General features: G+C 58.3%; 6 protein-coding genes across 21 annotated transcripts in view; 3 read left to right on the top strand and 3 right to left on the bottom strand.

Moving 5' to 3' along the window:
• TOR1B (torsin family 1 member B) overlaps positions 1 to 6276 on the bottom strand; it is a 6917-nt gene extending 641 nt beyond the window's left edge. The window contains exons 1-4 of the mRNA XM_080670000.1: positions 6025 to 6276; positions 4841 to 5106; positions 2851 to 3026; positions 2003 to 2130 (exon numbers count right to left, since the gene is read on the bottom strand). Coding sequence (XP_080526126.1) covers positions 2003 to 2130; positions 2851 to 3026; positions 4841 to 5106; positions 6025 to 6223 — 769 coding nt within the window. The 5' untranslated portion in view covers positions 6224 to 6276. The remainder of the gene's footprint in view (positions 1 to 2002; positions 2131 to 2850; positions 3027 to 4840; positions 5107 to 6024) is intronic.
• A 14146-nt stretch (positions 6277 to 20422) lies between these two features.
• On the top strand, positions 20423 to 49261 carry PTGES (prostaglandin E synthase). Of its 3 annotated transcripts, none has more exons than XM_080669997.1 (5): positions 20423 to 20550; positions 35559 to 35696; positions 37095 to 37253; positions 40430 to 40512; positions 48577 to 49261. In XM_080669997.1, exons 2-5 carry the CDS (start codon positions 35676 to 35678, stop codon positions 48824 to 48826), a joined length of 513 nt encoding a protein of 170 aa, XP_080526123.1. In that variant the 5' UTR covers positions 20423 to 20550; positions 35559 to 35675; the 3' UTR covers positions 48827 to 49261. The 3 variants fall into 3 exon arrangements, with proteins under 3 accessions (XP_080526123.1, XP_080526125.1, XP_080526124.1); XM_080669999.1 differs by lacking the exon at positions 20423 to 20550 and adding an exon at positions 21572 to 21632 and having other exon boundaries at positions 35559 to 35681; positions 48577 to 49255; XM_080669998.1 differs by lacking the exon at positions 20423 to 20550 and adding an exon at positions 21572 to 21632 and having other exon boundaries at positions 48577 to 49255.
• Positions 49262 to 55810: 6549 nt separating this feature from the next.
• PRRX2 (paired related homeobox 2) lies at positions 55811 to 96675 on the bottom strand (the record flags this gene model as incomplete). The annotated part of the gene is made up of 4 exons (XM_080667972.1): positions 55811 to 56271; positions 57267 to 57445; positions 58105 to 58292; positions 96423 to 96675. The coding sequence occupies 4 exons, from the start codon at positions 96673 to 96675 to the stop codon at positions 56136 to 56138; spliced, it is 756 nt and encodes a 251-aa protein (XP_080524098.1). The 3' UTR covers positions 55811 to 56135.
• Positions 96676 to 112952: 16277 nt separating this feature from the next.
• ASB6 (ankyrin repeat and SOCS box containing 6) lies at positions 112953 to 118140 on the top strand. Its single transcript, XM_080670063.1, has 6 exons — positions 112953 to 113205; positions 114564 to 114745; positions 115790 to 115896; positions 115986 to 116094; positions 116526 to 116612; positions 116749 to 118140. The coding sequence occupies exons 1-6, from the start codon at positions 113093 to 113095 to the stop codon at positions 117414 to 117416; spliced, it is 1266 nt and encodes a 421-aa protein (XP_080526189.1). The 5' UTR covers positions 112953 to 113092; the 3' UTR covers positions 117417 to 118140.
• Positions 118141 to 118272: 132 nt separating this feature from the next.
• Positions 118273 to 127138, bottom strand: NTMT1 (N-terminal Xaa-Pro-Lys N-methyltransferase 1). 14 transcript variants are annotated; one of them, XM_080670074.1, is made up of 7 exons: positions 125196 to 125337; positions 123511 to 123597; positions 121859 to 122002; positions 121730 to 121782; positions 120880 to 121084; positions 119937 to 120189; positions 118273 to 119110 (listed from the first exon to the last, which is right to left on the bottom strand). In XM_080670074.1, exons 5-7 carry the CDS (start codon positions 121039 to 121041, stop codon positions 118854 to 118856), a joined length of 672 nt encoding a protein of 223 aa, XP_080526200.1. In that variant the 5' UTR covers positions 121042 to 121084; positions 121730 to 121782; positions 121859 to 122002; positions 123511 to 123597; positions 125196 to 125337; the 3' UTR covers positions 118273 to 118853. The 14 variants fall into 14 exon arrangements, with proteins under 14 accessions (XP_080526200.1, XP_080526201.1, XP_080526197.1 ...); XM_080670075.1 differs by having other exon boundaries at positions 121859 to 122121; positions 125196 to 125333; XM_080670067.1 differs by having other exon boundaries at positions 118274 to 119110; positions 120944 to 121084; positions 125196 to 125333.
• Positions 127139 to 128181: 1043 nt separating this feature from the next.
• On the top strand, positions 128182 to 134399 carry LOC308249181 (uncharacterized protein C9orf50; the record flags this gene model as incomplete). The annotated part of the gene is made up of 7 exons (XM_080670062.1): positions 128182 to 128704; positions 128961 to 129054; positions 129158 to 129274; positions 131762 to 131922; positions 133405 to 133567; positions 133746 to 133893; positions 134169 to 134399. 7 exons carry the CDS (start codon positions 128182 to 128184, stop codon positions 134247 to 134249), a joined length of 1287 nt encoding a protein of 428 aa, XP_080526188.1. The 3' UTR covers positions 134250 to 134399.
• Between the last annotated feature and the right edge of the window lie 3278 nt (positions 134400 to 137677).

Genomic DNA, 137677 nt, shown 5'->3' with positions numbered 1-137677 from the left:
GCATGTGCCTGGGTTGCAGTCTCCATCCCCAGTGTGGGGCGTGCAGGAGGCAGCCAATCAGTGATTCTCTCATCACTGATGTTTCTCTCTCTCCCTCTCACTTCCTCTCTGAAATCAATCCTATCTAATAAAAGAGTAATATGCAAATTGACCATCACTCCGACACATAATATGGCTGCCTCCATGTGGTCAAAGATGGCTGCCCCCATGTGGATACAAGATGGCCACCACAAGATGGCCAGCAGGGGAGAGCAGTTGGGAGGGACCAGGCCTGCAAGGGAGGGCATTTGGGGGCGATCAAGCCTGCAGGGAAGGGCAGTTGGGAGAGACAAGGCCTGCAGAGGAGGGAAGTTGGAGGCAACCGGGCCTGCAGGGAAGGGCAGTTGGGGGGGACCCAGGCCTGCAGGGGAGAGCAGTTGGGGGGGGGACCAGGCCTTCAGGGGAGGGCAGTTAGGGGCAAACAGGCTGGCAGGGGAGCAGTTAGGCAACAATCAGGCTGACAGGGGAGTGGTTAGACTCTAACCGTTAGAGGGTGATCAGGCTGGCAGGCATAAGCGATTAGGGGCAATCAGGAAGACAGGCAGGCGAGCAATTGGGAGCCAGCAGTCCTGGATTGTGAGAGGGATGTCCCAGATTGGAGAGGGTGCAGGCTGGGCTGAGGGATACCCCCCCATGCACGAATTTCATGCACTGGGCCTCTAGTAAAGATATATTTAAAAAAACCAAACAGAGGAAACGTCCAAACCTATGGAGAATTTTTATAAAAATTTATTTTGAGCCAGAGGACATGCCTAGAAGTATGATCTCAGCAAACGGGAAAAAAAAAAAGCCTCCTGGAATGACAGCTTTGCAGCTTCTTTTATGCCTTTAGAATTATGGAGGGAAAGGAAGGAAGATAAAATGAAGGTGGGAGAAAGCCAGGTGGGTTGGATTAGGATTAACAGGATTATGGGCTCCCTGAGGGTGGTTACGCCTTTGAGGGGTCTGGAAAGAGGCTTACTCTAGCAAATGAAGGTGTGTTAACCTAGATCAGTGGTCAGCAAACTCATTAGTCAACAGAGCCAAATATCAACAGTACAACAAATGAAATTTCTTTTGAGAGCCAAATTTTTTAAACTTAAACTTCTTCTAACACCACTTCTTCAAAATAGACTTGCCCAGGCCGTGGAATTTTGTGGAAGAGCCACACTCAAGGGGCCAAAGAGCCGCATGTGGCTCGCGAGCCGCAGTTTGCCGACCAGGGACCTAGATGCTCAGAAACAAGGGACAGGGCTTACTTAGCCCATTGTATGCCATAAGCGTCTGTAGATGCAAGCTGTGGACCTTCCCGATACACCACGCGCATCTATAAAAAAATGTTTTCCCTGCGTGGCAGCCCTGACCAAAATCATTTTTCGTGACAATTTTCAGCTGGAAATATTCAAGAATACCTGACTTGTGAGTAATATATTTGTTTTGATAATATTCACTGAAAATTGATTTTTTAAATTAAATTAAAAATATCGTGGCACGTGGGGATGGTTTCTGTTCTGGACAAGTGGTAGTTAACTGGTTAAGGCAAAGATAAGCCTTTCACTAAAGAAGTTACATGCTGCCCAGCTGGCGTGGCTCAGTGGTTGAGCATCGACCTATGAACCAGGAAGTCAGGGTTCGATTCCCGGTCAGGGCACATGCCCAAGTTTCGGGCTCGATCGCCAGTGTGGGGTGTGCAGGAGGCAGCCGATCAATCATTTCTCATCATTGATGTTTCTGTCTCTCTCTCCCTCTCCCTTCCTCTCTGAAATCAATAAAAATATATTTTTTTAAAAAGTACATGCCTGGGGTGTGACTCCCGATCAGGGCCTTCCCAGTTAGGAATTTGCGATCAGATCACCCTGTGAGGTTACCTTTCAGAGAACCCCTAAGAAACACCCTGAGAAAGCCCCTGGTCCGGCAAAGCCCCGGCGGCGAGCGGGTTCTGCGGCCTCTGCCGGCAGGTGCGGGGCTGCCCCGGGAGACTCACTGTGCTTGTTGTTGAAGACTCCCACCGACAGCACGTGCTCCAGGTCTTTCAGCTGAATGTCCTCCCTCTTCCTTCCCGCCCGCCAAAACTCCAGGGCCGTCTTCGTGATGAGGTCCCCGCCTGCGTTGCTGAGTTTGCCCAAGAAACAAAGATGAAAACCACATATAAGACTTCTGTGCCTAGGGCCTGGGGGAGGTAGAAGAGGGTAACGGGGGGATAAATGGGGAGGGAGGGAGACTTGACTTGGGGTGGTGAACACACAATACAATATACAGATGATGTGTTATAGAACTGTACCCTGAAACCTGTATCATTTTATTAACCAATGTCTCCCCAATAAATTCCATGTAAAAAAAAAAAAAAAAAAAAGACTTCTGTGTCTAAGCAGGAAACACACCTGCTCTAAGGTTTATACTTAACCAAAGAATATAGAAGTCCTTGAATATAGAAGAATATAGCCTCCTGCACGCCCCACACTGGGGATCGAGACTGCAACCCAGGCACATGCCCTTATATAACTAAGTGCTACCAGACAAAGGAAAAACAGTGTCTGCCCTCAAGGAGCTTAAAATCTTTCTTTAGAACCTGCTACATACGCCACCACTTTACGTAGAAACATGTGCGGTAATGAAATTGCCTGTTATCAGCCATTATTGAATTCATTTTCTCCTGCCCCCTCTGTGCCACGCTGATACCAGCAACCGGACAGTAAAAGAAATCAGGAAGTCACTCTTGCCAAGCTGGCACTTCTGTCCCTGGGAAACAGGATGCTGATGATCACCGGACCTCAATCTAGCGCTGGGAGGACGAGGGGCAAGTGTGTCCCTGAAAAAGCACTTCCCACTAACCTGAGGAAGATGAAGATCGCCTTCCGGTACGACACGCCATCAACCTGCTCATAGTAGTCCAGAAACGGCTTGATGGCGTCAATGACCCCGGGGTGCAGTTTATCCATCTCATCAAATATGAACACGGAGCTTGCACAGGCACTCACGTTACCCCGAATCCAACTCTGTAACTGGTCCTAGACCATCCAGAAAAGAAAGAGGACGTGGAGGCTCAAAGGATGGGCCATGGAGGGCAGAAGTGCTCCCCTATCCCTCGTGCTCTCAAAGGGGAAAATCCGAACTCTCTGGGGTTTCACAAAGAACTCTCAGAAACTGCACCCTAACTTCCATTCGCTGGGGGGACAGCTTTCCAAAACGTCACCTATTAAAAGTGGAAACTAGCAGAGACAGGTGCTAAAATGCAAAGAGGTTTTTTCCTAACTCAAATGACGTGCTAAATGTCACTTTTTAAAGGAACAGGATACATCAGTGGTTCTCAATCTTTGTAATGCCGCGACCGTTTAATCCAGTTCCTCATGTTGTGGTGACCCCCAACCATCAAATTATTTTCGTTGCTACTTCATAACTGTAATTTTGCTACTGTTAATGAATCGTAATGTAAATATCTGTGTTTTCCGATGGTAGCGACCCACAGGTTGAGAACCGCTAGCAGGGTCGCCTAAGACCATCGGAAAACACAGATATTTACATTACGATTCATAACAGTTGCAAAATTACAGTTATGAAGTAGTAACGAAAATAATTTGATGGTTGGGGGTCCCCACAACATGAGGAACTGTATGAAAGGGTCACGGCATTAGGAAGGTTGAGAACCACTGGGCTACATGAATGCTCAGCAGTTCACTGTTAACCAATCCACAGCCTTCCTCGCACTGTGGACTGAAATCTCAACATCAGCAGACACACGGAGGAACAGGAGCTGGAGGAAGACTCGCAGTGCCGTGGGCAATGCCTTTTCCTGGCCCCGAACAAAGGACTAGTGACTCTTCACAAAAAGCATTTCTTCCCAAGCTTTCTTGAAACAAGCAAAAAGACACCCAAGCAAACAGGCCCTCTACGGAGCAAGCAAGCACACGATTTCCTTGTTGGCAGCCTTGCCCACCTCCCGCCCGTGTGGCACAGACCCACTTCCACTTCCTCGCTCAGTCCGGTTTCAGTTTCTTACTTCAGTCCCCTCCTACCAGTAGGAACATTAACTCTTACGAGGATGACATTCACTTAAATGAGAACCCGACCAGACAGCTCGCTATAAACCAACGGGGAAAGAACATCTCAAAAGGAGTAGTCTTAAGGTTCAGCCGTCTGAGGCTCTCTTTGGAAGAAGGAAAGCAGCGCCACGGGCGGGACCTCAGCGAGCCGTGCCCAGCACATCGTGTACCCTTCAAGACCGACCACCCCCTGCACCGGAGCGTGATGGCAAGGCTGAGCGTGCTCACTCACTGCAGAAAGCGGCTACCCGGCGACCTGGGAGTTAGGAGGTTGGGGTTCCAGTTTCTGATGTGCTACCAGGTCACCAAGATTGTAAAGAGCAAGTCGCCTCACCCCTCTTGCCTCCATCTGTTCATGGAAATATCACCTACCAGGGGTCCTCAAACTACGGCCCGCGGGCCACATGCGGCCCGCCGAGGACATTGATCCGGCCCGCCGGGTGCCGCTGCCTGTCCTGCTTAGCAGCTGACTCGTCCCAGGCAGGCAGCGTGCATAGGAATTTGTTCATAAGTTTTTTTTTTAAACTATAGTCCGGCCCTCCAATGGTCTGAGGGACAGTGAACTGGCCCCCTGTTTAAACAGTTTGAGGACCCCTGAGTCCTACACCACTGTATTATTTTGGAATCAAGCGAGGCAGAAGTTGGAGAGCGTTATGGGGGTGAGCGTCCTTAACTCAGCAGGGCCTGGGGCTATGCAGCGGGCAGAGAAGCAGCGGAGGCTGGAGTGAGAAAACGGGCGGCCAGGCGGGTGGCGGGTGGCCGGGATAACAGGGTTCCCTTGCCTGGTACAGTTTTATCTGCTGCTCGTGAGGGAAGTGCAGAGTCGACACAAACAGGTGGACAAAGTTACTCTTCAGGCCTTTTGCGTGAAGATTTTCAGCCACGATTTGGCTCACAAAATTCTTGCCTGTGCCAGCCCAGCCGTGTAAGGAAAGAGTCAGTGGTTTCTTGGGATTGTCGTTGTTCCTGAAGCCAGTCAGCGCCTTGAGAATCACCTCTGCGGCCAGATGCTGCCCAAACAGCTTCTCCTCCAAATCCAGCTTGAGGGCTGCAGGAGCCAGCCCGAGAACAGAGAGAAAGGCACGTTAAACCGGCACCAGCAAGGCGGCCTTGTCCCAGCGGCCAGAGAGGCACCGGGGCAAGGGGCCCAGCAGGGCCTCGGCCAGACCCCAGGCTGGCCTGAGGCGGAACACGGGCTGCAGTCACTCGGTGCCACTTGCAGGGAAATGCACTAGAGGGACGAGTGCCCTCAACACTCCAGCGTCTGACACAGAAGCCACACGTGTCGGTTCATCCAAGGACTAGCCCTCTCTAGACTGAGCTGCACGCTTTCCCCCCGCCACCCCTGCTGGCTTGTCAGAAAACCCAGGGCCAGATGTGGGCATTCTGGGTGGAGGCCACACACCTGAAAACCACTAAAGGGTCAGGTGACTCAGAAGGGCTGAACACACTACTTTCAGTTTCTTCTTGCTGTAATCCCTCCGAGTCAGGGCACCGAGACAGGGACGTGGACAGGAAAGGGACCACGGGACCAAGTACTGAACTTGACCAGCTCAGGGAGGCCGGCATGGCAGGTCCTACAGACTCACAAAAATTCTTTACAGGTTTGAAGGTTCTTACCTTAACACTTTCTCCCGCCTCCCTAATCTATCACCGATGAACTTCACGTAACCCACTTGCGTCTTACCCTTTGATTCTGATGTATAAAATAAGCGGTAAAACTGCCATTTTCCGGAGCATTTTCTCAAGCCGTTGAGATTTTGCTTCCCGGTAACTGTCAGTTTGTCTCAAATACATTCGTAGGAATCCTTACAAGTGTGGACGTTCCTTATGTCGACAGGAGGCACGGCTTCCACGGCTGGAGTCCCGACAGAGGCTCCACCTGTCCTCTCCCTCCCCCACCTCGGTGCCCGGCGCCCGCCCGAGGGGGCCGGTCCCTCGCGCCCCTCCACGCCGACCCGCCTACCCGTCGCGTTGAGCGGCCGCCGCTCGCGGCAGCACTCGGCGAAGCGGCAGTACAGGTCCCTGTAGGAGATGTAGCCGGTGATGACCGACGCGGCCCCGATGGCGATGCCCACGCTGATGGGCTCGATCGCCGCCACCGCCCGGGCCGCCAGCAGCAGCCACAGTGCCGCGCCGCCCTCAAGCCGCCCAACCGGCCGCATCGTCCCGCTCCCAGCACCCACTGCCTCTGAGCCGCCCGCCCGGCGGCCCAGGGACCGGCCAGACTTCCTGGTTGCGTCACTTCCGCTCCACAAGCCCGCCCACCCCGGATTTCCGGCTTTGGACCACCATCTTCGTGAGTGGCAGGCAAGGTGTCCGGCGACTCTTAGCTTGGGCTGAGCCCCGCGCCTGGTTCTTCGGTTTTGTTTTCTTACGAGTTTCTCGTTGACCTCTGGCTTTGATTTCGCAGGTCCCCGCCTTCTCCTGGAGCCTTAATGAGCGTGTCCCCCCCATCGGGCCCTTCAGGTCCACCCCCGCCGGCCTTCCGGAAACGGCTCTGGGCGCTCTGCGTGCCCCGCCGACGCAGTCAGACCTGACGCTGTTCCATTCCCGCTGCTGCGCGGGGCAGGCCCCTGGCGGGTGCTGGACGGCGGCGGCGGCGGCGGGGGGGGGAGAGCTGGCCCCCGCCCTCGGGGCTTCTGGCCGCGGGGAAGGCGGGCGAGGGGCCACGGCCACACTGAGCGGAGGGAGAGCACAGGCCGCGGAGCAGGAGGCTCCTGTCTGAACTGAGAATTAGAGTTCGCCAGGTGCAAAGTGAGGAGTAGAGTGTCCTCCGCAGAGAGCAGAGTGCGCAGGAGGTGCCGTTGGGAAAATGGAAATATTTCACGTGATGGAGGCTGGTGAGAAAGAGGATTGAGAGCTAGGCAGAGCCTGGGCGGGGAAGCCTTGCAAATGCTGTGAGGCGTTTGGCCTCTGTTCTGGAGGGTAATAGCGAGCCAGAGAAGGTTTTACATAGGGAGCGGCATGGCCAGGTCAGAGGTCACTGTGGCTGCTGGGCTTGGGGACACAGCAGGGGCGAGGACAGACACAGCCCTGCCCTCACAGAGCTCTCAGGCTACTGAGGGAGACAGATGGGCCAGCAGTTTGTGGACGCTGGTCAGTGCTGTGACAAGGGACACCAGAGGAGACACCACCTCCGTGTTTCAGCAGCTCTGAGTATGCCTCCTTTTTCGCGGTCATGGGCACCTCGGCTGCCACGCTCTTCAGTGCCCTGGCTGCTGCCTATGGTACAACCAAGAGTGGCACTGGCATCATGGCCATGTCCATCATGGGCCAGAGCTGCTCATGCAGCCCATCATTGCAGAGGTCACGGCTGGCATCACTGTCATCTGCAGCCTGGCGGTGGCAGTCCCTATCGCCAACTCCCTGAATGAAGGCATTTGTCTCTACAGGAGTTTCCTCCAACTGGGCCCTGGCTGGAGCGGGCTGGCAGCTGGCTTACCCGTTGGCATTGTGGAGGACGCCTGCACGTGGGCACTGCCCAGCGGCCTAGACTGTGGGCACGACCCTGATCCTCACCTTCACAGGTGCTGGGCCTCTACAGTCTCATCGTCACCCTCATCCTCTCCACATAGTAGCCCCTCTCCAAGCCCACCAGCCACTGGATATGATGTGAAGACTGCCCCCTCCTCATTCCAGAATGAACAGCCTGATACACGCAAGGGGCAGTCCCCCCATAATTGGTTTTTTTAAAAAATATTTTTGTTGGTTTCAGAAAGGAAGGGAGAGAGAAATAGAAACATCAATGATGAGAATCATTGATCGGCTGCCTCCTGCACGCCCCCTGCTGGGGATTGAGCCCGCAACCCCAGGCATGTGCCCTTGACCAGAATCGAACCCGGGACCCTTCAGTCCACAGGCTGACACTCTGTCCACTGAGCCACACCAGCCGGGGCTCATAACTGGTCTTGTAAGTGTGCAGTGTTCTAGTGCCCATCGTCTTTCCCCCACCAGCCCCGTGCCAGGGACATCTGGGCCCACTCATCACCCTCCAGGTCCGCTGACCAGTGAGGATGCTGGCTTTGGCCACACCCACCCCTCTACCTGCCCTAGAGTGCTCGGTGCATAAGGACGAATCGGAGTTGTCATTTTCACTGGATGTTTAGGATAAAGATTTGGCCTGTTTACATGTCTGGAGCAGCTCTTCCGTCTCTCAACTACACAGTAATCTTTATTGTCACCCTGTGGGGTTCCTGTGGGGGTTCCCGTGTGCCCTGAGCCTTTTTGGATGGATCCACTATCCTCCATCCCTGCCTGAGGGCTGTGTACTGGGCCTGCCAGGTCCCGAGCTGTGTCCAATAAAATTCTCTGATGTGACAAAAAAGAAGCAGCAGCAGCAGAAGAAGAATACAGAGTGGCCCATGAAAATGTAAAAAATGGTCCTAACCGGTTTGGCTCAGTGGATAGAGCGTTGGCCTACGGACTGAAAGGTCCCAGGTTCGATTCTGGTCAAGGGCATGTACCTTGGCTGCGGGCACATCCCCAGTAGGAGGTGTGCAGGAGGCAGCTGATCGATGTTTCTCTCTCATCGATGTTTCTAACTCTCTATCCCTCTCCCTTCCTCTCTGTAAAAAATCAATAAAATACATTTAAAATGTAAAAAATGTTGAGTGACTGTGCTGGGAGGGAGGATCCCAGGGGCAGGAGCTGCCACCCCCCCCCCCCGACCCCCTTGTTGGGGAGAGAATCTGATCAGACCAATCTGGTCAGCAGCCACCAGCAGGAATGTTGCTGCCCCTGGCTTCCTGCCCCACCCTGTTTCTTTAAAAAATATATTCTTATTGATTTCATAAATGAAGGGAGAGGGAGAGAGATAGAAACATCAATGATGAGAGAGAATCATTCATCGACTGCCTCCTGCACACCCCTCACTGGGGATCAAGCCCAAAACACGGACATGTGCCCTGACCCGGAGTTGAACCATGACCTTCTGGTTCGCAGGTCAATGCTCAATCATGGAGCCACGCTGGCCAGGCTGCTTCTGAGTACTTAGATCCACATTTGGTTTTAAGGCTGTACCCTCGGATTTCATAAATTGTCCGAGCCCATGGTGGCTGCCATCGGCGTTACCGTCGCTGGAAGGCTGGCCCCTTCTCCGCCTTATGCCGTCCCATTCCCTCTACTCGCCTATGATTGTCCGCTTGGCGCGTTGCCGGCGGCGTTTAAACTTCCTCAGGAACATCCAGAACCGCTTGGCTGGAATGGTGATGCCGCTGTAGAAAGGGCTCTGCGCTCTGGTTTCGCGGGGGCTGAGATTTTCAGGACCAGAGACAGCGCACCGTGGCCCGCACCTGTTTCCCAGCAGCTCCGGGCTTGACTGAGAGGGATGCTCTCGCTGATGGACGGAGAAAGCTCCCCAGGCGGGCTCCCTCCGAGGAAAACACGAGAGGGTGCTGGTGAGCTGCTGGTCTGAGGACTCAGAAACGTGGGTTCAAATCCCGACTCATCACCGCTGACCTTCAAAAGGTCACACAAATAATGACAACAGAAAAACTAAAAAACCTGGATGATTTTCAATGCCAGCTGTGTACACAGAGCCCTGTTCTCATCCCAGTCCTGCCAGTGTGCATATGACAGAGAGGCGCTCGTGTACAGAGGGGTGCGTGGTATTTGGTGTTCCCCTTTTCTCGTACACCATGATTCAGCGTTTATCTCTATGAAATCCTGATGGATGTGGGCTCAGGGGCTGCCAATCTGCTTAATAAGCAAAACATCGTAGGAAAGGAAATCTGATGTGCAGAGGTGCCCAGGGGCCAAGGGAGGGACCTGAGTCACGACCGGAGCGCCCGCCTGTCTCCCTCCTTCTCTCTCCCCACTTTCCCTCCGTGAGTCTGATCCGTTCTCCGCACAGCACCTGGCTGTCTGTGCGCTGGTCCAGACACCCAGAGGCCACACACTGACTCTCTTCTTCTCCCCCCTCACTCTCCAAACTCCAAACCCCCAGGGGAGGGGTTTGATTGGCCCAGCCTGGATCCGACGCCCCTTGATCCAATCAGCTTCGGCCTGGGTTGGGGGTAGCATTCCCTGGGGTGAACATGGCTGCCCCCACTGCAACTGTGTGACAGATGCTCAGAAATACAAGCCGTCTCATCCCCCGCTCTCCCCCATGCAGTCTCCACGCCGGCCACACCTTTCTCACGGCCAACAGTACTGCTCGGCCTGCTTGCAGCACCCAGGTGTGTTCATTCATTCACCCGACAGTGCAGGGGTCCTCAAACTACGGCCCTCGGGCCACATGCGGCCCGCCGAGGACATTTATCCGGCCCGCCGGGTGCTGCTGCCTGTCCTGCTTAGCAGCCGACTCGTCCCGGGCCCGCAGTGCGCATAGGAATTTGTTCATAGATGTTTTTTTTAAACTATAGTCCGGCCCTCCAACGGTCTGAGGGACAGTGAACTGGCCCCCTGTTTAAACAGTCTGAGGACCCCTGCGACAGTGTTCTTTGAGCACCGCCCGCCCGGGTGCAGGCACCGGGGAAGGGGAACAAGGCAGACAGGGAGCGCCTCCAGGGGCTGCGGCGGACAGATGGTAAGCAAGGGACCCACCCCCCTGGTCACGTGGGAGGTCACTCACAGCCGCAGGAAAGCCAGGCACTGCGCTCCTGTTCTGGACGACCCCTTTCGGCGCCCATGCTGAGCTCCTCGGACCCGTGCTTTAGCCTCTCTGAACCCCAGCGTCTTCACCCGTGAAGTGGAGGTCTCCACGGCTTTGACCAGGGCCCTCAGGGAAGCAGACCAACCGGGTATGTTTACTCGGAGGGCCGGCTTTTAGCCATCAGGCCCTTCAGCAGAAGCCGGGGCGACTGCTCTGTGCGTGGCGGGAAGGGTGTCTTGTCGAGGACAGCGAAGCGCCTCTGGCTTTGCCCGACCTGCAAGCTTACAAGGGGCCTGCCCGTCTCAGAGACACTGCCACGGACACGCGCCTCCCGGGCCAGAGACAGAGACTTTGTTTCTCACGGCACCGCGATGCCAGCCCGTATTTGTGAAACGAATAGATGGCTGGACGCCCTTCAGTCCTAAGCTGCATACCCGGGAAGTGAAATCGCCCAGATCTTTTAGGGGAGCAACGGTCCCCAAAGTCGGTTAAAGAGGTAAGGTAGCAGTCAAGACCAACTTGGCAATACCTGGCAAGGTTGAAGCTGTGCGTGCCCAGAGCTCCCACTCTCCAAGCCTTTATCATAGCACGTGAAGAAAATCAAAGTGTGGGCACAGCCAGTGGAAGGGCTACTGGTCCAGGTGGCTGGGCCCGGGGCTCTGGCTGCCCCTGTTCCCACCCATCTTCCCACCTGTATCCCATTTATGGCAAGGAGGGTGCAAAGCCCAGCCCTGGAAGGACCCATACTTTTCTGTCACTAGGGTAATGGATAAACAATTTAGTCCTACAATGGAATATTATATAGCAGATAAATTGGATGCACGTGAACTATATGTATCAATGTCTATAAATCTCAGGAACCAGAGTTGAGTGAAAAAAGAAAAAGTAGCAAAAGGGCATGCATAATACACCATTTTTCCCATTTTTCTTTTTTTTAAAAAAAACATACAAAATAAATCCATTACCAGATTGTAGATACAAAAAAAAAATAGCCATTTACCTGTAATAAACATTAATATTTCAAGAAAAACTATTTTAAATATAATATTACATGCAATTTTAAAATATATATTTTTATTGATTTCAGACAGAGAAGAAGGGAGAGGGAGAGAGAGACAGAAACATCATGATGAGAGAGAATCATTGATGTGCTGCCTCCTGCACACCCCCTACTGGGGATCAAGCCCACAACCCAGGTATGTTCCACTGACCGGAATCGAACCCAGGACCCTTCAGTCTGCAGGCCAATGCTCTATCCACTGAGCAAAACGAGCTAGGATATGATACACCATTTATTCACACATTGTTGATGGATACATTCATGTGTAGTTAAAGTGAAAACAAAACATGCCCTGGCTGGCATTGCTCAGTGGTTAGAGCATCGGCCTGAGGACTAAAGGGTCCTGGGTTCAATTCCAGTCAAGGGCACGTACCTCCGTTGTAGGCTCGAACCTGAGGCCTGGTCGGGGTGTGTGCAGGAGGCAACCAACTGATGTGTCTCTCTCACATCTCTGTTTCTCTCTCCTCCCCTCCACTCTTTCTACAAATCAATGGAAAAATATCCTGGGGTGAGGATTAACAACAACAAAAAGATACTGAGAGCTGAGGGAAATGCGGCAAAATGTAACATCTATTACTTCTGGGGTGTTACTTCCTTTGATGAAATAGTTTATAATTAAACAAAGGCGTTGACGTGGCCTCCAGAGAGGTCCCCGGATGACACCTGGAGAATCTGGCCTCTGGGAACCTGGAGGGGGGCTACTTTTGTCCTGAGACCAAGGCTAGAAGCCATTCATTTCCCCAAATCTTGTCTCGCCCGCTGCTTGTCAGAGAGAGGCTGGTGTACTTCCCACAGGGAGCCACTAGATGGAGCCAGCACACAGGGTTATAAATGGGAGCCCCTTTTTTTTCTGTTTTTGTTTTTTTGTTTTTTTTTTTTCTTTTGCCTCAGCAACTGGAAACAAGGAAAAGGCGATTTTTGTAAGACAGAAGCAGAGGCAGAGCATTCATTTGAGAACGTGAGAAGCAGGAAGAGGTAGAAAACAGCACCCAGATAGCAAAAGGACGCCTGGTAGAAGTAGCAATACCATTCACAGGTGCTGATGCCGTACTATTTTCTAGTCCTTAAAATTACCCAAGATGCAGTTCTTAGGCGTCAAGACAGATGCCAACAGGGGGTTCAGGAAAACTCCAGTTCCCACTTCTGATTGACATCATTCCATTGAACAACCCAGAAGTGTGCGCACCCTCTCTCTGGAGGGCGGAATGATTCGTGAGTCTCCAGTGCCTGAACTTTGGCACAAAGGCCCAGAGTTCACATCCTGGCTCTGCTTCCGAGCTGTGCGACCAGTTGGGCAATGTCTTCGCCTCTCTGGGCCTCAGTGTCTGATCTTCGATCTAGGGGTAATCACAGTACCTAGTCCAGAGAACTGGTGCAAGGCTTGAATGAGATTATTTATACACACGATGTCCCTGGCACACAGTAGGCCTTTGATAAATGGTAGAAACATTAGACCCACATGCTCAACCTGCTCTAAAGTAAGCACTTCAGTGGTTGAGCATCAGCCTACGAACCAGGAGGTCATGGCTCGACTCCCCGTCAGGGCACAATCCCCAGCAGGGGGTGTGCAGGAGCAGCCGATCAATGATTCTCATCATTGATGTTTCTATCTCTCTTTCCCCTCTCCCTTCCTCTCTGAAAAAAAAAATAAAATTATATATATATATATAAAATAAATAAAGCAAGCAGTTCTAGGGAGCAAGGTCAAGGTTTCAAACCGGGAAGCTGAGAGCAGACTTTAATGCCCTCCTTCAGGGTACAAATAGTCCCAGGCACCCAGCCTGGGACAGGAAAGTGCTTAGAATCTCTAAGCCTTAGATATTTGACGACCGTGTAAAAGAAACAGCCAGAAACCCTGCCACTTCTCCAAGGTGTGGGGTGCAGGGTGGGGGACACACCATACATTCCTTCCTTCACTCATTAGACAGGTATTTAGAGAGCAGCTTCCCTGTTGTGGGGCCCTGGGACAGAGGGTGAACAAGAACACGGCCCCTCCCTCCCCTGGGGACATACCGCTCAGTCAGAGCAGAACAGGTATGTGGTGAGGAGCTGAGCGCAGGGGTAAGATCTTGTGCGTGAGGATTAGGGGCCCCGTGGGTCCCTCGGAGGGGGCTAGCCTTTCAAACATAAGGCTCTTCGAAAAAAGCACACACAGTAGTCAATACGTTCCAGCCCCATGACATGAAAAATAACAGGACGGAGGCACATTTGCATATCCTAGTGCTCACTTTCTAATGTGTGCAATTTAGTGATTTTAAATAAATGTACAGAGTTATGCAACCATTAACACACGTAAACCAGTTTTAAAACATTGAATCATCCCAGTATGATCCCTCATGCACTTGACTCTCACTTCCTGCCCCCACCCCAACCTTTACTTTCCGTCTCTATTGCTTTGCCTTTCTGGGTATTTTGTAGAAATAGACCGTACAGTCTGTGGTCTCTGTGACTGCCTTCTTTTCCCGAGCGTAATAACTGCGGGTCGTTCGTGTTGTAGCGTGCGCCTGAGAGAGTTCCTTTCTCCCGCTGAACAGCAGGTATTCCACCACAGGGCACAGCCCAGGTGTCTTCACTCAGCAGTCGATGGGCATTGAGGTGGTTTCCCATTTCTGTGTGGCGCATCAGAATTTCACCTGCCCATTGGCTCAGGGGTTAGAGCGTTGGCCCAAGGACCGAAGTGTCGCGGATCGTATTCCTGGTCAAGGGCACGTACCTGGGTTGCAGGTTTGATCCCCGACCCTGATTGGGGTGAGTGCAGGAGGCAACCAGTCTACATGTCCCTTTCACATCGATGATCCTCTCTGTCTCCCCCACCCTCACCCCCTTCCACTGCAGTGAGGAGCAGCAAAAATAAAAATAAAAATTTTAACCTAGGGCCAGTGGGTGGACGGCACAGCTTCTTGCCGGCTCGCTGATGCGCGCGCGCGCGCGCGTGTGTGTGTGTGTGTGTGTGTGTGTGTGTGTGTGTGTGTTGGGAGAAGTCCTGGGCTTATAACAGCATCGAAGGGCACTGTGACCACCCTCCCCAATGCTGAGCTCGGCTCTAGACGGATGAAGCTGGTTGGTGAAGTCCAGCTAAGCTGGGTGGAGCCACCTATGGGGCTAGTCAGAGAGGGGGGGCCTTTGCTTGGGGACAACGCTCAGAGGCGGCCAAGTGGCGGCTGGAGGACAGTGGTCAGCAAGGCCAGGCGACAGGACGCTGACCCGCACCCAGCTGCCCCAGTGGTGGGTCGGGGCAGTGGTTCTGGGAACAGCATGGAGGAGCGAGGCGAGGCCCCAGGCAGCCCAAGTGTCTGTTTAACACATCCCAGGGGCCCCGGCTGGGGGGCCTGAGAGTGATGGGGGGCGGGGTTCCCCAAGCCCATTCCTAATGCAACAAGAAAGCAAGACCCTCCTTCTTAGAAACTGCTAGCATTTCATTTTGACGGGAAGAATGATTTTGAACCTTCAGAAAAGTAGACAGAGCGCTGCCCGGAGCAGCCTCCTGCTGGGGCCACCCGCCTGCACTTCCCCACCGCCGCCTCGTCCTCTCGCCTTTACTGACCCGTGTGCACGCACTTGGCGTTAGGCGTCCACCCCAGACTCCTCGTCATGCATCTCCGAAGGCCAGGGACACTCCTGTGGAACCACAGCACCACTGTCCCAGTCCTTTTAGCTTTAGCTCGGGGGTATTCTCTGTTGCCCGGTCCACGTTCACGTCCCCCACCGTCCCGATCACGCCGTTAGAGCTGCTTTTCCCTCAGCCAGGAGCCAGTCCCGGGCTAAGCCTCACGCTGAGCTGTCACGGGAAACCAGCCGTGGCCCTGAACCAGAGTGCGTGAGATGGCTCATCTGTGGGAGAACCTGCACCGGCCAGCGGCCTGAGGGGGCCCTGCACACAGCCCCCCATTTCACCCTCCACGGCCTGGGGGCTGCTGCCCACGCGTTGCCCAGGGGCGGGCAGCTGCTGTCCTTGCCAGGGCGCGAGGCGTGGGCACCTCAAGCACCTGGCCCTCAGCCCTCTGCCCTGAGGGTGGAGGAGCCGGGATTTGAGCCCCGTCTGGCGACGCTGAAGTCCCCGCTCGGGCCCTGTCCTGGCGCCGGCTGCACTCTTGCTCAGCACAAGCAGGGACCATGCCCCCAGCCGCAGGGGGCTCCCGGGCCTTGGTGAACCCCACGCCCTTACGATGGGAGTTACCAGGCCGCGCCAGGTGGTCCGAGTCTGGGAGGTCCAGACTCAGCCCTTTGGGGGCCCCTCGGGCCCAGGCGCCCAGCTTGGGCTCTGATTTCCCTGCGGCGGGGGTGGGGGGTGGGGAGGGGGGCTCTGTCCACCTCGGACCTCACGGAGGTTTTGAAAGGCCCCGAGCAAGCGAGGAAGGCCTGACAGAGGGAGGGTGGGGCGCCTCGGGCTGCCCCCATCACTACCTCTGACTTGAGAGTTTTGAAAAATAAGGACCTGTCAGGGGTGTATAGATTTTAAAACATTTTTCTTAAAATTTACAGAAACAGGACATGTGCATGAAGAAAATTAGAGACTACAAAGAAGCAAAAATAAGCAAAAACATCACATCCCCACCACCCAGACATCATCGCTGTCCCAAAAGGATCCTTCTGGAACTTTCCCCAGCCACACACACCCGCCACCCACGTTAGGGTTGTGTGTTCCGAGAAACCCACGCACGGTGTCATCGGAGAATGTTTGGTGTTCTTAGGAGAGGCTGATTTAATTATCTCAGTGAGATTTCATTCGGGGAACAAAACAAAATATTCTGTTTCATGGCCTGCTTTATAATCAGCTTGTGACTTCCATTTTTCCATTTCAGAGGATTCTCGTCTTATCTAAACCAAGGTTTTATTAAGACTTATTCGGCCCTGGGCAGGAGCTCAGCCGGTGAGCCAAGGTCACGGCTTCCGACCCCGGTTAGGACACGTACAAGAATCAACCGATGAGGAACTGTTTGACATTGAAACGGGGACTCAGAACTGTTGGACATTGAAATTGGGACTCAAACATTTTTTGATATTATATGTTTATTTCTAGTCTGCAGAGGCAAGATTTTTTTAAAGGAAAGAAATGGGGGGAAAAATAGATACAGAGGCAAAGAAGCATTGAACAGACTGTCAAACTACAGCAGGAAGGAGGGGAGGTTGGGGGGGGTCGGGGGGCTGTAAGAGATCAACCGAAGGACTTGTACGCATGCATATAAGCATAACCAATGGATACAAGACACTGGGGGGGCGGGCAGGTAAAGGCGTGTACTGGGGGGTAGGGGAGGCCGGGCGGGAGGTCAATGGGGAAGAAAAAAAAGGAGACATATGTACTACTATTTGTAATACTTCAAACAATAAAGAAAAAATAAAAAATAAAACACCAAAGACCTATAAAAAAAAAAAAAAAAGAACCGATGGATGCAGACATAAATGGAACAACAAACCCATGTTTCTTTCTCTCTTTCTCTCTCTCTCTTTCTCTCTCTCTCTCGCTTCCTCACTCTAAAATCAATTTTTATATTTTTAAATATATTTTATTGATTTTTTACAGAGAGGAAGGGAGAGGCATAGAGAGTTAGAAACATCAATGAGAGAGAAACATCAGTCAGCTGCCTCCTGCTCACTCCCTACTGGGGATGTGCCTGCAACCAAGGTACATACCCTTGACCGGAATCGAACCTGGGACCCTTCAGTCTGCAGGCCGACGCTCTATCCACTGAGCCAAACCGGTCAGGGCTAAAATCAATTTTTAAAAAGTAAATTAAAAAAAGACTTATCCAGTGACTCGCTGGTCTGTGCACCCTGTTGCCCAATCCAGGCCCAGGGCCACGTCTGAGGACATGTCCTTGAGGCTCTAAGCTAGTGCCCCTTTTGTGACAGTGACCGTGGGAGAGACCGACCGTGGCCAGATGGTCTGTGGAGAGCCCCACCCTCTAGATTTCTCTTGCTGCCTCCTGGTGTCCGTCAACCGACTCCTCCACCCCCTGTGTTTTCTCTAAACCGGAAGTCAAAGCAAGCACAGAGGGTGGGAGCCAGGAGCCTGTGATGGAAATTCCCAACATGCAGAGGGGCGTGAGCTCAGGAGAGAGGGTCTGCCCTCGCCTCTCCGGTCTTCTCCCCAGAGATGAACGCCGTCCCTGGCTGGGCGTCCCGCCTTCCAGGCCTTTCTCTCTGTGTACACTGCGTATGCACAGCTGTCCCGAGGTGTGGATGTCTGGGGTGGACACAATAGTTATAACGAAAAGTTACTGTGTGTGTTGGCCATCATCGCATCCCTGTCCATGTGGCCTGAGGTCACCTTAGCTTTGGCAGACTAAAAACCACGGTCTGCCTGGCCGGTGTGGCTCAGGGGTTGAGAGTCGACCTATGAACCAGGAGGTCATGGCACATGCCAGGGTTGTGGGCTCGATCCCCAGTGTGGGGCGTGCAGGAGGCAGCCGATGAATTATTCTCGCTCATCATGGATGTTTCTATCACTCCTACTCCCTCTCCCTTCCTCTCTGAAATCAATAAAAATATATAATTAAAAAAAAATCCCTCCGCTGCTTACAATTCTCCTGTTTCTCACTGCTCTTGAGAAACAGGCCAAACCGTGCCTGGCCCTGCTCCCCTGCCCGGTGCTCCTGGGGCAGGGCCTTTGCACGCTCTGTTCCCTTTTCTGGAATGCTTTTCCTGCTGGCGCTCTTTGCTCGACAGCTCTCTATCCCCATATCTTTCTCTGGGGATAGAGGACAAATCAACGTGGGAAAATGTGTTTGGTCTGCGCACCCCTTCAGGGTTGACTAGACCCCTCTGAACAAGAGGGTCCTTCCTCCTGCACTGCGCCCTCGCCCGCACCCTCCCCGCCCCCCACACCAGACGGGGAGCTCCAGAACGGGGCCTGGCAGCCACCTCCCGGTGAACGAGTGAACGAATGCTGGTAGAAATGCAAATCGATAAAACCTTGTGAGCAATGCGAATTTATTTATTTATTTTAAAATATATTTTATTGCTTTTTTACAGAGAGGAAGGGTGAGGGATAGAGAGTTAGAAACATCGATGAGAGAGAAACATCGATCAGCTGCCTCCTGCACACCTCCCACTGGGGATGTGCCCGAAACCAAGGTACATGCCCTTGACCGGAATCGAACCCGGGACCCTTCAGTCCGCAGGCCGACGCTCTACCCACTGAGCCAAACGGGTTAGGGCGAGCAATGCGAATTTAAAACATCTTAAAAACATGCGTATATGCTTCGATCCAGAAACTCCACCTGTAGGCCTTGATCTGAAGACACAAAGATGTTCCCCTCGGCACTGTTTATACCGGGAAGGGCTGGGACCACGGAGCTGTCTCCAGCGGCTAAGCACAAACTGGATTCTTGGTCTCCCCGCTCCCGCCCCATCATCATTTCCTCCAGGCTTCCCAACGCAGCAAACGGCAGCCCCATCTGCTCGGCGCTTCTAGTCGGAGGCCTGGGCATTGGGGTTTGTTTTTTTTTTTATTGAGATACAGCTTACCTAAGTCAAATACACAAATCCTAAGTGCGCAGCTCAATGCTTTTTTTAAACCTATGTAGTCATCCCCGTAACTACCACCCGATGGAGACATAGCATTTCTCAGCACCCAGGAAGTTCCCCGTGTCCTACTCCAGTCAACACCCCCTCCTCCCGGAGTACCCGCCATTCTGACTTCTGTTGCCATTCTGTTTCCCTAAAGCCAGCCTGTGGCTCAGGCCTGTCCCTTCTGGCCCAGCATCAGCCTCTTCACTGGTACCCTCCCCTCTGGCACCCCCTCCTTCAGCAGCTAGCGATCTGGCCAGGCCACCCTCCTGCCTGAGTCTCCCCGAAGGCTCCGTGTGTGTGCCCTCAGGGAAGTGCCAGCCCTGTGCACCGGGCACCTGGCTTATCATCAGCTTGCCCTGGGCGCTGTAGATGCATCACCCCCCACATCCTCACCACAGCCCAGGTGGGGGGATGGAGGCCAGGGTTGCAACGGTGGAGCTGGGGCACACCCACAGGTTGCGTAACTCCCGAACCCATGCTCTTACCTGCTCTACCGCCTCTCCATGAGTGAGTGAATGAATGAATGAATGAATGAATGAACAAACAGTCTATGACCAGGTTTTCTTTTCTTTCTTTCTTTTTTAAAATATATTTTATTGATTTCAGAGAGGAAGGGAGAGGGTGAGAGAGAGATAGAAACATCAATGATGAGAGAGAATCATTGATTGGCTGCCTCCGGCATGCCTCCCACTGGGGATCGAGCCCACAACCTGGGCATGAACTGTGACCTCCTGGTTCATAGGTCGACGCTCAACCACTGAGCCACGCCGGCCGGGCCACCAGGTTCTTTTTCAGAAATACAGATACCCTTTGGAAAAATCCTATGTCCCATCCCTAACCAGTTCAATTTGCCTATGAGGTCACTTTCTTGGTTGGAGAAGAGGAAAAGGAGAGGGAGGGGGAGGGGGGAGGGGGGGAGGGGGAGGGGGGAGGAGTGAGGCGGAGGAGGGCAGAGGGAGGAGGCCCTAGTGACCCAGGGCAGAGGGTGTCTCTGGAGTGGAGGCTTCCCCACTGGCACTTCCCTGAGGACGGGCCATGACCCCAGCAGAGGAGAGCATCTTTATCTGCCCAGCATCTACCTTGACCTTCAGAGGTCTGAGAGGCTGAGGAGGGGCCCCCTGCAGGGCCTGTGGTTGGAGTGAAGAAAGCGATTGCATAAAAGTGGAGAGCCTTACCACAGCCCGGTCCTGCCCGCCTGAGTCATGCTTGAATCGGAGGGAGGAGAGCGAGCCCCGAGGCCCCCGGATTCCAAGCTGCAAGGCCTCCAGCGTGACATCGCTGAAGTCATCGCCCGATGAGCTCAGGCAGAGGCGCCGGGGGACCGGGTAAGAGGCGGGAGAGGGCCCAGGCTGCCTCAGCAGAACTCCAGGCCTGGGTTGGAGAGGTCACAGGTCACGGTCTGCCTCACGGAGAGGTCCAAACCACTCCTAATGTCGGGGTGCCTCTGACATGACCCCTGTGTCCCCAGCACTCAGCACAGTGTCTGGCACACTTAGCGCTCAGGGGTCAGGTGTTTAACAGATGAATGAATGAATGAATGAATGAATGAATGAGCGAGCTAGTGTGGCACCTCTGCTGGGCACTCTGGTCTCCCATGTAATTCTGCGACCTTCAGAAATGGCTGTTCTGGGGCCTCACATGCCCTTGGTTCCCGTGACAACTCGGCCTGACCTGTGGTCACAGGTCACTTTCACCTGCTTGGGGGTGTGGCTGGACTGTGCAGCGCTAGGGAATGACTGACAGCTGGGTGCAAACCCGGCATCCAGCCTGGAGGGGGAAGCACGTCTGCTCTAGGATAGCGTGCAATTCAGAAGCCAAATACTGTGCCGCCCCTGGGGCGGGAGGGTTTGTTAGTGATGAGGTAGGAGGGTCGGGTCCCCAGAGGGTCACACGGGGCTGCCTGGGCCCCTGGCTGCAGCTTGTGCCGGGGGATGGGGAGGGAGTAGCAAGGGACGAGGCTGGTCTTTTCCAGGATCCAAGCTTGGAACTTTTCCAGACCCTCCCTGCCCCCACCTCCCCACCCAGTGCTCGGGGCCGAGCAGTCGATTGCAGAGCACGTGATACCTGACGACAGCTCTGGGACGGACAGTCCAGCTTGGGCACTGCAGATCCTGGGAGGTCGGCGCTCCAGCTGGGCCCATGGAGATCAGCCCGCTGGGCCTCCACCCCCGCTCTGGGCATCAGCCCCTTCTCGGCCAGGCGCCCTCACCTGGGCCCTCTGGGCCTTTCTCACGCACCTGAGCAGCCCCTGCACGCGGCTGCGGTGAGCACAGAAACAGAGGGTCCTCACTCCCCGGGCCTCAATCCCCTCGTCTCTGACGTGGGGAGAAGGACAGGCCACCGGGAGGGTTGTGGCGAGACGACCAGGAGCCCCTGTTCATACAGCCCTGGGCACGGTGTCTGGCAGGTAAAGGGAGCCATTCTGACCATCCATCTTGTCATATGATCATTATTCTGTTTTCGCCAAGTTTTACTGCCAAAGCTGCCTCCCGGCTGCCCTGGGGGTGGCGGGAGCAGGCTGTTCTCTGCTGCCAGGCCTTCCCTCGCCCTGAAACCAAGCGGCCTGCTCAGCTGGGGGTCTGCCGCCCCGGGGGTCTGCCTTCGGGGGTCTGCCCCTCCCGGAGCGGGGGTGCTGGTGGTCTCCCCTCCCAGTTGCTGCCTCCAAGCTGCTCAGCAGGGACACACCCAGGGCCCTGTCGGCCTGTGGGGGGGGGTCCACGTGGCCAGGATCATGCCCAGAGAAGGCCTGGCAGCAAACACTGTGAGGAGGGGCTGCTGGCTGCAAGGGGCTGGTCTGGGTCAGTACCCTGCTCCTCCGGGCCAGGTGAGAGCAGGGAGGCCTGCGTGGTGGTGGAGGCAGGGTGGGGTGGGGGCAGGGAAGCAGAGAGGCTGGCACGGAGAAAGCCTTCCCCCTACGGTACCAAAGGACAAGCAGGTTGGAAACGGCCCCCCGGTGGGGCTTCTGGTGGACCCGGCGCCCAGAAGAGCAGGCGGCAGACCGGGCCCACTCGGTTGGCTGGGAGCAGCTGGTTGTTTTGGGGTTGCTAGGGCGGAGCTCACTGAGGATCCGGGATAGAGGGCTCGCGGTGAGGATGCGGCGGGTACAGGGTGGAGCGTGGGAACGCGGGTGAGGACCCCTGGGCTGGCCAGGCCCCCACGCGGATACACGGAGGGACTTGTTTGTCCTCTGCTCCCAGGGACCCCTCGGGCCGCTGAGCTCAGCCCCTTCTCCGTGGGTCCGGGCTGGGCGCGCCCACCTTTCCCTCTCTCCCCAGCTCTTCCCCTCACACCTGGGAGCACCTGTTTGGGTGGAGCTCAGCCCAGCTGTTGATTTCATTGGCTGTTGGGTAGCCTCCTATTGGCTGCCTGTGGTCTGGTGCTCTCTGCTGTCCAATCAGTTGTGTCCGTGGTGGGTGGACCAAGGAAATAGGGGAGGGGCGTCTACAGGTGTGTGTGTGCTAGAGGGGGAGCCCCCTTACCCCCTTACCGGGTGCTCAGGCAGGGCTCACATTCTGGGCACGCCCAGTACATGCTTTGGCTTCCAACCAGCCAGTCAGGTTCTTGGGGACCCAGCAACCTCCCACCCCTTTCTCCTCTGCGTTTCTCTTTCCACCCGGTACCTACACATCGTGGGTCTTATTCTGTTGTAGGGTAATTCGTTCTTTTAAAAAAAATTATATATGTATTGATTTCAGAGAGGAAGGGAGAGGGAAAGAGAGACAGAAACATCAATGATGAATCATTGATCGGCTGCCTCCTGCAGGCCCCACGCTGGGGATCAAGCCTGAAACCTGGGCATGTGCCCTGACCTGACCGGGAATGGAACCCTGACCTCCTGGTTCATAGGTCGATGCTCAACCACTGAGCCACACCAGCCCAGTGGAGAATTGGTTCTTTGCCAGTCTCTACCCACAGGGGACTGACCATGGGTGGAGGGCGAGGGGGCTTCACACACCCCTCCCCAGCCTCTGGGCTCGGTTGCATCTCAGTTAAAACCAACACCAACAGCAGCAACGGTTTGCAATGTCACGCCAGGCACACGCCTCCACGCTCCCTGGATGCTCTTGGCAATCCTGAGCGAGGCCTGTGATCACGCCCGTTTCAGAGATGGGAAGGCGAGATTCGGAGAGGTGGAGGGTGGCATTCAGACAGTGAGCAGGCCCTGGCTCAGGCCTGTGCTCCTCCCTGCTCCCCAGCCGCTGGGCCCAAAAGCAGCGTCCGCATCTCCCAGCACAGGGCTCGAGGTCTGGCTGAAGGCCTTCCTTTCCTCTGAGGTTCTCATCACAAAGGTGACCTTCGGGCCACGTGTCTTAAGGAAATAAAACACCGATGACAACGGACGTTTTCTGAGAATTTCTGTAGAGCTGAGCTGTCCACTGTGCGGGCCCTGAGCCAGTCGGGGTCCCAAGCTCCTCAGGCGTGGGGAGCCCGCACCCAGGGGTGGAGAGCCCGCACCGAGGGGTGGGGAGCCCTCACCGAGGGGTGGAGAGCCCGCACCGAGGGGTGGGGAGCCCTCACCGAGGTGTGGGGAGCCCGCACCGCGGCATGCTGTGGGAGAACAAGTGGGACCTGGTTCTGAAGACCTGATATTAAAAACGTAAACTAGCTCATTAGTCACGTAAAATTATTGATTACTGGTTAAAAGAGAGCATTTTGACCTGGCTGGCGTGGTTCAATGGTTGAGCGTCGACCTATGAACCAGGAGGTCACGGTTTGATTCCCGGTCAGAGCACATGCCCGAGTTGTGGGCTCGATCCCCAGTGTGGGGCATGCAGGAGGCAGCAGAATGATTCTCTCGTTGTTGTTTCTATCTCTTTCTCCCTCTCCCTTCCTCTCTGAAATCAATATATATATATATGAACATTTATATATATGTACATATATACATATATATGAGAACATTTTGGATATATATGGGTTAAATAAAATATATTGTTATAGTAGGCCGAGTAATGTCCCCCCAAAGTATCGGGTCCTAATCCCTGGAACCTGGAACTGCCACCTTATGTGGGAAAGGCCTCTTCCTTTGCAGCTGTGACCAGTGAAGGCCTTACGGTGAGGTTACCCAGCTAAACCCGACATGCGATCACTTGCGTCCTAATAAGCGGGAGGCAGAGGGAGCTGTGACCCAGAGAAGATGGGCGGGCAGTGTGACCACGGGGCAGGGACTGGAGCGCGGCAGCCACAAGCCAAGGAATGCCGGCAGCCACGGGAGCAGGCAGCGGCCAGGGACAGACAGGTCCTTCCACGGAGGCTGTGGCCGGCCGCGCAGCCCCGCTTACACCTCGGGGCCTCCAGAACCTGAGAGAGAAATGTCTGTTGTTTTATGTCACCAGGTTTCTCATCATTGGTTTCAGCAGCCACAGGAAGTAAATACGAGTATTTACTTCACCTGTCTCGTTTTTATTTTTTACCTAAAAAAAGAACATTTTTTAAAATATATATTTTATTGATTTTTTTACAGAGAGGAAGGGAGAGGGATAGAGAGTCAGAAACATCGATGAGAGAGAAACATCGATCAGCTGCCTCCTGCACACCTCCTACTGGGGATGTGCCCGCAACTAAGGTACATGCCCTTGACCAGAATCGAACCTGGGACCCTTGAGCCCGTAGGCCGACGCTCTATCCACTGAGCCAAACTGGTTAGGGCAAAAGAACATTTTTAAGTACTATTTTTTATTGCTTATTTTTGTTAAGCCGGGGGTATTTTTCCATTGATTTTTTAATTGTTATTTTTATTTTAAATCCTCACCTGAGGATATTTTTCCATTGATTTTTAGGGAGAGTGGGAGAGAGAGAGAAAGACAGAGAGAAATATTGATGTGAGAGAGACACATCAACTGGTTGCCTCCTGCATGTGCTTGGACCGGGGCCTGGGCCGGAAAGAGTCTGCCACCAACGTACATGCCCTTGATCAGAATCGAACCCGGGACCCTTCCGTCCACAGGCCGACACTATCCACTGAGCCAAACTGGCTAGGGCTGACCTGGAACGTTTTTAATTACCTGTGTGCCTTGCACCTGTGGTGGCCTCCGGTCCCTGTTGGACAGCACTGTCCTGAGCAGCTGCTCTGGGCCAGGTGAGCGTGGGCCTTCTCGCTCTCCTCCACGCGTGACCCGGAAGCCTCCTCCCTTCCCTGGCTCCTTGTCTGTGAACAAGTTGTTGAATCAGGACGACACTTCTCACCTGCGGCCCCTGGGCCTCTGGGCGTCCAGGAAGGGGGCTGTAGATTTATTTTCAAGTGGGCAGCATCAGTTAAGTCAATCTTCCGTTGAACGATAGGAAGCGAGCTCTCTCTGGAGGGCCACCCAGCAGGTGCATGGGTCCCGTGGACGCACAAACGCGTTCAGGAGCACAGGAAGGCGGCGTGTGCGTTTCCTGGGGCCGCTGTCACCGATGACCACTCGCCGAAGCCTTGCGGCCGCAGACTCATTCTCCCGCGGTTCTGCAGGCCAGCGGCCCGAAACCCAGGTGCCACTGGTGGGGCCTGACGGGGGCTCAGAGCTGGCCTCCCCGGCCTGTAAGCTCGTTGTAGCCGAAGGCAGCTGAGAGCCTGTGGACCCAAGAGGAATGTTTAGCGCTCCAAGAATTTAAATGGGGGACCTTTTAAAAGTAATAAAAGTAACCGCCAGAAATAACTTTTTATGACCTAGCTATAGGGCAGGGCAAACTTTTAATTCCGGAACATCTGCTTTTCTTATCATACTGTGACCGGCTTCCTGCACCCCAAGGCGCCTTGCCTCCCCTGAGCTCCGAATGCCAGATAATTCTCCTCTTAACTTTGTCTCTGAACCGCTCATGTATGTGGGGCTCCCAGACGTATGTGTGTAATTAAATTTGTTAGTCCGTCTCATGCTGCTTTAATTGATAGACCACCCAGAAAAACCTCCAAGGGCAGAGAGCCCCCCGGCCCCCCAGTTCCTTCCAGAGGCCCTGAGGGGCTCTCTCGTCTCGTTTCTCTTCTGGGGGCTGCTGGCAACCCTGGGCAGTCCTTGGCTTGTGGCTGCATCCGTCCAATCTCGGCCTCTGTCTCCGCATGACCTTTTCCTCTGTTTGGCCTCCCCTCTTCTCTCTTTTTTTTTTTTTTAAATATATATATTTTATTGACCCTTCACAGAGAGGAAGGGAGAGGGACAGAGAGTCAGAAACATCGATGAGAGAGAAACATCGATCAGCTGCCTCCTGCACACCCCCCACTGGGGATGTGCCCGCAACCAAGGCACATGCCCTTGACCGGAATCGAACCCGGGACCCCTCAGTCCGCAGGCTGACGCTCTATCCACTGAGCCAAACCGGTTTCGGCCCCTCTTCTCTCTCTTATAAGAACACCGGCCCCTGGATTTAGCGCCCCTTAAATCCAAGATGTTCTCCTTCAAGATCCCTCACCTAAGCACATCTGCAGAGACCCCGTGCTGGTAGATTGTTGGTGTCAGCTCGACTGGCCACGGGAGCCCACATCACACAGGGTTTCAGGGTGTGTCTGTGAGCATGTTTCTGGGTTTGAATCAGTGAACTCAACTTGCAGATGGCCGATCCCGGGCCTCCTCAGCCTCTGTAATTGCATGAGCCAGTTCTTCATAATAAATACCTGTGTGTGTGTCTCTCTCTCCGTCTCTGTCTCTCTCTCCTACTGGGTTTGCTTCTCTGGAGAACCCTGACCAATACAGACCCCATTTCCGAATAAGGTCATATTCACAGGTACCGGGGGTGGGGCTTAGGACTTGGACGTATCCTTTTTGGGGGATGCTATTCCACCCCTGCAGGCATGTTGCCTGGGTCTTTGGAAAAGGCTGGGTGCAAGGGGCTCAGGGCGTGGGGTCCGCACCCGTGGTCTGGACCCGCAGCCTCCACGGTGACCTCTTTACTGCGGTTTTCTCTTCCCTGAGCCCCAGGAACCCTCTCTGGAGACTGGAAGTCAAGGTGTTATGAGTACTGACTAGCTATGTGACTGGTAAGCTACTCAACGACTCCGCACCTCAGTTTCTCATCTACAGAAATGGGAATAAAGATAGTACCTACCTTAACCAGATGGTATGGCGAATACGTTTATATTTCCTGGGCACGTGATGAACATCATATAAGCGCTGTTTTAAAAGATATTACATGAGCCCCCGCCGGCATGGCTCAGTGGTTGAGCATCGACCTATGAACTGGGAGGTCATGGTTTGATTCCCGGTCAGGGCACGTGCCTGGGTTGTGGGCTCGATCCCAAATGTGGGGCGTGTGGGAGGCAACTGATCAATGATTCTCTCTCGTCATTGATGTTTCTATTCCTCTCTCCCTCTCTCCCTTCCTCTCTAAAAATCAATAAAAAATATAAAATAAGATAAATAATAAATACAACGATATTACATGAGGCCTGGCTCAGGGGAAGCACTCAGAAATGCGAGCGGCTGTTAGCGTTCGATTTGTGCTCAGATGTTGGCCCCCATGAAGGTGGGGCTGAAGAAAGGCCCATCACGCTCTGATGTTCTCTCTCCTCTGGCTCGAGGAGGACACGCCTTTCTCCCTCACCTGGTGCAGAGTCCCCCTGAGCTGGGGGTCCGGCAGGTTCCCGGGGGTCCTGTGCTCAGATCATGCTCTTGTCATCTTGAAACTCTTCCCTTTTGAACAAGGGGTTTTGCATTTTCATTCTGCACTGGGCCCCACACATCATGGAACCAGACCCGCTTCGAGTCACACTTCTTCCCGCGCTGGAATAGTGAGGGGTCTCCAGCAAGGGGTGAGGGTGCCCTCCGGTCTGAGCTGGCTCCCTGGCACACAGGGCGATGGCCCCTCTAAGAGGGACCTTTACAAGCCGGGTCGTGAGGGCTGGAAAGCCTGGGACCCGAGCATAAGCTGATGGCATGGCAGGGGTTTGCGGGGAAGAGGGGATTGAGGGGGGACCCAGAGTGTCCTCCAATTTCTGAAGGGCAGTGGGGAGGAGAAGGGAGCTTGTGTGTTCTCTGTGGCTCCGAGGGGCAGATCCAGCTGGGCATAAGGAAGGAATTTTGAACAAGGGGAATTGCGCAAGAGGCTGGCCTGCATCCAAACCTCGGCTCTTCCTGGGGGCGCAGAGCACAGGGTCTGGCTTGGGACGGCCCCACCTCTGCCCAGATGTGTGACCTTGGAGAAGGTCGCCTGTAGCCCTGAGCCTCCTTTCCATCCATGAATGAACCTGCCACAGGGGGACGATGCCGGCGGAGGGAACGAGGTGGGTTTAGAAGTAAAGCGCCTGGCGGCGCCTGGCTCCTGGGCGGGGCCTCCCGCAGACCTGCTGCGGCCGGCTGTTGTGATTGGCTGATTGGCAATCTTGTTACTGGACGTGGTGAGTTCCCGGACGGGCAGGTTCAGGGACCCCGGGGAGTTGCAGTTGCTGCCTTGCATCAGCGCTCAAGGAGGAAGCACGCACTTCGCCCCCTGACGGTTTCAGCATCCGACCTGATGATTCCCTCCAAACCCACGGCCCTAAGATCCTGTCGCTGTGACCAGGGCCTCGAGGGGAGGGGTTGGTGCCTCTTGGGGGACTGAGGAGGTTTGGGTCTTGGAAGCAGCTGAAGAAGAGGGAAGGGTTCCCATCGCTCTGGCCTTGGAAAAGCCTGGCCGACTGTCCCCTGCGCCCTTGCTGGCGGAACATGATCCCAGGAATGCGAACCTCCCCCCGCCCAGGGCCTCCTCGGAAATGGGTTCCTGATGTGGCTGGAGCGGGACACTGGCCTTGCCCACGGGACACAGCGGCGGTGGGTGGGGGGTCGCGTGTGCCCGCCTGATGCCCGGGCAGCCCGGCAGGGAGGGTCCTGGCTCCCACGGAGCCCGGAGCCACTGCCTGGAACCACACTCAGGGTGCCAGCAGCAGCTTCCCTGGAAAGGTCTTGGCAGCGGGTTGTGCTGAGACAAACATTCCTGCTCTCCCTCCTCCCCATCTGCTCTCCCTCCTCCTTCAGCTGCTCTCCCTCCTCCCCCATCTGCTCTCCCTCCTCCCCCATCTGCTCTCCCTCCTCCCCCATCTGCTCTCCCTCCTCCCCATCTGCTCTCCCTCCTCCCCATCTGCTCTCCCTCCTCCCTCAGCTGCTCTCCCTCCTCCCCATCTGCTCTCCCTTCTCCCTCAGCTGCTCTCCCTCCACCCTCAGCTGCTCTCCCTCCTCCCTCATCTGCTCTCCCTCCTCCCCATCTGCTCTCCCTCCTCCCTCAGCTGCTCTCCCTCCTCCCCATCTGCTCTCCCTCCTCCCCCACCGCCTGTCAGCTGTGGCATGTTCCCACTGCATGCATGTCCACGGCTCCCTGCAGCATGATGGGGCCTGAGGCCGAGTCCGGAAGCAGCAGATGGGCTCCGTCAGATCCTGGAACAGCCACGTGGGTTTCTCTCCCCTGGGACCGGGGAAGGGGTTGGGCACCTCGCTGGCCCCAGAAAGTCGCCGGCATTTCAGGCACACGTTCAGGCTCTGGGCACACCCCGTGTTAGGCGTGTAAATGCAGCCGTGAGCATGACAATGGCCTGGCTTCTCTCTTCTCATTTCGGTGTGAAACTAGCCATTTAAAACGTGCGATTCGGTTGAGCAGCCATCGCCGCCGTCCAGCTCTGGAACTTTCATCTTCGCCAGAGAAGAGCCGTTTACCTTAGAAGTGCCTCCCATCCCCCCCCCACCCCCCCCACCCCGCCAACCTCCAGTCCGCTCTCTGTCCTATGGACTTGCCGACAGCGAGCATTTCATGTAAATCGGATCATACAATATGTGGGTTTTTTAAAGTATTTTTTAAATGGATTTTAGAGAGGAAGGGAGAGGAGAGAGAGAAGCATCAATGATGAGAAGCACTGATCCGGTGCCTCCAGATCGCGCCCAGGGGGATCGGGCCCCAGCCCAGGAATGTGCTCTGACCGGGAATCAAGCCGTGCCGCCTGGTGCGCAGGTGGAAGCACCCCCCTGAGCCACGCCGGTCAGGCACTGTGTGGCTTTTGTGGCTGGCTTCTCCCTCTCAGCGGAAGGGCTTGCGGGTTAAATCCCCTGACGCGTGTGTGAGCCCGGCATGCCTCTTCAGGGCCGGGCCATATTCCAGGCGGCTGTCCGGCCTCTGCTCACCGCTGCACGTTACGGCTGAGCAGCCCTGCGATTGCTCGTTCCCGGGAGGATGCGCACCCCGGGCACTTCCCGACTCGGGAAACACGGTCAGGACATGACGCGTGAAACGCTGCTGCCTCTCCGCGCTTACCACGGGCCAGCTCCCCCGGGCCCGAGCCCACGGCCCTCGGCTGGACCTCTGCTGCCTCTGTGACAAGAACAGCCACCTTGACCCGCGGCAAATACAGCCACCAGCCTGGCCCCCGGCCCACATCTCCGCCACAGGTCTCATCGTCCTCGCTCCCTGGGGAATGGGACACCACGGCGTCTGGGATTAGCCCAGGTCGGGGATGAGGGCAAACCCCAGTGGCCCAGAGAAATGGACAGCGGCCGTCCGCCCTCTGGCCACTGTCCTTAAGGGCGATGGCATCATCCCTGAAGGCCGTCTTGGTGGTCTCAGATGGGCGTCAGGCTGGCAGTCTGGCACGGGTCCCCGGATCTGCCTGCTTCGCCGATGGGCAGCTGCCAGTCCTAACTCACCTGGATCCTTGTCAGTGAGTGTCAACGCTGTGTTTCTACGCTGCTGGATGGGCGTCTGAGCCGCCAATATGCAAATTAACTAAATCTAAAATCCCATCTGTCTTTTCCGGTCCTGAGGGGTTGTCCGAAGCGGTGCCCTGGGCGATGCCCCAGGTATCTGTTCTGGTCGCAGCCGCCCAGCAGCCAGTCCTGCTCAGGGACACATGGGCCTCCCCCTGGGCGCTCTGCCTGTCAGGAGAGGTAGCCAGACTCTCCGGGGCATTCCAAGGAGTGGGGGCAGTTGGGGGGCAGAGGGGCAGTGGGGGGCAGAGGGGCAGTTGGGGGGCAGAGGAACAGTTGGGGGGCAGAGGGGCAGTTAGGGGGCAGAGGAGCAGGCCTCAGGACCCAGAACAAAACTCTGGAGCTTACTTATCTTGGTCTAGACCAGCCGTGGGCAAACTATGGCCCGCGGGCCGGATCCGGCTGTTCTATCCGGTTCTCTTGCTCTCCCCTCTGCTCCTTTACTTTGAATTTATATTAGTTCACACAAACACTCCATCCATGCTTTTGTTCTGGCCCTCCGGTCCAGTTTAAGAACCCATTGTGGCCCTCGAGTCAAAAAGTTTGCCCACCCCTGGTAGACCAGTGGTCGGCAAACTCATTAGTCAACAGAGCCAAATATCAACAGTACAATGATTGAAATTTCTTTTGAGAGCCCAATTTTTTAAACTTAAACTTCTTCTAACACCACTTCTTCAAAATAGACTCACCCAGGCCGTGGTATTTTGTGGAAGAGCCACACTCAAGGGGCCAAAGAGCCGCATGTGGCTCGCGAGCCACAGTTTGCCGACCACGGGTCTAGACCCCTTTGGTTAGGAAAGAAAAGAAATCCAAATCCAATTAGCTTAATTCAGTTCAACAGATGGCAGTGGTGTGTGTGTGTCAGACACAGGACCAATGCTTGAGGTGCCCTAGGAAGCCAGGTGTCACACACAGGACACTAAACCCATTACCAGGTGTGTCATCCATTGAGTGATTGTGCCGTGGAAAGAAAAGAGAAAGTAGAGGCAGGGAAGGGGGTGGGGACCGGCTGCAGAACTGAGGGAGGTGCTCAGAGTGGGTCTTACAGAGAAGGAGGGGTGGGAGCAAACTTGACGATGAGGTGTCCACCCAGTGGGTGCCTGGGGGACGGGCGTCCTAGGCAGAGCGATCAGCCAGAACCAAGGCGCAGAGAGGACAGTGTGTGGCGGGTGAGGACCGGCGAGGAGGGCCGCGTGACTGGCTGGCGGAGTGAGGTGGGAAGGAGGGAGAGAGGAGCTGGCTCACAGAGAACCAGATGGGGACCAGATGGGATAGGCCCATGAGCCGTTGTCCAAACTTTGGCTTCTACTCTGAGTGAGATGGGAGCCACTGCAGGGTTTGACGCAGAGGAGAGCCGTGGTGTGACTGATGTTTTGTTTAAGCAAAAAAGGAAACTCCTAGATTCCGGGTGAGTCAGAGACTGGAGCCTCATTGTCTCCTCCAGAATACAGCCTTCTCCATGGGGGCAGGGGCAATGGCTGCACACAGCGGCCAATACTGCCCCAGGGCCCAGTCCTGGAGCCAGAGGGGTCCATCAGTGTCAGAATAGAACCTCCCAGGGAAGGCCTCTGATTGGCTGTCCTGAGGCCAGTAACATTGTAATTGGCTGGTCTGGGTCACATGCCTACCATCCTAAGAAAATGGAGAGCACCCATTGGCTGCCCCACCAGAATCACAGGCAATAGGAGTACCAGTCCTGCAAGGACGGGTGTGATTCCCCAAAGGAAGGAAGGAGAGAGAGGTGAGCGGGGAGACAAAAACAACAGTCCTCCTTGGAACGGCTCCTCCGCAGGGGGGTCCAGGAGTCCCACCGGGTGGGCTTCTGCCCAGGAGGGGCTGCGGAGCCATCGGAAAGAGCTGACCAATCCCCGTTCGCCTCTTCCGTAGACCATGTTCACAAACACTGCTTCCCATGGGAAGGATGCTGCTGCGTGACGACCATGAGACAAATCTGACCTAGAAGTCACTCCGAGGACTTTTATGTGTTTGGTGTCTTTAATCACTGCGTTTCCCCATCCTTGGCTCAGCAATACTCACTGAGGTCAGGAGCCGGGGCCGAGGGGGGCCACTTCCTCCCCTCTCTCAGCCTCCTCTGAAGTCAGACAATTACAGCCCAAGGCCCGGGTCCCCAGCAGCAGGAAATGCCGGGGGCAGGGAGCGAGGGGAGGCTGCCTGGGCTCCAGACACTGCAGCTCCCGTTGCTCAGAGAGGCACAGTTATGACTGCAGAACCTGTGTGGGCTTTTAAACGATATATAATAATAATAATAATAATAATAATAATAATAACAATAATAATAATAAAAAGAGATGCGGATCTACGTAAAGTAACAGTTGAAGACAGAGCTGAGAGAATTTCACACACATCCCTTCCTGTGTAACCATGACCCAGGCCAAGACAGAAAGCTTTGACCCTCCCACCCCACCCCCACAGCGGGGCCTCCGGCAGGAGCCCCCCACACCCCCTCCCAGCTCCCCGCCCCCGCTCAGGGCAGGGGCACGATCCCATTCCACAGGCAAACAATGTAAGGGGCTGCAGGAAAAGTAACACCCCATCATCTCCACCACCAGGAACCACAGGGCCTTCCCCGCGGGCGGAGGGCTGGGAAGTTCCTGGCCGGAGATCAGAGAAGGTTTGTCCTCCTTGCCAGGCCTGGCTTCCCGGTTGAGTTCAGCAGGCGATGAGGCCGAGATTCCTGCCGTGGGGTCCCACGCCTCAGTCAGAAGGGCTGCCCAGGGGCCCTCGGATTTCGGCTTGAGCACACATGCCTCCTAGTCCAAGGAGGGATCCCCACCCAGGGTCCCCTCTGGGGCTTCCCCTGGTCTACCATTCTGGGCGTGGTACAGTCCCCAGCCCCTATAACTGAGCTTTCTATAAAATATTTTTATTGATTTCAGAGAGGAAGGGAGAGGGAGAGAGAGAAAGAAACATCAATGATGAGAGAGAATCATGGATCGGCTGCCTCCTGCACGCCCCACACTGGGCACTGAGCCCACAGGGCCTGTGCCCTGACCGGGAATCGAGCCATGACCTCCTGGTTCATAGATTGAAGCTCAACCCCTGAGCCACGCTGGCCGGACCATAACTGCTTTTTGACCAGGAAGACAGCCACCTCTGGCAGTTCCCCTGAGGTGGGGGTCAGGGCGGCCCGGGTCCTATGTCCTCAGAAACATCCCAGGAGCAAGCCTGCACAGTCCCACCCTCAGTCAGAGGTCAAATGGACTCAGGACGCTCCATGCGCTCTATGTCCCGTCCTGGCATGACCTCGCCTTCTCTCTAGGAGCCGGGACAGCCCTGCTGGCAGCCCCATCTTAGAGAAAGGAGGGTTTGGCACATTGAAATGGACAGGAATGTTCCTTCCTCCCCTCCCCACGCCACAGCCACTGTCCCCGGCAGCAAGGGCAGAGGGTTCTGAGAGCCTCCTGGTAGACCTGGGAGGTCAGAATTATTTTCCACATTTTGAGGAAACTGAGGCTCATGCTGATGGAGGGCCTGGGACATGCCAGGTGCTTAATAATTAGACCTGAGTTTCTCTCTGTGTGTGTGTGTGTGTGTGTGTGTGTGTGTGTGTGTGTTAATCCTTACCCTAGGATACTTTTCCATTAATTTTTGGAGAGCGTGGAAGGGAGAGGGAGAGACAGAGAGAAACATCGATGTGAGAGAGACACATTGATGGGTTGCCTTCCGCACTTGCCCCGACCAGGGCCGGGGATCAAGCCTGCAACCCGGGTACCTGCCTTTGACCCAAATCGAACCTGGGACCCTTCAGTCCGAGGGCTGACGCTCTGTCCACTGAGCCAAACTGGCCAGGGCCACAGACGTGACTTTCTTTAGTTCTCTCAGTGCTGGGGGGTGACCGCCGGCCAGCGGGGTTGTACGGGTGAGAGAACAGGTTCGGAGAGGGAACTGCTCGCCTGCAGCCACACGGCTGCCACCGAAGGCTGGCCCGGATGCCATGCCCGCAGAGTCTGGCTCCAGGGCACGCGGCCAGCGTCTTTGCCCTCCGACCAGTCCTTCCCTCGGTCTCTGTGCTTGGGGCCCAGGCCAGACTCTCCTTGCTGTCCCCTGAGGCAGGCCCAAGGGGGAGCAGGCACAGTTTCTCCTCTTCCCCACTCCCCCGGGGCACCCCTGACAAAGCGAGCAGCGAGCAGAGAGCAGCGTTGCTAAACAACAGGGACAAGATCCCCGCCTTTGCACCAGTCCCGTCCGTGCCTGGGGAAGGGGCCACGGGGGGCCGAGCAAGGCGAGGATTTTGAAACCAGGGTTCCAAGACTCTTAGATGCTTTCCATGGAAGAGCTGGTGGCTCTCCGGGGAAGTTCCCGTAACGAACAATCGAGCTGTTAGCTTGGGAGTCTCTTGGCAAAGTGAAGCGATGGTCAGAGACATGGACGTCTCCTGTGGCTGCGTAGCCAGTGGCCACACATTTGGTGGCTTAAAGCAACACAGATTTACTATCTGGAGGCCAGTTCTGGAGGCTGGACGTCCAAAATCCGTGTCGGTGGCTGACGTCAAGGCGTCCACAGGCCGATTGCTCCTGGGTCCTGGGTGCACTGGTTTCCCAGTCCCTCAGCTGCGGGAGGAGCCTGCATGCCGTGCCCCCCCCTCCCCCCCCCCCCGCCGCCTCCCTCTTCCAGGCGGGAGGTCTGCCTCCTCTGGCCTCACCTCCTTCTTTCCTCCCTCTAATTTGTCTCCACAGGACATCCAAACCTGTGGAGAGCTTTTGCACGTTTATTTGAGCCACACTGTTGACACCTGCCAGGGAACAAGGTCTCCAGGTGCATTTGAAATTGAGCAGAAACGGAAGGAAGGTGAAATGAAGGTGGGAGAACGCCAGGTGGGGATCCGATTAGAGGAGAATTAAGAGTATGCGCTCCCTCAGGTGGTTACTGTTGATCTCCAAGGTGCGGACAGGGCTCGCTTGAGGCAAAAGAAATCTTTTATAAAAGTTTACATGCCTGGGATGTGACTACCACCAGAACCTGCCCCGTTAGGATTTGGGATCAGATCAGCCTGTGAGGTTACTTTCCCCTTTTGTTTGCTTGCAAAGTCTACTGCTGCTCTATTAAGAGGACCTTTGTCATTAAATTGGATTCACCCAAATAATCTAGGGCAGTGGTCGGCAAACTGCAGCTTGCGAGCCACATGCGGCTCACGAGCCGCGGTTTGCCGCTCTGTTGACCAATGAGTTTGCCGACCACTGACCTAGACTCTCGATTCCAATAATTACAGGCTGTTTTTGTTCCTTGTGATTAAGCCCCTATCCCAGTGGTCGGCAAACTCATTAGTCAACAGAGCGGCAAACCGCAGTTTGCCGACCGCTGATCTAGGGTAATCTCCGAATCACATTTTTACCTAATCCCATCTTCCAAGTTCCTTTTGCCCCGTACGGTAACATAGTCACAGGCTCAGGGGGACTAGGACGTGAACATCTGGGGGGCATTTTTTCAGTCTCCCACAAATAGCCAAGTCCCATTGACATAGGGGTGGCTGTGGCTCAGGTATCCAGGCTGAGTCGGGGCAGATGGCTCCGTGCTCTTGCCCACCACCTGCCCTGATTCCCAGAAGGAAGGCGCAGCCACACAGCCCCATGCGACGGATGAGGAAAGTTAAAGAGAAAGCCACAGGCCCCAAATGGCATCGCTCATGCTAACACCCATCTAAGTGCCGTGTCAGCCTCTCCCCGGACCATCGCCTTCATGACCAGGCTGGCGTTGCCCGGTCACGCCCCAGTAGAGCCGTCGGTCCTGGGGGTCCTCTCTACCCTCCTCACCCCCACAGAGGAAGAGGCAAGTCTGTCTGACAAAGCCTTCCCCTTCTCTTCCCCCAAAGAAGAGATGTCCCGGCCTCAGAGCAATCTTTTCTTTCACATTTAGCTCCCTGCCCTCCCCCCGCCCCCTTCGTGATAGAAACACCCTGGATTTTGCCCCTCCTAGCTGCTCGGTGGGAGGTCGCCCCATTCAGGAGTCCCTTCATAAAGCCAATTAGATCTCCAAGTTTATTCGGTTGATTTTTTTTTTTTTTTAACAGGAAGCAGATTAGAAAGTGGGTAAGGGCTTGCCAGGGAGGCGTGGCCCCGGGGACACTCCAGGCTCCCCGCTCTCCCAGCACCTGGGTCAGAAGTTCTGCCGAGGGGCGTGGGCGGTGCTGAGGGCGGACTGGCCCCCTCGCTCTGCCCGCCTCCTCCCGCTCCAGACGCAGCTGCAGGCTCAGCCGCTCGCGCCTCTCCCCGCAGAGCAGAGCGCCCGCCGCCGCCGCCGCCGCCGCGATGCCTGCCCCAGCCCTCGCGCTGAGCGGCCAGGTGCTCCCGGCCTTCCTGCTCTGCAGCACGCTGCTGGTCATCAAGATGTACGTGGTGGCCGTCATCACCGGCCAAGTGAGGCTGCGGAAGAAGGTACGTGCCTCCCGCCCCGGACCCCCCCGGGCGGCGCGGCTTCCCCTCCAGGGCCAGGGTGTGCATGTGCTGAGCGGGCCGGGCCGGGGCCTCTCCCCGGGCTGGCTCCTCTGTGGCCCCGGGTTTCAGCAGGGCCGCACCTTCCTGGCGTCGGTGTTCAGAGGTTTACGCACTCGCTGTGCCACCAGGTGAGTTCCAGGCACGGTGAGACTTGAGACGCCTGGAGCGCGCCGAGCTCTCGGGACGCCGTCCCAGTCCCGGGTGGAGGGAGACAGCGCCCCTGCTCCTCCGACCTGGCGGCTTCCCGGCGCAGATCTGAGATTTGGGTGGGGTGGGGACGGGGAAATAGGGCCCCGAGCGCTTTCAGTGGAAATTCCCAGCTCGCCGGCCAGGTCACTTACAAACCGCCACGGGGGCCGGAGGCCAGGCTGGCGCTCCGCTGAGCTCCCTCGGAGTTTTCGGGAGGAATTCCTCCTCCTGTCCTTGTCCTGAGCCAAACGGCAAAGCAGCTTTGCTCTGGTCCCCGGGCGGGCGGGCGAGCGGGGTCGCTGCTCACACTGGACTTCGGGCAGCTTGTTAGACACGGAGAGGCTGGGGCCACCTGCTGCTCACCCTCCCGGGTGCTTCAGCAGAGGAGTGGTTCCTGGAAAGTGTGTCCCCTCCCCGCCCCTTCGTCCAGTTAAAAGGCAAGGCGACAGGTGAGGCTGGCTGGGCTGGAGCTGGGCTTGGCCTCCTGTGCACAGTGGATGGCCGGGTAGCCCAGTGGTGCCAGGAGAATTAATTCAGTGCCTGGGGCAGAGTAAACGCTCCCCACTTTAGTTCTCATTACTGGCAACAACTGGGTCCCTTCACGGGGGGGCCTCCAGGGGCCTGCCGCCTCGCCCCAACTCGAGGTCGCGTGACGGAAAGGGGACCAGACCCGGCCGGGCGTGCGGGGAAAGATTTCACAAGGCGAGTCGGGTGATTCTGAGAGGATGTTTATTCAAACGGGGCAGTGAGACAAGGACGGGGCCAGTGCAGAAGCAGCAGGAGGGCCGAGGCGGGCGGGGCGGCTCTGACTCCGCAGAAACATTAAAATTCAGTGGTCGGCAAACTCATTCGTCCACAGAGCCAAATATCAACAGGACGACGATTGGCATTTCTTTGGAGAGCCAAATTTTTTAAACTTAAACTTCTTCTAACGCCGCTTCTTCAAAACAGACTCGCCCAGGCCGTGGTATTTTGTGGAAGAGCCACACTCTAGGGGCCAAAGAGCCGCAGGTGGCTCGCGAGCCGCGGTTTGCCGACCACTACGTCAGAGGAAAGACTGAGCCGAGGCGAGCTGCTGTCAGCTCCCTGGAGCGTGGGAAAGGGGGCCCGGGAGGCAGGTTCGGGGCTGGCCCAGGACCAGCGGCCGCTGCCTGTTGCTCCCCTGGTTGGGAGGACGGTGAGGACCCTTCAAGTGCGGGAGAAAGCGAATTCACCGGACAGGAGATTCGAGTGGGTGTGCCCCCCCCCCCCCGCCCCGCCGGAGGGGCGGCTGGCTTCTCGGTCATGAGGGTTTTCTGCTTTCCGAAGGCGGGGTTGTAGGGACACCCCAGGGATCTCGATAGAACGGTCATCAGCTTTTCCAGGTGTGTCCTTTCAGGTCGCCGTCTCCACCGATTGGCCGGCCCCAGGGCAGGAGGGCAGGAGGCACGGAAGCTGGTCTGGTCTCCCCTGGTTTTGCTGCTTTTCTGGGCCTGGAGCTGAAATACATCTGAGGCCTAGATGTTATCTCTGGGAGGAAAGGTCGGGGGAGGAAATGCCACCCTGGGACGGAGGCCTGGCACCGGTTTGCCCATTGCTAGTCACTGGGGCTTTCCGCCTTGGTGACCTGTATCTGCTGTGAATTGCTGGGCCAGTCGGTTCAGCTGTTGGTCTCGGTTTCCCCATGTCCTAGCTTCTTACTCTCCTGCCTCAGAGTATTCCAGCTTCTGACGACGGCCCCGTCTGGTCTGCACTGCTGGGCCCGGTCGGGCTGACCCGTATTCCGGCTGTCTTCAGGGTGACCATCTCCATGACTGTGGGCTCAAAGGCCACCGCCTGTTGAGTGCCGAGACCCTTTAAAGGCTGTCACGGGTCCATGGACTCCATGGAGGGCCAGCAGAGTTGGTGATTCCATGACTTAAGGGGGAGCAGAGAAGAATGCTGGGCATGGGCGCCCCAATCCTGAGACAGGCATCAAGCATGGGCTACCTTCACCTCAGGAGGCAGGGCAGGCAGGGGTAGGCCCACCAGGCAGGACTAACTTGGGGACAGAGGTCACAAGAGTTCTTGGGTCAGGAGCAGCAGGCTTTGCCATTGGTGAACAATTTAGAAGACCTGGTGCTGAAGTCAGATTTGCTGTGGGTTGTGGGGCTGGCTTCCCTGGATGCCAGCGTGAGTGATGGGCATGGGCCTTTAGAGACCTGAGTCTGACCTTAAGTCTTTGCTTCCCATTGGCAGTTCGTTGAATGCCCATCTCCGTCTCACCCCAGGGCCTTTGCACGTGCTTTCCTCGGCCTTGATTGCTGTTGCTTCCGCCCTCCCTTCATCTGGTTAATGTTGATGCATCCTTCAGGCCTCAGCTTTGATGGCACTGCCTCCGAGAAGCCTTCTCGGATTCTCAGACTCAGAGCTCCTGTGAACATTCTCAAGGCCAACCTTGTCTCCAACCTTGTCTTCTCTTTCGTAACACACACCGCCTGGTCCTTCCTGGTTTATCCGACTGTGGGCTTCTCAAGAGCAGGGACAGAGGAGCCTTTGCCTTAGTTTATTATAAGCTGCTATAGGCCAGGCAGCTTATAAATAACAGAATTTCCCACAGTTCTGGAGGCTGCAAGTCCAAGGTCTAGGCTCTGGCAGATTCTGAGTCTGGTGAGGGCTCCTAGGTGGCCATCTTTCTCTGTGTCCTCATCTCTGGGGTCTTTCCCTTCCAAAGGCCCCCCTCCAAATACCATCACCTTGGGGGTAATGTTTCAACATTTGAATTTCCGGGGACACAAATATTCAGCCCATAGCGGCCTTGTTCACGGGGAGTCCCCAGCACTTAGCGCACAGTAGGAGTTCGTGGATGCTGGTGAATGGACACGGAGGTGACCGCGCTGCCGAAGGCCCAGGTGAATATTGGGGGCCGTCCGCCGCGTGAACAGTAATTCTCCGCTGGTGTATTTCAGGCTTTTGCGAACCCCGAGGATGCCCTGAGGCACGGAGGCCCCCAGTATTGCCGGGATGACCATGACGTGGATCGCTGCCTCAGGCAAGTACTGCCGGGCCTGAGCCTGGCCCTCTTTTGCACACGGGGGTGGGGGGGGCATTTGGGGGCTGAGGCCTCTGCCTTCCTGACCCCCTAGGGCTGTTCTACTCTACTCGTTGATTTGATTTCTGATTGTGGAAAAGTAACACATGCTGATGGCTCGGGATCCAAGGTTAGGGAAGGGTGTTCTGTGAACAGCCAGTCTCCGTGCCCCGCCGAGCTCCGGGCCCCGCCCAGTTCTGCTTACAAACGCATGCGCTGAGCTTTGTGGGACGCACCCCCCCCAAAGGACCGCCCGCTGGTCTGTCCGGTGCCTGTTGTCACCACCGCAGCGGTTGTTTCACGTCAGCTCGTGGAGGGCCCGTTCGCTGTGCCGGCGCCACCCTGCCCGTCATCACTCTGCTGAGGGGAGGGCCCTGGGCTTCCCGCTGAGTCCCTGCGATGGGTGTGTAGGCTGTTCTTACTCTTTCTCTTGTGAGCAGACCCCTCATTGGCCTTTGTCTGTGCATGTGAGCAAAACTACAGGATGCAATCTAACGGTAAGAAATATTGCCCGGCCGGCGGGGCTCAGTGGTTGAGCATCGACCTCTGAACCAGGAGGCGGTCAGGGCTCCATCCCCAGTGGGGGGCGTGCAGGAGGCAGCCGATCAATGATTCTCTCTCATCACTGATGTTTCTGTCTCCCTCTCTCTCTCCCTTCCTCTCTGAAATCAACAAAATATAGTATAAATACATATACAGACACACACACTGCCAAGCACTAGGTGAAAATTTATGCCACATCTTAAAAAAAAAAAAATTATGCCACATCTTGGTTTTATTTTGCAGTTCTTTCATTCCGAGTGAAGTTGAACATCTTTTCCTATGCTGAGTACCCCCAGTCACTCAAAAACAATATTTCTTATAAAAATCAGAACGACTCATTGTCGACAATGTGGGTAATGTTGACAATACATGGTGAGGGGGGTGCGGAGGAAAGCCACTCATGATTCTAATCAGTTAATATTTTCTTCTATCTCTTCTTTGTCTTCTAGGTCTAAATGTTTTTCATAAAATTAGGCATGCATTGTATACCTAATTGGGGGGGGGTGGAATCTGCTTTTTTTCAGTTAACATTATTTCAGGAGCATTTTCTATGTCAGTAAATATTACTCAGAAGTGATTCTTTAAAACAATGGCTGTGTGAAATTCCATCAGAGACTAAGGGTGAAGGGTTAATTTCACGTCACCAGTCTCAGCGTTGGACTTGTGGGCAGTTTCCGCTCTGCTGTTTTACACGGGGAACTGGAGAGGGAGGGGTGCCCCTCCCCGGGATGGGGGTTGCCAGCGGAGTTCCTTGGAGAAGTGGGGAGGATGGGGACGAACCCTCACATAGGGTTTCTGCATCACAGGCAGAGGTGGGTGGGGGCACGGTAGGGTAATAGAGTATTTTCTTTTCTTTTCTTTTTTTTTTTTTTAATATATATTTTATTGATATTTTACAGAGAGGAAGGGAGAGGGATAGAGAGCCAGAAACATCGATGAGAGAGAAACATCGGTCAGCTGCCTCCTGCACACCCCCCACTGGGGATGTGTCCCACTGGGGATGTGCCCGCAACCAAGGTACATGCCCTTGACCAGAATCGAACCCGGGACCCTTCAGTCCGCAGGCCGACGCTCTATCCACTGAGCCAAACGGGTTTCGGCTAGAGTATTTTCTTAACAGAAAGTCTGTTTTTTATTTTCTTATGGTTTCCTTGGCCATTGAAAAGAGTATACACATCCTTGTGGCTTAAAAAACGACAGAAATGTGTAACGGAAGACGTGGAACTCTTTGCTATTTTGCCTTTTTTAGTGCAACTACCGTGTGTGGTCCTTCATATCGACCCGTCATCCCGAAAACACTTAACGAGCACCTACGGTGTGCAAGGACCCTTGGCTGAGACCTGGTTGTGCTTCAGGGAACAGAAGCCTTCCCCATACTCGAATCCGTCCTGGGGACCGTAGCCCACCCGCACCCCGGGTTGGTGGGACCCCCTGGGCAGTGGAGGACATGAGTAGTCGAGGCAGCAGCTGCCAAGGCGTGGCAGCCCGCGCCAGCTCCCAGCAGCCACCAAGGAGACGTTTGCTTCTCCCTGGGCTCGGGTTCTAAGTAGCCACGCCTGCTTGTGGGGCAGGAGGATCACATGGGCTCCCAAGCCCTTGGTGATGTGCACTGGCCATAACCTTGCCCTCGAGAGACATTTCCTCCCGCCCCGTTCAGTTTCTCCTCCTGGCCAAGATTACCCACCATCGGCAATAGTACTGCTGCCCGAGTGGGGGAGACTCACTCCAGCACCTTTTGAGCGCCTCGTATGTCGTGATGGTCTATATCCAGTACTTACTGGGGACCTGCCATGCCAGCGCCGGGGTCCTGGGTCCCCGCCCCCCGCCCCCTCGCTTCACATCAATAACATCGCGGAACCCTGAGGGCGCAGAGCTCAGAGTCCGCATCCTGTGGTCCCCTCCTGGGGAACTGGCTGGAACCAGGTTCCGGAAAGGAAGATGCCCCGGAGGTGAAAGCGGGTTAAATATTAGACCGGCCTCCACGGCGGGCGCAGGTCCGCCACCCTTCTGCACCCCAGGAAGGCCCTCGGGTCCCGGTTCTCGGAGGACACACGTGCCTCGCGGATGAGCGCGTGCTGGGGCCCAGTGTGAGCCAGCCCTGGGCCCTGGGGAGCCAGCCTCCATGTGCAGCCCACCTTCCCAGCCAGTCCTCCCCGGTCTCCGGCAATGCGCATGTTGGGAAGTTCTGAGTGTGTGTGGAGGCTGCAGTGAGGGGTGTCTGAGTGGTCCCCGAGAAGGAAGACAGACGCTCGACAAGCTCTGAGCTGTCTGACTTGGAGTGTGCAGACCTAATCAGCGGACTGCTTTGCCAGGAGCGTGGGCCCCCAAATCTCCCCCACCGCATTGCTTTCGGGGGTGATGAGCTGAGGCCCAGGGAGGGAGGGAGCTCCTAGCCTAGGCCCTCCCTGGCCACGGCACTGGCAAACGCTTATTCGTTTGGCCAAGGTGGCTGAGGGCCGTCAGAAGTCTGGCGAAACCCAAAGAGGGTGAAATTAGCTTTAACACGCGTGTCCCAGACAGGACTGGTGGTGGTGACGATGGGACAGAGGAGGCAGCTGGCTAAGGAGCTCCTGCTCAGTGACAAGCGCTTCCCAGGTCCCAGCCGCTCGGCCCTGCCAGCGCCTTCCAGGGGGGAACCGCTCCCGTAGAGGAAGAAGAGGTTCGCAAGGCCGCGGAGCTCATGCTGCCCGCTGTGGCGCCCAGGCTGGCACGGCCCTGCTCCTGTAGGCCGTCCCTCCGCACGGAGGCCTGGACTCTGCCCTATCTCTGCCTTTGCCACTAAGCAGCCTTTCTGTGGCCTCAAACCTGAAGTCAAGGAAATCGCCAGCATGTACGGAGGGCAGGGCAAGGGGAGGGGGACCTGCCGTGGCCGCCAGCATTGCCTCTGGGGGTACCTAGGTCTCCCTCTCCTTACCCATCACTGCCACCTGATGCTGGGAGATGCAGCCGGTGCTGGGAGATGCAGCCGGTGCTGGGAGATGGAGATGCAGCCGGTGCTGGGAGATGCAGCCGGTGCTGGGAGATGCAGCCGGTGCTGGGAGATGCAGCCGGTGCTGGGAGATGCAGCCGGTGCTGGGAGATGCAGCCGGTGCTGGGAGATGGAGATGCAGCCGGTGCTGGGAGATGCAGCCGGTGCTGGGAGATGGAGATGCAGCCGGTGCTGGGAGGTGCAGCTGGTGCTGGGAGATGAAGATGCAGCCGGTGCTGGGAGATGGAGATGCGGCCGGTGCTGGGAGATGGAGATGCGGCCGGTGCTGGGAGGTGCAGCCGGTGCTGGGAGATGGAGATGCGGCCGGTGCTGGGAGGTGCAGCCGGTGCTGGGAGATGCAGCCGGTGCTGGGAGGTGCAGCTGGTGCTGGGAGATGGAGATGCAGCCGGTGCTGGGAGATGCAGCCGGTGCTGGGAGATGCAGCCGGTGCTGGGAGATGCAGCCGGTGCTGGGAGATGGAGATGCAGCCGGTGCTGGGAGGTGCAGCTGGTGCTGGGAGATGAAGATGCAGCCGGTGCTGGGAGATGCAGCCGGTGCTGGGAGATGCAGCCGGTGCTGGGAGATGCAGCCGGTGCTGGGAGATGCAGCCGGTGCTGGGAGATGGAGATGCAGCCGGTGCTGGGAGGTGCAGCTGGTGCTGGGAGATGAAGATGCAGCCGGTGCTGGGAGATGCAGCCGGTGCTGGGAGATGCAGCCGGTGCTGGGAGATGCAGCCGGTGCTGGGAGATGGAGATGCAGCCGGTGCTGGGAGGTGCAGCTGGTGCTGGGAGATGAAGATGCAGCCGGTGCTGGGAGATGGAGATGCGGCCGGTGCTGGGAGATGGAGATGCGGCCGGTGCTGGGAGGTGCAGCCGGTGCTGGGAGATGGAGATGCGGCCGGTGCTGGGAGGTGCAGCCGGTGCTGGGAGATGCAGCCGGTGCTGGGAGGTGCAGCTGGTGCTGGGAGATGGAGATGCAGCCGGTGCTGGGAGGTGCAGCCGGTGCTGGGAGATGCAGCCGGTGCTGGGAGGGGTAGCCGGTGCTGGGAGGTGCAGCCGGTGCTGGGAGATGGAGATGCAGCCGGTGCTGGGAGATGGAGATGCAGCCGGTGCTGGGAGATGGAGATGCGGCCGGTGCTGGGAGGTGCAGCCGGTGCTGGGAGATGCAGCCGGTGCTGGGAGATGGAGATGCAGCCGGTGCTGGGAGATGGAGATGCAGCCGGTGCTGGGAGATGCAGCCGGTGCTGGGAGGTGCAGCCGGTGCTGGGAGGTGCAGCCGGTGCTGGGAGGTGCAGCCGGTGCTGGGAGATGCAGCCGGTGCTGGGAGATGGAGATGCAGCCGGTGCTGGGAGATGGAGATACGGCTGGTGCTGGGAGATGCAGCCGGTGCTGGGAGATGGAGATGCAGCCGGTGCTGGGAGGTGCAGCCGGTGCTGCAGGCTGCTCCTGGGGAGGGTGGGCCTGGTGCTGCTAGAGGACTGTCCCTGCAAGTTCAGTCTCGCAGGAACTGGCCTTGGATGACTTCTACCTTAAAATAGTGGTGGTTCTTGGAATGACACGTTTTGCCCAAGTGTCCCTGGTACGTGACTCTGTCCATGTCTCAGTTCAGATCCTGGGCCGGGAGGAAGGGATCATCTTGCATCATCCCTAATTTCCCCTTGTCTCCCGTCTTTGGCACCACTGTGGTTTGAGACATACCAGAGAGAGGAGGGAGGAGCGGGGCACCCGAGGGGCCGGGGCCGAGCCTCAGGCTTTTCTCAGCTCCCAGCCCCCCTCCTTCCTCACCGCTGGCCTCTGAGTCTTCCAGTCCCATTGCTGGCGCCAGGAGTGGGGGTCAGCACCCACGGCATGGCTTCCCACCCCCTCCTCCCCCCCCGCCCCCGCCCCCGTCCCACTGGGCAGAGCAGGGCCCAAGCCTCCCTCCCTTACCTTTCCCTCACCTGTTCTTGGGGATTTGGCCAACTCTTTTTTTTTTTTTTAATATATTTTATTGATTTTTTTACAGAGGAAGAGAGAGGGATAGAGAGTTAGAAACATCGATGAGAGAGAGACATCGATCAGCTGCCTCCTGCACGCCCCCTACTGGGGATGTGCCCGCAACCCAGGTACATGCCCCTGACCGGAATCGAACCGATGCTCTATCCACTGAGCCAAACCGGTTAGGGCTGTTTGGCCAACTCTTAACTGCTTTCTACAAAAAGACTCACTCGTAAACTGTAAAGAGAGACTTTAAGGGAAAGTGAATGAATGGGTTTCAGATGCTGGTGATGATTCTCCTGTAGCTTTTGGAGACCCACGTGTGCGGATACTTTTCCTTAGAGAATGTGTCCGAGAGCCAGCGTGGCCTGGAGCACGGCCGGCGGCCGAGCAGCCCAAAGCTGGCCTGCGGGCGCATCTGAGAAGGCAGGCTCTCGGGAGAGGACGATGCTGCTGGGAAAAGAGGCGGTGGCAGGAGAAGGGCAGACCAAGTGTGAGAGGGACTGACTCCAAACAGAAGCCCCTGCGGGTCTGCAGGCGCCGAGCAGGGCTGTGGGGTCAGGGCACTGGGCGTCACTCACAGTAGGGTCGCAGGAGTCAGAGCTGACTCAACACACGTAGCACACGTGACAGCTGTACTCATGCAGGTGGCATCATTGCATGGGCAGACACACCACATGCTGGGACAGACACACTGACATCATCTAAAATGGGTTTTCCCAAAACCCTGTGGGGGTGTCGGCATTACAGCTCCATCCCAGAGGGTGGAGCGATTTTAGAGGCGCGCTCAGCCTCCTGCCTGTAACGCACAAGGAGGGTAAGGGACTCGGAGCGGCCCCGGTCCTGGTTCCCTCTGTCCCTCCTTCCTGTGGCCCGGATCCTGCCAGGCCTCCTCTCTGGCACAGCAGGCAGCGCCCCCACCCCCACTCGGGGAGACCTGCCGCCTGGAGGCTTACTTTCCTGTGGCTGCTCCCAAGCTCGAGATTCCAGAGAAGAGGAGAAGGCAGTTTGGCCTCAGAAAGGTCCAGGCCCCGCTGGGCTTACGGGAGCTTTCGGACACTCAGGTTGAATTCCAGGCCCCTCCCCACTCGTCCTGCCTCGCTTTCTCCCACGCACCACACTCCAGCCACGCAGCTAACTGGTCTGTGCCTAGACCGTGCTGCTCATTCCCACCTCGGAGCCTCTGCTCTGCCAGACCCTCCCCCGGAGAATGCTCCCCGGGTGGCCCACATCCTTCAGGCTTTGGGGCAGACCCCACCTCCCCCACCACACCCGCCCTGCAGAGGCCCCTACAGCGCTGGGTGGCCCAGAGCTCGGGTCCCCTCCCTGCCCTGACAGCCCGGGTCCTTTCTGTCAGGCCACGCACCACGGCCCTCCACTAAGGCTCCTTGTGATGGGAGGGAGGACAGGGTGCTGCAGCCCTCACCACCTGGGGGCGGGGCGGGGCAGGGCGGGGCACATTGGTTCCGCCTGGGGCGGGGCTTCTGCTCCTGAGTCCCTGCGCCTACATGCATCCCGCCCTGTGGCCCTGCGGGGAGTCAGGGCCCGTCCTGCGGGGAGTCAGGGCCTGTCCTGCGTGGCGGGGAGGGGGGTATCAGGGCCCGTCCTGCAGGGAGTCAGGTCTGTCCTGCGGGGAGTCAGGGCCCGTCCTGTGGGGAGTCAAGTCTGTCCTGCGGGGAGTCAGGTGGGAGTGGGTTCCTGTTATGTGAGCTCCCAGCATGCCCTTGGGCTTCAGTCACTTGCTCAGTCCCCAGTGCACGGGCCTCGATCTCCCCACCTCCACTAGCAGGAGGCCTGGGAAATGTGAACCACGCTCTCTAGCAGGAGGCCTGGAAAATGTGAACCACGCTCTCTTCCGCGGCCACTATGTACAGCAGGTTATACACAGGCCCGCCCCGCCCCCCACTCACCCACACTTTATTTAAACAAAGAGGCGGGACAGCACGATGACACGGAGCCCGCCAGGGTCGGCAGCGGGTCGGCTCCAGCCGCGGAGGCTGTGATGTTGTCCCTGCGTGGAGGGGACTTGCTTCGACTTAGGGCAGAGGAGCAGGCGTGGATCTCAGACGCCCGCCCTTGGCTCTCTCCCATCCCACCGCGAGGGCCCAGGGACCCACCCGCACGTGGACAGAGGTCGCCTCGAAGGAGCCCGGCCTTGGTGGTGCAGGGCACGGGCCTGAGTCAGACCCAGCTCTCACTCAACCCTTCGGAGCCCCAGTTTTCCCGCCTGGGGTCCCAGGCCAGCGGGCAAGGTTGGGGAGACCGGCCGGGACGGGGTCCTGGGGAGCCCCAGGCTTGGAAAGAACCCCGCCCCGCCGCCAGGCTCAGCCCGTTCTCAGGGCTGCTTCTTCAGCCGCCGCAGGCGCCAGCTTGGGCGTCGCTGCTCACTTCTGGGGCAGCACTTGCTCTGGCCACGAGCGGACTTGAGTCTGGCGCCTGGCGATGCTCCGCCGTGGCCAGGGCCTCGCAGGCAGGGCCCAGCGTCGGCGACGTCCCCAAAGCTGTCACCTGGCTCACCGCACCCCCTTGCCTCCCTAGAGCCCACCGGAACGACATGGAGACCATCTACCCGTTCCTGTTCCTGGGCCTGGTCTACTCCTTCCTGCAGCCCAACCCCCTGGTGGCCCGGATGCACTTCCTGCTCGTCTTCCTGGGCCGCATGGTGCACACCGTGGCCTACCTGGGGAAGCTGCGCGCGCCCATCCGCTCCCTGGCCTACACGCTGGCCCAGCTGCCCTGCGCCTCCATGGCCCTGCAGATCGCCTGGGAAGCAGCCCGCCACCTGTGACCCGCGGACACCTCCGCGCCAGCCCGCTGGCCGCCAGCCCCCGGGGCCCGTACTTGGGGAACCGGGCATCCCTTCAAGATTGGGATGGGCCCCGGGACCTGGTTTCCTGGCCGCCTGCTGAGCGTGGGCGCCTGGCCCAGTGGCCTGTGTGTGTCCCTTGGACTCCTGGGTGAAGTGGCCACTTGGAACCGCTTGGAGATGGCTGTCAAGATGGATAGACAGTTGCTCAGCCGGTGTGGCTCAGTGATTGAGCATCAACCTCTGAACCAGGAGGTCACGGTTCGATTCCCGATCAGGGCACATGCCTAGGTTGCTGGTTCGATCCCCAGTGGGGGACGTGCAGGAGGCAGCCGATCCATGATTCTCTCTCACCACTGATGTTTCTATCTCTCTCCCTCTCCCTTCCTCTCTGCAATCAATAAAAATATATTTTTTAAAAAAAGATCGATAGACAGTCAATCCCTCCACTCAAATAACAGCTCAGAAAACATTGCGGCCTCGCTCCCGGCCTCAGGCCAGGAAGTGACAGCTCAGGTTGCTCACCCTCAGGCCCTCGGGATGCAGAGCTACGGTAAACGCGGACTTCTCAGACCCTCCCCAGAGGTTCTGGTTCGGCCCGTCTAGAGGGGAACCTGCACACCTGCATTTTTAGGAGCTACCCCCCGAGTCCCAGCCTTGGTCAGGCCTGGGAGCCACGCCTGTTCCCTCCAGAGGCCCAGGGCCAGCCAGGGTGTGGCTGCCATTTCTGTGCTCCCCACATTCCTTTGCCGCATCCTCCTCGGAGCAGGTGCCGGTGGGGGGCCCATGGTAAGGTTGGCCTTCTCTTCCTGAGGCTGTGGCTGCTCAGGGCTGTTAGTCAAGGACGATGGGCTTTGAGTGACCAACCTCTTAAAGGGACTTTCTGGTCTTTCAGTCTCTGCAAGATTTGAAAATTGCAACTGTGCCCCCCGAGGGGAATTATGGGTCTCTCCCAGGCTCTTGTCCTGGGACATGGGTGGCCCTGTTCTAACCACTGCACCCCACGGCCTCACTTTCCCTACCCCCCTCCCAGCCCTGCCCTTGTCTCCAGCACCTGGGAAGCCTCTCTCTGTATCTGGACATGTCCGTCTCCCACTACTCTGCAGCCTCTGAACTTCCCCAGGGGACTGATGGAGTGGGGGTGTTTCCTGGGGGCACACTGGGGGTTCGGGGGACTCCAGGCCTCACTGGAAATCCCCATCAGCCCCTACCTCGCAGTGCCAGGAGCACAGAGCTGGCAGCAGGTAACACTGCCCCCTGGTGGTGAGATGAGCCTCCTCTCTTGGGCCACAGCTGCACATTTGGAAACAGGAAGGGCAGGATCATGTATTAAGTGCCTGCTGTTTGCTCTGACTGCCCACCCAGAACCTGGAGGGCCCGGGGAGAGGCAGGGAGGGGCAGGCCCAGGGTGCTGTCCAGGGGCAGGGGGCAGGAGCTGAGGGATTTTTCCCTGTCCCGTCCGGGGCAGACTCCACCCTGCAGGATGGGACAGGGCTGGCAGGGGCTCCTGGAAGCTGCTGTGCCTGCGTCTCGACACGGGACCCAGGAGACAGCCTGTCTCCCGGCAGCAGCACGTGAGCACAGCAAGTGAGACGCCTCAGGTAGGGGGCCTTGAGGCAGCCCACTCGGCCACCCTCCGAGGCCAGCTTGGACGCTGGTACCCTAGGAGCCAGGTGCTCTTCCAAGACACCCGAGAGGGGACCCCGAGGCCATGTCCGTTGACCTTGGGCACCAGTGAGTTCTGGCCTCATCCCTTCATCTGCATCACGCACGCCACCCAGACTTGAGCCGACCCTCTGGGGCGGCCTCCTCCCTCCCGCCCCAGGGTCAGAGGTGATAGGAGGTGGAGGGAGGATGCTGGGCAGCCGCCTGGGGGCCTCTGGGCTGCAGCCCTGAGCTGAAGACAGGACTTTGGGCTGAGCCCAGGCCTGGGAGGCTGGAGCCCCCCAGTGGGGCCCGATGTCTGGGGGCAGCTTCTCCTGGGCTGAGGCCACCCACAATCGCAGGTCCCTGAGAAAAGTCACTGTTCGCGTTAGGGCCTATAGCTTTCCAGACTCTTCCACTATGCATAGTAAATATACACGGAGTGGCCAGATCATGATGATCTCTGAACGCATAATAATCTGGCCACTCAGTGTACTTCTCGTGAGTACCTCATTTATTTGATATCAAAGATACTATAAATCGTGCACCTGATCCGTTTTCCCCTTTGCACTGACTGATAGAAAGCTTAGGGCAAATAGGTGGCTGATCTCCAGCAAAAGTCTAGAATACTTTTGGTCCCCATTTGAGATACAAATGCATTGAGTGGCCAGATTATTATGCGTTCAGAGATCACAATAATCTGGCCACTCAGTGTATGTGTGCATGTTATATGCAATGTGCATGCTATCCTATATAATAAAGAGCTAATATGCTAATTAGACCGAACAGCAGAACGACCGTCCGGACGACCTTCCAGAAGACCGTCCAGGCAACCTGCAGGACGGAGCCGGGGCTGCGAGGGCTGAGCCCCTTGCACGAATTTCGTGCATTGGGCCTCTAGTATTTACCTTTGTGCATATGACGTAGATGCTTACACTGTTACACTGTTTGTGTTATAGACAGGGATACATTGCCGTGTCTGAGCACCTCCTGCAGAGAGAGGCTGAGGGAGGTCCCGCCGGCCCACGCTGCTCCCTGGAGGTCCTGCCCCGTGGCCGCCTGGGCCACCAAGGTTGCTCCTCTTGGTAGCTGTGCCAACCGGGACTTTGAGTAGCTTCACTTTCTAAAGTCTGATTATAAAAATAATAGAGTTTTCCCTTCCATGTTGCCATATAAAGTCGTAACATTGAATGGGTCTTTTCAACGACCCACATCTCCCCGACCTCTGCTGTGTCTGCCGACCGGCCAGGACTTCCCTTGGGTTTTTAAGAGGTTGACACTAGAGTGTAACCCTCCTTGGAATGCATCTTCCCTGGCAGGGAGGAGGGTGAGCGGAGGGTACTGCTGCAGGGACAGCGGAGGGAGGGAGTGTCTGAAGAGTCTGGGGTTGGAGACAGGGGGGTTAAGGATGGACAAGGAGTGATGGTGGAGCCTCAGACACCTGGGCTGGTGATGGAACTCCCTGGGAGCCAGAGGAGGCTTTAGACCAGCCGTGGGCAAACTACGGCCCGCGGGCCGGATCCGGCTGTTCTATCCGGTTCTCTTGCTCTCCCCTCCGCTCCTTTACTTTGAATTTATATTCGTTCACACAAACACTCCATCCATGCTTTTGTTCCGGCCCTCCGGTCCAGCTTAAGAACCCATGGTGGCCCTCGAGTCAAAAAGTTTGCCCACCCCTGCTTTAGACAGAGGAGGGACATGATCAAGGCTGGGTTTTAGGGCAGGTCATCTGTCGGCTTGTGCAGAAAGGCCTGGAAGGAGTAAAGACAGAGGCTGTGACTCTGGTCTGGCAGATATTTGGAGCAGAGGCTTCATCTCCTCTGTAGAGGGTCTGGGGTTCATGGCAGAACGGGGCCAAGCCCATGGTGGGACCCCCAAGCTCCACGCCCACCGGTGTTAGTTTTCTGTGCCGTGTCACAAGCTGCCACAAACACAGTGGCTTAGAGCCACACCATCTGTGACCTTCCAGGTTCTGTAGGACCTCTGCTCGGGGTCTCACACGGCTGAGGTCTCCGTGGAGCTCAGGGTGCCTTCCAAGCCCATTCAGGTTGTGGGCAGCGTTCAGGTCCCTGTGGTGTAAGACTGAGGGCTCAGCGGCCAGCGGCCACTCGCCCACAACAGGCTGTTTGCCTTCAGGACCAGCACGAGAGCGTCAGAAGGAAACACCCGGACCTTCTGTTAAGGTCTCACTGGTTAGGCCAGGTCCACCCAGCGTCGTCTCCCTTTTGATTAAGTCACAGTCGCCTGATGAGGGTCCTTAAGGACATCCGCTCAGTCCCTTCATTCTGTTGAGCCTGAGCCACGGGTGCCGGGGTCCCTGGGCAGGGAAAGTGCGGGGTTCCCCCAGGACAGTGCGTGTTTTGACTTCCTCAGACTCCACCCTTGCGTGTGCTCTCCCACCGTCAACACCAAGGCCCCCGTTTATGGAGGGGGACGTGCCAGCAGCCCTGGGCAGAGCTTAGGTTTTGTCCCCACTTGCAGAGCAGGAGGCCCCGTCCAGGGAAGCGCCCCGCCCCAGGGAAAACTCGGGTCTTCGTGTCTCAGGTTTTGGGTTTCCCAAGAGCCAGACTGCCTTTCTTTCCATTGCTCTCTCTCAACTCAAGTTCCTTTATTTCAAACAAAAAGCAGAAGCCGATACACACAGCGCCCTCTCCCAAATTCCGGAACAAAGGGCAGCGAGAGGGGCTCCCGAGGCCTCCCAGCCTGGGACGGGACTTGGGTACCTTCTCCTCATGGAAAATTATATCCCGGGCCTGGTGCCCGGGAAGCTCCCACACAGCCTGTAATTAGGGCCGCATGCAATGCGACAGCAATGTTTGCATATATTTTCTCTTACGGGGAGGGCCCCCGGCCCCCTCCCTCAGCGCCCCGGAGCAACATGTGTAAACAATTAAGCCGGTTTGTTTTCTCTAGAGCGCTTGGGAGGAAATGACATTGACATCCTAGCGCCCCACGGCAGGGCAGCGCCTCTGTGGGAACCCGCCCCCGGCTCTTTCCAAAGCTGGCATTCTTGGGACCTGCCTTCCAGGCCTCAGCTGGAGCCCCCACCCGGTGGGACCCCACCCCTGCTGCAGGCAGCCTCAACCTGGCCGTGCTTCATGGCACCCTCCCTTTGGGCTGCAAATAGAAAGACGGGGTGCGCCTCCCTCTGAGCCCCGAGTCTCTCCTTGCTTGGCAGCGCCTGGGTGGGCCTGTTCACTTGTGCTCCCGGGTTAGTGCTCAGACACTCTCTCTGGCGGGCCCTGTGTGCCCGCCCTTCGCTGTGCAAACCCCCTGGGTCGGGGGGTGGGGGTGGGGGCGCGAGCTCCTTGTGAGGGAGGACCCTGCTCAGACCAGGATGGCCCCAGCTCTTGTCTGGGTGGAAGGGCAGGCCAGCATCTTCCAGAGACTTCTACCTGCAGGGCTTCTCTCCAAGGTGACTTCCTCCCATGTGCCTAAGCCCGACCCTGGCCCTCTGGCCTCTGCCTGCTCTGTCAGCCCATCATCTCGTCATCAGCCGTGTCCCCCGTGTGTCCAGGATCCAGATCTGCCCATCCTGCTCCCATCTGGCTCGGGCTGCTGCCCCCGCTGCCTGGACATCTGCCCCGGCCTCCGCACACACAGCCTCCTCCCCACACAAACCCCCCTCCGTGGCGCCCCAAGGCCAGGCTGACATCCAAACTTTTAGGTCTGCCCACACAAGTGCCACCGAGGTACCCCCTGCTCCTCTCCTTCACTCCACACCAGGAGACCCAGCCCTGCAACTGGCCCGAAGAGGCCGCTTCTGGCTTGCCCAGGGCCTTCACATTTGTGTCTCCTGAGCCAGAAACACTGTTCTTCCTCTTCTCTTTAAGGGACTCTTCATCCTTCACCCGGACACCTCCTCCGGGAAGCCCGCCCGGATGCCTTAGACGACGCTTGGGGCCCCCTGTGCTGGGTGTGGCCCCTGCAGCCAGGGACCCTCTGTCAGATCTCTGCTCTCTCCGCAGGGCCTGGGGTAGGGCCTGCACCCAGCAGGGGTTTCATGACGTCTGTTCAGTGATAAATGGCAGGTGAAGGCCCAGAGAGCACTTCCCGGAGGCAGAGGCCCAACGGAGCGAGAAAGCACAGCTCCCAGGTCTCGCCCAGCTCCGGCCTGGCCCTCGCAGTCCGGTGGGAATGCCCCCTCCCTGGCTCCGCCCAGCCCGAGCTCCCTGACCCCAGGGGTGCCCCACACGCTCCGGCCGGCCAGAGTCCCAACCACCCAGCCACAGGACGTCACACAGCGCGTGGCCCCACGTGCCTGCACCTCTGAAGGGGGCCGAGCTCCGCCACCAGGACTGTTTTCATGGCAGAATTCCAGGGGGAGAGCAAGGAGGACCTTCAGGGGTGAATTCGGGGAGAAGGGAGAGGGGTCCTTACCTCGCTCAGGGCTATAGTCACCATTCCTTCTAGAACAAGAATGGGGACCGTCCCTCACACAAGGCGTGTCGTGTGGCTTTGACCTGTCTGTGGTCATCCAGAGGTAGCCCGTGGGTGGGAACGGTGGCCCTTGGGGACACTCTGAGGCCGTGCGGGTTGGCAGACAGAGTATCGACCCATCGGGGCGTGACCACAGTGTCACTGTGAGGGCCACCCACCAGACGGGGCTGACCATCTCCGCACCCTCTGGGGTCAGGGCATGCTGTCCTTCCTGGGGCTGACGAGGTTACGGAACCGACCTTGACCTTCCCTGCAGGGTGCGCCCCTCCGAAGGGGAGGCGAAGGGCCAGGGCAGGGGCTGCTTCAGACACTCCCCTCGCACCCCGCAGTTTTCTGCGGCTCCTCTTCATTGGTGTCACTGCTGGTGACACGTGTGTCCTCTGTCACCCCAGTTACCATCTGCAGAAGGGTGGGTTCGGGCCTTGGGAGAAGGCCTTCTGGTGGCCTTAGCTGTCAGGACCCCTGCTCTGTCCTGTGGGCCCTGGGGCCTCCACTCTACACCCCACCATTTGTCCAGGCCCCTCCCCAGGCAAATGCTCAGGGTCCCACGCTTTTAGGATACCCAAGAGCAAGGAAGTTCATGTCCGCATCTGTCCCATCCACCCTGCCCCCTGCCACAGGGCAGAGGGCTCACTCCCTGGCCAGAGAGGGGAGGAGTCCTGCTCACAGCCACAGAAACCCCAGGGCATCCGTGGGGTCCAGGGCGGGTCTCGGCCTCCTGTCCCACTCCCACCCCTGGGCTCTGCAGGCGAAGGAGACTTTGTCCAGGAGCGGCAGACAGGGCAGCTGCCTGCTGGCTGCGGTCCCAGCGGGCCCAGGCCAGGGCTCCGCGGGCTGGCCCCCTTGGCCTTGCTGCCCGTAGCTGCCCTCCCACAGCCTTTTGGGGCTTAAACCATTTTTTATTTCTTAAAGACAAAAGCTATTTGGTTTTAATACACAAAGTAAGTGAGGTCCTTGGTGAGCTCCTGTTCACCTTCCGGCCCAAACCCCTGCCAGGGTCACGGGCGAAGTCTCCGGCGGCCGGGGACCAGGGCTGAGCTGGGCTCGGCTGGCGTCTCAGCAGCCTCTCAGGCCCAGGGTCCGGGCTGGAGGGAAGGGCCGGGAGGGCCCACCCAGCGGGCCTGGGACGGGACAGGAGGAGGTCGCTCTCCTGCATCTGCCCTCTCCTCGGCTGTCGACCAGGAGGCAGCGGTCCGGGTGGCAGGGCTCAGTTCACGGTGGGCACCTGGCTGTGGTGCAGGCTGAACTCCTTGGCCTTGAGGCGGAGGCTGGCGATGCTGTTGGCCATGTTGACCCCCGGGGCGGCGGGGCTTGAGCCTCCGGGGCTGTAGGGCGGCACTGTGCTGGGGGCGACAGGAGACACGGGATGCATTTGGTGTGGCTCTCAGTCCCGGGCCCCAGCCCTGGGGCACGGAGCCACATGGGGATTTGTGGGGATTTCTCGCTGGACCAGGAGCTTCCTGAGAGCAGGGCCTGGGTCCCGTCCACCCCGGCGCGGGCACGGGGCCTGTGCGCAGAGGACGGGGTGAGTGCGCACACGCCTGGGTGTAGGGTGCCTTCAGTGAGTAAGGACAGGCTGGGGCAGCTGGGAGACAGGCCGGCATCACTAGGACCTCACCGTGCACCACCGGTACTCAATGCCACAAGCTGACTGCTGGGCTCACCTTCCACGAGACCGAGGCTCCTGCAGAGCCGCTCACAGACTAAGGGGCGGATGGCGCCCCCTGGAGTTGTGGGGAACAAACACAGCTCCCCAGCCCTCTCCCTCTTCCGTCACCCTGCCACCTCAGAGGCTTTTTCTAGCTCTGACCTGGGGTGAACTGCCCCAGAACTTGGCCCTGGACCCAGCCAGGTCCCCAGGACAGGGAGGCCATGGTCCCAGTCCTCCAGCCCCCGTTTCTGGCCAGGAGGGTGGACACAGGGCGAGGGGCTCTCGCGCCTCGAAATCCCGCGGGGTTCCAGCTGCCTGAGAGCGACGCGGGTCCTTCCCTCCAGACAGGCCTCGTTGTCTCGCCCTTCCGCACATCCGTGTGCACATGTATACACGTGCACATGCACACTCCTGTGCACTCCCAGGCACACGTGTGCACTCACAACCGTGCACACACACTGACGTGGAAATGCACACACTCATGTGCATACATGTTCACACTCATGCAACACACGCATACTCCTACAACACCCACGCGTGCACACCTGAGAGCACACGCCACGCACTTGCCCGCCTACCGCGTGATGTGTCCCCGCTGCCAGGGGATGCTGGAAGGAGCCTGGGCCCTAACCCACCCTGGGGACCCCTGGCCACGCGCCTCCTGGCCTGAAGGGGGCCGGCCCTCACCTGTAGGGGGACGAGGCTGTCCAGGAGAGATAGTCTGGGTTCAGGGCGGTGGGCCGGGGGGCCACGGGCTGCTCGATGGCGGCCTCCTGGCTGTAGGACTTGAGCAGCGAGGCAGAGCGGTTGGCCAGCATGGCCCGCTCATTCCGGCGGAACTTGGCCCGGCGGTTCTGAAACCAGACCTGGGGGTGGGAGAGAGAGGGGAGCAGGGTGCGGCGGCTGTGAAGGGGACCCAGGTCCTTTTGGACCCAGCGTGTGCCTCTCTGCTACCAGCCCTGGACTGGCAGCTTCCCCTCTCCGAGCCTCGGTTTCCTCATCTGGAAAGTGGGGGTGCTGGGCCATACCTGCTGCTGGGTAAGCGTGTGTTGGAGAACGGGCGCGTGAATGAATGAAGGATGAATAAATGCGCACTTGGCTGTGGTGAGGTTATCATGAGAGGTGCATGCTGAGCACTCAGCTCTGAGCTGGCACGGAGTGAACACTTAACACTTCAAAACGACTTTATCGAACCCCTTTGTGGCAGGCCCTGCTCGAAGCACTTTACAAACGCAGGAACTCCTTTTTTAAAAAATTTAAAAAATGTAGTAACCCCTTTAATTCTCAGGAGAGCCCTATAAAATGCACCCACATGGTCCTCGTTTTCCAGGGAGGCCCCGAAGGCACAGAGAGGTTAAGCAACTTGCTGTAGGTCACACAGCTAGCGAGTGGCAGGGCTTGGCTGTGAACCTCAGCCTCTGGCCTCAGATGTCTCTGCCCTTAAACATCTCACCTCGGCAGCTCCCTACCCCTGAGTGAGTGGGGGCTGCACGGCCCACGGGCGGCCCTGGACGGCAGCGCTCACCTGGACGCGCGCCTCGCTGAGGTTGACGCGCCTGGCCAGCTCCTCGCGCACGAAGGCGTCGGGGTAGTGCGTGCGCTCGAACACGCGCTCCAGCGCCTGCAGCTGGCTGCTGTTGAACGTGGTGCGGTTCCGGCGCTGCTTCTTCTTCCGCTTGGTGGCGCCGCCGCGCCCGGGGCTGGGACACTCACCTGCGGGGAGGACAGGGTCAGCAGGTCAGCAGGGCAGAGGACAGCGCGGTGGGGGCCTGAAGCCCCCCAAACCGGCCAGACGCCCCTGCACCGCCAAGCTCGAACAAAGGCATTCAGGCACCTGCTCAGCAGTTTGCATTGAGTTTTTTTTTTTTTTTTTTTTAATATATATAGTTATTGATTTCAGAGAGGAAGGGAGAGGGAGATTGAAGCATCAATGATGAGAGAGAATCACTGATCAGCTGCCTCCTGCACGCCCTACACTGGGGATCAAGCCCACAACCCGGGCCTATGCCCTGACCAGGAATCGAACCATGACCTCCTGGTTCATAGGTCCATAGGTCCATGCTCAACCACTCAGCCAGCCAGCCAGGCTTTCTTTGTTTTTGTGTTTAAAATATATTTTTACATGCCCTAGAGCTCAGTGGTCGGCAATACGCGGCTCGCGAGCCACATGCGGCTCTTTGGCTCTTCCACAAAATACCACGTGCGGGCGCGCACGTACAGTGCGATTGAAACTTCGTGGCCCGTGTGCAGACGTCGGTTTTCGGCCTGGGCGAGTCTATTTTGAAGAAGTGGCATTAGAACACTCAAGGGGCCAAAGAGCCGCATGTGGCTCGCGAGCCGCGGTTTGCCGACCACTGCCCTAGCTGGTTTGGCTCAGTGGATAGAGGATCAGCCTGCGGACTGAAAGGTCCCTGGTTCGATTCCGGTCAAGGGCACATGCCTGGGTAATAGGCTTGATCTCCAGGAGGGGACATGCAGGAGGCAGCCAATTAATTATTCTCTCTCATCATTGATGTTTCTAGCTCTCTCTCTCCTCTCCTTTCCTCTCTGAAAAAAAAATATATATTTAAAATATATATATATAATAGATATTATATATATATATACTTATTTCAGAGAGGAAGGGAGAGGGGAGAGAGAAAGAGACTGAGATGCTCTGTCCACTGAGGCACCAGCTAGGGTGGCCCTGAGCTCTTTACTTGGATGACGCTCTAGGATGGATGGTCCAGCCCCAAGAGCGGGAGCACCGGCCTTTAATTCACTCCTTCGTTCACCCATTCGTCCATCCAACACATATTCACTAGGCACCTGCTGTGTGGCAGGCTCCGCACCAGGGCCCAGGGGTGTCGTGGTGAAAAAGGGCAACCAGCCCCCCTCCCCCATCCTGTGGAGCCAGGGGACAGGCACCTGCGGCCATGAGGGACGGCTGGCCTGGCAGGGAGGCTCCAGGAGACACCTGCGCGTCCTCACACCGTCCAGGCTCTGGGCGTGGGCGTGGCGAGCCCTCCACTGATTTTGCTGTTTAATTATAATAACACGTAATGAAGAGCAGCAAGGGTCCCCGGTCACGGGGTGTGCTGCACGCAGGCCCCTCAGCACGGTAGGTCATGGGTGCTCAGAGGAGTCCTACATCGACGTGCCGTTATCCCATCACCCCACCTGACAGAGGGGAGGAGGAAGGAGGATGCTCGGCTGCTACTCCCACAGGTACCTTTTACCCAGGGGAGGAATGCTGGCCCGTCCTCCCCCAGGGCCCAGCTCACTGCCCACTCCTCCAGGGAGCCCTCCCTGACCACCTGAGCCCACATGGGAAACCCTCCCCCCCACTCCATCGAGCTCACCCGGCACTTAGAACCAGCATTGCCCAGTTCAGCACTTCCGTGTGTATCTGACTTTCTTACTAAGAATGTGTATTTTAGCCGAAACTGGTTTGGCTCAGTGGATAGAGCGTCGGCCTGCGGACTGAAGGGTCCCGGGGTTCGATTCTGGTCAAGGGAATGTACCTTGGTTGTGGGCACATCCCCAGTGGGAGGTGTGCAGGAGGCAGCTGATCAGTGTTTCTCTCTCATCGATGTTTCTGGCTCTCTATCCCTCTCCCTTCCTCTCTGTGAAATATCAATAAAATATATTAAAAAAAAAAAAAAAAGAATGTGTATTTTAGCCCCGGCCAGTTTGAGCTCAGTGGATAGAGCATCAGCCTGCGGACTGAAGGGTCCCAGGTTCGATTCCGGTCAAGGGCATGTACCTCAGTTGCAGGCTCGATCCCCAGCCTTGGTCACAGCATGTGCAGGAGGCAATGAATCGCTGTGTCTCTCTCACATCGATGTTTCTCTCTCTGTGTCTCTCCCCGCTCCCTTCCACTCTCTCTAAAAATCAGTGGAGAAATACCCTTTGGCGAGGACTAAGGAATACACATGTTTTAATAACAAAGTAATGTCGCTGCCTGTCACAGTAACCAACTCCAACAACACTGGAGGGAATAAAGTAAAACAAGTCCTTCCCTCTCCCCAGCTCCACTCCCTACACTTTACAAGATTACAAACCTGTGTTCAACGGAGCATCATTCTAGAGCAGGGGTGGGCAAACTTTTTGACTCGAGGGCCACAATGGGTTCTTAAACTGGACCGGAGGGCCGGAACAAAAGCATGGATGGAGTGTTTGTGTGAACTAATATAAATTCAAAGTAAAGGAGCGGAGGGGAGAGCAAGAGAACCCTCCGCTTTTTCGGCTCCGCGGGCCGGATAGAACAGCCGGATCCGGCCCGCGGGCCGTAGTTTGCCCACGGCTGTTCTAGAACATTCCAGGCCCTGCAATGGTCACCACTCGATCCCCGTTTTCAAACAAGCTCCGAGGTTAGCGGGGTTTACCGACTGATTCAATCTGAGGCTGACTTGTTCCATGCAACTGTAGTGACTGTCGGGGGGGGGGGGGGGGCGCCTCTGGGGGTGTCAGGCAGAGACCAAGGAAAAGCTGGCCCCATCTGGGCCAGTGGCTCTCGCTGAGGGCAGCTTGGCCTCCGGGGGACACCTGGCAACGTCCGGAGACAGTTCTGACCGTCAGGACCGGGATGGAACGGGGACAGGCTGGGGTGCTGCTGAGTTCCCTTCCACGCCCAGGACACGGGCCCCCCGTGGCCGCATCGCTGGCCACACTGTCCGCAGGCTGAGCGCGAGGCCTCGGCGTGGACGCAGCGGCCGGGTCGGGGTTCAGAGCTTTTCTCGTGGGAAGTGCCGGCTTGCGAACACGGGGGACACGCGTGGGAGGGGCCGGCGTGGGGCTGCACGAAGGGGTCCCAGCGAGCCGCCTCCCCTCCTGGACCGGCTTCACTCCTCACCCCTTTCCTCCAAGAAAAGGCGCCGATGGATGGACGGGAATGGTCCTCTCCCCGCCCCCCGCCCCCTCCAGCGGGAAGAAACCCTAAACCGAAACAGCAAGGGCCCGAGTGCTGAAAACTGGGTGGTGAGCAATAGGCCACGCGGGACGGAAGCTTCCGGAACACCAGCCATTGCAGAGTCCACGTCCACGCCCCGTCAGGCTTGGGCACACACCCAACGCAGGAGGGATTTCAGCCAAAAAAAGGAGACTTTTTTTCGGGAAGTTGCAGAGCAATTCAAAATGGAGGGTGTTCAAATGAAAACCATTTTGTAGCGCCCGCCCCGCCAAGTGGGCGCCAGAAGGAGCAACCCCCCTCTTTCACCAAACTGTGCGGTGACGTGGAGCCGCAACTCTCACCCCAAAGCAGGCACTGCCCCCCCCCCCCCAGCCCCAGATGCGCCCACCGGACCAGCTGGCCTCCACAGCGGGGGACCGGCCCTCCCGGGTTCCTGCCCAGGCGCGCAGATGGGATGCACCCCAAAACAACTGGTTTGGGCAGGATCCACCCACTGAATCCCCCCCCACCCACTTCACACACGGGGAAACTGAGGCTGGGCGGCGTGCCCAGGGCCATGCAGCTGGGGTGGGAATTCTTGTCTGCTGGAGGGCTCAGCCATCTCCATGGGGTCTCCCCCCTCATCAGCTCGCTCCTCAGGGAGGTGACCTGTGGCCTGTCACACTCGTGGTCCCAGCTCTGGGAGACGCCCCGGGGAGGGGTCTCCAGGTTCATGCATCGCGCTGGTGCGCTAGCACCCAGGTCCTCATCCCAGCCCATGGGAAGGGCGCACTGGGCACTTCTTCAGAAAATAACGTATTATTTTGCTTTTTACATTTTTGATCGAGCGATTGATTTTAGAGAGAGTGGAGGGGGTGGAGAGAGAGGGAGAAACACGGGTTTGTTGTTCTACTGGCTCAGGCGTTCCTTGGTTGGTTTCTGCCCGGGGATTGAACCTACTATTCGGGTGTATCAGGACGATGCGCTCCCCGGCCAGGGCGGGGCACCTCTTTGTTCTAAAGGAAGACCTCAGGCTGGGAGCCGGGAGGGACAGTGGCTTGCCCGAGGTCACACCAGGTCCCCGACAGGAGCTGGGTTTAACTCAGCGTCCAGGGCATAGCAAGTGCCCAGTACGGGCTCGCTGCCCTTTGCACTCCTGTCCGCGTGCAAGCGCGTGGGGCACGGAGGCAAGGCCCTCCCGCAGGGGAGAGGTGGTGGGGGTCCCTGCAGAGGGCGGAGCAGAGGCGGGCGAGGCTGAGGACGGTCCAGGCAGCGGCTCAGAGGTGACCCAGGACTCGAACCCAGGGCTCTGGACTCCGCCAGGGCTCCCGGGCAGCCTCTGCTTCCCAGCGGATCACCTCCTGAGAAATGCTCAGTGGCGGGCGGGCGGGCGTGTCCCTGGCTCACAGCATTTGGAGAAGAAACAAATACTCTCTAAGCCTCGGGCTAGCGACACCCAGGCCTGCTCGGTCCAAGCCGTCCAAGCCGGCTGTGGCCCAGAGTTTCCCTGTGTTCAGTAAAAGTTCTGCTTTCCTCTGGGGTTAAAAACAAAGGCCCAAACCGCCTCCCTTTCCCCTGGCTGTTCAGATGCTGTTGTGAGCGGCTGGATCGGGGAGGGAAGAAACATAGGGGGCCAGGGGAGGCCTGCCACTCTCTCTCCCTGCAAACCCCAATTACTCCGTCCCCGATTATATTACAATGGAAAAAAAAAAAATGACTGGGGCGCAGTTCTCTGCCATTAAATTATTTCACACATACCATTTATTTGGCTGACTGCGGGCCAAAGACATTTAAAATCTCTGCTGTCAGTCAAATGATCAAGTGTTCCTGGCTCCTCTCCCCGGCACCCATGGTTTTTCTTATTCCATGTAATTTAAGGGCCTAAATAGTCTGGAGGGAATTAGCGGCAAATTCTTCCCAAGACAAATAAACCCGCCTCTCGCTCGGCCTTTCTCAAGCTGCCGAGGGACCCTCTCTATTTGTTTTTGCTTCAAATAGTCAGTTTGCGCCTGACCCCAGGGCCAGGGCGCGCTCCAACCCAAATAAATAACTTTTATTAATTAGCATTTATTCTGACCAAATCGGCAGCCTCCCCCTCCCCCCCCATGCGATCTCTGCCAACACGTTCACAAAAATAAACAGCGGGTCCCCAGGACCTTGATGTGGATTTAACACATTAACACCGGCGGGGGTCGGGGGTGGGGGGGGGAGCGGGGCTTCGGAACTGCAGAGCGTGCAGGCAGGAAGGTCTGAGGAAGGAAGCAGAGGGGGTGGCCAGGGAGCCAGCAAAGGCTTCGCGCCCCCTCCCCCCACTCCCCAGGTCTCCTGGGAGAGATTTGGGTTCCTCTGAAGGGCCCCTGGGAGCAGGGCTCAGACAGGAATTCTGCAAACCGCATCCCCAACCGCTGCCCGAGCATCTCCAAGGACCCAGCGCTACTCGGGGAGACGTGAGGGGGACCCCCACCTCCCCTCAGGGGTGCGAGAGGGCCCAGGTTAGGCAGAGTGGCGGTGGGAGAACCCTTTAACCCTGCCCAGCCTCAGGAATCTCATTGAAAGAGGGCAGTAGCATCTGACCCTCATAACAACCCCGAATGGGGGACTCTCAGCCCCATTGCACGGATGTGGAAACTGAGGCACAGAGGCAAAGCCACACGGCCAGTCAAGGCCGAGCTGGGAGGTGAATCCGCAGAGCAGCACAGCTCCCAGGTCTTACCGACTGTGGCGCGGGCAGCCGGCCCTAAGCGGCACCCTCCTCCTCCCCCCCCCCCCACTCCGTCCTCGTGCATGAACTTCGAGTGCCTCTGCGGGGTCTGGGGTGTAGGGAGCAACCAAGAGGAGGGATGCTGACGGCTACAGAAGCGTTTCTGGAGCTGGGGTATGCGTCAGAGTTCCCAGGCTGCAGGCCAGGGGGGCTTCCAGGAGGGGGCGGCGTGCGGGCTGCCCACCCTGTGAGACAGACCTTCGAGGGCAGGACCAAGGGCAGACCTGGAGTCGGGTCAGTGTTTTGAAAGAAAGAAAGGAGGCAGGAGGAGGAGAAACGTGGTCCCTAGGGGCCTCTGGAGCAGGGAACCTGGGCTCCGGGCGTTCCCCGGGGGTGGGGGGAGGGAGGCCCACCCACCTGCCAGAATCCCACACAAGGGGCTCAAGAGCTGCTTTCATCTCTGGCCAAGCTGACCTCCGGCCCAGACACTCGGGGACCAGGGACCAGGCGCAGAGGAGGGCTCTGTGCCTCCGGTGAGCTCCCACAGGCAGACCTCCCAGCCTCACCTCCCAGGAGGCCCCACAGCCTCAGAGGAGCAGGCAGCACCATCTCAGCCTCACAGAGGCCGGAGGGAGGCCCAGGGAGGGGCCAGGACTACCCAGCCTCCCACAGTGACTGGGAGCCTTTGCCGGCAAACCCCAGGCCCTGTCTGTTCTTGCCACCGCCCCCCCCACACCCCGGTAGCCACCTGCCAGGGTAAGGAGTTAGGAGGTACCCCGGCCCCAGCCCAGCCCTGGGTAAGTCCTCGGTGATCACGACAAAAGGGTGGAGCCCTTCTCTTGAGGGCCTTTCTGGCTCTACCCACTGGAGGGAGCACCCAGGTCACCCTGGGCGGGGGCTTTGGGGCGTCTCGGGGCTGCTGTCAGGGTTCACGCCCTCTCTGAAATTAGTGCTCAAGCCTTTCCGGGGCTTGCAACTGCTCTCCCTCCCCAGCTTACCTTCAGGTCTCCGCTGATATATCGCTTCCTCCAGGAAGCCTTCTCGGATTACACACACACACACACACACACACACACACACACACACTGTCATTGTAGGGTAAGTGTGGGGTCCTTTGTCAGGCAGGAACTGGAACTGACAGTCCTTTTCCTCTCTGGGACCCATCACAGAGCCTGGCCCAAGGTAAACTCCTCACAAATACTTTTCGAGTGTTGAGTGAATGAGTGAACGAATGAATGAACAAACAAGGAGGCACTGGCAGGGTGTGGAGAGGCGACAGAGCCTGCCCTGTGTCCTGGGCTGTCTCCGGGGGCCGGGTCCTCCTGACAGAGCCATAAAGGCAGCCGGTGCCATCACGTGAGACCGTGACCACAGGGCAGGAGGCAGGGGTGTGGGGCGGACCAGAGAGTCAGCCACTGCAGCCACTGTCCCCTCCCCCTTCCAAGGATGTTTCACCTCATTAATTTCGAACAAAACCCAAGGTGCTGACACATTTTTATAGCTACCAGCCTGGAGAAGGAGCGAACGCCTCAGGAAGGAAGGTGAGGAGGGACGATGCAGTGGGGCCCGAGGAGTCAGAGGGGTTCCAGGGGCCCCATCCATGCTCCGTGGCCTCACAGGCCTCAGTGAGCCACCCCGGCCTGGGACTGCCACCCCCGCCCCTCCCAGCCCTGAGGCCAGTGTGGCTACAGGAAGGTCTCTGCAGGCTTGAGGGGACCCCACGTTGGGAGGAGGCTGAGAAGGCTCCCGCATGGCCCCTGGAAACCTGGCAGGGCCCTGGAGGCAGCTGCAATGCATCTGAGTCTCTTTGGAGTCGGGGCCTCTGCCTCCCCCAGCGGAGGGGCCAGTGGGCCAAGGGGATCTGCCTTGCTAGACAGCATGAGCTCCTCCCTGCCTCAGGGCCTTTGCACACGTTCCCTCTGCCTGGAGCTCTGCGCCCCTTTTGTCTGGTGAATGCTTACCCAGCCTTTAGTCTGAGCCTGGATTTCCTGCCCTGAGACCTCAGACCAGGGTGGGTCTCCTTGTCGCAGGCTCCTGGGCCCCGGCCCTGTCCCGCCCATCTGTAATTAAGTCCCTCCTCTGTTTTGGTTTTCTGCTTCGTGCCTCTCTTCCAGCCGAGTCTAAACTCCAGGGAGGCCTCGGGCACTGGCTTGGCCTTGTCGCTGCTGCATCCCCAGGACTGAACAAGAAGTTTGGTTTCTCCCTAGCTGGTTTGGCTCAGTGCATAGAGCGTCGGCCTGCGGACTGAAGGGTCCCAGGTTCAATTCTGGTCAAGGGCACATGCCCGGGTTGCAGGCTCAGTCCCCAGTGGGGGTCGTGCAGGAGGCAGCCAATCAATGATTCCCTGTCATCACTGATGTTTCTATCTCTCTCTTCCTCTCCCTTCCTCTCTGAAATCAATAAAAATATATATATATTTTTTTTAAAAAAGAAGTTTGGTTTCAAAAATCCTTCGGAACGAATGACTATATAAATGCAGGAAGGCCTCGTTCCAGAAAAAGAGCTGAAGTCTCTACATCACCCTCGAAAGGGCCAGACAGTGGTTTGGACGTGGCACCCGAAGCCCCCGCCACTAAAGGGAAAAGGGTAAGTCAGACATCACCCAAACCAGACACTTGTGAACACCACCAAGAGCGGGAAACGATAACCCACAGGTCGGCAAAAATACCTACGAGTCATACTGGGCAGGGTACTCGCCTGCAGAAAGCAGGCGCGCTTAGACCTCGCCAGTAAAAGGTCGAATAATGCAACTTAAAAACACGCAAAGGATCCGGAGAGACCCTTCTCCACAGAAAGTACCCGAATGACCAGTGAGCCCATGAGGTGATGCCCAGGGAGACGCAGATCAGAGCCCCACGAGGGACCCCTTCACGCCCACCAGGACGGCTAGCATCAGAAGTCAGGTAGCGACAAACGTGGGCAAGGATGTGAGCAATCGGACCTCAGGCGCCGCTGGTGGGGACGTGCAGAGGTGGGGTCTCCTTGGAAAACCATCTGGCAGCTCCTCAAACGTGACACACGGAGTTGCCATGTGACCCAGCAATTCCACTCCTGGGTACACACCCAGGAGGAACGAAAACATCCGTCCACGCCCAACCTGTACACGAACGTGCATAGCAGCACGACTCCCAACAGCCAACACGTGGGAACAGCCCCATGCCCGCCAACGGGTGGATGGATAGGTGAGCTGTAGCCTATCCATTCATCAGTTGACAACGGGACATTATTCAGCCACGAAAAGGAATAAAACGCGGATCACGGTACAACGGGGAGAACCTGGAACAGGTTGCTCCGTGAACGGAGACAGCGCCTCTCACAGGCCGCCTACCGTGGGACCCCACTTATAGGAAGATGAGAACAGGCGAATCGATAGAAACGGGCGGTTAGGTTGCCAGGGGCTGCGGGGGGGGGGCACGGGAGGGATTCGAGGCGATGACTGATCACTAAAGGGTGCGTGGTTTCTTTTTGGGGAAAACGTGCTAAAACTGGTTGTGGTGATGGTTGTACAACCGAATATACTAAAAATCGCTGAATTGTACACTTCAGGTGGGTGAATGGGATGGTATGTGAATTATAGTTCAATAAAGTTGTTATAAAACACACACACAGCCCGGCTGGCGTGGCTCCGTGGTTGAGCATCGACCTATGAACCAGGAGGTCATGGCTCGATTCCAGGTCAGGTCACATGCCCGGGTTGCGGGCTCCATCCCCAGGAGGGGGTGTGCAGGAGGCAGCCGATCAATGATTCTCTCTCATCATTGATGTTTCTCTCTCTCTCTCCTCCCTCTCTTCCTCTCTGAAATCAATAAAAATACATTTTAAAAAACCACACACACAGAAAAGGGGGAGAGGTCAGAGAGAGACACGGGGGTTGGCAGAGAATGGAGAAAAGGAGACCGCTGAGTGCTTGAGGGGACACAGGGAGGGCAGGACAGAGTGGGAAACGAGGGGTTGAGGCCCAGATGGTGGCTCAGCGCTGCTGGGAGCCCCAAAGCTGCTCTGGGCGGGACAGCAGCCAGGAGGCGGCGTGGGGCACAGCAGGCCCACTGTGGGAAGCAGGGGCGGGGGGGGGGGGACAAGGAGCCTTTGAAAAATGGGGTCCTTGGGCCCGAGGGGGGACAGGGACGAAGCTACTGAACAGGGAGCATGTGTCCTATTCTCAGGCACAAACAAGGGCCGGGAGGTCAAAGGCCAGGTACAACTGGCCATCCCGAAATCCGGGGTCTCGAAGCTCCCAGCCTACAGGGCTGACTGCTGTCCACTCAGAACTCCAGGAGCCAGGGTTCAAGTTCCCAGGCCTCTGGTCACCTCTGGTCACGTCTGGTCATGTGAGCCCAGTTTTGTCTGCTCCTGAGACCCCGAATCCACGCTCCAGAGAGTGGGGGCACCTGGAGGAGTGGGGGTGCAGGGCGGGTGGGGGTCGGAGGCATTGAGGAGGATGACAGCAGCCCTCTGCTCAAAATTTGGTCTGAGAAGGGGGTTAGCGTCTGGTTTTAATCTGAGGTTGGTGGCCAAATGCCAAATTTATTGTAAAACCTACATTTTAATAAGGGGCTGGGATCTGGAGGGAAGCTGCCCTCGTTAACCATTTCCAGAGCGGGGTGAGCGGCTGCTCGGGGCTCAGGGTGGGGGTTCCCTCCCAGGGAAGAGCCGCGGCCTCTCTCAGCCCACAGCCAGCTCCCGGAGGGCCGGAGATGGCCCGTTTCCTTGTGGCTCGGATCTGACACCAAGCTGCCGACAGCTCTGGGGTCTCCAGCCCATTGTCCTCATCTTCTCCAGGACTCAGACCTGCAGGGATCTTACAGGGCCTCTGTCAAAGGCCCTCGTGTTTAAAAAACATTGGTATTGACTTCAGATAGAAACATCAATGATGAGAATCATTCATCGGCTGCCTCCTGCACGCCCCACACTGGGGATGGAGCCCACAACCCGGGCATGTGGCCCGACCTGGAATCGAACTGTGACCTCCTGGTTCATAGGCTCAACCACTGAGCCACGCTGGCTGGGCCCCCTCATTTTTGCAGATGGGGAAACTGAGGCTTGGTAAGGGACCGTGGCTTGGCCAAGGGCTCAGCAAGGCAACGGGCCCCCCAGTTGGGTCCACTGAGATCCGAGCCGAGAACACACATTTTCCTCCTTCCTGCTCCCTCTCTGTTCCTGGGTTCCCAGTTGGGGGCGGGGGGGGGGGGGTCCCTGACCCAGGGATACAGGGTTGGGGGCCACCAGCTGCCCACCCGGAGCGCAAATGCCTGCCCCTCCCAGTCTCTGAGGATGAGGAAAGCATCCAAGACAAAGGCAGCGCCCACTGGCCCCTCTCCTGGCTAGCAGGGCCTTCCGTGACCCTGGCTCCGGACGGGGCTGGCCTCCCCGGGAGGCTGGCCTTTAAAGCGCCGCGGGAGGCTCCGACCCATCCGTGACTCGGGGCTGCTGGAAAATGTGAGTCTGAGGCTCGCTCCGCGAAGCCCCCGGGGCTGCCTTGAGTGTTTCTTCCCGCTCCCCCCCCCCCGCCCCCACCAGCTCCAGGCCACAGCTCGGGCCTGTGGTGAGGAGAGGAGGGTCCCTCCTTCCCACCCCTTTTTTGGCTTCCATTTACTGACCTTTTATGATGTGCCTGGCCCTGGATTATGGAGCCCTGCCTTCCAAAATGTGGAAGGCCCTGTGATTAAGCTTTGTTCTCAGCTCGGGACAGTGAGGCTCAGAGAGGTGCAGTAACTGACTCAGGTCACACAGCGAGGCAGGGATGGGTTTATGTGCCGTCCATCTGTCCCCCAAGTGGCTGACATCTGGAGGAACGAGACCCTTGTTCACAATTTCCAGACCAAGGTGACTGACATTGCAGTTAAGGGCCCAGGGTGGGGCTTACTCTCCCATTTGAGAGCTCTGGGCCCCTGGGAGCCGGAAGCCCGCAGCCAACCCCTGCTGGAGACGGGTGAGTACTGGCATCGGGGCGAGGGACCCCTCCCCATTCGTGTGGCTTCGCTGACCGCTCTTCTCCACCTAAATCTGAGAGCTCTGCCCACACGCACACGCCAGGCTCACGGGTCCTAGTGCCCTCAAGTCTGCAGGCCCGCTGCTCTGTGTCGGTGGCGGGGGAGAGGGGAGGGGAGGCTGTCTGTGTCCCAGCCTCCCCAGCGGGGTGCACACTCAGGGCCTGGGCACGGAGCCACCTGTAGCATCCCCGACGGGTTCCCAGCCACACCCTGGGCAGCAGCCAACCCTGAGCCTGGAAAACTCTCCATGACGGGGAGCCACGATCCCTTCCCCTTGTGGGCGTCCCAGTTGTCCTGGGTTGGGAACTCTCCCCAGGGCCACCTTGCTGACATTTGAAGGTGGTCTCTTCAGCGGGGACCCTGGGAGCCTGCCCTGCCCCCTTGCCACCCCGTGGTCCCGTGGGAGGGGCTGACTGCAGGGCTCCCAGATTTCTGGATGTCGCTGACCATTTCCTTGGGAAGTCCTGGGAAGCTTGGTTAAGAGAGACGCTGCATGTGTCTGGGGGGAGGGGGGGGATCCTTCACAGATGCTTCTGGAAAAGACAACTGATCAGACAGGAAGCCCCGCCTCAGTCACAGTCTGGACGGGCCTCTGTTCTCAGCACCTGGCACAGCGTCTGGCACACAGTAGATGCTCAGTAAATGCCGAATGAATAAATATCTGAACGAATGAATGGAATTTGGGTCCCGATGGGGAGGTATTTCCAGTGTTCTGCCTATCCAAACAGTTGAAGACTTTTATGCATCCTCGATTGGTGGAAACTGTTAAAAGCTGCCCACTTTTTCTGACCCTCCCGTCTGTGAAACCAATTTCTTTACTGTTTTTTTAATTTTTTTTAGCCCTGGCCAAGTAGCTCAGTTGGTTAGAGTGTCGTTCCTATAGGCCAAGGTTGTGGGTTCGATCTCCGATCAGGGCACATACAGGGGCCAACCAGTGAATGCATAAATAAGTGGAACAACACAGCGATGTCCCCCCTTCCTCCTCCCCTCCCCTCTCTACCGCTCCTTCTCTCTCTCAAATCAATAAATTAAAATTAAAAAAAAAAATCAGGGGCCAGAGCATGAGCCAGGGAAAGGCTTCAGCTTGGCATGGCCGGTGCTCAAGGTCAGAGGAAGGGGACATCCTTCTTCCCATGGGGAAGGGGGGAGTGGAGGAGCCCTGGACGGGTCAGCCGAGGCCCCCTGGAGGGCAGGGAGGGCAGACAGGGCTGGGGGCCAGGCAGCTGGCCCTCCTGATGCCCCTGCCACCTAAAGGTTTGGAGCCAACGGCCCTGCTCTGCCAGCCTCCAGCCATAAAGGGGACTTGAGCCCCAGCCCAAGGTTGGTCTCCAGCGTCTGGGTTGGAATCCCCCACCTCCAGGCGTGGCCCCGAGCCTGTCCCTGTTCCTCTCTGGGCCTCCGTGTCCGTGAAGCGGGCCTGTGATGGTCCCGACAGGATGACAGGGATGTGAGGGTTCAGCCCTCCCGCCCCCCAGCCCTGGAGGTGGTGCCAGCCCCTCACCCCACGTGCCCCTGAGAGAGGCCTCACCTTTCAGTGCTGATGGTAGGGAGCTACACCCCCGGCCCCCACTCAGCATCCCAGCCCCCCATTTCCAGGACAGGGAAGGCTGCAAGGCTGGGAAAATCCACTCTTTCCACATACATGTATCTTCAAAGGTTTTCTATGAAACATTCTTTTGTTTTGTTTTGTTTTTAAATATATTTTTATTGATTTTTTACAGAGAGGAAGGGAGAGGGAGAGAGAGTTAGAAACATCGATGAGAGAGAAACATCGATCAGCTGCCTCCTGCACACACCCTACTGGAGATGTGCCCGCAACCAAGGTACATGCCCTTGACCAGAATCGAACCTGGGACCCTTGAGTCCACAGGCCCGATGCTCTATCCACTGAGCCAAACCAGTTGGGGCTGAAACACTCTTGGAAAGAAAGCCTGGGGGAAGGGCTGCGAACCACGGCCCAGGCCCAGTCGCAAAGGCCCCGCGGGGGCAGCCTCAGCGCAGCCCTGCCCTTTGGCCTCCCCCTGCTCTCTGCCTCCCTGCCCCCTCCATCCAGGGAGGACCAAAGTGTCTCCTTCCTCCGCTACCCCCCTTCCCTAGCCTCCTCCGCTGGGAGTGGTCCTGGGAGTCTTGGGGGCCCAGCCCACCTCACTTTACAGGACCCTGAGGAGGTGCAGAGAGGGAAGCAGCTGGTCTTCTAGAGTGGAGCACCCCAAGGCGGCCCTGGGGGTGGCGTGGGCGGGCTTGGGGACCACCCTGAGGTTGAAGCAGTTTTGGTGCGGAGCTGGGTCAGTCCTCAGTGTAACCCTTTCTTTCCCGGTGGGTGAAAAGCCCCCTCCGAACACGGGGTCCCAAAGCCCCTACCTTCTTCGCCCTGCCGCCCGCCCCCTCCCCCCGCCCGGCATTGCTCAGCGCGGCCCAAACTTCATCTTCAGGGAAGCTCTGACTCAGAACTTTAAAAAATCTTACAAACTTAAGAAAACAAACTTGGGGGGGGGGGTGCGGGAAGAGTCCCTGGCCCTTGTAAGGGGTGTTGGGGAGGCTGGCTTTCGGAGAGGCCTCCGTTCTCTTCCCGGAGACGGGGTCTGCGGCGGGGGGGGGGGCAGGACCCACCCAGGAACCCAGCGTGCAGGGGGGGCGGGGGTCACTTCCCCATCTGGGCGGGGCTCTGCTGGCGCGCGGCCGTTGGGTGGGGGTGGGGGTTTCTTTTACGCACAAGCGGGTCTGAGGTCGACCCCGAAACCCAGGGGGTGCCCGGCCCGGCGCGCCAACCGCCGCCCACCCCGCCCGGCCATGTGCGCGCCAGCCCGTGCGTGCGAGCGCGCCGCGCCGGTGGCGGCCAGAGCGGCGCCGCGGCACATCTGGTTCCAGGCGAGCCCCTGGCGCCTGCCTCGCCGCAGACCCGCGGCCCAGACACACAGACGTTAATAGATCGGCGCGCCCAGCCCCGCGCGGCCCGCGCCCGCCGCCGCCCAGCCGCCCCGTGTGAGCGCGGGTGGGAGAGGCGCGCGGGGCGGGGCGCGTGCGGAGGAGGGGGCGCGAGGCGCAGCCCGCCCTCCCCCTCCTCTTCCTGCCGCCTGTCCGCCCTCCGGCTCGGACACCTCCCTCCCTACCCCCCCCCCCCCACTCCCTAGTCTCCGCTAGGTCCCGGGCTGCAGCGGGGGCCGCCCCGTCTCTTCCTGGAAAACCAAGTTCACGGAAATCCAGCAGGCGGTTCCCACGTGCCCGGCCGCGGGCCAGGAGCTGGTCTGGGCGCGCCACACGCGCTTCTCCGCCCATAATCACCCTGGGAGTCAGGTACACTGCTAGCATCTCCCATCCCCATTTCACAGTCGGGATAACTGAGGCTGGAGAGGTCACTGGCCCAAGGTCACAGCCAGAAGGCCACAAGGCTGGGCTGTTGGACTCCAGCCCCCGCCCCCGCCCAGATGTGTCCCCTCCTACGTCCTAAGGCGCAGACCTGGAACCCAAGGTCACCCAAAGCTGGCCCTAGCTAGTGCCTTTCCTTGGGACGCCCCTCCTTCCCCTTTTCGGAGACCCTCCGCTCAGCCGCACCCTGACTCCCTAGCTGAGGTCCTCCCGCCCAAGCACCTGGGGGCAGTGAGGTTCCGTGGGGACGCTCCAGGAACGTGGGGGCGTCCTTGCCCTTGGCAAGGTTCCAACACGGGGCTTATGCACAACTGCTCCGCATATCCAACCCTGAGCCGGGAGGGTGTGTGTGCGGGGCCCACTCCCGCTCTGAGACGCTCCGCGTGGAAGCTGCCTTCATTAGTCAAGGCCGTGAGCAGGGGGAGGCAGCTGGCCCTTAGGCATCGCCCACGTGAGCATGAAGGCTCATGGGTCTGAGTGGGCTCCAGTGGGTCGCTTTTGTCCTTCCTCCCGCCCTCGGTCCCTCCCTGGGCCTCTCCCTCCCTGTCTGCCGCTCCCCCCCTCCCCCCCCTCCCCCGCCCATGTATGTATATTTGTATATTTATTTGTGTTCCGGCCTTTAGCCCCTATGGGCTGAGGGTGTGTGCTTGCAAATTGCAAGTAATTTGTTGGCTCCAGGTTAGGTTTTCATTCCCCCGCCTCCAGGGGCTTTATAAGGAAAGGGGCCCACATCAAAGTGCCATGCTCACCCTGCACTGGGGGGGGGGCGGGGGTGAAGAGCCTTTTTTCCTGAGCTGCTTACACGATGGAGAAGGAATTCTGTTTAGAACTGTACCGTTAATACCCCCTGAATTCACTTGGGGGGCTGATTAACGCTGGCTGTCAGAAATGCTGGGTTTAGAACAAAACCACACTTTTAAAAAGTTCCCAGCCTGGAGGTAATAAGCTCCGTAATGGCCTCGGCGAACGTGCCCAGGAACTGGAGCCCGCCAGTCAGTCTTTCTGCCATCCCAGCCAAGTCCCACATGAAAGGTCCCCCCCGCCCCCCGTTGGGAACCCTGCCCCCCACTCCTCAAGCATATGGGCCTGGGGGAAGGGCAGCATGGGGCAGGAAGGGGAGACCCTGCAAACTGGGGGCTCCTGACCTCGCTCTCCCCTTCCCCAGCGGGCTCGGAGGAGGGAAGGCCGGGCCACGGACCAGGACTAAGCAACACTGGCTCGGAGCGCAGTGACCTCCTAGCACGGCCCCGGCCACGCGGCGCCTGGAGCGAGGGAGCGTGAATTTGGAGGGAAGCTTGTCCTCCGAGGCACCTGCCACTTCCGCCTCGGGTCTCCGCCAAGGCAGTTTCTCCTGGGACTAGAGGGAGCCCGTGGCGGTTCCTGGTCCCCCTGCCTGTCCTTCCACCGGTGGCCTCCCTCACTCCCTGAGCCAAAAAGCTCTGAAGGGTGCTGATGGCTGCACCCTGTCCACACTCCAGGGCCTGGGTGGGGGACAGGGTCCTGGACCGGCCAGAACAGCCCTGGCTGCAGAGGGGGTCCACTCATGAAGGCACGGGGACTGAACCTCCCAGCCCAGAGGCCTGGCCCAGCCAGGAGGCCTTTGCTTGGCCGCCAGGACCATGTGCAGACACCATAGTGCTGATCATGATTCTCAAAGGGGTTCCCCCAGCTGCTCTCCACGGAGCTCCCAATGTGCCAGGCCCTTTACACACGGACTCCGCACCCCTGCAACCCTTGGGAGCAGAGGTCATTGTCACACAGATGAGGGGAGAGGACTTGGGAGGTCTAGCAACTTCTCTAAGGTCACACAGCCCGAGGGGAAGGACTGGCAAGTTCCTCAGGGATCATGGAAGTACAATTGAAGAAAGCCATGTTCCCTTCTGGCTCCTTTAAGCAGATAAATGAGCGCAAACCCTCATCCAGGGCCCCGGTGGTGGTGGGAGAAATGACCGAACTCCGTATTCACATAGGACGATATTCCACTTCCTGCACAGAAATACCACATGGCTAAGTCATGTTGGCAAGGCTGGTTTGGCCCCAAGAGAACAACTGTTTTTCAGGCTAGTATCCACCGTGAGAAAACCTCTTTACGAAATTTAATGATCAACACCCCAACGTTTAAAACGGGCCAAAGCCCTTCACAGACATCTCACCAGAGAAGATGCCCAGATGGTAACAAGCGCACGGAAAGACCCTCCACATCATGAGTCAGAAGGAAAACGCAAGTGAGAGCAACAGGCAGACGCCGCTGCACGCCTACGAGAGCGGCCGGAATCCAGAACACAGACACCACCAAAAGCTGGCGAGGACGTGGGGCCACCGGGGCTCGTTCTCATTCATGGCTGGTGGGGACGCAAACCGGTACACCGCTGTGGAGGACAGTGTGGAGATGTCCTACAAACCAAACCAGCTCATCAGTGCTATACCTCTTGGTATTTACCCCAGGGAGCTGAAAACGGGCATCCACCCCAAAAAGCTGCACACCAACGTGTATGGCAGCGTCATTCACAATTGCCCAAACTTGGAAGCAATCATGCTGTCCTTCAGTAGGTGGGCGGGTAAACGGTGGTACATCCAGACAATGGGATATTATCCAACAATAAGAAGTCAACGACAACGCCATGAAAAGACACGGAGGGACTTTCAATGGCACATTGCTAAGCGAACGAAGCCAGTCTGAAGAGGCTGCGTGCTGTCTGTTCAACACGGGACGTTCTGGAAAAGGGAAAACGATGCAGACAGTCAAAAGATAAGTGGCTGCCAGGGACGGGGACAGGGGAGGGACGAAGAGGCGGAGCACCGAGGAGTGAAACTGTTCTGGGCAGGGAAACTGTTCCATATGATGCCATCATGGTGGACAGCTGTGGACTTTGGCTGACTTGGGGTGACAGTGATGTGTCCATTTTGGTTCGTGGATCATAGCAAACAGATGGCTCTGGGCAGGGAGGCTGTGCGTGGCTGAGGGTAAGGGGGGGTGTGGGAACTCTGTGATTCTTGCCCGGTTTTTGCGACGAACCTGAGACTTCTCTAAAACATTGTCCATTTAAAAGAGAAAACAAAAATTAAATCATAACCTGTGTTGTGCTGATAAATGTTGAACAATCCGTTCTCTGGAAGGAGGGACCCTTCATCGATAATGTTTGCCAATGTCTGGGGTGTAAACATTTCCACCGAGGCCTATTTCTAGCTACAATGGGACATCGACGAAGGCAGAATTGGGAAGAGATGGAAGCACACCAGGATTCAGTATCTCCACTGTCCCGATGCCTTAGACACAACCCCCAGAAAAGTGAACAAGAGACGTGGCTGCCAAGAATGGGGGACAAGCTGGCGAAGGGTGGCTCAGTGCCTGCTGCCCAGGCCACCTGATGGACTGGTTACTTTGCGAGTCTTGGTTGAGACAGAGGCCCAGCGTGAGCTCCTGCTCCTCCCCCCCACAAGCTGGGTGGCCTGGGGAAAGTTCCTGGGCCCTCTGAGCCTCGCTGCCTCGTCAGTACAGTGGGTGTCATACAGGTTCCTCCGTGAGGACGAGGTGAGGTAATACACGGGAGCACATGAAACCGGGGCCCCTGTTGTGCAGGGAACTCGTCCTTACAAATGGGAGCTCCCTCACATATCCAGGAGCCACCCTTGGAGAGCAGCCTCCCTGCCCTCTTGGTCCAAGGGGTCAGGCGAAGCCCACCCACGTGGCCCAGCCCTCGGCCAATCAGCACACAGCTCCTCTGCGGCCACTGTGATTGGCTCAGAGGTGGGCAGGGCCCCAATCTTGGCCCTGCCAGAGGCTCTGGCGGCTCCTTTGTGTAAGCCCTGGATCCAGCTGAGCCTGAAGTCCCACCCTGGACCTCTCAGCTACTAGTATGAATGTCATCTTAACTTCGTTTACGCTACCTGGGGCCAGTTTGCTGTCCCTCCTAGGGGACAGTCCTAACTAGACACTGCTGAGGCCCACCTCTACCCGAACCTGGCCTTGCCCTAGCACCGTGGTCAGCAAACCGCGGCTCGCGAGCCACATGCGGCTCTTTGGACCCTTGAGTGTGGCTCTTCCACAAAATACCATGGCCTGGGCGAGTCTATTTTGAAGAAGTGGCGTTAGAAGAAGTTTAAGTTTAAAAAATTTGGCTCTCAAAAGAAATTTCAGTCGTTGTCCTGTTGATATTTGGCTCTGTTGACTAATGAGTTTGCCGACCACTGGGCTAGCAGCACTAGAGGAAAGTGCCCTCTACTCTTGGAACCCCCACACCCCCCAATCTGGGTGAGTACAGCCCAGGGGGGCTCATGGACCCCCTCTGGAATCCTCGCTCCTAGCCCCGCCCCTGCGCCTGGGCTGGTTGTGGGTCCCTCCCCCAGCTAATTTGAGATGTGGATCTTTGCAGCCTGTTGGGAGGGCCTCCTGAGCAGGAAGGGAGGGCTCTGGGGTCTGATCCCAGCTCTGCCGGGTGCTGGCTGTGCAGCCTTGGGGTGGCGACACCCCATCTCTGAGCCCCAGAGGCCCCTGTGCTTCTCAACCTGGTGGAACCCATCGGCATGCTATTAGATACCTGTTCGTTGTCCGTTCACTGCCTGTCTCCTGTAAGCGGGACGCTCCTAAGGGCCGATGGGTGGGTGTCTGCCCAGTGCCTGCGCATAGTAGGGCCTCAGAAATATGTGTTGAGTGGAGGGGCCTCTGTTTCTCACCTGTAAAATGGGAACTTTGGTAGCTTGTTGTGAAGGTGAGGGAGGAGCACACGGCTTGGCTCTCTAGGAGGGACTATTGGTTACTGTGAGGAAGGGGGTCCCAGCAGGGGCTCCCTGTGGACAGTGACTTCACCCAAAGAGGTGACTTTAATGATGGCGTGGCAGCGCTGGCACTGCAGGTGGAGGGGAAGATGGGGCCACAGTCTGAGGCCTCCACAGTGGAGCTGGGAGCCAGAGCCCCTCCCTGTCCGCTCTGGGGGCCCAGGCTTTTGTTTGTCTGCTGCGCCCAAGGCTGAGGAGCACTGTCCCCGGGGATGGATGGAGAGATGCAGCCCCTGCTGAGAGAGGGTGGAGACACCGCCTTCATCCCCCCCCTCCATCTCACCCAGAATGTGCCAGGGACAATGGAAATAAACAAGACGGGTGGGGCTGGGGTGGAGGGAGACTCGCCTTAACATGAAGCTAGTTTGGGTTGGGACACTCCCCATCCCCATGCGGGGGAGATGAGGGACCCTGGGGGCCAGCAGCTGCCAGGGGTGTGGCTGGGTCCTCTGCCTGCCCTCTTAGGGACCTGCCTGTGAGTTGCTAATAATAGCAACAGCAGTAATAATACCAACTGCTACAGCGGCCACGTGCCAGGACTAGGAAGTGCTTCCTACCTTGGCTTCCTCACAACCCACTGTCATTATCCCCACTTTAAAGATGAGGAAACTGAGGCTCAGAATCGGGAAGCCCCTTGCCCCAGGGAGCGAACGGAGGCCAGGCTAACTCGCCAGCCCAGCTCTGGACCTCCTCTCCCTGGGGTCTCTCTGGCACATGAGGAGGCTCCAGCCCTTGAGCCCCCCGCAACACCCCCAGAGCTGCTGCCCTCCTGACCAGGACCAAGCCACACATACCCATGGTGCCAGGGTAGCCCCCCTCTCCCAACCCCTGCTGTTGCTCCCCGTTTCTAGAAAGCAGCAAATATTTGCCCTGATCCTCACAGAGCCCAGGAAGCTGCACGGAGCTCTCCAGAGCCCCGGGTTCTGCAGGGCTCTGCACCCCAGTGCTAGAGGGGCGCACCTACCTTTGGCCTCTCTCTGGACTGGGCGATGGCTCTCCTGCCTCCTCCCTGACTGGGCTTCATCCCACACGGCCCACCATCCACTATTCACTCATTTCCATCCGCTCTGGCTCCCGAGGCGGTGGGAGGAGGGTTTGAGAGGAGCTGAGAGCTGGGCCGGGGAGGTAACCCCTATATGGTCACTGTTTCCTTGGCCCCAGGCTCTGTGCACCTCCCTGAAGCTGCCTCCCCACACCCTGGCTGCCTGGTCCTCCTGCAACCTGCTTCCGGTGGCCACTTGGACACGGGGGTCCTGGCAGAGAAAGAAGCCAGCGAGGGGAGGGGTGGGAAAGCCAGCTTCCGATCAGCTTTCCCATGCGTGCAAACACCGCGTCTGAGCCAGCTATGCTGCAGCCCAGGGATCCGCGGAGTGCGTGTGCATGTGTGTGTGTGTGCATGTGTGTGTGTGCATGTACCTGCGTGTTGTGTGTGTGGTGTGTGTGCATGTGCCCTGTGAGGCGAGTGCATATGTGTGCACACGTGTGTGGTTGTAGACAGGTGGCGAGAACCAGCGGTAACCCTGAGGGAGCCTGGGTCTCTCGGCCTTCCTCCTCACCCTTCCCCACAGACCTTCTAGAAGTTGCAATTAACCTCTCACTGGGATTTTTTTTTAAATATGTATTCATTTATTTTTTTAATTTAATAAATCTTCATTGTTCAGATTATTACAATTGTTCCTCTTTTTTCCCCCATAGCTCCCCTCCACCCGGTTCCCACCCCACCCTCTGCCCTTACCCGTGTACAATTTTTGTCCAGTCTCTTCCCGCACCCCCCACGCCCCTTTTCCCCCGAGAATTGTCAGTCCACTCCCTTTCTATGCCCCTGATTCTATTATATTCACCAGTTTATTCTGTTCATCAGATTTTTTTATTCACTTGATTTTTAGATTCACGTGTTGATAGATATGTATTTGTTGTTCATAATTTTTATCTTTACCTTTTTCTTCTTCTTCCTCTTCTTAAAGAGTACCTTTCAGCATTTCATGTAATACTGGTTTGGCGGTGATGAACTCCTTTAGCTTTTTCTTATCTGTGAAGCTCTTTATCTGCCCTTCAATTCTGAATGATAGCTTTGCTGGGTAGAGTAATCTTGGTTGTAGGTTCTTGCTATCCATCACTATGAATATTTCTTGCCACTCCCGTCTGGCCTGCATAGTTTCTGTTGAGAAATCAGCTGACAGCTGTATGGGTGCTCCCTTGTAGGTAACTAACTGTTTTTCTCTTGCTGCTTTTAATATTCTCTCTTTGTCTTTTGCTCCTGGCATTTTAATTATGATGTGTCTTGGTGTGGTCCTCTTTGGATTCCTTTTGTTTGGGGTTCTCTGCACTTCCTGGACTTGTAAGTCTATTTCTTTCACCAGGTGGGGGAAGTTTTCTGTCATTATTTCTTCAAATAGGTTTTCAATATCTTGCTCTCTTCTTCTGGCACCCCCATACTTCTGATGTTGGTACGCTTGAAGTTGTCCCAGAGGCTCCTTACACTATCTTCATATTTTTGGATTCTTTTTTCTTTTTGCTTTTCCGGTTGGGTGTTTTTTACTTCTTTGTATTTCAAATCTTTGACTTGATTCTTGCGATCCTCTAGTCTGCTGTTGGATCTCTGTATATTATTTTTTATTTCAGTCAGTGTATGCTTAATTTCTAGTTGGTCCTTTTTCATATCCTCGAGGGTCTTGCTAAATTTATCGGCCTTTTCTAGAAAATTCTTTAAAAACCTGTAACTGTGGTTTTGAACTCTATATCCAGTCATTAGTTTTCCTCCATTTCTTTCATTTGTGATCTGTTTCTTTGTCTCCGCATTTTGGTTGCTTCCCTGAGTTGATAGAGTGGCTTTGTGTGCTAGGTGTCCTATAGGGCCCAGTGGCTCAGCCTCCCCAGTTACCTGAGGTGGACACTCTTGGTGCACCCCTTTGTGGGCTGTGTGCACAGTCTTGTTGTAGTTAAGCCTTGATTGTTGTTGGTATCACTGGGAGGAATTGACCTCCAGGCCAAATGGCTGTGAGGATCAGCTGTGTCTACGCTGGGAGAACTTCTCTGTTGGAGACACCCTTATGAGACAAGACTTGAAAAAGCCTCTGTGCTCAGCTTGGATGGGGCAGAGTCTCAGGGCGGAGCAGACAGCACTGGTTTCCCGTCAGCCCTGCCCTAATAGGCCCCTGTGTCTCAGTGTCCCGTGGTAATCGCTACAAGCACCTCTAAGAGAAAGCCACCCTCGAGTTCCGCCCACTGCCAGACACTCCAGTTTCTCCCCAAAGGAGTCTGGGTCCCCAGAGTCTCGCCTGGAACTGGAGTTCAGCGCAGTCGGGAGCTTGTGTCTCCCTCCCACTTGAGAAAGCCAGCCACACACTCAGTTGCCAGTCCTCTCGGCGTGCGCCTTGGTACCTCTGCCTCCTGCAGCCCCTCTGAGTCTCAGTGAGCTTTTCTCTTTCCTTCTAGTTGTAGAATTTCCACTCAGCCAGGAAGCTGTGGTTCTGGATGATGTCCATTTTGTCTTTTAGTTGTAGTTTTGAAATTGTTGTGCGAGGCAGCAGTTTAGGTGTTTACCTATGCCGCCATCTTGGCTTCTCCTCCCTCTCCCTGGGATTTTTAACCTCAAACACCGCAGCATAAAAATAACCGCGCTGGTGTACAGACAGCGTTGGTCATGAAATTAGGCCTGGCTCTATGTGTCCCTGGGAAACGAAGCAGATGTTCATGCTGCCCGCCCGGGAGGGGCAGTCAGCGCCCGCAGCCGGGGCCATGAGCCAACGCCGCCCTCCCCGAGGGGCCTGGTCACTGGCAGGGCTGGGCAGGGATACTGGCGCCTGGGTCCCGGGTGTGTGCTGGGGCACCAGGGCTGGATAAGCTGTCTCTTCTTTGGAAAGCAAAGGTATCAGCAAAGGCCCTGGGGTCAGCTCCCGGAACCCGGAACCTGTTCCCACTCCCAGCTCCGCCCCCCGTGGGCCTTGGGGAACTCTCCCGCCTCGGCTTTTCCGCCTGTGAAGGGGGCTTGGTGGTCCTGACCTGTGCAGCTCCTCCTCCTCCCCCAGTGGTCGGCAAACCGCGGCTCGCGAGCCACATGCGGCTCTTTGGCCCCTTGAGTGTGGCTCTTCCACAAAATACCACGTGCGGGCGCGCACGTACAGTGCGATTGAAGGAGTACCCTAATTAAGTTAATAACAATGTACCTACCTATATAGTTTAAGTTAAAAAAATTTGGCTCTCAAAAGACATTTCAGTCGTTGTACTGTTGATATTTGGCTCTGTTGACTAATGAGTTTGCCGACCACTGTCCTCCCCAGTGTCGGGGGAGCGAATGTGAGGACACATGGTGTTGATGGAGCACCTACTGGGCCAGGGGGGCAGAGAGCTGAGCCCCACTGTGTGATGCCATCAGCTCCTCCGAACAGCCCAAGACACAGGGCCTCTCTCTGTGCCCACTTTGCAGATGGGGAACCTGAGGCTCAAAGAAGTGAGACACTTGCCCAAGATCATCCACTAAGTGGGGGTGAGGTTGGGACCAGGAGCCCACAGCTAAGCCGGGCCCCTGCCAGCCGCATGACCTGCCCCCGAGAAGGCAGGCATCCCCAGACCTCTCTGGGGCCCACTCTGTTTCTGAGCCTGTGCCGCCACCGAGCTGCATGGGGGACAGGGGCTGTCCCGGTCCCCGGACCCTGGCCTCCTGCCTGGCTGGGGGATCGGCTCTGGTTTCCATCCAGCACGCTGCCCCAGCGTTATCACATCTTACCCGCGCCTTCCGAAGCACGCCTGGAGGTGGGGGAGGCCAGAGGGAGCACATCGGGGGCTCCAGGCCAGCGCATGAGGCACACACTGAAGATAAGGGCCTGAGGCCTGGTCCCCGTGCCCTCAATGCACAGCCCATCTTTCTGAGCCTCAGACCCTCGTCTGGCAAACGGGGCCATGAGACTGCCGACTGCCTAGGGCAGTGGTCGGCAAACTGCGGCTCGCACCTGTGGTTTGCCACTCTGTTGACTAATGAGTTTGCCGACCACTGGCCTAGGGGATCCGGGAGGAATTCCTGAGATGATGCGCAGGGAGGGTTAGCACGTAGCGAGTGCGCAGCAAATGGCCCAGACGGTGCGACAACAGCGATGAAGATGAACACACTCGAAGCCACTCCTGCCCCAGTCACCCAGCTCCACTGCCCTGACCCGGCCACACACACACCCCCTCCCCCCCCCCCCCCCCCCCGCAAAGCATCCCTCCATCCCTCCAGGGATGCAGGCTTTGCCGCCAGCTGGCCCCGGCCCGAGCCCACCTTCCTCATCGTGCGCCCGGTCTGCGGATGGCCCTCCTGTCTCAGGGCTTCTGTGCCTACGGCTCGGAGCCCTAGTGCTGGGTCCATGCCTTTGGTGCCGCCGTGCTGCAGGTGGACGGGCGACCCCGACGCTGGTCACGGAACCTGGCCTGCCTCTGCCTCTGAGGCCCTGGGAGCCTCCCCTCCCCACCCTGGGATCTTAGACCTCCGCGTGGCTGGGCTGGGTCTCCCTTGGAGAGGAAGGAACCCCAGGAGGTCTGGGCAGCCGGACACAACTGCTGTCCCCAGGTTAGCCATCCACTTCCCGCACGAGAGGGGACACTTACTAACCAAGAGAGCTGCTGGGAGGGCTTGGGTGCCCCGGCCACCCACACACCCACAGACGCACAGGGAGCATGCCCATTGCTCTCACTACAAACCCTGCGACTCCTGAACCAGGCCTTGCTCACCCGGCCTCTCCCGCGTGCGCCCTCCCAGCCCTCGGCTCCTGGAACAGCCGCGTTCTTTCTCACCTCAGAGGCCCCGCAGCTGCTGTTCCCTCCACCTGCAGCACCTTCCCACCTCTTCCTCTGGCTCACTCCACGCATCCTTCCGGCCCCTCCTAAAAGTCCGCTTCCTCCAGGAAGCCTTCCCTGAACCCCAGACCAGGTAGGGAGGCCCATTCTCTGTACTCATAGCACCCAAGACACCTTCTTAGCCGGGACCACACCTCCCTTGCTCCCTGCGGGGACCCCAGCATTCAGCCGGCAGCCTGGCCCTGAGTATTTGTGGAAGGAAGGAAGGAAGGAAGGAAGGAAGGAAGGAAGGAAGGAAGGAAGGAAGGAAAGAAGGAAGGAAGGAAGGAAGGAATGGGGGAGGCCCCCCTATTTTCCCTGCCTTGAGAGAGCAGCCAGGCCTTAAAAAGGCAGCCCCCACCCCAGCTCTGCTTGGCCTCAGGTTTGAATTCTCTGCCACAGCAACAGTTTTCTTAAACAAGAACTCGGCTCCGCTTTCGGCAGCATTAGATCTTCGCCTTCTCTTGCTTCCTTCCCAGTGAAACCAGAGCAGCCGTTTTTACTTCTTGTCTCCAGCAATTTCCCGCTTGGAGCCCTGACACTCTCCTCGCCCGGGTGTGGCTGCAGGGCAGCCCGCTCCCCGGAGAGGCTGGCCTTCCCATGAACACACGCTGTCTCTCTCTGAAACACGAGATTCCCAAAGGCCCGGTCTGTCCCCAGCCCCAGCCCCAGCCCCTCCAGCCCAGCCCAGCCCAAAGCCCGCCTGCCCGCCTGCCCCGGGGTCAGGCTTTGCAAAGGGTGTCCCTGGAAAAGTGGCACCTTCCTCAGGGAACCGAAGCGGGGTGAGAAGTGGGGAGACAGGAGGCTGCTGGAGCTCCATGCGGGGACCCTGCACGGGCGGCTGGTGCTGTACCTGGGCTCTGGGGAATCACTGTATATTCCCCGGCTGACCTTGGATAAGTCATTTCGCCTTTCTGAGCCTCAGTTTTCTCATCTGTAAGATGGGGTAATGCTTCACGTGCCCTCTGAGGGCAAGCTGACCGCGGGGAGGGACGCTGCCTTCCTGCCCCTCTCCCCGGTTAGGGGCCAGGTCTCACCTGACCACACCTATGACTGAATGCATGAATGGGTGAATTAATAAATCCCATCCGGTTTCTTTGGAACCAAAGGGCCAGGCCTATCTGGGAGGGGGAGGGGCAGGCACAGAGTCTAACACAGCATCTCTCTGGGGAGACCAACGGCCTGTTTTCTGCAGCTTCGTCTTCGGAGGGAAACAGGGAGCAAAGGGCCAGTGTGCCTTTTCTCCCACCTTCGGGATGTTTTTCTGGACAGCCTCCCAGTCTGGGTGCCCAGGTCCCCGGAGCAATGCGGATGGTGCTTTGGGTCCTGGGCAGGCATCACATTTAGAGGCCTCCTGGCCTCCGGGTCCAGGGCGTGGGGAAGGGCGGGGGGGCTTCAAGGGGACTCTGGCCCAGTGAGGGGCAGGGGCAGCCCCCCTGTCTCTCAGAGATGAGCTCACCCCCTGCCACGGGCTGAGGGCGGGGCCGTGTCAGACCCACCTCTGTGCCCATTGCTCCTTGTTTTTAAAATGTGTGTTTGTATTGATTTCAGAGAGGAAGAGAGAGGGAGAGATAGAAACATCAAGGATGAGAGAGAATCATTGATCAGCTGCCTCCTGCACTCCCCCCGTCCCCCGGGGATCGAACCTGCAACCTGAGCATGGGCCCTGACCAGGAGTCGAACCGGGACCTCCTGGTTCATAGGTCCACGCTCAACCACTGAGCCACACCAGCCGGACTCCACTGCTCTTTGGAAGGCCGGGAAAGGGGAGTGACTCTGCTGTGTCACCGTGGGCAAGTCACTTAACCTCTCTGAGCCTCAGTTTCCCCAACTGTAATCACAACAGCAGGAACCATTGCCGAGCCGTTCTCAGGTGCTCAGCTGTCTGCTCTGGTCACCTCCTGAAGTCCTTACAGCCACCCTCAAGCAGGCGCAAGTCTTCTCAGATGACAAACAACGCCCTCGACGCCCTCGGAGCGAAGGAGAACCGTGCCAAGGTCCCCCAGCTGGTCAAGCGGAGGCCGGTGCAGCCACCCAGGGCCATGGTCCCTGCACAGACACACCTCGATTCCCGGCTCCCATCTGCGAGGAGAGAGGTGAGTGACAAGGGAGAGGAGGAGACCCCAGGTCCCACAGGGCGCAGGGGCAGGCCCAGGGGAGGAGGGAGGAGGTGCAGGCACCCCGAGGCCCTGGAACCCCCCTGGGTGGGGGCAGGCAGACCCGAGCCCTGCACGGCCGGCCGGCTGCCCGCGGGCTGGACCAGCTGCCCACGGCCCATCTTGAGCGCATTAGGGGCTGCCGCTCACAGATGTTTTCTGTTACGTGTTATTTGTTAGTCTAATGAAAGGAGGTGCACTCCTTTCAAGACCGGGGCGCTCTGCGGGCTTTTATATGGGAGGCCGCTCGGAGCTCTGGCGGCCAGAGGAGGCCCCGGCCCCTGCCAGGCGCGCCCGGCGGCTCGGCTTTGATTCGGGGCTTGCAGCCATCCGCGTGGTAATTCCAGTTCTGGTTAAATGTCATTTTTAATAACGCCATCTCTGGCGCGTAAACCTCTGCGCCCACGGCAAGAGGGGAGGCCAGCGGGGGGCGGGGGGGACAGATAGGGGGGCGGGGGGGCTGGTGGGCAGCTGGGGCAGTGGACGCCCTGGCTCAGGGGAGCGCTGCGTGGGGAGCGGGCCAACGGGACGCCAGGAGGGGGCTCTTCCAGGGACAGGAGTGTCTGCGGCCCCCGCTCAGCAGGAGGCTTCTGACACCCCCCCCCACCTCCCCGCAGCTAGAGGTGTCGGGACACTGGAGAGGGACCGAGAGAACCCTCCCCCGAATGCAACACCCACTTCAGTCCAGCTCTGGGCTGCCTCGGGCGGGTACTCAGTAGGCGCTCAATGAATGCTGGTGACTGTTCTCTCCCAGGCCCAGGAGCGCAGCTCTCTGCACGACGTCAGGCCTCTGGGAACTCAGGGCTCAGCCTCGGGGCAGTCCCCCCCTCTCCACCCCACCCCCCACTGTGTACCGGCAACTCCATGTGGCTCTCCACTCCCCCAACGGAGGGGGAGGAGGGAGGTGCGCGGAGCCTTCGGGAGTCAGGACTCTCATCCTCTAACGACGGAGCTGTAAATGCAGAGGCCCAGGCCGGGCCTGGAGAACTCCTGGGCTGGGCGGCCTGTGAACATGCATTTTATTTATTTTTTTTAAATATATTTTTATTGATTTTTTATAGAGAGAAAGGGAGAGGAATAGAGAGCTAGAAACATCGATCAGCTGCCTCCTGCACACCTCCCACTGGGGATGTGCCCGCAACCAAGGTACATGCCCTTGACCGGAATCGAACCTGGGACTTTTCAGTCCGCAGACCGATGCTCTATCCACTGAGCTAAACCGGTTAGGGCCATTTTATTTTATTTTATATGTTTTAATCCTCACCCAAGGATATTTTTTTACATTGATTTTCAGATAGTGATAGGGAGGGAGGAGATAGGGGGAGAGAGAAAAGAAACATCAATGTGAGAGAGACACACCCTGTAGTGCCCCAATGGGGCAGGGGAATTGAACCCGAAACTGAGGTCCGTGCCCTTGACCGGGAGTTAAGCCCAAGGCCCTTCCTTCGGTCTGAGGGCCTACACCAGGGGTGGGCAAACTTTTTGACTCGAGGGCCACAATGGGTTCTTAAACTGGACCGGAGGGCCGGAACAAAAGCATGGATGGAGTGTTTGTGTGAACTAATATAAATTCAAAGTAAAGGAGCGGAGGGGAGAGCAAGAGAACCGGATAGAACAGCCGGATCCGGCCCGCGGGCCGTAGTTTGCCCAAGGCTGGCCTACACTCTAACCACTGAGCAACCGGCCAGGGCTGCACGTGCATTTTAACCAGCTCCCCAGGTGACGCTGGTGCATTGATTCCTGGACCACAGGTTGACGAGCAGATGGTCCAACCCCCACACGGGGACAGAGGCTCCGTGGCTGGGTCCTAGGCCAGGCCAAGTCCAGTTCCCGACTCCTCGTCCGGGGCCCCTCCCGCGGCCTTCTAGGTGGCAGCGTCGCAGGAGGTGACAAACTCTCAGGCGGTCGGTTTCCAAGCAATGAAGGCGCTGGCTCAGCTCTGTGGACGCTCCCAGGTCCCCAGCCCCTAGGCCTCCTGCTCCTTCACTGCCCCCACCCAGAACCTTCTACGAAGAGGCCACCTGCCACCCGTCCACCTCTCCGGCCTCGGGGTCCCAGCCCCCTGGCTTCTCTTAACTCATCACCCCACTCGCGCCCAACCACTCCCGCGGTCCCCCACACCGGGAGGTCCCGGCTGCCCGAGCCACGCACAGAGAACAGGACGGTCACAAAGAGGGACCAGGCAGCACCTCGCAGAGCCACCGCACCCGCAGGTGCTGTGAAGGTGCCGTTAGCCATGAGCCCGCGTGCACCGTGTCCTGGCCTCAGGGGGCCCCTCGGAGCCAGGCTGGGGACAAGAGCTTCCCAGATGCGGAAGGAGCGCGGGGCAGGGGGCAGGAGAGCATCTGGTCTTTCACGACCCCCCTTCCCAGCACATTGAGATCCCCCCCCTTCCCGCGGCCAGACAGCCTGCCCTGCGGCTCTGCGGAGGCCCCCGCCTCTCCCGCAGCCCCTCCCTCCCGGCTCCCAGGCGGGGAGCACCCTGCCCAGGGGGGCGGGGAGGGGGTGTCGCCCAGCTTCCCCAGCTTCTGGCGCCGCACCAGCTCCCTGGCCTCGCTCAGCATGGGAGCCGGCTGCTGCGACAACTTTCCTGGCTCCTCTGTCTAAACAGGAAGCGCCCACGGTGCCCTCCTACTCACCACCTCGCCAAGGCACTTAACCCCTGGCCCGGCCACCTGGCTGGGGCTGCTCACCTCGGCTAGCTGCCTGCCTGAGGCCACCCGGGCCCACGCCTGGCCGGGATTTCTGGGCCGCGGGAGCCCTAGGATGGGGGAGGGGTGGGGTAGGTGTGTGTAAGTGTGTGGGGTGTGTATGTGTGTGTGTGTGGGGAGGTGTGGAGGGGTGTATGGGGGTATGTGTATGTGTGTGTAAGTGTGTGTAAGTGTGTGTGGGGTGTGTATGTGTGTGGGGGTGTGGGGGATGTGTGTGTGTAAGTGTGTGGGGTGTGTGTGGCGTGTGTGTGGGGGGGATGTGTATGTATGTGTAAGTGTGTGGGTGTGTATGTGTGTGAGGTGTGTGTGTGTGGGATGTGTATGTGTGTGTGTGGGTGTGTATGTGTGTGGAGGGTGTGGGGGAGTGTGGGGGGATGTGTGTGTAAGTGTGTGTGGGGGATGTGTATGTGTGTGTAAGTATGTGGGTGTGTATTGTGTGGGGAGTGTGGGGAGTGTGTGTAAGTGTGTGGGGTGTGTGTGGGGAGTGTGTGTGGGGGGGATGTGTATGTATGTGTAAGTGTGTGGGTGTGTATGTGTGTGAGGTGTGTGTGTGGGATGTGTATGTGTGTGTGTGGGTGTGTATGTGTGTGGAGGGTGTGGGGGGAGTGTGGGGGGATGTGTGTGTAAGTGTGTGTGTGGGATGTGTATGTGTGTGTAAGTATGTGGGTGTGTATGTGTGTGGGGAGTGTGGGGGGTGTGTGTAAGTGTGTGGGGTGTGTGTGGGGAGTGTGTGTGAAGTGTGTGTGGGGGTGTGTGTGGGGGATGTGTATGTGTGTGTAAGTGTGTGGGTGTGTATGTGTGTGGGTGTGTATGTGTATGTGTGGGGAGTGTGTGGGGATGTGTGTGTAAGTGTGTGGGGTGTGTGTGGGGTGTGTGTGGGGGGGATGTGTATGTGTGTGTAAGTGTGTGGGTGTGTATGTGTGTGGGGGGGTGTGAGGAGTGTGTGGGGATGTGTGTGTAAGTGTGTGGGGTGTGTGGGGTGTGTGTGTGGGGGTGTATGGAGGGGTGTGGGGGAGATGTGCATGTGTGCATAAGTGTGTGGGTGTGTATGTGTGAGGTGTGTGTGGGATGTGTATGTGTGTATGTGTGTGGGTGTGTATGTGTGTGAGGGGTGTGTGGGGAGTGTGTGTGGGATGTGAATGTGTGTGTAAGTATGTGGGGTGTGTGGGGGGGGTGGGGGAATGTGTATGTGTGTGTGTGTGTGTGTGTGTGTGTGTGTGTGTGGAATGTGTATGTGTGAGAGGTGTGTGTGGGGGGGTGTATGAATGGGGGGGTTGTGTGTGTCTGTGAGTCTGGGAAAGTCGGTCCACCATGTGGTCCCCAAACGCCAGCCCGTGACCAAAGTCCTCAGCGACCCACGGCAGGATGCGCGGGGCGACCTGAGAGCTGCTGGCTGAGCCGGGAGTCGGTGCTGAGCCCTCCTGACTCCGAGATGAGACGTGTGAGGTTCTCTCGGATGAACAGACGGGCACCACAATGGCAGTTGGAGTGAATGCTTTTCTTGGCAGCTGCCAGGGATGCCCACTCCCTGCCAGTTCCCCTACGTGCCCGGGAACCCCACCCGGGCTTGACGGGGGAAAGGATGGGTAGGTCGTAGGAGCTCAAGGCCGGACACGTGGTCGCTCAAACAATGATTGTTGGATGGATGGATGGATGCACGGACGGACGGACGGACGGACGGACGGACGGGTGTGGGGCTGGAGGTGGCCTGGGAAAGGGGCCTGTGCTGGCGATGTTCTTTGAGCCAGGGACCCTCCACAGTTCTCCCACGTGCAGCCTGCAGGGGGTGAGGGAGGCCATCGGATGTTTCTGGGTGGGAGGGGTGTTTGAACTCAGACCTTCCAAACTTCCCAAAGCCTGGCAGTGCCCAGGCTGCCAGGCCTGCCCCGCCTCAGCAGGCCTGTGACCCAGGCCAGGTTGCTCAGGACCTCAAGGGGAGACACGCCCCCCCGCCCCCAACTGCCTCACGGGGCCCAAATGCAGCCCACCCCGCCTGGGAGTGGATATCCCTGGCTGGGCCACCCAGCATTCATGGGGTGCCAGGGGTGGCCCAGGACAGGGCAGGACTACAGGGCTTCAGAACAGAGCAGGCCTGGGCTGGAATCTCCTATTCATGGGGACGTGTGACCTTGGCAAGTGTCTCAACTCTGAGCCTCAGTTTCCCTCTGCATAAAACGGGGACAATAAAAGAACAGGCTCCCATAGTCAGTGGGAGGACAGTGAGGGGTGAGGCATGTGGACCCCGGCCGGCTCGGCTCGCAGCTAGGGCTATGGTCACTGCAAGTGCTATGGCTGCTGTCACCCTGCCTCCCACATTCCCCAAACAAACCCTGACCCCACAGACTGGTGCGGCTTCCCCTCCCCAGCTCCCCCATGGAGCCTAAATGCTGAGCTGTGCGGGAGAGAGGCCTGGACTTGGGGTCCCACCCCTCCTTCCCAGCTGGGGGCCTTGGGCAAGTTGCCTTGCTTCTCTGGGCCTCCAAAGAATAGGGGTGCCAGTCACCAACCCTGTCTGGTTCTCAGGGCTACGTGCGCATCCCGTGAGCTGTCATGGAGACCCTTTATTGAGCACCTACTATGTGCTAGGCACAGTCTCCCACGCCCACTAAGGCTCGCCACCCTCTCACAGATTTCACTGCCCATCACACCCTCCCATGGCTAGCAACACCGAGCCTCAGGGTGCTTCCAGGTCTCGGGGTGCTGTGCAAGCTGGCGTGCTCACTCCTGCTCCAGAGTTAGGGTTCAGAGTCTCTGGAGGGGACAGTGACACTCCGGCCCTGTGGAGCTCGGCCCCCAGGGAAGGGCCCTGGGGCGGGTGCTAGCAGATCCAGGCCCCCTAGCTCCCCCCAAAGTGATCTGTATTAGCCAGAGGGGCAAGATCCCCCTGGAACCACGAACAAAGAACCAGAGACACAGAGACCGCTGCCCCTCCCAGCCCCCCAAAGATCCAGGTTCCCCACCTGAACCCCCGGGCTCTTAGCTTCCAGGCCCTTTCCTCGGCCTCTCGCTCACCCTCCCTCTCTCCTTGCCCCTGGGCACGTGCTGAGGCACACGCTCTCCTGTCTGAGGGTCCACGTTCCGGGGGACCCCTCCCGGGGCCTTTTCTCAGCCTGGATCAAATGAAGAATAGCATCATGCACTGCCTGGCACTGTTCAGGTGGGAAACTGAGGGGCCATGTGACTCGCCCAAGGTCACGCAGGGAGATGACAGCAGCAGCCAGGACCCGACCCTGGTGTCCTGACCCGCCCCCCCACCCAGTGTCCCCTCCCTGCAGAGGGCTCTGCCCCACCCCCACCAGGAAACGGATGAGGGGAAGGAAGGGAGGTGGAGGAAAGGAAAGCAGGCTCGGTTCTGGAGAAACCCTTTGGTCTCCCCCGAACCCTGCTCCTACCAGGCCTGCTGGCTTCCTCCCGCCCCCTGCTCCACAGCCCCAGGCGCCCCCACCCCCACCCCCGGCACTTTTCAGAGCCAGTTAGAGGGAGGCCGGTTAAATGGGGAGTCCGCTATGGAAAACAGTGTGGCGGGTCCTTAAACAACTAAACAGAGGACCCTATGGCCCAGCAATACCCCTCTGGGTGTGTATGCGCCCGAAAGCATTGACAGCAGTTTGGCTCAGTGATTAGAGCATTGGCCTGAGGACTGAAGGGTCACAGGTTCGATTCCGGTCAAGGGCACCCACCTCGGTTGCAGGCTCAATCCCTGGCCCCGGTCCGGGTGCCTGCAGGAGGCATCCAATCGATGTGTCTCTCTCACATCAATGTTTCTCTCTCTCTCCCCCTTCCTCCTCCCTCCCACTTCCTCTAAAAATCAATGGGAAAATATCCTCGGGTGAGAATTTCTTAAGAAATGATAACTCTTAATTTAACTCTATTTTACCACTGTAAAAACTCAAACAACAGAAGGCAAGTTTCCTGGTCTCTGGAACCCAATGTCCCTCCGGGTCCAACACTCATCGACAGACACTTGGCCCTGCCACCCATCGCTGGCACGGGGAAGGGGCAGGTCTCCACCCCAAACAGGCCGAGGCTCCGGGAGCAAGTCCTCAAAGGGATCCGCCTGAGGCTCCCCCACGCCCTGCTCGGCTTGTGCCCTCAGTCTCGAGCACCAGCATCCCGAATCTTCGGGAGTCGGACCTGCTGGGCCCTGAGCTTTTCCGGAACAGGTACCAGGCCTCCTCCCGGGCTGGGGCCTCCCCCGGCCCCCAGGCTTTGTTTATTTTCACAGTGTGTCTGCATCTCTGTTTCCGCCCTGCCCACAGGAGGGAATGCTTTCAAGAAAATCTCAGTTATTAATGTGGTTTCTTTTGTTGTAAGTCACTGCAAAGGCAGCGAAGGAGGGTTTATTTTCCTAACGTGCTTGGCATAGCTCAGCGCCCCGGCGCAGACCTCAGCGTTTGACTTGGGAGGAACCCGAGACCCCGGATTGCTCTGAGTCACCGGCGAAGCCACAGCCTTCCACGCCAGTTCCGGGGGAGCCGAGTCTGGGAAAACCATTGGCAAGAAGACGCTGTATCTACTGGGGGCTTTGTAAAAACAAAGGAGTAAAAGCTCTGTTTAAACCTGGCAGGTTGAAAATAGATCAAGTTTCTAACTCATTCGCTTCCCTAGGAATCCTTATTTTCTCATGGGGCACCCCATCTCTTGGGGGGCGGTCCCTTTCTTTGGACCAGAAACAGCTGCAGAAGCCGCAGGAAAACCCACTTGCAAGCCTGTCTGAATCCTCAGTGAGACACCGCGCTCCCTGCGGCTTCAGGGCCGGAGGACCAGGCCACAGCCCGGGGCCCACGCCGGCGGGTGCCTGGGGGTTGGGTGCCAGCTTGGGGTCCAGGGATGCGGGTTGGGCTGTCCGGATGAAGAGAGGAGAGGGCCCTTCTCCCCCACCTCTGGAGACATCGGACCTGGGAGTTCATAGTCAGTGGCAGTGTGTGCGGGGGGGCGGGGAAGGGGAGGCGCACCTGCCAGAGGAGCCAGCCAGACTGTCACAGGCCTGGGGGCAGCCACAGGGCACCCCACCGCTGCTCCAGAGTCTCTCCTGGCAGCGGGCACCCCTGGAACATGCCAGCTGGCCTGGGGAGGTGCTTGACTGTACATGAAACATTTGGATTTCACGGGCTAGTGATTTGTTTTCCATCTGATGCATGCGTATAGAATTACCCCCTTTGAATTTTGCCAAGTCAAGACTCGAATAAAAAACAATCTCCAGTTTTTATCCCCATTTCATAAAAAAATAAAAAAAAATGGTGTTTGAGCACCAAAAATGAGTAGGGAAGACGTACTGCCAGATAGGAGAGCATCCTTGAAACTGGGCTCTCGGCCTCCTGAACAGCCCTCAGGTTGTCTGCGTTGCTTCCATGTGCAGAGGCCTGAGCTAACCGCTGTGGTGCAGGGGTCCCCAGCGGGACCCGAGTGCCCAGGGCGGGCCAGGCCGTACAGGGCACCTGGAGGCAGCTGACTGCTGCCCTTGGGTCCCTCCCACCTGACCCCACCCCAGTGTGTCCGCTGTCCCCCACACCTGGGTGTTCCCAGGGTGCCGAAGCCCCCCCTTAGGAAAAGGCCCCAAGCCTCCCTGGCTCTTACGGAGAGTGGCCGGGCTGCCGGGGCTGCCGGGGAGGCCCGCTACCCACCCTGGTACCCGGGGCTGCCATGGCCCTGTCCACGCGCCTAGTCCCTCACTCCCCTCCTCTCCTCTCCTTCCTTTTCTCCCCTCCTTCCTCGCTTTAGCTTCCGTTTGCTCCTCCTCTCCACACCCCCGGAGGGTCCCCCACTCATCAGGGTGAAATCAGAGACCAGCTGCTCCTCCCAGGAGGCCCGAGATCCCGGAACCAACTGAAGATGGCAGGGCTCCCCCTTCCGCACCAGAGGGCACCCCACTTTACCCCTGGCCCAAACCAGACACCTTCCTTTCGCTTTTCCATCAGGGACACCCCAGCTCCCAGGGGTGGGTCTGCCCGCTTCACCTTTACTCCGGAGGGTGAGGAGAGGTGAGTCCGCTGTGGCTGACGGGCGGGAGCCAGCGGCACGGGGCTCAGCTGGGCACCCGCTGAGCTGCAGGCATGTGTCAGGTGGCCCCCCATACACACACGCTCCCCACAAGGTTCCAAATGAGGCTGCAGGCCCTCAACTTTCACGGCACCTCCTCTCCTGCAGAAGCAGGGCGTGCAACCAGTAGGGGCTCCCCTGAGACCTGGAGGCTGGTGCAGGAAGTGGGGGTCCCCCGGGGCAGGTGGGAAGGTTGCTGGAATCAGGTGGGTGGCCCCTAGGGGCCCAGCGCCTTCAGAAGGCCCGCCTGTGCCCCAGAGAGAAAGGACCAGTCAGTGGTCCCAGACCATTCCCCCTCTTCAGGGTGTGGGTGAGCTGTAGGGACTTGGGGACTCCCTGGTGAAACTGCCTAGGGCTGGACTTTTGCCTTATCCTTCTCTTCTGCTCTTGCTGCCCCGCCTGCTTCTCACCAAGCGCTCAGGACCCTCCCATCCAGTGTGACTTTTTTAAAAAGCCACTTGGGTGGGTTGTTTGTTTTTAAAGTTCCTTCCTGATGACCTTTAACCTTATCAGGAGCAGAGGCTTAGCTGGCTCTGTGGGGCTGGGACATTCCAGCTAGGAAGCTGTGCTGGTGGGGCAGCAGGAGGGGGAAGGGGGACGGCGGCCCCGGACCCCAGCCGAGGCACCCAAGTCTTTATATATATATATATATATATATATATATATATATATATATATATATTTATTTATTTATTATTCATTTCAGAGATGAAGGGAGAGAGATTGAGAGAGAAACATCCGTGATGGGAGAGAATCATTGATCAGCTGCCTCCTGCACCCGCCACACTGGGGATCGAGCCCGCAACCCCGGCATGTGCCCTGCCTGGGAATCGAACCCTGACCTCCTCCTGGTTCCTAGGTCGAGGCTCAACCACCGAGCCACGCCGGCCGGCCGGGCAGAGCCCAAGTCTTAGGAAGATCTAGGAGTGGCTGGGGTGGCATCTCAGAGGGAGGGGGCAGAGTTTGAGACCCAGTGTGTGACTTAGCGGCCGTGCTCCCCGGAAGCCGGTTTCCCCAGCTGTGTAATCACACCCACTTTCCCAGGCTGCTGGGGAGCACCCCCTCCCCAGCCCCCCTGCGCCTTGAGATGGCTATGGCCCCAAGACGGCCCTCTCCGCGGCGGAGAGCTCGGGTCACCGCAGCCCGCTCCATCACCAAAGACACCTCCACTGTGCCCGCGGGGCAGCCAGTCCCCCCGGCGCCCGGGCGCCGGCACCCAGGGAAGTCCTGCCACGCGCCGCGGCTCCGCCAGCGCCCCGCTCCTCCCCAGTCCGGGACGCGGCAGCCCAGCGCCCCGGGCGCATCTTTGCCTGCCCCGCGCGCGCCCCTTGGGCCACGCGAGCCCCCAGCCTCCGCCCCCGCGAGCCCGGGACCCCCGTTCCGTTCCCACGCCCCCGGGCGCGCCAGCCAGACCCGCACTCACCGTCCTGCGGCGCCGCCTCGCTGCCGCTGCTGCCCCCGGACGGCTCCCGCGCCGCGCCCTCCCGCGCCTCGGCCCCCGCGGGGCGCGCCGCCAGCCGCCCGGCCGCCGCCACCTCCTCCAGGTCCAGGAGGTGGCTCACCGAGAAGTTCTTGCGCGCCTGGGCGCAGTCGCCGGGCCCCAGCGCGGAGGGCGGCGGCGGGCCCGGGCCCAGCGCCGGCTTGTCCAGGGCGAAGGCGGCGGCCGCGCTGTCCATGTCCGCGAGCCGCCCCGGGGTCCCGGGCCGCGTCGCCGGCGGGGTCGCAGCCAGCGCGCCCCGCCGCCGCGCGCTCCCCCCGCTCCGACCGCCTCTGGCTCCGCGGCCGCCCGGCCCGCCCGGCGCTGACGTCGGGGGACCAGCTTTGCTCCCTCCCCTGCTCTGCTCCTCGCTCGCTCCCAAGTTGCTAAAACCCGAGCCGCTCCGGCCACACGCCCCTCTTGATGCAAACCTCGCCCGGCCTCTCCTCCTCCCCCTCCCCGCCCCTCGGGCCGCGGGCAGGGCGGGGGTCCCGCGCGGGTCCGGCTGGCGGCTGGGGGCGGGGAGAGGGGGCAGGAGCGAGGGTGTCGCCCTCCGCACCCACACTTTAAGGAGTGGGAAACTTAAGTGTTTTGTGTTTTTTTCTTTTAATCCCCCAACACGTATCTGGGGAGGTGGTAGAGGAGGGGTTAGCAGCCGCCCCCCTCCACTTACAAATTCCCCCGCAGGGGTGGGGGAGCGACTCGGAGACAGTTGACAGGAGAGATCTGGACCCTCTAGCTCCCCCCTCACTCCCCCTGCGCCTCCACGCGGTCCCTGTCCTGACAGAGAGACTCGGAGGTTCGCCTTGTCTGTGCCGCTGGCCCTCGGTCTTCCCCAGAGAGCCCCACGGTCTCCAGCTTATGGGATGTATGCACCCCCCCACACACACACACATGCACCCCCACACCCCCACACACGCACTCCCCACCCCACGCACCCCACACGCATGCACATACACCCCTGGCGCCCACCTGCAGGGCGCTCCAGGCCCTCCCCAAGGAAAACCAAGCTGGGAGGAGAGTGTCCCTCCAGAATTCCTAGATAGACAGCCAGACGACAGCCAGACTGACAGATGGGTGACAGGGAGAGAGAGGCAGGCCCAGTCTCCGCTCCTGTTTTTGTTTTGAAAGGGAAGCACAGAAAGGGGGCCGCTGGTGGGGGCTGACTCGCAGCCCTCCGATGCCACAGGTCCTTCCCCAGGGGGGGGCGCTTGCTGGCCCGGCCTGTCCTCCCTGCCATGGCGGCAGAGCCCTGATGTCACAGCGACAAAGACAAGGCGGCGGGAGAAGGCCTCAGAATGTCCCTTCTGGGCTCCGGCCACAAAGCCCACTCTGCACGCACCCCAAGATCGGCAGGCCAGCGGCCTAGGTTCTGCACAAGCTGGTTTTCCTCTTGGGGTTCCGTGCAGACCTTGCACCTCCTAGCTGTGGGCCTTAGCAGTCTCCTTAGCTCCTTCCTGTCTCGCTGCCGCATCTTCTGCAGTGGGCTGGTAGGATTGAGTAAGTTGATCCGTGTGGCCACTGGGTACTTAGCACTCAGTACGCGTTACTTATTATTTTTGTAAACATCTATTCCCAAGAAGCAGTGCAGGGCAGTGATGGCAAATTGGGACTTCGGAGCTGGTGAGATGGATTTGAATGAGTTCACTGCCATTTGCCCGCGGTGAGGCCTTGGAGCTGTGTGAGGGGATAACAAAGGGACCAACCCAGAGGATTCACGTGAGTTTGGCATTATTGCTGCTGCTGTTGAGTTGTTAATGCCCTTACCAATCCCGGCAGGGGGCTGGGGTGGTAGAGGGAAGGCAGAGGGGGACAAGAAGCCGGGGCCAGAGCCAGGCCTGTCGCAGCCTGGAAATGCAAGGGAGTGCCCGTTACCCCAATGAGGTCACAACTCATAACTCCAAAGGGAGACGGCTAAGAAACACATACCGTTCTTGGTGATTTCGATAAACCCTACGATGCTAACCCCAAGTGGGGGGGTGAAGGGAAAATAGGATCCCAGTTTGGAACCTCTCAGTTCAACAGATGTTTATTGAACCAAGCTCTGCGCCAGGCAGGGGGGACGAGGAGGGACGGAGGGAACAGAGCGGGCCCCTGTTCTCCAGAGAGACCTTCCGCCGAGGAGGAGCGGGCCCTTGATGGTGGCTCCCGGGGAGACTGGGTCCTGGGGCTGACCAGGAGTGCAAGTGCGTGTTTGCCCCAGTCTCAAACGACCACGTGCTAAAAAATAAAATAAATAAAACAAAAAGTGGACCTTATTGTGGATATTTTAGAAAACACAGTAAAATTATGAAAATGAAAATCCGATATATCCTACTCCCAGGGACCTCTGACACACAATAAGCATTCCATACATTTTTTATCCTCACCCCAGAAGTGAGGATAGTTTTTCCATGGGTTTTCAGAGAGAGTGGAAGGGAGGGAGGGAGAGAGAGAGAGAGAGAGAAAGAGAGAGAGAGAGAGAGACACGTCGTTGCACAGGCTGACCATGCTTTAACCACTGAGCAACACTGGCCAGGGCTCCATACACTTTTTAAAGTTGGTTTAATGACAGAGATTGGAGGTAATCATTTATTCAGTATCGAATTGGAGACCTAGAAAAAGCAATAACACAAGAAAAGGGACTTGTAGGCTCTGTCATTCCATTTTAGAGTAATCTTTCTAGCTTATATCTATATTCTAGATAGATGGAGACAGACAGACAGCCACATAATTATGAAAGCTGAACCGTGTTGCATCAGCGTTTTGATAATCGCTTACCGTGTCATCAGCTGTGTCCACCACTGCGTTTTGTTTGGTTGGTTTTGGTGTGATTTTTTGTTGTTTTTGTTTTTTGTTTTGTTTTGTGTTTTTTTTTAGATTTTAAAATTGATTTTTAGAGAGTGAGGAAAGAAGAGGGAGAGAGAGAAACATCCATGTGCAAGGGAAACATCTATGGGCTGTCTCCCACACGCCCCCTACTGGATCGCGCTGGCAACCCCTGGCATGTGCCCTGTGCATGTGGGATGACGCTCGACTGACCGCGTCCTGGCCAGGGCCACCACCGTTCTCCGTGAAGGCCTCGCGATACGTTACTCACTATCATACACCCATCGTTGTTTTCTTTCTAATAAATACCTAGAAATAGGGCATTTGAGACCTCCCAACAGTGTCCACGGCCTACGCCCCGGAACTCGGGGATGTGGCCAGGCAGAAGTTAGGGAGCGGAGGGAATTGAGGCCGCCTGTCAGGTGAGCGTAAGAACGGGAGATCATCTTACACGACCTGAGTGGCCCGATGTCATCACAGGGGCCCTGAAAAGCGGGAGAGAGGCGGGCATGGCAGCGTCGGCGTGAGGCACGGTGAGGAAGACCGGCCATTGCTGGCCTTCACGGCGGAGGGAGGCAGCCCCCGAACTAAGGGATGTGGGGGGCTCCTGCCAGTAGAAGCTGGGAAAGGCGAGGAGGCAGGTTCATTCCGGAGCCTCCAGAGGACAGGCAGCCTCCGGGACCCTGAGACCACGCGTTGGGGTAGCTTGGTGAGAAGATGGTAACAGCAGCAGCAGAAACAAACACACCAGCTCACAGATTCCGCAAAAATGTGGGGGACTCCCGATGCCAGTGCCACAGAGCCCCGGAAACCGTCCGTGTCTCCTGCGGGGAGTGCCTGCTCGCTCGCCGGCGTGAGCTCTTTTGTTGGGGTGTTTATTTCTGACAGCGTTTTTATGGTTTTGTGTAACACAAATCAAAGGGCACTTGTTAGCCCTGGCCGGTTTGGCTCAGGGGATAGAGCGGCAGCCTGTGGACTGAAGGGTCCCAGGTTCGATTCCATTCCGGTCAAGGGCACATGCCTGGGTTGCAGGCTTGATCCCCAGTAGGGGGCGTGCAGGAGGCAGCCGATCCATGATTCCCTCTCATCCTGGATGTTTCTCTCTCTCCCTCTCCCTTCCTCTCTGAAATCAATATATATATTAAAAGTGCATTTGGAAGTCTCTTCCCCTGCGTCAGCAGCCTGGCGCTGGGACGGGTGATGCTGATGGCTGGCTGGCTGCTCCTTCCGCCGCAGCTCTGCGGTTCGCAGAGGAAGCATCGTGGAAACAGCCCCACAGCACGATCTGTCGCACACCAGCGGCGTTGTCACTTCCTGCGCCTTGACACTGTGCACGGGAACTTCCGGAAGCCAGTGCGAGCATGTGCTTCGTTTTCTTGCCGTTCCCATCACTGCCGTCAGGCATCGCCAACAGGCCCTTGGATCTTCCCGCATCCTGCTGTCAGTGCCTCCGACTTCCTGCCAGTTACGCTTCATTTTGAACTTGGTTCTCTTTGTGGCGACCTGAGTGTTCACCGGGGGGGGGGCCTGAGGGTGATGCCAGGAGGAGAGGTCATAACAGTTGGTTTTTAATTTCAGAAGGCACGTCCTTGTTTTAATCTGCAAGCCTTGAATCATTTCTGAAGGTAATTTTTGTTGTTGCTGTTAATCCTCTCCTGAGGATATTGTTCCACTGGTTTTTAGGGAGCGTAGAAGGAAATGGGGGAGAGAGAGAGAAACATCGATGTGAGAGAGACACATCGATCGGTTGCCTCCTGAATGAGCCCCAACCAGGGCCGGAGATGCAACCTGCAACCCAGGTACGAGCCCTTGACCAGGAATCCAACCTGCAACCCTTCTAACCACCGACCAGCACTGGCCGGGGCTGACGGTAAATTTTTTTTGGTATTTTTTTTTTTTAATATATTTTACTGATTTTTTACAGAGAGGAAGGGAGAGGGATAGAGAGTTAGAAACATCGATGAGAAAGAAACATCCATCAGCCGCCTCCTGCACACTCCCCACTGGGGATGTGCTCACAACCAAGGTACATGCCCTTGACCGGAATCGAACCTGGGATCCCCCAGTCCGTAGGCCGACGCTCTATCCACTGAGCCAAACCGGCTTCGGCTTTTTTGGTATTTAATAGCCACTTGAATTTTTTATTTGTACTAGTCTATATATATTCACTACCCATTTTCTACTGAAATGGTTCTCTTTATTTATTTTTGATCCTCACCCGAGGATATGTTTTCATTGATTTTTTTTTTTAGAGAGAGAGAGGAAGGAAGGGGGAGAGAGAGAGAGAGAAACATTGATCAGTTGCTTCCTGTATGCACCCTGACCGGGGATCAAACCTGAAACCTAGCAATGTGCCTTGACTGGGAATCGAACGCACAACGTTTTGGGGTACAGGACAACACTCCAACCAACTGAGCCACTCAGCCAGGGGGGTTCTCTCTATTTTTTATGGAGTTATATTAGGGTCATTCTTTACCAAACAACTCCTGTAAGACACTTGACTGTCAATCATTCAATGGCCGGGCCCATTTCACAGGTGGGAAAACAGAGGCCAAGCGCAGTGTGGAATCCTGCCACTCCCCTGGCTCCCTGGTCACCACCGTGGCCACACACCCAAGAGCCTCCTCTGAAGGAGACCATGGAGCAGGAGCAGCACACGGAGGCACACAGGCCAAATCGTGTCCTGGGGCGTTACAAGCACGGAGGCCGAGGTGACTCAGACGTGACCAGGCAGGACCGCGGCAGAGCCCGGGGTTCTGTAAATATTGTGTCAGGCCGTGATCACGGCAGGGCTCCCTGCTCCTCCCAGACCCCGGTCCACCCCGTGGGAAGCGGAGATGAGCGAGCACAACGGGTTAGGACAGCTGGCTGTCTCCTTCGGCTCTCCGCCCAAACATCTCCCAGCCTCAGTTTCCTTCCTGAGGGTCTCCTGCTGAGGGACTGGTTCTCAGCCCTTGGCGAGGCGTGGACTATCAGACCCCTTTGAAACATGTTTACTAGCAGGGGCTCACCTTTCATGAGCCTTACTGCAAGCCAGGCGATGTACGGAACCACGTGACCTCACAACCTCCTCCCGGTGACGTGCAAGGAGGGGACGCCGGCGCAGAGAGCTTCCGCTCTGGGTCCCGGTAGGTTTGTCAGCCTCCTACCCCTCACACCACGTGGTTCCGTGAGACTGAGGGCCGGCAACGTCTTTGTTTCTCTGGGAAAAAAACCAACCAACGAACAAACACAAAATAATGACACGTGAGCAACCCATGGCATTTCCCTTTTTGCCATGGCTACCAGGAACCCCGTGGCTGATGCGAAGACATAAAATCAGCCCTAACCGGTTTGGCTCAGTGGATAGAGCGTCGGCCTGTGGACTGAAAGGTCCCAGGTTCGATTCCGGTCAAGGGCACGTAACTTGGCTGCGGGCACATCTCCAGTAGGGGGTGTGCAAGAGGCAGCTGATCGATGTTTCTCTCTCATCGATGTTTCTAACTCTCTATCCCTCTCCCTTCCTCTCTGTAAAAAATCAATAAAATATATTTTTAAAAAAAAAGACATAAAATCACAGCGACTCTGTCAGTCCAGGTGGCAAGTCTGTGTCTTAGCGTCTCTGTTCTTCTCCTGTCACGTGATCTTGCTGTTTTCCCAGTTTTGGTCTTAGATCTTTTTGACGCAGTGGCTCTATGTTGGACACTTCTCAGCAGCACGACATTGATTGGGTCGCCTCACCTCTCTGGGTTTCCTCATCGGTACCTTGGAGGTGACAATAGCACCTGCCTCGCAGGGTTGTTGCGGGAATCCAGCGAAGTAACCTGTGTGAACAAAAAGCCACGCACAAGCTCAGAACGTTGGAAATGTTCGATAAATATTAGCGATAGGTGTGAAAAAGGCATTGATAAAGCCAGAGCGGAGAACCCGTCCTCGTGGGAAAGACCTGGCTGGATCGGAGGCTGGCCCGGCTGTGGACCTGCTGCGTGACTGTGGGCCACAAGCTTCCCTCTCTGAGCCGCAGCGTCCCATCTGAAAGCAGCCTGCTCTGTCCTTTCCCTCCCATGTCCCAGAGTCTGCCCAGAAGAAAGGAGCAGGGAGGCAGGCCCTGAGCCAGCACACAGTAGGGCTGCACACATGGTTGTTCTAAGAGTGGATGGCTGGTTGAATGGCTGGTGACCGGATTCCCCTTTGGCCAAATCGCCTAGCCAGTGTGAACTGTGCCTGGGCTGGTGCCAGGGTGGCATTAAGGTGAGTTTGGGGTCCTGAGAACCTGGAGGGCTGGCCCTAGGTCTGGGTCAAACAACAAGCTCCTATTGAGTACCTACTGTGTGCAGGTCTAGACATATGACACCCCCCCCCCTTGCTGTCCTCAGGGGACTTCAGGATTCACAGGAAGATAGATGGTCCTGAACAACTCATTCCACACAATTTACTGAGCACCTACTGAATACGGAGCCATCCTGGGTTAGCACCTGGCCATAACCCTGATAGGATTCTCCAGGGAGACGCTGCCGTCCCGCCATGGTGGCCTGAGCCCCAGAGACTCGAGAGGGCTGGTCACTTTGTTGCATCAAAGACAACTTCCGAGCTGTGGGCTCCTAGGCCTCCTGTTACAGGGGGAGAATCCGAGGCTCAGAGGGAAAGGCCCAAGCCTGGGACCCACCCCACACCTCAGCTCTCCAGAATGTTCTCCTGGGGAATTGCCCTCCCCGCTCCCGCTCCGCCTTCCCTGGGAGTCAGGAAGGATGCTGGGGTGAGGGCACAGGTCAGACCTGGGGGAGGTCAGACCTGGGAGAGCTTCGAGGCGCTGCCCTCTCCCCTCCCCTCCCCCCCAAGGGCCCGCAACGTCTTCCCGCAGGGAGAGGCCTGGGCGCCTGCACACAGCATGGGGGGGCCCTCAGGCTGACGGGCGGGTGGAGGCTTTCAGCTCACCGGCCTAATTGGGGGTGTAATCATTATGATTACCTGTAACTCGCTCTTGAACCCGCGCCAGGAGCGTGTTCGCAGCCTGCGCGATCCAGGCAGGCGTTAAATAATTAAACCGCGGTCCTAATCGGGCGCCGAAACTCCCCCTGGGCTCCCACTTCCTACGTTCGCTGATTGCTGATATTTTGGGGGTGAAATATGACCATTTTTACGATCAAAGAGATCAGAGCTCCAAAGGAAAGAAACGGGCAAAAAAAAGGAGGGGGGCGGGGGGCTCCCCCAGGTTCCCTTCCCTCTGACTTCGCGGTCTGGTAAAGTTTCCTTAGACACGCAAAGATTTACACACCGACCTGCAGGGAGCCTTGAATTACCCCTCACCGCCCGGCCCAGGAACAGTAAGTCATTGAGGAACGAGCAGGCCTCCTCCTAATCGCTCGGCGGCCTTTGAGAGGGGATGTCTAATGACTTTTTTTGAAGTGGAGGTCAAGGTTTTTTTAAATAAAACAATCTGTGTTCGTGCAATTTCCTTTGGAGCCCGAGCGTTGGATCTTATTTGATTTTGCTTTTTGGGGAACGGGAGGCAGAGGTGGGAGGCGCGTCGTTTTTTTCTCCCTCCAGACAACGCGTCCCTAATGAGATACATTTATTTAAAACTCCGTATATCATCACCCTGTCAGGGCCTCCGAGGGAGACCCGGCGCCCTCCTGATTTGTTTGGGGTTAGCAGCGGCGTGAGCTCACGGAGGGCCCCGCAGCCTGGCTGGCCCTCACTGCCCCCCGTCTGCCCGCTGGCCCCTCAGTGAAGCCTTGACCACGCAAGTGCATGCTGTGCCCAGCCCCACCCGATCGCCCAGATCTTAGCACAGACCTTTGGCTTCCGGTCCTCACCTTCCCACCTGCCTTACCTGCCCCCTGGCTGAGTGCACCCCTAGCATCTGCCTGGCCCGGCCCACAGCGCAAGTCCACTTCCAGGAGTGGCCACCGGCACCGTCATCACTGCGTCCTCAGGCCCAGAGCAGGGCAGAGGGCAGGCCTTCCATTTTATTTTGTATTTATTTTAGTCCTCACCCGAGTTTATTTTCCCACTGATTTTTAGAGACAATGGAAGAGAGAGGGAGAGACAGAGAGCAACATCGATGTGAGAGAAACACATCCATCGGTTGTCTCCTGCACATGCCCCAACCAGGGCCCAGGGCAGAACCTGCAACCAAGGTACGTGCCCTTGATCAGAATCGAACCCAGGACCCTTTAGTCCGCAGGCCGACGCTCTATCCACTGAGCCAAACCGGCTAGGGCTGGTTCCCCTCCTTTCTCCAGCTCAGTACCTCTACCAACGCGTTGCTGGGTCCGGGCTGGGTGCTGGGGATAGAGCGCCGCCCCATCCTGCAGAGAAGTCAACAAGCCAATCTCCAGGGAGAAGTAGCAGCAAGATCAGGGGCCCCCGGGGGTCAGCAGGTGACGGACGGGCAGCCAGGCAGGAGGCCCTGCAATGCTCCGAGGACCCACAGAGCCCCAAGCTCATCTGTTCCCAGCGGCCAGGGCCCCGCAGCAGCCTCCTTGTTGATCTCTCTGTGCCTCACCTCCCCCTCCATGCCAAGAGCTTGAGTTGCATTTTTAAACCGCCTTGAGGTCATGAGACTTCCACCCCACAAACATGTATGTACCTGGTCCTTCCTGGGCCGGCTCTGGCCGGGCCTGGGCTCCACAGGGGCTCACAGAGGAAGAATGAAAATGGATATTCAACGCAGGCTGGACTTCAGCCATGCCGGGCAGGGGGTGCCAAGGAGGGCCCCTCGGCTGTGCAGGGTGGAGGGCAGGAGTTGGGTGTAGGGGAGGACGGGAAGCACCCCAGAGGTTGTCTGTCCAGAGTGGAGGCCATGTTCTCCCCTGGCTGGTAGGACTCGGGAGCCGGCTGGGCCTGGGGGGTCCTGGGGCCTGGAGCGGCCTGTACCACAGAGCAAGAGAGACCCCAAGGCCTCTGCCCCCCCACTCCTCTCTCGGCCAATGGCTGCCCAGGTGGGGGACCCACTTCAACCACTGCTGGCTGCCTGGTCGAGGCCAGCTTGTCCGGCTCCTGCTAGCACTCGGCACTTCCCGGGCCCGCTGGGAGCTGGCTGCCTGCCTGCCTTCCTCACTGCTGCCCCTGAGAGCCGGCCTGGTGCCTGGCACACGGAGCAGGAAGTCCATAGCAGCCCACGGAGTGATGGCCATGACTGGCCCGGCAGCGCGTCCAGGCGGAAGGGAACCCTCACACCGCCTCTCAGGGGCTCTGTGACCTTGGGCAAGTCATTTTGCCTCTGGCCTGTACGTGGAGCCGATCACAGCCTCTGGCCCATAGGGTGTGAGAGCATCCGCCCGGGATGTGATGCGCTGGGGCTGAGTCAAAGCTGGCTACCCGGGGACTCTGGGCGGGGGTCCCCGTTTCTGGACCCCTCTGAAACGGACCCTTGTTCTGTGAGGTGGGCCCTTACCTCCTGTCACAGCTAAAGCCCGCACAGCCAATCCCAGGGCACAGCCCGGCCACGCCCCTCCTGTCCTCGGCCTCTGTCTGTCTCCAGCAGGGTCCCGTGTCGGGTGTCCCTCTGTCTGTCTGCCAGGAATTCCGCCCCAGAGGAGCCAGTACCCCAGGGTCTACTGTGTTCCCCTGCACCGTGAGCTGGGGGAGGCGGGCAGGGAGGGAGAGAGGGGAGAGAGGAAGTCAAAGCCCACATATTGGTTCCAGATGTGGCCCTCTCTCCCCGCCCTCCGCAGCAATTTAATTAAATTCCCCCAGACAGCCAGGAGGGCTTCTTAATGATCAAATTTCCCGGCTCCCTCCTCGCACAGCCCACTCCGTCTCCCTGACGGATGGCCGACGGGCTCTTCCTGCCGTCAGCTTTGCCAAGCAGGCCAGTGGGGATGGAGGGGGGCACAAAGGCCCTGCCCTGCACCCGCCTGCCCTCCCTCCTTCCCCAGGGCATCTGAGTCCTTCTGGTCCTCCCTTGGCAGAGCCAACTGGGCCTCGCTGCAGCGACTGGAGGGGGCCCAGTGGGCGCCTCCCTGGCTCTGCCTCCCTGGCCCGCCAGGGACTGATGCCAAGCGGGGGCCGGAGGAAGGTAGATGGGTCTCTGGGATCAGGGCTCTGGGCTCACAGAGCAGCCAGCGAGGAGGCAGGCTCAGACCTTCTCACCCCCTCCCCCTCCCATTCGGCAGCAGAGAGACCCAGGCTGGGGAGGGCAAGGCCTGGGCCCGGATGACACAGCCCTGCTGGCCAGGAACCGGAGAGGCGGGGCCCTGACCAGCCCCGAGGAGGAGGGGACCTGCCAGGGGAAAATGGGCATTAATTCTGGGGCCGGTTCCCCCAGGTGAAGCCAAGGGTCCCTCTCAGTAGCCCCCCGACTTCTGGAGGAGCCTGGAAAGCACCATCTCCTTGTGCGGCTGGTGCAGCGAGGTTGAGAGAGCACCGGCTGAGACCAGGCCCCCTTCCCTGCCATCTTGGGGTGAGGGGTCTGAGGGGCTCTGTAAGGACTGAATATTTGTGTCCCCCAAATTCAGATGCTGAACCCCTGCCCTCAATGTGATGGGATGAGGAGGTGGGCCTTTGGGAGAGGATTGTGTTAGATGACGCCATGGGCGGGCGGCCAGGATGAGATTGGTGCCCTCATAAGAAGAGGAGTCTGCAGAGCGCCCCTCTGTGGTGTGCACAAGGAGAGGCCACGGGTCACGTGAGCACACAGGCAGAAGGCGGCTGCCTGTAAGCCCAGAGGGGAGGCCTCCACATGAAACCTGCCTGTGGCACCGTGCTCCTGACGTCCCAGCCTCCAGATCTGTGAGAAAGAAATGTCTGCTGCGGAAGCCGCCCGTCTGTGATCATCTGTTGTGGCTGACTAAGGCTCTCAGCGCCTTCCCACCCTGTTCTCTGGGCTTCGGGGGGCCCTGAGGACTCACCCCACCTGGAAGAGGCTGAGGGTCAGGCAGGGCCTCTGATGCGGGCGCACAGGGATGGGGGCGCACAGGGATGGGGCGCACAGGGATGGGGGCGCACAGGGAAGGCTGAGAAAGGGAGATCCCTCAGTGACCTACCGAGGAGCTACACCAGGCCCAGCCCAGCTCATACCTGGCTCTCACAGGCCCCATCCCATGGCCTGGCCCGGGGGCCAGCTGGCACTGCCTGGGTGTGGGGGGGGGAGAGGGAGGGGGAGGGAGCTGCCCTCGGAGCAGGAGGCTCTGGCCAGCAGGGGCAGTTTTTCTGGAGGGGGCAGATGGCGTGGGAGGCCTGGGGCAGGGCACTGGGAACACAGAGGCTTGTCTCCCCAAGTGTGGGGATCCCCGAAATGGTCCTGAGTGCTCCTTAGGGGGCAGATGGGATGAGGGAGAAGAAGGGAGAGTCTGTCCCTGGTCCAGCCCATGCCCTGCCCTGCTCCTGCCCCCAGCCTCCTGGTCCCTCAGTTCCCCGCCCCCTGCCGCCCCGCCTGCCCCCCAGCCCACAGAGGGCTGGGCCCCAGCAGTGAGGAGTGGGTTCCTGCCCTTCCGCGCGGGGACTGGCCACACGGGGCCAAGCAGACGGGCCTCCTGGTCAGTGACACGCTGGGTCATGAGGGTGGGAGGTCCGGGTGGGGTCAGGGGGAGGGGAATGGCAGGAAGGGAAAGGGAGCTGGGCCCGAGGAGTAGAGCACAGTGACAGGAAGAAGCCCGGGGCCAGGGGCCAGGGGCCAGGGGCCAGGACCACTGGAGAAGTGGGCGCAGCCCCGCCTCCGCCTCGGCGCCTGGGGCCTGCCTGAAGCTGCAGCTGTCCCCCAGAGGAGGAGGGTACTCCTTGGGGCCGGGTCACTGCGCTCCCCAAAGATCCCGCTTTATGGAAACCCCGCCGAAGCACAAAAGGAGAAGTGGGGGCCTTTCACCCAGTTCGCCCTCGGGGGTCTTATAAAGGACAGACCTGGTGCTGACGGCCCCTCCTGGGCAGAGGGGCCTGGGGAAGGTGTGTGCATGTGTGTGAGTGTATGTGTGAGCGTGTGTGAGTGTATGTGTGTGTGAGTGTATATGTGAGAGTGTGTGAGTGTATGTGTGTGTGAGTGTATATGTGAGAGTGTGTGTGAGTGTATATGTGAGAGTGTGTATGAGTGTATATGTGAGTGGGAATGTATATATGTAAGTGTGTGTATATTTGAGTGTGTGTACACATGTGAGTGTATGTATATGTGAGTGTGAGTGTATATGTGAGTGTGTGCGTGTGTGTGAGTGCGAGTGTATATGTGAGTGTGTGTGTGCATGTGTGTGTGAGTGTATATGTGTGTGTGCGTGTATATGTGAGTGTACATGTGAGTGTATGTGTGTGCGTGTGTGAATGTGAGTGTATATGTGAGAGTGTGTTTGAGTGTATATGTGAGTGTATGTGTGAGAGAGTGTGTGTGAGTGTGAGTGTGTATGTGAGTATGTGTGTATATGTGAGTGTGTGTATATGTGTGTGCGTGTGAGTGTATGTGAGTGTGAGTGTATATGTGAGTGTGTGTGTATATGTGAGTGTGTGAGTGTATATGTGTGTGAGTGTGTGTGAGTATAAGTGTATGTGTGTGTGCATGTGAGTGTATGTGTGCATGTGAGTGTGAGTGTATATGTGAGTGTGTGTGAGTGTATATGTGAGTGTGTGTGTGCATGTGTGCGCGTGTATGAATGTATGTGTGTGTGCGTGTGTATGAGTGTATGTGTGAGTGTGTGCACATATGAGTGTGTGCACGTGTGAGTGTGTATGTGAGTGTGTGTGAGTGTATATGTGTGTGTATGTGTGTGCATGTGAGTGTGTGTGCGTGAGTGTGCGTGAGTGTGTATATGTATGTGTATATGTATGTGTGTGTGAGTGTGAGTGTATATGTGAGTGTGTGTGTGTGTGTGTGTGTGTGAGTGAGCACCCCCCACTTTCCTGGCTGGATCACACAGGCCCTCTCTCTGCACCTGGCTCAGTGGAGCTGCTGGGGGCAGGGCCCAGCAGGCGGCAAGCCCTGCGCATAGCTGGTGGCCGTTGGTGTGGAGAGCTGCTGAGGCGGCACTTCTCTCCTTACGCTCGTGGGCAGGTTTTCATCCTTTGTGACGCGCCTACGCATGTCCTCTGCCATTTTTCTCTTAGTGTTTTTGTCTTCTTCTTGTTGATGTGTGACAGTATTTTATATATCAAGGCCTCTGTACTTTGGATAGTCAGAGAGACTCCCAAGCTCCCCGGAGAGGAGGAAACAGGGAGAGACGGCACCAGGGCCTGAGCACCGGGGCCGGCCCAGGGCCCGACCTGCGGAGGAAGCTGGAGCTGGAGCTGGGCAGCAGGAGGGGGCGAGGCTGGCAGGCAGGGAGGGACGGTGGCAAAGGAAAAACAGAGACGGTTCAGAGCTGAAGTCAGCAGCTCTGAGGGACGGAGGTTAATGGGAGGCAGATGGAGGAAACAGGCCGCCCTTGATGACAGGAGGGAGGTCAGGGGGCGCGGAGCTTTCTGAAGAGAGGAGCCTGGGCGCCAGGCAGGCGGCAGGGCTGGCTCCGCAGCGTGGTGCCCAGGGGCTGTGACAGAGCAGGGGTCAGCTCCTCCCTCCCGCATGTCCAGAGCCTCTTGGACCCAGAGCCGGAGGAGCTGCAGACCACTCGGCTCCCAGAGGCCAGACCTGGTTGTGCAACGTTGGACAAGCACCCAAACCCCTCTGCGCCTCAGTTTCCTTGTTGGTAAAGTGACATAATACCATCATCTACTTAATAGGACTGAAGGACTGATAGAGGTTAGGGTGCCAAGCAGTCAGCACAGGGCCTGGCACATCGGGAGGGCTCTGTAACTCACACTGTCACGCTACCGGTCACAGATAATTACAGTTTGCTTGTTGGCAGAGCCCTTCATTGGCTCCAAGACGGACAGAGCGGAGGGCCTCCAGCTTACAGGCGAGGAAGCTGAGGCCCAGAGGCCACAGGGGTCATGCCTGGCATCATCCATGACAACGGCTTTAATGGTGTCCTCCAGAGAGATGTGTCCCAGTTCTAGCCCCTGGGACCTATGGCCGGGACCTTATTTGGGAAAAGGGGTTTTGTCAGTGTAATCAAGTTAAGAAGAGGTCGCACTGGGCTCGGGGGGGCCCTAAATCCGATGGCTGGCGTCGTTTAGAAAGGAGCAGACTTGGACAGAGACACAGACGCGCGGAAGAGGGCCGTGTGAGGAGGGAGGTCGGCAGAGGCGGGAAGGGTGCTGCCACAAGCCCAGGAATGCGTGGGGCAGCCAGGAGCTGAAGAGGCGAGACAGGAGCCTTCCCTGGAGGGAGCGTGGCCCTGCCGACACCTTGACCTCCGACTTCTGGCTTCCTGAACTGGAAGAGGACACATTTCTGTTATTCTGAGCCATCTGGTTTGTGGTACTTTGTTCCAATGACCTTAAGGAACTAATGGAGCCAGGGAAGAAGTGGGGCTCAGACCAGGCTGCCCCCCAGCTCTGCCTGGACCCCCTTCTCGATGGCCTTCTCCTCTTGCTCCCTGCGTGCTCTTGGGCAGATCGGGCGCTTTGGTCCCCTCCCTCTGCTATGGAGCACCTGACCCTGGATCAAATGAAGGGCCGGGTCACCTGTTGTCTGCTTCGCCACTCAGAACCTTGGGACCAATGAAGCGGCGGGGTGTGGACCCTGAACACAGGGGCGGACATTCCCACCTCCCCAGGGTAACACGTGGGGAGACGGAGGCAATCAGGGGCTAGTGCTCCACTCAGATGCTCATGGTTGCCAGACAGGAACTTGGGCCCAGGGGCCTGACCTTCTGATTTACAGACAAGCTGGACATCTCCATTTCTGTGTGAGCAGAACTTCCCAGTTGCAGTCAAGGAGCAAGGACCAAGGCCGAAGTGTGCTGGGAGCCAGGGACCCTGCGGTCCCACGCTGGCCGGCCCTAAAGGGGCTTCAGCCTGGCACCCACGCCATCCCTCTTGCTCTTCTAGGCAATGGACGGGGAGGGAACGAGGCGTGTGCAGTGCTTGACGAGGGTTCATAGCTTGGCTGATGATCTGCACAGCAACCTCGGAAATGGAACAGCAACAGCAGCGAACAGCTGTCCAGCCCGCTGCCTGCGCGCCCCCACTGTCCCCAGAGCTGCACTGGGCATGCTCTGGACGGGGTTTTCTTGTGAACTCTGTTTTCCTCTTGGAGGAGGCTTATTCTGCCCATTTTAAATGTTTAATCATAAAGCACATCGGATTAAATGTGACTCTAAACAGATTTTCCTCCCCTCGACGACTCTTGCCTCTGGCAGGTGCCGGGCGGGAGACTCCCAAGCCCTCCAGGTGGCGGTGCGAGGTAAGGGGGCGGTGCGAGGCCAAGGCTGGGGCCGCGCACACCTCTTCATAGCAGATATTCCAGAATCATGAAGACAGCAGGGCCCCACGGTGGGGCTCGAGGTTGGGGAGGTTCAAACACTTGGCCCAAAGGAAGATGCCTAAACCCTAGCACAGTGGTCCTAGGCTTGGGGGCGCCAGGCTCGAGTCACTGCATTGATCGGGCCGTGCAATGGGCGGAGCTCGGACGGCGCCCAGCTGCAGCGAGCGGGATCGCGGGGCGGAGCAGGGATTCGGCCGGGCCGGGGCGGGAGCCGGCGGGCCGGCCTCGGGCTGGGATGAGGCTTGGCGGCAGGTCCTCGCCCTTGAGCACCCGGGTGGGTCCGCCAGGCACCTCCGGCTGGTGCTCCGGGAGGCGCTGTTCTCCTCCGAGCCCGCAGGGGGCGCTGTCGCCACCACGCATTTCCGGGGCCGACGCGGACCGGAAGTCAGTCAGTCACTTCCGACGCGGAGCAGCGGGAGTGGCGGCGGACCCGGCGGGCGCGGGGTCTGGACCGGCACAGGCAAGGCCAGGCCCACGGCCGCTCTTCGCGCCCATTCGGCGTCCCGGCCTCGGCGGGAGGTGTGGCCGCCCGGCCGCCGCGATGCCCTTCCTGCACGGCTTCCGGAGGATCATCTTCGAGTACCAGCCGCTGGTGGATGCGATTCTGGGCTCCCTGGGCATCCAGGACCCCGAGCGCCAGGAGCCCCTGGATGGGTGAGTCCTCCCTTCCCGCCGGCCGGAACGCTCCGACGTGGCGCTGCTTCTTTCTGGCGCTACAAGTGGGGCGGAGCGGGTATCTGTCCCCGCCTTACCCAGAAGAGACCGAGGCCTCCGAGCGCCGGCTCCTGCCCTGCCTGTGCAGGGTGCGGGGTGCAGGGTGCCCAGGCCGCGCAGGGAGGGCTGGAGGGCGGGTGTCGGCAGCGCCTCTGCCTCACTGCCCACCTGTGCCCTGTCCAGTGCCCTCCACCTGGAGTTGCAAAGGAGCAGGGCGGCATCTGTGAGGGCCTCGTTTTCACCCCAGAGCAGCGCGAAAGGAACGTTATAGCCGAGTTAGCTTTCTATGTGGACAGGCGTGGTCTCTCCTTGAACCCGTGGCAGAAAGTGAGTCCGGGCTTCCACAGTGAGCTAAACGGCCACCAGCCTTCCTGATGCTTACGCGCCAGAGGAGAGAGGCTGGCAGTCATGTAAACATAGCTAGTGTCGGAGGAAAGGGGGGTCGCGTGTGTTCGGGGGGCCAGTTGGAATGTCCCTGTGGGGGAGCCGGGCCTTCTTCGCGCTGTGGGGTCACGGAGGCTTGTTCTGAAAACCAGTGCGAGGTGTGGTCTTAACGGAGGCTGCTCTGGGCGGGTGGGTAGGGCAGCTCCAGGAGGCTGCTTGGCACCCATGGGGCACTGGCACTCTCTCGGGCTGTTGGGATCCTGCCCAGGCAGTAAGGATCGAACCTTGATCCCAACAATTGAAGGGGTGCAGATGGTGAGACTAAGGGGAAGTGGGGAGCGCCTGTGGGGGAGGGAAGCCTCGCCAAGAGGAGGAGATGGCGGCCTGTGAAGGAGTTCCCTGAGGGAGCGTCCCCGGGTCTGGCCTTCTGGGGAACGTCATGGTGGTTCTTAGTGGTCAGTGGGTGCACCCGCCTCGGGAAGACCGGGAGACGGATGGTCCCGAGGGTGAGCAGGGAGGGAGGGCTGCCGCCTGCCCTGGCGGGGGGGCTGCCTGGTTTGCTGCTTTCCTCTCAGCTCAGGGACAGGCAGTGTCTGAGGAAGGAGGGTCAGTGTCTGGCTCTTGCTCCTGGCCACAGGGGTTCCCCTCCGCCCCCAACAGCCCGGGGCTTCGTACCCAAGGCAGGAACCAGGTTCTCTGCAACTTGGAAGGAGGCTGGAGACATCCGGTCCTTTCTCGGCAAACCTGCGGAGGCTGCTCGTTAGAAACCTGGCGTGACCCACAGATCGTCCCCAAAGAAAAATTCTGCCCACCGAGCCAGGGCCCTGCCTCGAGGCGAAAAGGGAGGTGTCCGGACACAGGCCACCAACGCTCTGCTCTCCCACCCTCACCTGGCCCACCTCTCTCCTGCCCAGGCCCCGTTATGTGCCCAGCGAGGAGAGCCGGCTCCTTGTGCTCACGGAGCTTCTGGAGAGAAAGGCCCACTCTCCATTCTACCAGGAAGGTGTGAGCAATGCGCTGCTGAAGATGGCTGAGCTGGGCCTGACCCAGGCGGCCGATGTTCTCCTGCGAAACGGGGCCAACCTCAACTTTGAAGGTCAGGGGAGCCCGTGGGGCTGGGCGGATAGGCGGCTTCATAGGCAGCTTCAGTGCGGCGCTGGGGGGGGGGAGGGGGGGCCGCGGCCAGGCCTCTGGGCTCTGCCTGACTGTTCTCTTAGCAGCTCCTTCGCTTGCTTGTTTCGAGGGTGATGGCTACGGCACCCACACTGGGTGGCCTCCCACCCCGCGGGCGTCAGAGGGCCCTTAGCACCTCTGGCCCAGGAGCAGGCTTGTTGCTCTGCTACCGTGTGATTGATTTAGCAAACCCTCCCAGCCCCGGCTAATTCCCTGCTTCCATTAAGGTGAAATGCAGCTGCTGGCACTGTGCCCAGAGCTAAGGGAAGGTTATTTCCTGCCACTTGTTCTGAGCCATCTTGCATTTTCGTTCATCCCACGGAAGAGGGGGGACACTGGGCCTCAATCACAGCAGGACTGTGTAGGCCTCTAGCTTGTAGGGGTGGGGGCGGGGGCAGGTGATGGAGCCCTTTTCCTTTCCTCTCTGGCTTTTCACCCGGGAGGCCAGGGTCAGCCAGGAGACGTGTGGGGCCGGCTCCTGACCAAATGGCGGTCTTTGCTCTCACATGGACATGGCCAGGCATGGCTCCTGTCCCCTCTGAGGACGGGCTCAGAGGCCGCAGGCTCCTGGAGGGTCAAGGAGCTGGTGGGGAGGGGCGTGTTCTGAAGTCAGGCGCTTGCAGACCCGGCTTTGAGAACGTGGCTGCCATCGCCAAGCTTGAGGAGCGGGCACTGTGGGTGCCCTCCCAGTAACCCGAGAGCAGATGCCCTGCTGTGTGGTCCCATTTTACAGAAGAGACACCGAAGCCCAAACAGATTAAGTGCGTGCCGCACCCACTACAACACCCAGGACCCAACCTAGGTCTCCCCAGAGCCTGTGGCACCCAGTGAGGACAGCTGTGTTCTGACCCCTCCGGGTGACAGCAGCCCGGGCCCATTGGGGAAGGGAGGGCGCTGGGAGGCCAGGTCCTGGGATTCTGGGAGAATGTGCCGGCAGGCAGGACTGACGAGCTGGCTGTGCCCTCAGACCCGGTCACCTACTACACGGCCCTGCACATCGCTGTCCTGCGAAACCAGCCTGACATGGTGGAGCTGCTGGTGCGCCACGGGGCCGACATTAACCGGAGGGACCGGGTAAGAGCCGGTGCAGCCTGCTCTGAGGGAGGGAGTGCCGTAGGGGCGTGCGCAGCTCCCGGCCGACCGGCTGTGCTTCCTTGGCTCAGATCCACGAGAGCAGCCCCCTGGACCTGGCCAGCGAGGAGCCGGAGCGCCTGCCCTGCCTGCAGCGCCTCCTGGACCTTGGGGCAGACGTCAATGCAGCCGACAAGCATGGTGGGTGCCTCCTCTGGGGTGCCCCAGGGTGACAGGCGGGCAGGCTGGTGCAGCCCACGTGCTGGCCCGGTGCGCACAGGTGCACTTGCAGAAGCTTGGGGGAGTGCAGTCGGCCCACGCCAGCCCCTTGACGGCTGTCTGAGGGAGGACCTCGGCGTACGCGCTCAGCTTCTCAGGGAACTGTCTTCCTGTTGGGAGAGACCCAGCCGGGTCTCGGGTAGCATCCCAGGGTCCAGAAAAACCCTACCTCCCTCGGCCCTTCTGCTCTCGTGTGTGGCTGGAAAGAATGGCCAGAAAGCGGTCACCCTCAGCCCTAGCTGAGAGGTCAGTCCTTTTCCAAGGTCATTTTCTGATCTGAGCGTCTATCTCCTCCTCCTCTGGGGCTGCCCTCCCTCGGCTCCATGGCCTCCTCCCCCACTCTCCCTCCTCAGGGAAGACTGCTCTGCTCCACGCTCTGGCCAGCAGCGACGGCGTGCAGATCCACAACACCGAGAACATCCGGCTGCTGCTGGAGGGAGGTGAGGCTCTTCCCCGGGCTGCCCCTGCCTCCCCCTTCCCCCGGGGCTGCAGGTCCTGCTGGCTCTCCCCGCCCCGAAGCTTACTTAGGGCTTAAGGACTCCTCCCACCTTCTGTCCTCCCTGCTGGCTCTTCCAGGGGCAGACGTGAAGTCGACCACCAAAGACGGGGACACCGTGTTCACCTGCATCATCTTCCTGCTCGGGGAGACGGTGGGAGGGGACAAAGAGGAAGCCCAGATGATCAACCGCTTCTGCTTCCAAGTCACGCAGCTGCTGCTGGCTCACGGGGCCGACCCCAGCGAGTGCCCAGCCCACGAGTCGCTCACGCACATCTGCCTCAAGAGCTTCCAAGTGCACTTCCCTCTCCTGCGCTTCCTGCTCGAGTCCGGAGCCGCCTATAACTGTTCCCTCCACGGAGCGTCCTGCTGGTCTGGCTTCCACGTCGTCTTCGACAGGCTCTGCTCCCACCCAGGCTGCGCCGAAGACGAGAGCCATGTGGACCTCCTGCGCAAAGCCGAGACCGTCCTGGATCTCATGGTGACTAATTCCCAAAAGCTGCAGCTGCCGGAAAACTTTGACATCCATCCTGTGGGCAGCCTGGCAGAGAAGATCCGGGCCCTTCACTCCTCCCTGAGGCAGCTGGAGCGCTACCCCCCGCCCCTCAAGCACCTGTGTCGCGTGTACATCCGGCTCTACCTGCAGCCGTGGCCCGTGGATGCGAAGGTCCAAGCCCTGCCTCTCCCCGACAGGCTGAAGTGGTACCTCCTCAGTGAGCACAGCAGCCCCGTGGAGGCTGACATCTGACCGCTCCAGACCGAAGGGACAGGGTCTGGGCCCCTCAGTCAGCCCGTTGGTGGATTGAAGTCCCGGTGCGTCCGTGGGGGAACCTTCGGTCCTGCCTATCAGAAGGCGCAGGCTGGTACAAGGAGAGCCGGCAGCTGAGGTCATTCCTGTGGGAAAGGCTGTGTCTTTCAGGGAGACGGCCCCCATCCCTTTGACAGTGACCCAGTTCTCGACCCACATGGGAAAAATGACAGGGCTTTGATTTGGGACAAGCGTGAAAGGACCGGTGGGCATTCCTGAGCGCAGGACTCCTGTGAGCTGCGTGGACGGAGCTGAAGCCAGGAGGAACTGGGTGGGCCTTTGCGGGTGCAGCCCAGGCGAGGCCCTTTACTCCACAGAAGGGCTTTGGTGGGCTGGGGAGAAAGCTGAGCTGCTTCCTGCTGGCGGCCAGGCCTCCTGCCGCCCCGCCCACCTGGGCACAGGGCTGTGCCAAACCCAGGTCTTGGGGACAATGCCCTCTGCTAAAAAGCAATCATGCATGACCGGGGACATTCTAAAATGTCTCACCTGAGGGTGAAAGCTACCAGGACTGAAGGCTGACTGTCCCGCCTAGTGCCGAGCCTCACTGAGCTGTCACGTGGGTCCTTGTGAATTGTGTAAATGCCTCAGAAACAAGCTAAGGCAACTGAATGGCATATTTATATTACCCGATTAAACTGACTTCTCTTGGCCTTCAAAGGCCCTTGATAACATTTCTGCCCCCCCATTTCAGGGTGACGGACCCCACAGCGTCCTGGAAGAAGAGGGGGTCAGCACGAGCAGACACTGCATTAGGGCTCAAGTAACAACACTTGTCCCAGAAAAAAAGCACTCCAGACCCGTGGGGCCTTCCGACACAAGGGTTCACCCTTTTTATTTGTGACTGAACACGTCTGCCAAGGAGGAACCGCGAGGCAAGAGTGAGCTGCGGGCCTCTCCCGGCTGCGGGCTGCTGTGACACCACGTTAGGGACACCAGGGCCCATCACCAAAGAGGACTCGGAACGTGAACTGCCACCCGCTGCGGATACCGCGGCCGCGCCTCTCCCCTGTGGCTGCGCCTCTTCCTGGAGGTCGGGTCCGCAGCCACGGTCAGGGTCCTCTTCCTCTTAAGTCAGCCAGGCCTGTGGCTGGTGATGGAGATCAGGGAATCTCTGCTTCTGATGGGTCACCACACCCCACAGACCCGCACTGCTCAGTCCCCACCCGAGGGCAGCGGATCCAGGCACCTGCCTCACTGCCCCTTGGATGGCACTCCTCCCCGTGGGTCCTACTGTCGAAAAGAGCCTGGATGGCAGGGGATGGCAGGCAGGTACATTTACTGGCCTCACTCAACTCCTGTGACCCGCCGCACGAGCCTCTCCTGGCACCTGGCTGCCGGCTCCCCGCCCGCCGGTCCCTCTGTCCCTGGCGGCCCTGCTCATCTCAGGGCCAAGCTGTAGACGTGGTAGATCTCGTCGGGGAGGTTCTCCTGCCGCTCCTGGGCCAGGAGGCTGAGGCCGGCGCTGCGGACAATGCCGTGGACCACCTCGAGGTCGCGGCACACGCTGCTGTCCACATCGTCCAGGATCACGCCCTCCTGGGCCATGTTGTCTTTGATGACGATGATGCCGTTGGGGCGCAGGCCCCGCTTGCAGCGCCGCAGGAACTCGGCCAGGTGCTGATCGGTCAGGTGGCCTGGAAGGCAGAGGCGTGGGAACGGGATGGTGCGGGCACACTCTCCTCTGGCTGCTCCTCTCAGCCACTGCTTACTCCACTTTGCACTTACCCTGTGATTGACACACAGGGCCACGCTGCCCTCAGCAGTCCTGGGGGGTTACTGCAGCCCATTTTGTGAGAGAGGAGACTGGGTCAAAGTCACCGAGCCACGGGCTGCCATGAAATGTGCAGCTGGGATTCCACCCTGACCAGTGACTTCAGGCCATGCCTGACACCTCCCTCCACGTGCCACCCACCCTCCTAGGCCTGGACCAGGGCAGTGTACCAAAGAGCTCCTTCCCTACATTAAAACTCCAGACAGGCTTTTTGGGACCACAAAATGCAGGGCCGGACGCAGTAGGTCCCAGCAGGGCGGTGCTGCCTGCCTGGGAGGATGGCTGACCGCTGGGACAGTGGCCTGCTCGAGGCCAGCAGCCTGGGGGAGTTCCCTGGGGGTGCCGGTAGGCCGAGAGGGCCAATAGCAGGGACAGCCAAAGCTTCAACTTGTCTTATTAAAAAAACCCTTTTATAAAAACTACCCATGTTCTTTCCAAGTCAGTTAACTGGACATTTAAATTTTTTCAACAAAAAAACTGCCTCCCCAGTGGGTCACAACAGGTGCCGAGTTAAATAAAACATGGAACGAGATGCACCTTTAAGGTAGCGTGCCCACGGCCCTGGGGCGCAGGGAGGCTGGAGAAACGCCCGCTGCCCGCCTGGTGCTGCAGGAGCAGCGGCTCCAGGCCACGGGGACTCCAGTCTGGGAAGCGGGGCGCGCAGGACAGGACAGCAGCAGGATGCTCACCTATCACCCACTGGATCCAGATGACGTCGTAGGAGTTGGGCTCCGGGCTGAAGTCCTGGAGGCCACAGCAGAAGTAGTTCCTCACCCGCTTGCCCTCCTCACCCAGGTAGGTCTTCGCTTTAGCCAGAAAGTCCTCCGTCACGTCCACCATGTCCACCGCTCGGAAGAGTGGCAGGAGCAGCCGCTTGGTGATCCTGCCGATGCCGGCGCCGCAGTCCAGGGCGCAGGAGGTCCCCGTCGGGTTGGGGCCTTCCTAAAACAGGACAGGCGTCAGGAAGGCTCGGAAAGCCGGAGGGACCCCGTCACTGCCCAGGGCCCTTCCTCACGAGCCCGGGGGACTCCTCTAGCCTGGACAGTGGGTGTGAGCATGAGTGTTCTGGGTCAGGTCTCTAACGTGAAAGCCAGCTTCCACTTTGAGGTGCTGACTTGAGTAGGGGCATGCATTTCACTCCCGAGACCCCGTTAAAATGACAGCACAGGGAATAGGAAGAATTCAGTCAGTGAAAGACCAGAAGAGGCCAATCAGTGACATGGGACTGAACAAACTTGGGACGATGGCAAGTGGGTGGAGAGAGAACCAGAGCGGCCTCGGCTCTCGCTAACAGACAAGAGGGTCAGCGGTGGCCGTGGGGGAGTGACCAGGAGCTTGCCTTCTGCAGAACAGCCAACACCCACAGCCCAAATGCCCAAAAACATGACCAGAGAGCCAAGGTATTGTCCTTGGGAAAATGAGACATTTTAAAGGGAGACTCCTCAGTTCTGGGACCAGGGAACACCCCCAGCGTAACAGCCAGCGCCTGTCGGGTCACCTTGAGGCACAGTCCACAAGCCGCCCGCTGCCCTTCGGGCCTGCGTGGTAGACTTGGCACACCGCAGGCCCTGCAGCGGCAGAGCAAGAGGTGGCGCCAGCACATGCTCCGGAGAGCACCCCAGACCTGCCTACCCTCAGAAACCTCTGCAGGAACTTCCGGGAGCTGCTGATGTCGATGCTGGAGATGTGGCCGTACCCCCCGAGCATGCCGTCCACCGTCGGCGGGATGTCCTTCCAGTACGTCTTGGCCTTGGAGTAGAATTGCTTCTCGTCTTCTATCACCTCGCTCGTCATGCTGTCTCCAACCGCGTCTGCTCAGACTCCGCAGTGGCACCTCCTGCGTAAATACGGAGTGAATCAGCCAGGTGGAGGGCTCGTCTCACGTGCTTGGCTGGTCACAGTCCCGCCTGACGCAGGGGAATGTCCAGTGTCCCCATCTGCTGCTGCCTTCGGAGGACAGTGCCTTCCGTCTCTTGCATTCAGGTCATTTTACAAAGCTAACTTCACGTCAGGGGAGACCCACAGTCTGGCTTCCAGTGCTTCCCTCACCCTGCCTGACACCGGGCTCCATGGCTTCTGACCCCAGGGGACAGAGAATCTGAGCTAAGAGAGAGGTGTGCGGGCCCTGGCCAGTGTTGCTAATGGTTAGAGCACTGGCCCTCACAATGGAAGGCGGCGGGTTTGATTCCCGGTCAAGGGCATGTACCTGGGTTGCAGGTTTGCTCCCAGCCTGTCAGGGCGCATGCAGGAGGCAAATGCAACTAGTCAATGTGTGTCTCTCACATCGATGTTTCTCTCTCTCTTCCCCCCCTCCCTCCCTTCCTTCCACTCTCTCTGAAAAGCAATGGAAAAAAATATATCCTTGGGTGAAGCAAGGAGCCAAGCCTGCTACAGTGTATGCTGTGGGGATGGGGGTAGAGGGGGAGGGCTTAGCAGTCCCCATGACCTCCTCTCTCGCTGGTCATCCCAGAAGCAAGCTCACTTCCGGGTCCAGTCCTTCATCAACAGTCAGCCAGGAGTCTGCCAGGCATCGTGCTGTGAACGGGGAGACAGAAGACAGCTTGACTCAATCACAACTGGGAAGTACAGGGCACACCGTAGTGGGACCTACCTCTGCTGGGGTCACGGAAGGTTCTGGAGAAGTGACCTCAGCTAAGACAAAGGACCAGGAAGAGTTCACCAAGCACACGGGGCAAGGAGACTGCTCCAGGAAGAAGAGCGGGCACAGAGCCCTCGCAACTGGCAACTCCAGGTCCTACAGGTCACATTTAGTAGTTTAGATTTCACCCTAAAGAGCAATGAGCTTGACCTAGCCTGGGTTCCGCAGGGAGCGACATGAGAAAATGGTTCTGGAAGACTTGGCAGCCGTGTGAACTGCAGGGGCAAGAGCAAAAGCAGACACCGATAGCGTTACCACCGACAGGAGCATTACCAGGTGGACGAAGGATCACAAAGCAACAGCGGGCCCACACGCCGCTCAGGGACGGAAGGCCGGATCGCAGCCCCACACTCAGCCAGCGGGCCGCCTCCTGCCCCGGAGGGGCATTAGGGTCCCATCCCTACCCGGAGGCCCTGGCCCTCGTCAACCAACATTCCCCCAGGCAGGCGTTCTAGTTGCTGAGGCTTGTCACCATCAAGCCTGCCCCCGAGAGAGCTGGCAGCCCCGCAGGAGACGGGGCAGAAGGAAGCCCACACACAGGGAGAGACCAGGAGGATCTCACCGAGCCAGAAAGTGCCGTGGGATCTCAAGGCTGGAGGAACCCTTTCCGAATGGCGGACAGGGCGGCAGCCGAGAGGTGACAGCCAGGGGCGTCACTGGATTCTCTGGCACCCCACGTGGTATTCAGCAAAACACACCCTTCCGTTAAGTGAACAGAATAAATCGGAGACCGAACACTCGCCTGGCTCTCCTCTGTCTGCCGCGCAGGCCCTCCGGGGCTTTAGCTTCCCAGGGCAGGGTCATTCCTTTCAACACCATTAGCCCAGCACCTGATACAAGGTGGGTGTCTGCCAATTGGTTGTTGAATGAATCCAAGAGTGAGCTTTGTGTGGCTGCAGCCACTTTCCACTTTTAAGAAAACCCCACGTAAAAATCCAACCATTCAAAACTAATAACACTGAAGGCCATTACCGACAATATAACCGTTTGCTTTACCAAAAGCCTTACAGCATGATTCCTTTAAATGTCAAGGTCCCCTGAATAATCTAATTTACAAGAATTCCACTTACAGGCAAATCCTAGGAACAAGCCAGGGGAGACCCATCTAGGCCAGGAAACGGCAACTATAACTTTGACATTTGTTCTAAGAGCTGATTCATTAGTAAACGAGCCTCACGCTGTGGGCGGGGGGGGGGGGGGGGGGGGGGTCCCTAGGAGTCAGAGGGAGCGGGGTTGTCAATCAAACAGCAGGAAGCCCTCCCACACTCTGCCCAGGTCACAGTGAGGAGCTTTGGGCTGGGGACAACCCGGCTGTGTGTGCTCTAAACTCACTTGGAGGGCAGAGAGAAATCCTCTGCTCATAGTGAACTTGTGCTCCTCGGCGGGGCATGTACCTGCCCAGCCTTCACGGTCATCGGGCCACCTTCTCCCCCTCCAAGGTGTTTAGGGCAACACCTGGATAGCTGCCCCAGCTACTTCTCTTTCCGGGAGCCGTGGAAGAGAGTGCTGTTTGAACTGTCACTGGCAGTGCAGGGCAGAGCCGTCTCAACCTCTAAGTCATCGGTCTCTAGGAGAAGCAGGAGGCCAGAGCCCCTCTCAATTACCTCCTCCTCCGCGCAGCCTGCGGGACAGGGCCTGTTCTCCCCGGATCTGTGTGTCTGCAGTTGGACATATGAGAATGGCAGGATGCTCTATGAAAAAGCAGGGGAAGGAGGGAGGAAGGAAGAAAAGAAAATTAGGGGGAAATGTTAAAAACCAACAAAGGCTCTGATGAAATCAAGTGAACCAGGCCTGAATCCTGGCTCTGCCGCTCATCGGCTGTGTAAGCTCAGCTCAGACACTTAACCTGTCGCCGAAGTTTCTTCATCTATAAAATGGGAGCAGCAATACTGACCGCAAAAGCATGAAGTGGCCCGGCAGTGTGGCGCAGCTGGTCAGAGTTGTCCCGTACACTGAAAGGTAGCGGGGACTCTTCCCGAGCCAGAAAGTGCCGTGGAATCTCAAGGCTGGAGGAACCCTCTCTGAATGGTGGACAGGGCAGCACCCAGGGGTTCAATTCCCGGTCAGGGCACGTATCTGGGTTGTGGGTTCGTTCGCTGCTCAGGGCACACACGGGGGGGTGGAGGGGGGGGCAGCTGAGTGATGTTTCTCTCTCTCCCTCAAATCAATAAATTTTTAAAAAATGGATCAAGTGACCCACACAGTGCCGGGCACATGTTATCTTCAGGTTCCAAATCTCTGTCAAATGAGATTCCCGTCAGTTTTCTGCCAATCGTGACGATCAGAGAGAAGAATGCACTTAAGTGCCCTATACACTAGTGTTGGACACACCTAGGGGTTATTGTTATGCTGGGTGGTTGGTCATTCAGCAGCCTCAGCTGAGTCTGGGGGGGAGGGGGAGAGGAAGGAGGGGGCTCCCCATCCCCGCAAGCACAGAAAGCTGCAAAGATACTGGAGATGCTATCTTTGAGACTGGCTTCTGGCCTCCATTCTAAAGCATTCCGCATGTACCTCCAACCCTGCCACAGCCCCCAGTTCAGACAGAAAACCTGTCCCACTAAAGGAGTGATGTGCCTTAAAACACAGCAAACCAGGAACAGGAAGAGGGAACCCAAACGTCTTACCCAGAGGCCTAGTCCTCCCAGCGCCTCATCCCATCGCCCCGGGCAGTGATCCTACACGTCCAGACCTCCTGCACCCTGGCCCAGGGCCTCGGACACCAGCGTTTCTTTCTGCCCCTTACTACACAGCCAGTTCTCTGGCCCTAGGCTCCCAGTGTACAGGCAGCAGAGCCTGGCCTTCTGACACGACAGCCTCTCCTCAAACAGGCTGACCTTGGCTCCTCCAAGGTCTCTTGGCAGCGAGCCTGTCCGGCCAGATCTGGGGCTGCGTCCGAGGTGAAATGTGACCGCAACTCCCATGTAAGGGGCATGCCGGTGCCGGCTCCGAACTGAGCACGGTACTGAAGCCTGGCACCCACCCTCCTTACCCCGGTTTCTCGCGGGGGGAACTGACACTCAGAAGGAAAGGGACTTGCTAGGGACCGGCGTGGGGGAGTGCCCGGCCCGGCTTTGGGGACCCCGGTCGAACCTTTACCCCCCACCCGTGGCCCGGTCCGGCCCGCAGACCTTCCCGGAGCGCGCACGTGGGGCCGGGGCCGGGACCGGGACCGGGGCCGTCGCACGCGGGTCATGTGACGAGCCGGGACCTTGGGGTGCTGAGACAGTTGGGGGTCGGGGCCTCCCCTCTCCCGGTGGCCGCCGTCCCCGCTCCGTCTCGTGCTACTCACCCCGGGGGCGGCTCCCGGGACCCGAAAGAAGAGGGAAGAGAAAGAGAGGGCGGCGGCAGCAGAAGACCCAGAGGCACACAACCGCCCTGATCAGACCAAACCAGACACGACACCTCGCTGCACGCGCTGCCTTTGTCCGCTCACGTCACTTCCGGGTGCCAGGAGGGCGGGGGCGGGCTGGCTCCGCCCCGCCATCGGTGTGCCCCGCCCCGCGGGCTCCTGACCTCACCCGACTGCTGTGTCCCAGACTCCGAAGAGCCGCAGTGTTGACCCTCTCCCGCCCACCAGTCCCTTTGGAGGGTGTAAGGCTGGACTTTGAAAAGCGAGTATGCTGTGGCTTTTCCACTGGGTTGAAGAGGGGGCATAGAAGCCTTATTCCTCAGATCCCACCCATAACAATTCGCATCTTAAAATAATATACAGATCCAAAAGGGAAAGAAGAAAAAAAAGAAGCACCCTTGGCAGTGCCAAGGGGCTGCCACCCCCCCCCCCCAAAATAAGCAGAATAAGTCCATGAAGCTTCCATTCCAAAACGATTGCCCGCCCCTAGGTCCCCCCCATAAAACAGAAATGCTTCCAGCGCTCTGGGGCTTAGATTAGTGGGATAGTGCACCTCAAGCCTTCCGTTTTGCGCTTGCAGCTGTTACAGTGACAATATTCATCCTAAGTTCATTTTCCTAAACTGACCTTCCGGCCTTAAGCTGCCAGTTCCTTCCTCCAGGTGTTGCACACGGGAGTTGCTTCAAGTGTGTTTACTCTAATGAAGTGAAAACGATATGGGGGTGCTGAAAACACCCCGGCGGAGCCCCCCACATATGTTTATGTCCGTATTATTTGACATCCTCTCTAGAGTACCCCAGGTCAGACGTGGGTCCCCTCCCAAGCTTCATTTTCCATGTCTCTAAGGGAAGGGGATACACCCTGGGTAATGCCAATCTTATTTGGGGACAGCTCTGAGGTTAGCTCTTTTAGGGGTGCCTAGAAATCCTACCTTTACTTCCTGTCAACAGAACAGGAAGTCCTTACCCTACACCCGGACTCCAGGTCTGGCCAGCCCCCTGACCTCAAAGCCTCTTGCATTTCTGAATTCCCAAACCTGGAAGCAATGTGTACAGCATGCAACGGCTGGAGGGCTCCTTAGACATCATCTAGTCCGCCTGATGTTCCTCACCCATTTTTAAAAAACTCACATACCATGCCCTGGCCGGTTTGGCTCAGTGGATAGAGCATCGGCCTGCAGATTGAAAGGTCCCAGGTTCGATTCCGGTCAAGGGCATGTACCTTGGTTGCGGGAACATCCCCAGTAGGGGGTGTGCAGGAGGCAGCTGATCGATGTTTCTAACTCTCTCCCTCTCCCTTCTCTCTGTAAAAAATCAATAAAATATATTTTAAAAAAAACAAACAACCTCACATACCATTAAAATAAGTAAAAAATATATATATTACTTTCCCTCCTCAATATTCTACCTTCCCAAGGAGGTGTGCCCTTCCATCCGTGGCTGAGGAGTATTTGCAGAAACAGAATACATAGTCTGTGATGCTTCCTCCAGGCAGACACCTGGTAATTTATTACAAAGTTGTTTTCATTTTCAAGTTGTAAGTTAACACCATGCCAGTGAAATGACTGGTCCAAATTACCCTTGTCCCACACTCAAATTTCCCAAATCGAGCTTTTACCCGACAGTCCACTTTACCAGGGAGCCCTGACCAAGGAGACTGGTCCAGCAGCGCGCAGCACGCAGAGGCAGAGCATGGCTCCAGCTGAGTCTCCGGGCTTCCAGGCCGCTGCACTGGTGCTGCCAGCCTTCGGCCGGAAGTTCTGCTGAGCCACCAGCCCCAACATGACCCACCTGGGTCTCCCGGACCTGGAGGGGGGCAGCTGAACCCTGGGCCCTCCGTCCCTGGCTGGGGCCTGGCTGCCCTGGTCAGGAGTTCCACGAACCCTCCCCCGCCCCTTGTGACTGCAGCCTCGGCAGCCGGAACACAACAGCCCCGCCCTCCGTCCCAGGCCTCGGCGCCCACTGCTCCGCCCTGGCCGTGGGTGAGGGGCGGATCACAATGGCCCGGAAGAAGCCCTGGAGGCAGCGGGGAGAGGCCAACGGAGCGGCCGGGGAAGATGGGCTCTCGCAAGCACCCGCCACCTGTAGGGGGCGCTAAGCTCCCTGGGACCTTCTCTGGCTCCGGCCCGAAGCCCCACTAGGGTGCGCGCGCCTCTAGGAGCCAGCTCAGAGCTGACAGCATCTGGGAGGGCGGTGGGGTAAGGAGGAGGCAGGCTGGGAGAACCCCCGGGGTCATCCATCAGCTGGGGGCGGGTCTGGGCGTCTGTCTCCCGAAGGGAGAGTGTGTTAACTTGTCTGGGCCCCCCCACAAACCTGCTCAATCAGAACCCGGGGCATCTGTGTTTTCAACAAGCTCCCCAGCCCGGGGCGGGGTGGCTGGGGGCCCCAGCAGGAGACGAGCTGGCTCCAGGTTTCCTGATTCCCAGCAGGGCGGGTGCTGAGAACGGCCACAGCCTCCAGGCTGCGGGCTGCCCAGCCCGGCGCTGTCCCCCCATTCCACAGCTGAGGCCCCTGAGCAAGCAGCGGGCGCTCCAGGTTAAGCCCCATCGGTACCTTCCGAGGCTGAGACTAAATCCTAAAGAATAATCCCCTTTAAATAGTCATCATCATCCCAACGAGTGTGTGCTGAGCACCGACGCCGGCCCGGCGCTACTCTGAGTCCCGTGCGTGCGTCGCGCATGTGAACGTCACAGCACCCCAAACCCGGCGGGTGCCCGCGCCGTCACCCTCTTCCAGGTGAGGAAACAGAGGCCGGGCGAGCTCCAGCCTGAAGCCGCTCAGTGTCCGGCGGGCCCGCGCGATGTTCCCCCCAAACCACGCCGGGTGCCATGGCCTGGGGGCCGGTCTCTGCCCTCCGCTCCGCTTCACGAGGCAACCCCCGCCCCCCCCTGGTGTGAGGATGCCCTGAGCTGACCGCAGGGCCAGACATGCCCCGGCCGCACCCCGACTCCCGAGCCCAGCAGGTGGCGCCCAAGAGGTTCCCGGGCGAAGGCGCTCGGCGACGGGCGGACCCGCTGCTGCCCGGCTGGCCTCTGTGCGAGCTGCCACCGGCCGTGGGCGCGGGGCGGCCCGAGGCCTGGAGGTCGCAGGGCGGCTCCGAGTGGTGGCAGGCCTCCAGCGACGAGTCCGGGCCCGCAGCGCGGGGGGTGCCCCTCCGCAACCCCCCGCCGCACATGCCGCCTCTGCCCGCCGCGGCCCAGAGGGCGGCGCGGAGGTCAGGGCTGAGGTCGCTGCTGCTGCCGCCCCGGTTCCTGGACAGAGCGCCCTGGACACGGGTACTCCAGTGCCCCGAGCCTGGAGAATACGGGAAGGACAGGAGGGGCTTGGCCAGGGAGGCCAAGGACCCCAAGGACTCCTTGGGCGCCCTGCTAGGCCAGTTCCTCCCCAGCAGGTTCCAGAAGTTCCTGCGCCAGCTCGGAACCCAGTGGGTGGAGCAGCTGGAGCCACAGAGTGAGGCCCGCCGGGTCCCAGGGCGCTGGGCAAGGGCTGAGTCGTTTCCGGTGGGGAGGGCCCACCGCCTTTCTAAGACCTGGTCATGTTAGTTGGCTTCCAGGCCGAGTTCTGGCAACCACCCCTGGAGGGCGGGTCTACCACGGCCCCTCTTGCGGGAAGGAGGAAACAGGCCCCGGGGCCATAGAACTGAGAAGACCTTGGGAATGGCTGTCCCCAAGCAAAGCTCATAACTATTCCCCCCCCTGGCTCCCAGCAGCCTCAGAATCGCGTCATCAGCGGGGTGTGTCAGAGCACTGGTGGGGGCAATCTCCTTCCTGTCCCAGCCGCTCCTCCCTTCCCGACCTGCGGTGAGTGTCAGTGACCCACGGGTGGGGACAGGGTTGCCAGTGATGCTCCGAGGGGTAGGGGACCCTGACCACTTATGCCAGGGGTGGCCTGTTTGTCTTCAAGGTGCCAGTCATCGAACTTTCAGAATAATCTCAAGAAGGTTTCAAGCCATCGGATACCTACCCTGGGGCCGCTAAGGAGAGATCACACACAATTCACCGAGGCCAAAAAGGCCAACAAGTGAGCTGTGGGAGGATGAGGGAAGGGGAGGAAGGGCATCTTTCTTTTCTTTCCTCTGCCCTTCGCCCATGAATTTACCTATCTATCCATCTATTCATCCATCCATGTGTCCATCCACGAATCGGGTCTTCCACCAAAGCATTCCTTATCCATCTGAGTCCACCCATCCATCCATCCATCCATCCACCATCCACTCATTCATCATTACATAGGTCTGTCCACAAATCCGGTTTTCTCCCAACACATTCAAGACTCATCCATCAACATCTATGAATCCATCTACCCATTAATCTGGTCTTCTACCAACACATTCATAATTCATCCATGAATCCATTCATATATTCATTCTCCCATTCACCCATCCATCCTTGTATACATCTTATCTATGAGCCAGGTCTTCTACAACCTATTCATTAATCCATCCATCCATGTATCCACCCATCTAGTCAGTCATTCATCTATTCACAAAATCCCACAGTTCTATCCACGAATCCGACTTATAGATTAATTATGTAGAAATCCTTCTGTCCACTTATAAATCCAGGATACCATCCACCTCTAATCTAGTCATGAAGCCATGTACAAGTCTATGTGCCCATCTACATAATTATTCATCAGTCCATCCATCCACCCACCCGCTCACCAGTCTTCCATCCTTTTGCACAGTCCACTATTCATTCATCCATTTCGTCTTCTACCATTTACTAGGTTTTATTATACGTTGAGTATTGGGGGAAATTAAATAAGGGATGGAGGGAGAAGGGCCCTGGCATGTGAGCTCCCTGGGACTTAGAAACCATAGCTCGAATGGAGGGGGAAAGAATGCAGAAACCTTCCTCCAGCTTAAACAGGCTTAAACGGGTAAAAGGTGCCCATGAATGTAAAGACCCGGGGAGAGTAAATACATGACTTACATACCATCCTTCTCACCTGGACCCATGGCAGACAGTACTAATGGATCACAGCACTTTTCCCCACTGGGCCTCAGAACCCTTCCCGACACCACACTCCTTGCAGACACCCCTGATGGATCAGAGTAGGTGCCAGAAATGAAACACACTGGCCAACCCAGGAACTTTACATCACTCAGGCCAGGTAGACACCCCGCTTCTCATAAGATATAATAAATAAGAGTATGGCACTCATGATCTGCAACGTGAGAGCAGCAGGGACGGACGCATTCAAAGAGTCCCGTATTCAGGAGCTAATTAATCCCCAAGCACCTTCCAGTGGGTGGGGCTCTGGTGGGCCCTGGGGTGGGGGGAACGCCAGGGTGCATTAGAACAGGAGAGGAGAAGCTGAGGGTTCAGAGGAGAAGCTGAGGGTGCTGATATGCCGCAACTATTGGCTACAGTAGGTCCAATGCCTGCAGCCAGGCACCGCCTTGGACTTCGCCGCCTGGCTCTTTAGTGGGCTGATGAGAAGCATCCGATATGGTCAGATAAATGGATGCAGGGATATCAATATGTACGTACTTGAGGTCGAACATGGCGTTTCTGAATAACAGAGCCATGGATGGCTCGGGCAGGCCCTCTGACGGCCTTGGCCTTGAGGACAAAATTAATAGCAATACATGTAACAAGAACAGATCCCCTCTACTGAGCATTGAGCCTGGACTAGATGCCTCACCCGAGCTATTTGGAACTCACCAAACTCCTGTAAGGATGCTATTATCGTGTCTATAACATGTAATACATCATTTAAAGGGGAAAGCTGCAAGTGGAGACCCGGGAACGGTCTCCCCAAGATCGCACTGCCGGGAGGGGTATGGCTGAGCTGACTGGTAATACGAACAGTTCCCAGTTAGAGATATTGACCTCCGGCCCTGCAGACCCTCGGCAGGTGCCTGAAGTCCAGTCCACGTCTTCACAGCCCCGCGTGATGGGCGTGACCGGGATTCCCTTTACAGATGAAAAACCGGAGCTCACGCGGGACCCGGCATGGCTCAGTGGTTGAACATAGACCTATGAGCCAGGAGGTTGAGGTTCAATTCCTGGGGGGCGTACAGGAGGCAGCCGATCCATGATTCTCCCTCATCATAGATGTTTCTATCTTTCTCTCCCTCTCCCTTCCTCTCTGAAATCAATACAAAAAAATTAAAAAACAACCACACGTACTTCAAGAGTTCCCATTGAAACCCAGGACTGCCCTGACTCCCACATTCACATCCGTATTCTCGGTGCTGAAATGCCCTGTGTAGGAGGATTCAAATCCTGCTGCCATCCCTTACTGGCTGTGTGACCTTGGGCGAGTTGCAGGACACCTCTGTGCCTTGGTTTTCTCATCTGTAAAATGGGACTAGCCATTGTGTGTCACGGAGGTATGTGGGCTCGGTGGGTGCCGCCCGCCACATGCTTGGCCCAGAGCCTGCAGGCAGGAAGCGCTCAGAGAGGCCGACCCCTGTGACTAGCAGCTGGGGGCGTGTTGTTGGGATGGCGTGGGGCTCAGGCCTCAGCCCTCCCCTTGTGCTCTTGCCTCCTTCCGCAGTCCCTGCGGTCTGCAGGCCCCCAAGCTCAAGGCCGCGCTCACCCACAGCTCCTCGGAGGAAGCCTCGGGGTCCTACAGGCGGTGTAGCCCCTTCCGAGTGCGATTCGCTGACGAGACGCTACAGGACACGGCGTTTCGCTACTGGGAGCGAAGATGTGCACGTAAGCAGATGGGATGGGGAGCCCCCGGGACTCCAGAAAGTTCCAGCCTGGCCCTGGGGGAGCAGGGGCCGTGACCCTGGGTGTGGGAGAGAGGTGCCAGCTGCAAAGGTCCGGAGGCCACCGGCCCTGCAGAGGAGGTTCCAGAGCTGGCGGAGCGGTCAGGTGACCTTCAGGGACCAAGTCTGAGGTCCCGGAGAAGTGTCCCAAGCAGGCGGTCCGGGCAGAGCCGCAGTGCTGGAGCAGGAGTCACTGGCTGCCCAGGCCTCGCCACCCCCGAAGGACTGCTGCTGCCAAGGGTCCCACACGCCGCACCTGCCCCCCTCGGAACCAGCACCCACGGCCTCCCGACCCTGCGTCTGGCCCCCCACAAGGCCTACGGCGGCTGGAGATGGTGGGGAGGCACCGGACCATCTCCTTCCTTTACTCGTGAAAGCAGACCGCCCAGAAAGGTCCAGAAGATCCAACTCTCTGCTGGGAAGACTGGCCCCACCTGGTCTGGCCAAGAAGCGGGGCGCCAGCAGCCCCGGGTCCGGCAGAAGTTTGCTCAGCCCCTCAGGGATGAACGTGACAGGCTGTCGGTCTGGCCTCGTTTCCGGTGTTTTCTGGTGTCAGGAGGCGGGAGGAACTGAGTCCTTGCCCTGGTAGACCCTTCACCAAAGCCCCCTTCTCCAGCCGCCGGCCTCTTCTCTTCTCAGGATCTGTTTTTGTGAGCACCTACTGTGTGCAGTCTCAGGACACAGCTGGGTGGCCCAAGCCTAGCTTAGGGAGAGCCCTAAAAATCAGGACCTTCGCCAGTTCAAGGCGGGACCCTCCCCGGCTCCCCGAGGGCCACAGGGAGCTGCAGATAGAAGCTGTGATTCTGCCCAACCTCTGGTGGTTTGATGGGGGAGGCCAAAGCCCCCCAAACAGATGACACAGCAGCCGAGAAGAGAAGCCGGAGGGGGCCGGCCACTGTGGGAGTCCAGGGAAAGGAGGCTCCCGGAGAAACGGTTCCGTGTAAATGGCAGTTGCCTGGCACGGGAGAGCTTCCTGGCCAGCCACCAGCCACAGCCACGGGAGCTGGGGCCGCACCCAGGGCGCCCCGAGTGGGGCTCTGCGCTGCCTCCTGGCCCCTTCCATCCTCGGGGTCCCTGACCAATGGGAAGGGCTGCTTCTGGCAGGAAGCACTAATGAGAGAATGTCGCCCTCTCTCAGGTGTCCACAGCGGGGTGACTGGCCTTCCCACCGTAGAAAAGGGGGGCTGTTTCGGGCTGGAGCAGGAGTGGGTGTGGGGGCACGGATTGGGTACTAAAGGCAGAAACAGTCACACGAGGTAGTTTTAAAACGCGAGCGAGCGTCCTCTGGAGGCAGCCGGAGAGGGAGCCTTGGGTTTCCATGGAGACGGGATCTGCCCTCCCTGCCTGTCAGAGGGAGCAGGGGAGAGCTGGGGCGGGGGGGAGTGCCCCTCCGGGTAGAGCTCTCATGGTGCCCTCTCTCCTCTAGTCCAGCAGGGCATCACCAGGCACCGGCCCCCCCGGCCAGCCCCCTCGTCGGCGACCTTGGAGCCTGTGTTTGGGAGCATCAGGAAGTGGCTGGAGAGTTTGCCCAAGACCCTGGACTCCAGGCCCCGGGAGCAGGCCACGGCCAGCCGGGACTGCCCTGGCCTGTGAGGCTCCAGGGAAGGGCGGGGTTCAAGTGCACTGCCAGGGCCGTCCCTCCTCACCCTGTGGACCGCCCTGTCAGCCGTGGGCAGGCCCAGGGTCTGGGCCCGTGAGGGCTCCGCCAGCCATGGGTGGCCCTGGGACTTGGGGTCCATTCGGCTCACAGGCCACTGTGCCCCACAGGCCCATCCTGGGGCGGCAGAGCCACCTCTCTAAGGACACCTTCTCGAGCAGCACCCAGAGGTGGCAGAGAGACCACAAAGCCTTCCTGGGCACCCACAACATCCTCAACCAGGTGGGCAAATCGCCCTGCTCCTGGAGCCAGCAACTGGTGAGTGCCTGCGGCGGCCGGCCACCCGGAGCCCCTTGCCTGGTGGGCGGCCGGGGGGGTACAGCCTCCCTACACGCTTGGCCAAGGGGTGTCTCCCGAGCTGGGCTGCCTGGTTCAGATCCCAGCTCCACATGTTCCCTCATCTGTAACGTGGGGTGAGTGTCTGCCCCCAGCGCTGAGCATAGCATCCCCCCTGGGTCCCCGGAGCCCTGTCTCCTGCCCAGAGCCCCCACCTGCATCCCGGCGCACCCAGCTGGTCCACCCTCTCCCTCTAGGAGTCCTTCCTGCCCCACCTGGAGCTGAAGCGAGGCCGTCCTAAGGGGTACCAGCTTCTCCTGCCTTCCCCTCTGCAGTAGCAGGCTCGGTGATGCATGGCCCCTGGACCCCAACCCAGCCATGGACATGGGCCTGGGGTGCGGACAGGCCTGCCGTGCCCTACAAATAAATGTCCATCCCAGGGGGCTGGGACCTGCCGCCAGGTCTCACCCTACAAGTCTCTCCGGTGCCTGGTGGCTGGGCTCCGGGTTCTTGGACCAGGGGCGTGAGGGGTCACAGCTAAGATGAGGCTGATGGGTGGGGAGGCCAGGCAGCCCCAAGGGTCGGGGTTTGTTCCAAGTGAACCCCTCTTCTGGAAGGTGGGAGACCCTGCCACACACCTCACACCTGGGACCAAGCCTCTTCTGTCTGGATCAGCCCATACCTGGAGCAGACACCCGCCCTGACCTCTGCCCCCAGCTGCCTCCTTTGATGGAACCAAAGGCTGCTTGCTGACCTCCCGCTCTGGGGTGAGGGCGCCCGGACTCAGGCTGAGGGGAAAGAGCCCTGTGTGTGTGCACAGACGTGTGTCTTCCTAGTCCCTGGCCCCTGGTCACAGCATCTGGGTGGGCGGGGGCCAGATGTTTCTCTCCTAGTGGGGGAGGGGTGGGCAGCGTCCAAGCCAGGGTCAGGAGGTGGTGAAGGATTAGGTGGCAGGTACTGCCTGGCCTTGATCTGCCCGCGGCACTGACCGGCAGTGCCCCCCACACGCCTCCCTGCCAGGCGTGGCCCTGCCACACTGTGTTCCAAACCCGGAGCCCCCTCCGCCTCTCGTAGCCTGGATTTGGCCCCAACCCCTGGCCCGGCCCAGGATCCCGGTCTTTATCGCCACTTGCTGGCCAGTAAGTAAACTGCCGGGGAACGCGCACCCAGGCACCCTGCTGAGTAGGAAAAGGGTGAAATCTGAGCTGGACACGCGGTGGGGAGCTTAGGGCCAGCATAGCTTGTGGATGGGGGAGCCCTGGTTTGAAGGGGTGCCCTGGCTCCAGAAGAAAGGCGACAGGTCTAGGCACAGTTTGGACACACCGTGTGGGGGATGGGCTGGGGCAGTGCTCCTACCCCCTTGGGGTGGGGAGGTGGGGCTGGAGTGGGGTTCCACCCCCTGGGGTGACCTCTCCCCCTCCACACCATTTCTGGACTTTCATCCCCCCGCCCCCCCACACACAGTATTTCTATTTCCTGGGGAGTCTGCGGGTCTCAGGGGAGGCCTGTCCCACCGCATCTCTTCCGGGTCACCTTGCTTGCCCCTCTTGCCCGCTCCAGCCTCAGTTTCCCCCGCGCGGCCGTCGGCTGCAGCGCCGCGCCGCGCCCACGCGGGGGCAGTGTTGGCCTGGCTTTGGCGCCGCCCGCCCGGCGCGGCCGGGACTTGGCCTGGCGCTGGCGGGTCGGAAACTTTCCCCTCGCGCCCACTCGCGTCTCCGCCCCCGCGCCGCCTCCCGCCAAGCGCCGCGCTGCGGGCCCGCGGGGCCTCCTGCCACCTGCCCGGCGGCGGGAGCGGGTGGCCGCCAGCCTGCAACTGCCCTTTCTCGCCTTTGGTTGATAAGCTGAAAGCTGGCCACGGCGCTGTCAGCAGCGAGCACTGGAAACTGAGGCCCGCTGCTGCGGGCGGGGGTGCGGGTGCGAAATCCCCGCCGGCGCCTGGGGCCCCCAAAGCCGCGCACTTGCCCCGCTGGCGGCAGGGGCAGAGGGAGGGAGCGCGGGCAGGGACCTGCTGAAGGGGGGGGTGCTGGCCAGATGCGGGGTCTGAACCCCGGCACGCGGAGCGAGGACCCCCTTCCCCTCCCCGCCTCTCTCCGCCTCGCTCCCCTGCCAACCCCCTCTGTCCCCAGCCCTTCATTTCTCTCTCCCTCTCCGCCGCCCTCCTCTCCTCCCTCCTCTCCCTCTCTTCTCTTGGACAAACGTGGATGCTGTGTCAAGAGGACCTTGAGCATCAGCTCCGAGCCTCACATCCCACTCAGCACAAACACACAGGGGACACCGCGCACACATGCACACACACAGCAAACACAAGCTGAGACGCCAGACTAACACACAGACACCACAGGCAGCAGACACACACTCACTCACACACACACACACACACACACACACAGAGGCATCACACTCACACACTCTCACACACACACACACTCACACACACACACACTCACACACACACACTCAGAGGCATCACACTCACACACACTCACACACTCACACACACACACACTCACACACTCACACACACACACACATTCAGAGGCATCACACTCACACACACACACACTCACACACATTCAGAGGCATCACACACACACACACACACACTCACACACACATTCAGAGACATCACACACACACACTCACACACACACTTGCACACACACACACACACACACTCACACACACACATTCAGAGGCATCACACACACACTCACACACACACACATTCAGAGGCATCACACACACACACACACACACACTCACACACTCACACACACATTCAGAGGCATCACACACACATTCACACTCACACACACACTCAGGCATCACACACACACGCACTCACACACACACACACACACATTCAGAGGCATCACACACACACATTCACACTCACACACACTCAGGCATCACACACACACTCACACACACTCACACACACACTCACACACACACACACACATTCAGAGGCATCACACACACACACACTCACACTCACACACACATTCAGAGGCATCACACACACACACTCACACACACACACACTCACACACACACTCACACACACTCACACACACACACACACACACAGAGGCATCACACTCGGACCCACACCGCGCACACTAGAAACACGGCAGATGGCACAGTTAGGGTCTCCCAGGGACCAGCCCCCACATTCCGGCTCCACCTAATGCCTGGGAGGCCACAGATGCACCCCCTAGGGCCTCCCTCTCCCCAACATTTCTGCCTCCGTCCCTCCCCATATGCCCTAAATGACAGATGGTCCGGGGGCTCTTGTCAAAAGCCATCAAGTCCCTCTAGGGTAACAATATATGCTGCCACCTCCAGGCAGCCCTACCAGCCTCTGCCTTTCCCTCAGCAGGCTCAGGAAGGGGTGGCACTGGTGATGTCATTGTGCCAGCTGGGCCCATCAGCCCAGCTTTGGGCAGAGTCTGAGCTGGAAGCAGGCATGGGACCCACGAGGTCGGGCTCTGGATCCCTCCTGAATGGTGGCACTTGGACCCCAACAGCACCGGTTCTATTTCTTCGCCTTCATTCATTCACAAAACGTATTTACTGAGCACCTACTGTGTACCAGGCTCTGCTGGGCCCTGTGAACAAGACAGCATGCCTGACTCGGGGAGCCCAGTTCTTGGGGAGGCGGGGGTGGGGGTGGGGCTGGCTTCACAGGTGTGTGGCCCTGCCTGGAAGGCCCTGCCGAGGGTTTAAGGCTCTGCTGGCGTCACCTTGAAATTCATAATTGATT

The sequence above is a fragment of the Plecotus auritus genome (genome assembly GCF_963455305.1).
Source record: "Plecotus auritus genome assembly, chromosome: 5".
NCBI lineage: Eukaryota > Metazoa > Chordata > Mammalia > Chiroptera > Vespertilionidae > Plecotus > Plecotus auritus.
This window is presented reverse-complemented; position numbering and strand designations above follow the sequence as displayed.

What these genes read in the sequence shown, in the direction of transcription:
- PTGES (XM_080669997.1), top strand. Translation starts at nt 35,676, where the DNA reads ATGAAGGTGGGAGAACGCCAG. An exon ending in TGAAGGTGGGAGAACGCCAG is followed by an intron (nt 35,697 to 37,094) that starts GTGGGGATCCGA and finishes CTCTCCCCGCAG; the next exon opens with AGCAGAGCGCCCGCCGCCGC. An exon ending in AAGTGAGGCTGCGGAAGAAG is followed by an intron (nt 37,254 to 40,429) that starts GTACGTGCCTCC and finishes GGTGTATTTCAG; the next exon opens with GCTTTTGCGAACCCCGAGGA.
- ASB6 (XM_080670063.1), top strand. Translation starts at nt 113,093, where the DNA reads ATGCCCTTCCTGCACGGCTTCCGGAGGATCATCTTCGAGTACCAGCCG. An exon ending in ACATTAACCGGAGGGACCGG is followed by an intron (nt 115,897 to 115,985) that starts GTAAGAGCCGGT and finishes TCCTTGGCTCAG; the next exon opens with ATCCACGAGAGCAGCCCCCT. An exon ending in CCGGCTGCTGCTGGAGGGAG is followed by an intron (nt 116,613 to 116,748) that starts GTGAGGCTCTTC and finishes TGGCTCTTCCAG; the next exon opens with GGGCAGACGTGAAGTCGACC.
- NTMT1 (XM_080670064.1), bottom strand. Translation starts at nt 123,268, where the DNA reads ATGAGCAGAGGATTTCTCTCTGCCCTCCAA. An exon ending in GATTTCTCTCTGCCCTCCAA is followed by an intron (nt 121,085 to 123,238) that starts GTGAGTTTAGAG and finishes GTATTTACGCAG; the next exon opens with GAGGTGCCACTGCGGAGTCT. An exon ending in GTGGACGGCATGCTCGGGGG is followed by an intron (nt 120,190 to 120,943) that starts GTACGGCCACAT and finishes GTCCTGTTTTAG; the next exon opens with GAAGGCCCCAACCCGACGGG.